The following is a 141,249-nucleotide window of genomic DNA, read 5'->3' on the forward strand; positions in this document are numbered from 1 at the left end:
CTCCCCTCTTAAAGCATAGCTGGATGGGGGATTCTGGGAGTGGAAGTCCTCCCCTCTTAAAGCATAGCTGAATGGGGGATTCTGGGAGTGGAAGTCCTCCCCTCTTAAAGCATAGCTGAATGGGGGATTCTGGGAGTGGAAGTCCTCCCCTCTTAAAGCATAGTTGGATGGGGGATTCTGGGAGTGGAAGTCCTCCCCTCTTAAAGCATGATGGCTGAGGGATTCTGGGAGTTGGAGTCCACCCTCTTAAAGGAAGCTGGCTGGGGGATGCTGGGAGTGGAGTCCTCCCCTCTTAAAGGAAGCTGGCTGGGGGATTCTGGGAGTTGGAGTCCTCCCCCCTCAAAGCATGATGGCTGGAGGATTCTGGGAATTAAAGTCTAAACCTTTTAAAATTGTCAAGCTTAAAAAAACACAGATCTAAGGAACATAAAGAACCACACATGTACTGGTTAAGAAGTGTTGCTTAGCTACAACTCCGAGCATCCTCTATGTTGAGCTTTCCTTATCTTTGGCTGCTGGGTGTTGTAGTTGACCATGATATTGTTATACAGGTAGTCTTCAATTTACACAATTGAGTCCAAAATTTCTGTTAGTAAGTGAGGAATTTGTTAAATTAGTTTTGACCCCTTTTATGATCTTCTTAAGGGACACGGTGACTCGGGCTAAAACGCCGAGCTTGTCGATCAGAAAGGTTGGCAGTTCGGTGGTTCGAATCCCTAGCACCACGTAACAAAATGAGCTCCTGTGACTTGTCCCAGCTTCTGCCAACCTAGCAGTTCGAAAGCACGTAAAAATGCAAGTAGAAAAATAGGAACCACCTTTGGTGGGAAGGGAACAACGTTCTGTGCACCTTCGGTGTTTAGTCCTGCCAGTCACATGACCACGGAGACGTCTTCGGACAGCGCTGTCTCTTCGGCTTTGAAACAGAGATGAGCACTGCCCCCTAGAGTCAGGAACGAGTAGCACATATGTGCGAGGGGAACCTTTACCTTTATCTTATGATCTTCACACGGCTGTTAAGTGAATCTGGCTTCCCCATTGACTTTGCTTGTCACAGAAGGGGATCACGTGTGCCTGGGAAGCTGCAACCGTCATAAATATGAATCAGTTGCCAAGCACCTGAATTTTGATCTTGTGACACTGGGAGGCTGCCTCAGTCACAAATGTGAAAAACAATCATTTTTCAGTGCTGTTTTAACTTTGAACCGTCACTAAGTGAACTGCTGCCAGTCGAGGACTGCCTTTGCTTAATTTATCTTGTTTTTATCTTTGCATCTTTTCCTTTCTCCCAATCCCTTTCGCCACAAAAGGGCGTTGTAGGGTGGGAGTGGGGGTTAGAACAGTCACACTGAATTGTGTGCAAAATTCACACAAGGGGACACAGGACACAACTCTTCGACACACTCCTGCACACACACACACACACAAAGCTTTCTGTCTTCCTGGAAGGCTCAATTGATGATTTATTTTCAGGGCTTCGCGTTCCTTGCCCGTCTGTCTCCAATTTCGGAACATAGTTTGCCTCTTGTTGAGGTGCGGTGTTGGTTGTTCAATGAGTTACACCTGATTGTTTTTTTAAAAAGTTTTTTGGCCAATGGTCGATCAGCGAATCCCCGCAGTTGTTAAGTGAATCACGTGGTCGTTAAGTGAATCCAGCTTCCCACATTGATTCTGCTTGTCGGGAGCCAGCTGAGAATGCCGCGAGCAATGATCAGACGATCCCAGGATGCCGCAATGGTTGTAAATATATTCCGGTTACCTTTGATGACGTGAGCATGGTTATGCAGTGGCCGTCGTAAGTATGAGGACTGATAAACTCAAGCCGGGCTTCCAACAAGCAAAGTCAAAGCTGGATTTGCTTAACAACTGCATGATTTGGTAAACTTCTGTAATTTACTTAACAACCGTGTCCTAAAAAATTGGGTGTGACTCGTCTTGTTTAGCAACGGAAATTCTCGTCCCTAATTCTGGTTTAGATCAAGAGTTGTGGTCGTAAGTCGAGGACTCCCTGAATTACAACTTAACTGTCTACCCCAATCAATCTAGTTAGAACTTAGATTTGTTTGCTTAGCAGTAAAATTCAGAGCCCCCTTACTCCCAGGGAAGCCTTAACTTCCTTGCTGTGCAGCCCATTATATATAATTTCTCTGAAGTAAGCCTATTTTCAGTGGAATTAATCTCGGTTTTAGGATGTGAATTGTGGCTTGAGGACTAGAATTTCTACTTCTTGCTTGGAAGGAACAAAACTTTAATTGTGGAATTTGATCATTAGAACCATTTATGATTCTATGAGTCTATATTATGAATATAATTCTGTAATTATATTCTGTAATGCAGAATATTCCTCTAATGTTAGGGCAAGAGATTTAATGCACTTTGCTAATTTATTTTAGCCATAGCAAATCGCACTTAGACTTATATACCGCAGTGCGTTTACAGCCTTCTCTAAGTCAGCCTCTTTCCCCCCAACAATCTGGGTCCTCATTTTATCCGCCTTTGGAGGACAGAGGGCTGAGTCAACCTGGAGCCTGGTGAGATTCGAACTACTAAATTGCAGTCAGCCAGCAGCCAGCAGAAGTAGCCTGCAGTTAGCTGAACTCTAACCACTGCGCCACCGTAAATTTAAGGGCAATTTTAGAGCAAGAGGTTTAATGTACTTTATATTTTGCACAGTATCTGCACACAAAAAGGTCAAATTTTCCTTTTTCAAATTTTATCTTCATTTGTTTTTCTTTTCTGCTCTCCCCATTTTGCTCCTATTCTGATTTTGTCTTTTCCTAGTTCTTTTTTCTGTTTCTATTTTATTTTTTGTTGACTCCGAAAGCCTTACTAAAATATAAGATCAGAGATTCTGAAACATTTTCAAACAGAGGAGAATAAGTGTAATTGGTGAGCTTTTTTGATCTGGAATAAAAAAATGCTGATGAAACAAGAGAGGGATAAAAACAATTCCTTTGGGTTCGTGGGGCCTTTGCAAACCTTAAATTAAATAAATATTCAAGCGCCAAAGCCACAGGGCCGAAAGTCAAAACCATCCAGAATTTCCTGAAAATTCCTCTCTCTCTTTTAAAGATTTTTCTTGGAGGTTTCGTGCGACTTTTCTGATACTCAACTAAATACCATTTATGTTGGTTCTTAGGAATTTCCCCTTTTGTTTGCAAAATTCCTGGCCTAAACTTAGCTCAAATAAAACCCCCCACCAGGATCTCTGTAAATTTCCTTTATGACAGACCCTTGTCAGAGCTGGTCTGGATTTCAGACTGATGGAAAAAATCAGATTTTTGCTGTGCAAAACTAAATACAGGTAGTCCTCGACTTATGACCACAATTGAGTCCAAAACTTCCATTGCTAAGTGAGACAGTTGTTAAGTGAATTTTGTCCCATTTGGCGATCTTTCTTGCCACAGTTGCCAAGGCGAATCCCTGCAGTTGTTAAGTGAGTCATATGGTCGTTAAGCGAATCTGGCTTCCCAGAAGGTCGCAAAAGGGAATCACATGACCTTGGGACACTGTAACCATCATAAGTATGAGTCAGTTGCCAAGCCTCTGAATTTGGTTTATATGACCCTGGGGAAGCTGCAACGATCATAAGTGTGAAAAAACGGTCGTACCTTCAAACGGTCACTAAATGAATTACTGTAAAGTCGAGGGCTTCCTGTATTTGGGGAGTCTCAACCTGCAGGCTGGTTTGTCTTCTCATTGTTTATTTTATTTATTTAAAATATTAACATAACCTGCCTCATCTTTCAATCAACTCTGTGTGTCACCCAATCAAAAAATAAAAGATAATCAGATTAAATCGCTAAGACTCAACCGATGAAAGCATTAAAAACAACAGTGCTGCCATTCGCCTCTTGGACCATCAGATCTGGATTGTCAAAATGGACATTAGGTGGTGGGAAAAAGATCTCCACTCCCCCAGCCCCCACCCCACCCCCAGTTCTCTGTTGGCATCTAATGGTCATCCAGATATCTGCAACCTAGATTTAACAATCCTGCCCTGAGTTTCTTTGATGTTAGTTTAGGACCTCAAAAGAATTTGGCACAACAATATTTTTGGATTTAGGGGCGCCTGGGAGCTCTCTGATCTGGGTGGTTTTCTTGGAGATGTTTCATGATCCAGCTAGGTAACATCATCAGTGCTAGAAGGAGGTGGGATTTGTGGAAAAGAGGAGGAAGAGGACTGTGGGATCCTTGGTGCTCTCTGAACCTGATGGTTTTCTTGCAGACCTTTCATGACCCAACTAGGTAACATCATCAGTGCTAGAAGGGATTGGGTTTGCTCTGTTTATATATAGATGGTTTGGATAGAATATTTGTAGATCAGGGTTCAAGTACATGGTCCTTGGTGCTCTCTGAGCTTGGGTATTTTCTTGCAGACCTTTCATGACCCAACTAGGGAACATCATCAGTGCTAGAAGGGATTGGATTTGTGGGGAGGAGGAGGAGGAGGAGGAGGAGGAGGAGGAGGAGGAGGAGGAGGAGGAGGAGGAGGATGAAGGGTGGGTGGCTGGGTTGTCCTTGTTGCTCTCTGAGCCTGGTGGTTTCAACACTGATCAGCCATCAACAGACCCATAGAGATCAACCACATTTACACACAGTTCAGAAAACACCATAAAAAAAGTGAGAAGGAAACAATCAGATCACAACACACACTTTATCCAGCAGCTAAACACAGATTAACACCAGACAAAAGTCAAGCAGAGAGCAATGTGTTAGATCTGGGCAGCGAGAGGACAGACTGCGGACACGAAGTGACTTATCAGCTCTTTATTAATAGTAGTAGTGATCCAGCTTGCTCTGTGGTCGGAGGGTTCCCCTTTTATAGGGATCGGGTACGCCCCTCGACCAATCAGAACGATACCTGTTTCCCGCTGTAGCAGCGGACCAGAGGGGAGACTTGCCACGATATATGCTAATATCTAACACAATGCACATCAAAGTATTACTTCTTGTAATGAAAACCACATCCTGCTGGCCCACTCTGGCAGGGCAAGCTACTGTGTGTAAACAGGGAGCAAATCCCACTCCCTTGCAGCATTGAAGATGTCGCCTAGTTGGGTCATGAAACGTCTGCAAGAAAACCACCAAGCTCAGACAGCACCAAGGACCCCACAGTCTTCCTCCTCTTCCTCCTTTTCTTCTTCTTCTTCTTCTTCTTCTTCTTCTTCTTCTTCTTCTTCTTCTTCTTCTTCTTCTTCTTCTTCTTCCTCCTCCTCCTCCTCCTCCTCCTCCTCCTCCTCCTCCTCCTCCTCCTCCTCCTCCTCCTCCTCCTCTCCACAAACTCTCCTACCTTCCAGCACTGATAATGTTCCCTAGTTGGGACATGAAACATCTGCCAGAAAAGCCACCAAGCTCTCAGAGCAGTAAGAAACTCACATTGTTATTATTTTCCTCCTCCTTCTCCCCTGCAAACCCCCCTTCCTTCCAGCACTGATGACATTCCTTAGCTGGGTCAAGAAATCTCTGCAAGGAACCCCCCCCCCCCAAGCTTAGGGTGCACCAAGGAACATCCCCCCCCCAGTTCATTGTTGAGCTACAAATATTGTCTTCTATTTTTGGGTGCCCTGCATCCATTACTCATTATTTGCCGATCCTAGATGGGGTCTCTCCACCCACCCATCCATCTCCCTCCCAGGCACCCCCACACCCAATCCCTTTTGCCCCACCCACCCCAAAAAAAGCTTCCTCCCACTCCCTTCCTCACCTGAATGAGCTGGCTCCAGGCGGTGCTGGAGTAGCAGAGCAGGATGGAGGGAGACCCCCCCAAGGGACAGAGGGGGCTTCGGGTATTTGGATCCCAGGCCATCTCTCTCCCTTCGGTGCTCAGCACGGCGGAGAGCCTGTTTCGGCTGGAGGAGAGATGGCTTCCCCCCCTCCCCTTTTGTCCCTGTCACTGTCCAGGAAGAGCCATTAATTAATTCATTAGCCCGGGTTATCTTACAGGCAGCCTGGCTCAGCTGAAGTGAAAAGACAGGAGGCTGCGAATATCTTGTTTTTTTTTTACGGTTCTCTGGTCAGGGCAGGGTATTTTCCCCAGGGAGGAGGTGATTCGGTTAGTCCAGGCCTGTTTTGCTGTTTTTCAAAGGGGGGGGAGGGCAGCATCTGGACGTGTGTGGCAGCCCCTGCACAATAGCTGCAGGTTTTCAGTTTTTGGGGTGCAGGGGAGTCACCTGGGGAGAACAGCTGGGAGAAGGCTGGAAAAGGGGGATTGGGGCCATTCGGCTGGCTGGGTTGCTTCTCAAAGGAAAGCAGGAAGGAAATGAGAGAGGGAGGGAGGGAGGGTGAAAGAGAGGGAGAGAGTAATGAAGAAGGGAAGAAGAGAGGGAGGAGAGAGAGAGAGGAAGGGAGGAGGGAGGAGGGGGAATAATGAAGAAGAGAGGGAGAAGAGAAAGAGGAAGGAATGAAATGAGGGAGGGATGGAGAAAGGGAGAAAGAGAGGAAGGTAACAAAGAAGGGAAGAAGAGGGAGGAGTGAAAGGGAGGGAGGAATAAAGAAGGGAAGAAGAGAGGGAGGAGAGAAAGGAAGGAAATGAGGGAGGGAGGGAAGAAGGAAGGAGAAAGAGGGAGAGTGTAATGAAGAAGGGAAGAAGAGAGGGAGGAGAGAAAGGAAGAGAAGGAGGGAGGGAGGAGGAAAGAGAATAAGAGGTGGAGAAGGAAGAGAGCAGGATAATAGGGAGGGAGTAATAAAAGAAGAGTGGAAGAAGTGAGGGAGGAGAGAAAGGAAGTAAGGAGGAAAGAGATGAAGAAAGAAGAGAAGACTGAAGAGGAAGGAGAGGAAAGAGGAAAGAAGAAGAGACGGAGGGAGTAAAAAAGAAGAAGGGATGAAGAGAGGAAGGAGAGAAAGAAGAAGGAGGAAAGAGAGATTACTTGAGCATGTGGATGCTGGAAGGGTCATAAGTGTGAGGACTGGTTGTAGGTCATCTTCTTCAACAGTATTCTAACTTTGAATGGTCACTAAATGAATGGCTGTACATCAAGGACTACATGTATCCTGCTGAAGTACCACTTCAGGTCCCCAGTTCAATTTAGGAAAAAAATGTGAGTTGAGCCTGTATTTTATATCTTTTATTTTACTGCCCTGAAGAAAAGTTAGAAGTTCACGCTAGTCCTTGGCTTAGATCAGTGAGTCAAGTGACAGTTCAAAGTTAAAACATCACTGAATAAAGGGACTTATGGCCATTTTTCACACTTACAACCATTGTAGCCTCCCCATGCAGTCAGAATTCAGACCCTTGGCAACTGACTCATATTTATGACGGTCGCAATATCGCAGGGTTAATTCAGCACTGAGTGGACAGTTTGCAACCTTGGCTTGTTTTTCTGTTCATCCTTTGATGGAATCGCAGTGATTTAATTTCCATCTTTTCCTGTTTCCTCTTTCTTGTCTATATTTAGCAGATCTGGGCAGAGACCGATTCAAACACTGGGATCTACACAGCAGTGTTTAGAAGTTTTTAGAAGTGCACTTCCTCTCCCAGAATCCCCCAGCCAGGATGTTTTAAGAGGGGAGGACTCCAACTCCCAGAATCCCCCAGCTGGCATGCTTTAAGAGGGGTGGGCTTCAACTCCCAAAATTCCTCAGGCAGCTCTCCATGCTGAATGAAGTCCACCCCTCTTAAAGCACATAGCCCTGGCACCTTGCAGTTTCACAACTGACTTATTTTTATTTATTTAATAATACACGCGTAGAATTGGAAGGGACCTTGGAGGTCTTCTAGTCCAACCCCCTGCCTAGGCAGGAAACCCTATACCGTTTCAGACAGATGGCTATCCAACATCTTCTTAAAGACTTCCAGTGTTGGGGCATTCACAACCTCTGGATTTATGAGTTTATTTGGGCAGAGACCGGTTCAACCCTCTCCTCATCTGCGCAGCCGGCTGGGGAATTCTGGGAGTTGAAGTCCACAGATCTGAAAATGGCAAACTTTGAACAATTGTGCCCTTCTTGCCAAGTGTCAGAGGTTTTGGCTGGTGCCCAAAGAATTTCGAGGAGGGCCAGGAGGAATGCGATTGCAGTGCATTGTGGGATTTCTACCCACACCCATTTCCCCCCCCCCTATTCTTTAGGAGCTGGCTGGTTCAACCTTTGAAAGAGAGATTGGCTGAGCTGTGAGTTCCTGCAACACATGAGCCCAGGCAGCACGTGAGCTGGGAGGAAGAATGTGCCCTGTGGGTTGTGACCAGGAAGGGCGAGAACGGAGAGCTGGAGGGGACGGCCACGGATGCCTGCTTCAGCCCAGGTGGGGTTGCTTTGCTTGCGGGAGAAGGGAGAAAGGGAAGAACGAAGGGAAAAGAGGAAGGAGGGAAAAGGAAAGGAGGAAGGAAGCAAGGAGAGCCAGGAAAAATATACAAAGAGAAAGGAAATGAAATGAGGAAGAGAGAAAGAAAGAGGGAGGGAAGGGAGGGAGGGAGGAGGAAAGAGAAGGGAGGGAGAGGAGAGAAAGGAAGAAAGAAAAGAGGGAGGAAGGGAGGAAGGATAGGAAAGAAGAAGAAAGGAAAGGAGGGAGGAGAGAGAGAGAGAAAGAGGGGAATGGGAAGACGAAAAGAGGAAGACAAAAAGGAAGAACCAAAAGAAAGGAGGGATGAAGCAAGGGTAGGAAGGGCAGGAGAGGAAGAAAGGAGGAAGGCAAAAAGTAAAGGAAAGAAAGGAAAAGTGGGATGAAGGAAGGAAGGGAGAGGGAGCACAGCGGAGGTAGGAAGGAGGGAAAGAAAAGGAAGGAAGGAAGGGGAGGGAGGGCAGTGGAGGTAGGAAGAAAGGAAGGAAAGAAGGAAGGAAGGAAAAGAAAGGGAGGAAGGAAAGGAAGGAGGGAAGGAAGGGGGGAAGGGCAGTGGACAGAGGGAAGAAGTGTTTGCACCCCGCAGTGAGAAAATAACTTGTCTGATAAAACCTGAAACCATTTCAAAACCTGAACCTCATTCTAAGTGGGTAGGTAGTTTTTTGCTGCGTGGGAAAATCAGCCATCCTCTTCCTCTCTCTTTGTTTTCCATGACTACCGAAAACAGCTGAAAGAGACCTACGTAACTACGTAGCAAAGGATGCCCCTCAACAAGGGTAATTTATCCTTGGGGGGGGGGGTGTTCAGCTTGTAGGTTTTTCCCACTCCCCACAATTTCTCCCTTCCGTAAACCTCCAGGCTCACCATTTTTGCAAAATTGCCTGGGGGAATTCTGCACTGGAGAATGTGACATTCCCCATTGAGGAGCCCCAGAGGCTTCCGTTTTTCTGCCTCATTCTCAGTGGAAAATCCCTTCAGTGGTTCTCTTGAGGCTGCCTTGGTGCTGGGACCGGGGGTTGAGCCACGGTGGATGGCAACAGTTTCTTTGACCCATTTCATTTAATTTTTCAGCCTGGGGGGAAAAATGTGGAGAGATGGAGAGGTTTTGCAAAGGATATGCCTTAAGATGAAATGTAAAACATGGGCTTCTACTTTGCACAAGGAAGGGGAGAAGCTAAGACAATAAGTAAAGTAGCTAACGATAAAAGAGAATATTTGTAGCTCAGAGTGTAACTGTGGAGTCTTGTGTGTTCTTTGAGGTTGGAGGCTTTCTTGCAGACGTTTCATGATCCAACTGGGGAACATCATCAGTGCTAGAAGGGAGGAGGAGGAAGGGAGGGAGGAAGGGAGGGAGGGAGGGAGGAGGGAGAGAACTGTGGGGTCCTTGATGCTCTCTGAGCTTGGTGGTTTTCTTGCAGACGTTTCATGACCCAACTGGAGAACATCATCAGGGAGGGGGATTTGCAGAGAGGAGAGCTGTGCTTAGGGCTATCTTAGTTTCATGGCTTTTGTGCAGACATTTTGTCACCCAATTAGAAAACACCATCAGCACAAAAAATTAGTGGGGTTTGCTGATGATCTTCCCCAGTTGGGACATGAAGCATCTGCTAGAAAACCAGGAAGCTCGGAGCGCACAAGGACCCCACAAACAAAGTTGGTTTATCCATGGACAGGGCAAAACGATGGTTGGTGTAACCATGCCATGATCCTACTGACTTTTTGGACACCCCTGGACACCGCTGGAATTCAGAGGATAAAGTAAATACAAAAGGGTCAATAAATGGTTGGAAAAAGCACCTCCCCCCCTCCCTTCATCTTCCTCCCTCCATCTTCCTTTCCTTTCTTTTTTCTTTTTCTTTCTCTCTCTCTCTCTCCTTCCTTCCTTCCTTTCTGTGTCTGTCTTTCTCTTTCCCACTTTACATTTTTTATTCTCTCTCTTCACTTTCACTTTCCTTCTTTCTCTCTTATTTTTCTTTCTTTCTCTCTTTCTCTTTCTCTCTTGCCTGCTTTCTACTTCTTTACTTTTCTCTTCTTTATTTTCTTCTTCTTCTTCTTCTTCTTCTTCTTCTTCTTCTTCTTCTTCTTCTTCTTCTTCTTCTTCTTCTCTCTCTCTCTCTCTCTCTCTCTCTCTCCCTTTTTCCCTTTCTCTTTTTCTCATTTTTATTATTCTCCCCCTTCTCTCTTTCTCTTCCATTCTATAGCCATCCCATTTAATCAAGCAGCTTTGGGCAACTTGTAATTCTCAAATCCTAAAAGAAATCAAACAATTTAAGGCCCACTGCAACAATTTAAAAAAACGCAGAAAGGTAAATATTTATTTTGCTTTCAGTGGCGCATTGTTAGGGAAAGAATTGCAGGCCTAATCTCACAAAGGCTGAATTCCTGAAGGCGCCGTGGATCATGGGGGATGTAGTCTCCTGCAGGACTGCCTTAGGAGGTCTCTCAAGGCTGTTGGGATCTGCCAGCTTTCTTTTTTTAATAAAAAATATTTTTTATTAAATGTTTTGATCTTTAAAAACAATAGGGAGGACACAGCAAAGAAAAAAAACAATAAGACAAAACAAAACACAGAACATACATCACAATATACAGTAATTTCACAGCTTTCTCTATCGGCTTTCCTTCTTAGCTTTTATAATTCTCCCTTCTGCATTGCCTTCCTCTCACTATAACCTTGTCCTATGATTTAACGAACATAGTATTAACACTTATAATAGTATTCATTATTTATATCTCCATATATTTGTATTCTCTATTTTCTGTTTTGGCTTCTGTTTTTTAGCCACTTGTACATTTTATTCCATGCTTTATAGAAGTCCGATTCTTCTCTTTCTTTTAGTTCTATTGTCATTTTATCCATTTCTGCGCATTCGAGTATTTTCCTGATTCTAGTTTCATCCGAGGGTATATTGATTTTTTCCCCAGTTTTGTGCGAAGGGAATCCTGCCTGCCAGCCTTCTTTTTATGGATGCAAAGTTGCCGTTTTGTGCTCTGAAGGCCACCGTCCGTGAGGTCCTTTTGTGCCAGGGAGAAATTAGGGGTTTTTCCTTTTTTGAAATTGGACATTTTTGGCACGGAAGTCCATCGGGGCTCGGAAATGAGGGGGTGAGTCAAGTTGACTCACGGGTGATTCGTTGCACTACCGTGGCCTCCGGTCTGGTCTCTGCACCCGTGGTGGGGCGATTTTGCAGCCTTCTTGGCTTCCGTCCTTTCCAGTTGCCCATCTGGTCCCACTCGCCAAGCGAAGGAGGGTAGCCGGTTGGTGACTTCGCTGGGGTGATGAAGAAAAATTAATGGAGTTTTTTTTTGGCTGGCTCTGATGTGGGAAGGGAACAGAGACAGAGAGCCCCATAATAAGGTTTCCTTCCTTCCTTCTTTTCCCTTTCTTTTCTTTCTCTCTCTCTCTCTCTCTCTTGTCTCTCCCTCCCTTTCTCCCTCCATTTCCTTTCTCTTTCCCTTTTCTTTTTCTCTTTCAGATTCTGTTCTTTCTTTCTTTCTTTCTTTCTTTCTTTCTTTCTTTCTTTCTGTCTGTCTGTCTGTCTGTCTGTCTGTCTTTCTCTTTCCCGCTTTACATTTCTTTATTCTCTCCCTCTTCATTTTCTTTTTCCTTCTTTCTCTCTTCTTTTTCCTTCTTTCTCTTCTTTTTCCTTCTTTCTCTCTTTTTCTCTTTTTCTTCTTTATCTTTTCCTCTTTCTCTCTTGCTGCTTTTAACTTCTTTACTTTTCTCTTTTTTATTTCTCTTTTTCTCTCTCTCTCTTATCTCTCTCCCTTTTCCCCTTCCTTTTTTCTCTGTTTTATTATTCTCTTCTTCTTTTCTTTTTCTCCTCCTTTCTTTCTCTTTCCTCTTTCTATTTATTTCTCTCTTGTTTCTTCCTTGCTTTCTCTCTGTGACTATCTTGCTTTCTCTCTGTGTCTCTTTCTCTCTCTTGCTTTCCTTTCCTGTTTTTCTTTCTATCCATTCTTCTTTCTCTTTCATTTTCTTTTTTCTTTTCTATTCTATTCTCTCTCTCTCTCTCTCTCTCTCTCTCTCTCTCTCTCTCTCTCTCTCTCTCTCTCTCTCTCTCTCTCTCTCTCTCTCTCCCCCTCCCTCCTTCTTTCTCTTTCTTTTCCCCTTCTATTAGGCTACAATATTTCTACCTCTTCAATCCAGCTTTGGGTGCTGTCCACATCTGGCAGCTTGGGACCCCTTCCCCATTTCGTGGGGACCTCAACCTGCCACACATGCCAAAATGTCGGAGCTTGGGTGATAACACCCCACTTCCCATTTTGCAACCTTTAACCCCCACCCCACCCCAGGACACCCCTGTACTTACAGGCACCCTTTCCATGCAGTTGGGGGCTTCTCCGTGCAAATGAAGTTACCACGACTGCAAATCATATTATCCACATAATTTGCATGATGGCTTCAAGTTGCCCACCTGTGACATTGTGTGGCTTGTCCCCAACCTCAGATTGTCATTTCTGCCAGCTGGAAAATGGGTGTCACAACGTGATTAAGTTTTCATCAATTTCCTTTATTACTCAAACAAACCTAAAATTTCTCTTCATGCAAATGTGAAAGGCGGTTTGCAGCGGCTGAGAAAAAAAATGCAATTGGCTAGATTCAAATCAAGGGCCCAAATTAATTTCAGGATCCCTAAAATAAACATTTATTTACTAAATAGGGGTAAAATAATAGGTAACACTGCACAGCCTTGCATTTACGACTTCTTGTTTAGTGACGACTGTTTGAAGTTTGCAGCGGGAGTGGGGAAAAAGGTGACTTATGACCAGTGCTCACACTTATGTCTGTTGCGGCATCCCCATAGTCATATGATCAGAATTCGGATTCTTGGCATCTGATTCATATTTATGACGGTTGCAATGTCCCGGGTTGACATGATCCCTTTTTACAACCTTCTGACAAGCAAAATCGATGGAAAACCAGATTCACTTAACAACCGTGTTACTAACTAACAACTGCAACAGTTTGTTTAACAATGTAGGCAAGAAAGGTTGTAAAATGAGGCAAAACTCACTTAACAACCGTGTTTCTTAGTGATAGGGATTATGTCCATTGCAGCATCCCCATGCACAGTAATCAAAATGTGTGTGCTTTGCAACTGGCATTATTTAAATCGCAATATCCCAGGGTCATGTGCTTTAAGAGGGGCGGACTCCAATTCCCAGAATCCCCCAGCCTGCATGCTTTAAGAGGGTTAGACTTCAACTCCCAGAAGTCGTCTGTCAGCTGCCTGGAGATTTCTGGGAGTTGAAGTCCACAAGTCTTAAAGTGGCCAAGTTTGGATGGTCCCTGTGGCCATGGGGCTGGGCTTTTGAGGAGGACCCTCGGGGGGGGGGTGTTGAAAGAGGATCGTGGGGTGGAGAAGCAGCTTCTGAAGCTGCTGCCTGAGGACTTTCTGCTGGGCCAGGGATGAGGCGTGTCAGGAGGCGTCCTGGGAGGGAAGAGGAACTGGCTGTGCGGAGGTGGAGGGAGGGCTCAGCCCTACGTGCTCCCTTCCCCAAAGGGTCAACCACACGGAGACAATGTCAGGCGGAGCAAACCAGGAAGATCTCCATGTAAGGTGAGTCTTCTGAGCCAATTCTTTGAGAGTGGTGGTCCTCCTTCTTCTTCCTAATCTCCCCCTTTTACTCCTCTCCCATTTCTATCCTTCTTCTCTCTCTAGTCTATTTTCTCTTCTTTCCCCCTCTCTGTATTTATCTTCCTTCTCCTTCTCTCCACAGTCCTCTCCTGCTCCTCCTCCTCCTCCTCTTCCTCCTGTATCTTCTCTTTCTCCTTGTTTTCCTCCTGTTCCTTCTCTTCTTCTTCCTCCTCCTCTATTTCCTCCTCTTCTACTTTCTCCTCATCTTCCACCTCCTCCTCTTCATTCTGTATCTTTTCTTTCTCCATCTTCTTCTTTTTCCTTCTTCTCTTCCTCCTCCTCCTCTTCTTCTCCTCCTTCTGTATCTTTTTTCTCTTCCTCCTGTTCCTTCTCTTCTTCTTCCTCCTCTATTTCCTCCTCTTCTACTTTCTCCTCATCTTCCACCTCCTCCTCTTCATTCTGTATCTTTTCTTTCTCCATCTTCTTCTTTTTCCTTCTTCTCTTCCTCCTCCTCCTCTTCTTCTCCTCCTTCTGTATCTTTTTTCTCTTCCTCCTGTTCCTTCTCTTCTTCTTCCTCCTCCTCTATTTCCTCCTCTTCTACTTTCTCCTCATCTTCCACCTCCTCCTCTTCATTCTGTATCTTTTCTTTCTCCATCTTCTTCTTTTTCCTTCTTCTCTTCCTCCTCCTCCTCTTCTTCTCCTCCTTCTGTATCTTTTTTCTCTTCCTCCTGTTCCTTCTCTTCTTCCTCCTCCTCCTCTATCTTCTTCTCTATCTTCTCATCTTCCTCCTCCTCTCTTCCTTCTATATTTTCTCTTTCTCCTTGTCTTCCTCCTCCTGTTCCTCCTGTTCCTCCTCTTCTTCTTCCTCCTCCTCCATCTCCTCCTCTACCTCCTTCTCTTCTTTCTCCTCCTTCTCTATTTCCTCCTCCTCCTTCTGTCTGTTCTCCTCCTCTTCCTCCTTCTGTATCTTTTCTCTCTCCTTGTCTTCCTTCTGTTCTTTCTCCTCTTCCTTTCATTTTCACTTCACTCAAACAGCGTCATTACACATACACACACAGTCCTCGGCTTACGACCATCGTTGGGATCTGAATTGCTAAGCAAGGCAGGTGTGAACTGAGTTGCTCCCGACTTTACCCCTTATTTTTCCCATGGTCGCTAAGTGAATCCTGTAGTTGTTGAGCTAATTGTGCTGTCCTTAAGCGAATGGGAAGGTACCTGGGATGGCTGCAAAAGGTGATCCCATGCACCCCTGGGAGTTTGCAATCATTGTTAGTGCCTTCCATCTGCCAATCGCCCAAATAGTGATCATGTGACGGTGGGGAGGCTGCGGCAGTCATAACTGCGAGGACCAGTGTTAAGTCCCTTTTTTCAGTGGCGTTGTTAACTTGGAATGGTCGTTAAACAAACGGTGAATCCCTGGGGTTGTTAAGTTAGTCACACAGTCGTTAAGTGAATCTGATTTCCCCCACTGACTTTGCTCATCAGAAGGTCGCAAAAGGGGATCACGTGACCTCCCGGGGACTCTGCAACCGTCATAAGTACGAGTCCATTGCCAAGAGTCTGAAATTTGATTACGGGGCCACGAGGATTCTGCAACCGTCGTAAGTATGAAAAGCAGTCACATTTTTCAGAGCCATTGGAACTTCGGACGGTCACTAAACGAATGCTTGTCACAGACTGCTTGTTTGCCTGTAACCTGTTAAAGGAGCAATTTTACCCTGTGGCTAAGGGATCTTGGAGGTCATCTATTCCAACCCCCCTCCCTCAAGACCCAAAATTCCAATTTAATGTTGGAAATTTCATTTTAATGTATGCCGATTAGCGTCCATTCAAAGTGACAATAAAATAAAGTTATTCTAATCCAGTGATGGCCACCTTTTAGAGACCGAGTGCCCAAACTGCATCCAAAAACCCACTTATTTATCGCAAAGTGTCCACTTGGCAATTTAACCTGAATAATGAGGTTTTACTACCTAAAATAATGATAAACAGGGCAGAGTTCAGCTAATTGTTCTAAGAAAAACGTGCAAATTGAACTTTTATGCCCCCTCATTTTTCCCCCCTGCTTTTGAAATATTACATTTAGCAACAATAAAAAATTTAAACTTTTGTAATATCAATTCTTGTTCCCTCTTTCCCCCTTTCTCTCTTACCCTCCATCTCTTTCTCTTCCTTTCTTTTCCTCCCCCTCTCTCTGTTTCTCTCTTTCCCTCCCTCTTTCTATCCCTCTTTCTCTCCCTTCCTTTCTCTGTCTCTGTGTGTCTCTTTCCCTCTTTCCTTCCCTCTTTCTCTCTCTGCCTCTTTCCCTCACTCCCTCTCTGTTTCTCTCACTCTCTCTCTTTCCCGCCGTCTCTATTTCTCTTTCCCTCTTTCTCTTCCCTCCCTTCTTTCTCTTTCTCTTTCACCTTTCTCCCCTCTCTCTATTTCCCTCTCTACCTCTTTCCCTCCCTCTGTTTCTCTCTTTCCCTTCCTCTTTCTATCTCTGTCTCTGTGTGTCTTTCCCTCTCTCCTCTCTTTCCCTCTCTACCTCTTTCCCTCCCTCTCTGTTTCTCTCTCTCTTTCCTTCCCTCCCTCTGTTTCTCTCTCTTTCCCTCCCTCTCTACCTCTTTTTCTCTCTCTCTTTCATCTCTTTCTCCCCTTTCTCTCTTCCTCTTTCCCTCCCTCTCTCACTCTTTTTCTCTCTTTCTCTTTCACCCCTTTCTTCCCTGTCTCTTTCCCTCCCTTCCTCTCTCTCTCTTTCCCTCTCTATCTCTTTCCCTTCCTCCCTCTGTTTCTCTCTCTTTCCCTCCATCTCTCCCTCTTTTTCTCTCTTTCTCTTTCGCCTCTTTCTCCCCTTTCTTTCCCTCCCTTCTTCTCTCTCTGTCTCTCTCTTTGTCTCTCTCTCTCTTTCCCTTCCTCTGTTTCTTTCCCTCCCTCTCTCCCTCTTTTTCTCTTTCTCTTTCGCCTCTTTCTCCCCCCACTTCTCTATTTCCCTCCTTTCCTCTCTCTTTCCATCTCTCTTTCCCTCTCTCTCTCTTTCCCTCCCTCCTTCTGCTTCTCTCTTTCTCTCCCTCCCTCTTTTTCTCTTTTTCTCTTTCGCCTTTCTCCCCTCTCTCTTTTTCCCTCCCCCCCTTCCTCTCTTTTTCCCTGTCTCTCTCTTTCCGTCTCTCTCTCTTTCCCTCCCTCCCTCTGTTTCTCTCTCTTTCCCTCCCTCTCTCCCTCTTTCTCTCTCTCTCTTTCACCTCTTTCTCCCCCCACTTCTCTATTTCCCTCCCTTCCTCTCTCTTTCCCTGTCTCTCTCTTTCCCACTCTCTCTCTTTCCCTCCCTCCCTCTGTTGCTCTCTTTCTCTTTCGCCTCTTTCTCCCCCCACTTCTCTCTTTCCCTCCCTCAATGGAGCTGGGCTGGGGTCATGGCGTGGTCCCCACAGACAGGGGCTTCTGAGTGTCAACTCTGGCACCTGTGACATACGTTTGCCACCACTGTCTAATCTACTATACCATTCCGTATTTAAATGGGCGTCTATTGCCCTGCCAACTGCTGGGAAGGGGAGAACTGGGTCAGAAATCGCACTCAGTCTTTCTCGCAGCTCTCCAAAATACGGGCAACCCCCGTTGGCTGGCTCAGCTACTTGATTTACACCAATGTGGAGAACGCTGTGTAAAAGATCCACAAGGCACCCCAGGCTTTAGAACTCCATGCCTGAGTAATTAATCACTAAGGAAAGAGGGGCGTTGACACTATACCAGGGCACAGGAAGAGGGTGAGGTCTAGAAACTTTAAAAAAAGGTCTTGCATAATTAACAGGTTGCGTAAGGCCCCGTTGCCCCACCCAAACCTCTTCCAGCTAATCTTCAACTTACAACATTTCATTTACTGACCAAAGTGAAGAACGACACGAAAAAACTTATCTGACAGTCGGTCCCTGCACTTACGACCATTTTCCACACTTACGACCATTGCATCATCCCTGCGATCAGGGGATCCAAACTCAGATGCTTGGGGAAAAGTGACTTACAACCCGCCCTTGCACTTACGACCGTTTTTCACACTTATGACTCTCACAATATTCCCTTGGTCAAGGGAACCAAATTCAGACCCTTGGCAACTGGTTCATATTTATGACGGTCGTAGTGTCCTGGGGTCACATAATCTCCTTTTGCGACCTTCTGATGAAAGAAGTTAATGGAGAAGTCAGATACTTAGCAACTGTGTGACTAACTTAACAACAGCTGTGCAAATAGACAGGATTCACAATTTTCCACACCTTGTTCTAAGGTGCATTCATCCCGTTTGTAGATTTTTGAGGTTGTGGTTGCTATGTTTTTAAAAGAAGGCCAGAAAATAGAATTTGTGTTTGTTCACTGTTTGTGGGTCAGTGTCTCCAGCCTGCTTTCAAAAGATGTTGGGGAAAAATAGAGAGAAAATATCCAAAAGTTTGCAAACTTCCAAAATGGCCCAGCCCATTCGTAATGCCCAAACCAAAACTGTACAAGAGGTTGTGTTGTTAATGAAGACACAATGTCACACCTTGGCCACACACAAGCAAAAAATTGTCATTCTTAACACAATTGTCAATTTGCAATGATGCCTTTGATATCTGCTCAACATCTTTTCCCCACAGCCAAAACCTTCCTGCTACAAGTAGACCTTGACTTACGAGCACGAAATTTCCGTTGATAAGCAAGGAGGTTGTTAAGTGAGTCACATTCAATTTTCCAACTTTTGGTGCCACTGTTCTTAAGCAAATTCCTGCAGTTGTTAAGCGAATCACACCCGATTTTACAAACTCTTTTCCCAAGGTTGTTAAGTGAAATGTTGCTGTTGTTAAGTGAATCATATGGTCATTAAGTGAATCCAGCTTCTCACATTGACTTTGTCAGAAAGTTGCAAAAGGGGATTAGGAGGCCCCAGGATGCCACAACCGTCATAAATTCATGCCAATTGCCAACTGCCCAAATTTTGATTAGGTGGGAATCCTATGATGGTCGTAATTACGAGGACTGGTTGTAAGTCACGTTTTTCAGGTTGGCTATGTATGGAAGGGGGAGAATTGGGTTCAAAGTCATCTTTTCACCCAGTGTATTCATATTTGCATTGCTAGTTGATGTCATTCTGCACACCTGTGAAAAACAGAAACATAATAATACAGTATTAAAAGCAGATGCCACAGACCATAATCAAGATATCCTGGTTTAATTTACTGACTTGACTCACTTGTTTATGTCTCCCCCACCTGTAGAGAAATGTAAAGATGCCCCTGGCACGATAGAAGCATTGAGAAGGGATTGGAGAAGGGATTATTATACAGTCTGGAATTTGATGCCAGTAGAAATAAATTCATAATATACCTGGTTTGGTTTGGTTTAGCACGAGAAATAGGGATAAACATGGATTCTTTTTCTACATCTGGTTATTATGCACCATTCCAATATTTTTCAGCTTAAAGATGTTTGGACTTCAATTCCTAGAATTCCCCAGCTAGCTCTTCTGGGAGTTAAAAATCACCCACCTTAAAATGAAGCTACTTTATCTTAAAGCAGTCTGACTGGGGGATTCTGGGAGCTGAAGTCCACCTATTTTAAATCATGCTGGATGGGGGATTCTGAGAGTGGAAGTCCTCCCCTCTTAAAGCATGATGGCTGGGGGATTCTGGGAGCTGAAGTCCACCTATTTTAAAGCATGATGGCTGGGGGATTCTGGGAGTTGGAGTCCTCCCCTCTTAAAGCAGTCTGACTGGGGGATTCTGGGAGTTGCAGTACACCCTTCTTCATCCTTAACCCCACCACAATCCTTCACATCCTAAATATCAACCCCGCTCCCTTTCCTCTTTCCCGAAGGTCGTTCTGGTGTGAACCATGATTCGGATCAAGCTGAGTTTCATCCTGGTTTGTTTTTGAAGCGTCCCAACCCTTTTGAAACTCCGGCCCACCTCAGTGCCTCTGCTGTCTCTCCTTTCCCAGGAGATGGGCATCAACGAAGTGGCCTCCTCGCTGCTCAGGGCCGAGGAAACGTTCTCAGCACATCTGGCGAGGATCAACACCGTAGTTCTGAAGCCCCTTCTGCAAACAGGTGGGAAGGAGGGGACGCTGCCCCGGGCTCTGGTTCAGCCACTCTTCGTCTGTGCTTTGGATCGAGTCACGTCAGGCGGAGCGGGTTCGAATTTACCATGGGAAATTCTACGTGGATAACAATCTAGTTCTCGACTTACGACCTCAACTGAGCCCATGGTTTGCGTTGCTAAGCGAGACAGTTGTGGGGCGGGTTTTGCCCAGTTTTACGACCTTTCTGGCCACCATTGTTAAATGAATCCCTGCAGAATCCCATCATCGCTGTTGTTCAGTTAGTCAGACGGTCGTTAAATGAATCTGGCTCCCGCTTGTCTGACAATCACAAAAGGGGATCGCATGACACACACACACACACACCAGGACATAGTGACTGTCGTAAGTATGAATCAGTGTCTGAATTTTGATCACGATGCTGCAACGGTCATAAGCCACTTGAACGGTCACTAAATGAATCGTTGTAACTCAAGGATTATCTGTACTTTGCTAGCTGTAGATGATGTTAGGGGATGAACTGGGGAATTTAAGGATGGGACAGTAGGAAACATTGTGGAAAAACAAAGTCCCAAATTTAGGGAGGGTGATAATCCATTAATCCTTTTTCTTCTTTTAAATTTTTTTAAATTTTTTAATATATATTTATATTGTCTTTGCAACACTTCTACATATTTATCTATTTATCTATCTATCTATCTATCTATCTATCTATCTATCTATCTATCTATCTTCTATCATCTATCTTCTTCTATCTTTATCTATCTATCTATCTATCTATCTATCTATCTATCTTCTATCATCTGTCTATCTTCTTCTATCTTTCCTCTATCTATCTATCATCTGTCTATCTATCTATCTATCTATCTATCTATCTATCTATCTATCTATCTTCTATGTATCTATCTATCCATATCATCTCTATCTATCTATCTATCTATCTATCTATCTATCTATCTATCTATCTATCTTCTATCATCTATCTATCTATTTTCTATGTATCTATCAATATATCTCTCTTCTTCTATCAATCAATCTCTCTCTCTATCTATCTATCTATCTATCTATCTATCTATCTATCTATCATCTATCTATCTATACATACATACATCTTATCTCTATATCTCTATTTATTCCATACATCTTATATATATACATTTGATTCTCTTATATTTCTTATTTTGTACTATTTTTATATACAATTTATTTTATATTCCCCCAGCCTCTTGTTAATTCGGCAGTTTTGTATTTATTTTCTAGTCTCTTAATCTTTTTTCTTCCTTTTACTGCTTTCCTATTTTCCCCCTCTTTCCTCTAGCCATTTGTACCATAAGTTCCATACTAAATAATACTCGGATTCCTTTTTGTCCCTTTAGTTCTTTCGTGAGTCTGTCCATTTTTGGGCAACTCCAATACTTTTTTTAATCATGTTTTCTTCTGTTGGGACATGTTTGTTTTTCCAGGTCTGTGTGTATGTGATTCTTGCTGCCATGATGACATGTAGTATTAGGTATTCGGTTTTTTTTCCCCCTCATAGTTCTCTGTAATTATTCCTAATAAGAATACTTCCGGTTTTAATTCTATTGGTTGTGTAATAATCTCTTTTAGCCAGTTTTTTATTTTTGTCAGGTATTTTTTCTACAGTTGGGTTCAGTTGTGATCATAAGTCGAGGACTTTCTGATTAGTCACTTTAAAAAATAGCTGTGCCTCCTTCGAGGATTTTAATTTAACAAAATTTCTCTATGTCGTACTTAGACCACTTTTAACCCACAGGAAAAAGGAAAAAAAATACTTTAATTTTGAGGCTAATATATTATCAGGGTTAACATCCTCTCTGACACATCCACCAGCTAAACCACAAGTAGTCCTTGACTTACAACGGTTCGTTTAGTGACCGTTCGAACTGACAACAGCACTGACAAAAATGACTTACAATTGTTTTTCAAACTTACGACCGTCGCGGAATCCCCGCCATCAAAATTCAGACACTTGGTTACTGACTTGTATTTATGACGGTCGTAGTATCCTGGGGGGTCACGTGATTCCTTTATGCGACTGTCTGACAAGCAAAGCCAATGGAGGAAGCCAGATTCGCTTAACAACTGCCTAACTGACTTAACAATGTTAGTGATTCATTTAACGACTGTGACAAGCAGTGGGCCAAAACGCACTTAACAAATGTTTCGCTGAGCAACTGAAATGTTGGGCTCAATTGTGGTCGTAAGTCGAGGACTACCTGTATACAAGATCACCAAATTTCCTTTGTTTCTGGGGGATTAAAACTTTTTTCCCAAATGGATCCTTTTACCTTATGGGGGTTTCCATTTTTTTGTCTTAAAAGCGTCTTTGGAGAATGTAAAGTTCTTTTCCCTGTTAAACGACCACTTCCAAGCCATCTGGCATCTGACGGAGGAGAACTACAGGACGCTAAAGGAGACGTACAGCACCTCCGAATCCATTGGCGTCCCCAACGTGTATCTCGTCTGCAAAACGGACCTGATCCTGAATGCTTATGTCCAGTAAGTACTACAAAGCCCATCCTGTGGAGAGTTGTGGATGCTTAGCCGTTGTTCAAAGTTTTGTTTATTAATTTATCCAAGCATAAAAGATAAAAATATAATAGGAAGTTGAAACTCAAATAGGGGAAGAAAAGGGGAAGGGAGAGAAGTGTAGGGTAGAAGGGGAAAAAATATAGAATAAGAATGTTAGAATATAGAATAAAAATATTCACTTATAATATTCCAATTGAATTATAAAATTAAAATATAGAATAAGAATTTTATAATGTTCTCATTGAATTATAAAATTAAAATATAGAATAATATTATAATGTTCTGATTGAATTATAAAATTAAAATAAAGAATAACAATATTCACATATTACGATTTAATTGTAGAATTAAAACGTAGAATAACAATATTCACTTATAATATTCTAATTGAAATAAAATTAAAATATAGAATAAGAATATTATCTTACTCTATTGAATCATTTGGTGCAGTAGAATAGGATAATAAGATGTAACCTCAAATTTTTACTTTTATACAATAGTATATACAGAAAATCCTCAACTTACGACCACAATTGAGCCCCAAATTTCTGTTGCTAAGCAAGACAATTAAGTACATTTTGCCCCGTTTTATGGCCTTTCTTGCTACAGTTGCTAAGTGAATCTCTGCAGTTGTTAAATGAGTCACATGGTTGTTAAGTGAATCTGGCTTCCCCACTGACTTTGCTTGTCAGAAGGTCGTAAAAGGTGACCCCGGGACACCAAGACCGTCATAAATACGAGTCTGTTACCAAGCGGTTGAATTTTACATGGCCGTGGGGGGGATTTTCATGGAGCGGATGCTGCCACAGTCGTAAGTGTGAAAAAACAGACATAAATCCCTTTTTCAGGCCCGTTACAACTTTGATCAGTCACTAAACCAACCGTTGTAAATTGAGGATTACCTGATACCATATAGATCATGTTTGAAAACTCGATTGCGATCGGGAAGAAGCAAAAACGCGAAAAGATTCTCTTGAGCGCAGCCGATTTTCGATCAATGGACATCTGCCTCTTAATCAGGAGGTTGAAAGAAATGGGTTTTTAGGGGCCACATTTTGTGGCCCGAAAAAGTTTCGAGAAAGTTAGCAAGGTTCCCACTTCTCTTTGAAACAGTTTTTGCGTGCCCAGTGATAATATGTCTTGGACAGACCGTGAGAATTTTTGTTTTTCCTTTTTTCTCTACTCGCTTCCTCCTCTGCAACTCAGGATCTGACTGTTAGATATTAACATATATCGGGGAAAGTCTTCCCTCTGGTCCGCTCCTACAGCGGGAAACAGGTATCCCTCTGATTGGTCGAGGGGCGTACCCAATCCCTATAAAAGGGGAACCCTCCGACTACCGAACAAGCTGGATCACTACTATTACTAATAAAGAGCTGTTAAGTCACTTCGTGTCCGCAGTCTGTCTCTCGTTGCCCAGATCTAACATTGGCGACGAAGGTGGGATTGAGAGACAGATAGGACGAAGAACGCTACTCCAGAATCTCCGGATTTGATCCAGCCCAGGAATTCGGCAGCAATTCCGACAGCCATCTCAGATCACCGCAGCGCGGCAAATTCAAACTGAGAAGATGGCGATGCATGCTCCCCCCGCTCCTTTCGACCCAGAAAACGACGAATGGGAAGCTTTCATGATTCGTTTCGAGTGTTTCCTCGAAGCAAACGAATACACGGGGATCACCGATGCGAGGAAGAAAAACATCTTCCTCGGCTACTGCGGAAAGGAAGTCTTCAATACGGCCAGAGACCTCACTGCGCCTACTCCAATACAGGCAGTATCGTGGACGACGTTGCAACAAACTCTGCAAACTCATTACGCGCCAAAACCTTCCCGCCATGTCTGCCGCAAGGAATTCAACATGAGGACTCAGAAGGCGGGAGAATCAATCAATCAATATGTTGCAGCCCTACGAAAGGCAGCAGCTCACTGCGAATACAGAGATTTGGAAGAGCACATCTTAGAGCGGCTCATCTGTGGGGTAAGAGACATTTCGTTGCAAAAGAAGATGTTGGCAAACCCGAATTTAACCCTACAGGCAGCGTTAAACGAAGCAAGAGCGTCAGAATCAGCGGAGAAATCAGCGGTGACCATACAACGAGGGGCCAGCGCATACCAGCCAGCACCGAGACAAACCAGAGTTCATTATGAGGACACAAGCCCCGAATACGAGAATCCCGAGTTCGAGGACAGTCACCTGATGCAGAGCAGTCACTTGAGGCCTGGGGGGAGACCCGGATCCCGTTTGCCGCCCTGCGCAAGCTGCGGAGGGAATCACCCCAGGTCTACTTGCAGGTTCAGGAACGTTGTTTGTTCGCACTGCAACAAACTTGGGCACATCGCACGAGTGTGCCGGAGCGGAGTCCCTGCCTCACGGCAGCCACCCATGTACCGCCAACAGAAGCCCAACCCAGGGGCTTGGCGAAACCAAAAAGGGCGCCCAGAGAGAAATCCACAAGTGTTTACCCAGAGAGAAAATTTCCAAAGAGCTGAACGAGCGTATTCCCAGAGAGATTACTCACAAGAAAGTGAGCGAGCGTATCCCCAGAGAGAATACACACAAAGAGCTGAAAGAGCGTTCTATCAAGACGTTCAACGAGAGTATTTGCAGGATGTTGACGGTGAGATAGAGTTGACCCAGAGAGAGGAGTTGCGAACGTATCTCACCACAATACATCAGGTACGCCCTAAGCGACCAAAAAGGCTGAGAGTCACAGTCCTCTTGGAGGGCTCACCCTGCGAGCTAGAAGTTGACACAGGATCAACCCTGACGATCATTTCATGGGCATCCATGAAACAGGCTATCCCTAGCCTCAGAAAGAGCCAACTACACGCCCCAGACGTCCTGCTACGAGACTACCAGGGGAACCAAGTCCCCATCGTGGGCCAAGGCACATTCCACATCCGTTTCAAGGACATCGAAGCCCAGCTGCCCGTGACCATCGCCAGCGCGCCATTGCAGAACCTTCTGGGGCTTGATTGGTTTGAAGCCCTGGGGTTAGAAGTCACCGGGATCAACGCCGTAAGAAACAGCAGCGCTGAACAGATTTTTAAGGAATTCGAGGATGTGTTCAGCCCCGGTCTTGGTAAGTATGTGGGTAAACCAATATCATTCAGTTTAGACCCTAAAGTGGCGCCAATCCGACTTAAACCAAGACGAGTGCCTTTTGCACTCCGCCCTAAAATAGACAAAGAGATAGATAAGTTAGTGGAGCAAGGAATCCTTGAGCCGGTAGATCACGCGCGCTGGGAAACGCCCATCGTGACCCCAGTCAAGCCAGACGGATCAGTCCGCATCTGCGCGGACTATAAGTGTACAATTAATGTCGCGCTACAACAGAGCGCATATCCTGTGCCAGTAGTACAGCACTTATTGCACTCGTTGGGACCAGGAAAGGTATTTGCAAAGTTGGACATGGCACAAGCTTACCAGCAACTGCCAGTTGATAGCGCCACAGCGGAGGCCCAAACTATAGTGACGCATAGAGGAGCATTCAAATGCAACCGGCTACAATTTGGCGTAAGCATTGCCCCAGGACTGTTCCAGAGCGTCATGGAACGACTGTTGCAAGGGATACCAGGAGTCGTCCCCTATTTTGACGACATCTTGGTGTCAGCTGCAAACGAGGAGCAATTGAACAAAAGAGTCAGATCTGTTTTGGCCAGAATCAGAGAAAAGGGTCTCCGCCTTAAAAAAGAAAAATGCCAAATTAACGTGCCTAGCGTAGAATTCCTGGGTTATAGAATCGATGGTCAGGGAATACACCCCACTTCAAAGAAAATTAAGGCGATCCAGGACGCCCCCACACCACGAAATCAGACCGAGTTGCAGGCTTTCCTCGGATTACTTAACTTCTACAGCGTTTTTCTGAGGCAGAAAGCGACCGTTGCTGAGCCACTACACCGTCTACTCCAGAGGAACGCACCATGGAAATGGGGACGATCAGAAGCTGCAGCTTTCGCCGGGGTAAAGCGCCTGCTCACCACTGACTCACTGCTTGTTCAATACAGCCAGACCCTACCGCTGGTATTGACCTGCGACGCATCACCTTTCGGAGTTGGAGCAGTCCTCAGCCACAGGATGCCCGACGGAAAAGAAGCACCCATCGCGTTCTACTCCAGGACTCTTTCATCGGCCGAAAGGAATTACAGCCAAATGGACAGGGAAGCGCTGGCTGCCGTCGCGGGAGTAAAGCGTTTCCACGAATACCTCTATGGACGTGATTTTGAACTAATCACAGATCACAAACCGCTGTTGGGACTTTTGGCGGGAAACCGCCCCACTCCGGTCTCCCTTTCTCCTCGCATGACCAGGTGGACTGTTTTCCTGGCTGCGTATTCATACAAATTGATACATCGACCGGGCTCCACTCTTGGACACGCAGACGCACTCAGCCGTTGCCCATTACCTGACATTCTGCCAGACCCCACTCCAGAAGTACCGGTATTGCTCATTGACTGTTTGGATTCAGGACCGGTTTCTTCCTACGATGTTGCAAGGTTCTCCTCTAAAGACAATTTAATAAAGCAAGTTCAAACTTGGGTTTGGAGGGGGTGGCCAAAGGGAAATGTGGGCCCGGAATTCAAAATGTTTTGGTCAAAACGGGACGAGCTCTCAGTATTACAAGGATGTTTGTTGTGGGGGGATCGAGTTGTTATTCCGTATGCTTTACGTAAAAATGTACTAGATGCTTTACATATGGGTCATCCGGGGATTGTTAGAATGAAGGCGTTAGCAAGAAGTTACGTGTGGTGGCCAAACATGGACAAAGAAATAGAGGAGTGGGTGGCCACTTGTGACCCATGCCAGGAATCAAGACCAGCACCCCCGGAAGCGCCCGCCACAGAATGGGAGAAACCCAAAGCACCCTGGTCGCGAATACACATCGATTTCGCAGGGCCATTCCAAGGTCAGACTTTCTTTATAGTTGTAGATGCATACTCAAAATGGCTAGATGTAGTCCTAATGATTTCAACCACGGCAGAGGCAGTCGTAAAGGTTCTACGGCGACTCTTCGCCACCCATGGCCTGCCAGATCTCCTCGTATCCGATAACGGGCCCCAATTCACGGCCATGCAGTTTGAAACATTTTTAGCAGGGTTGGGAATCCGGCATGCCCTCATCGCGCCATTCCATCCAGCATCAAACGGACAGGCGGAGAGAATGGTGCGATTCGCAAAAGAGGCCCTCGCCAGGATGGGTCCAGCTGATTGGCAAACACGCATTGACCATTACCTCCTCATTCAACACATTACCCCGAGCGCAACGACGGGTAGGAGCCCCGCTGAACTACTCATGGGTCGTCGACTACGGTCTCACCTAGACCGGCTCCACCCGAATTACTCTGCCACGGCTCCCCCAGACTCTACAAGTAAGATCCGGTTTTTCAGAGTAGGGGATTCAGTTTACGCTCACAACTACACGGGGGGGACATTGTGGATGCCGGCAAAGGTCATTGGCATCACAGGTCCACGATCGTATTTGCTAGAGCTAGAAGATGGGCGGAATTGGAAAAGGCACATCGATCAACTACGGGGTCGCCTAGCACACTCCAACCTTCGAAATGAAGACGAAAGTTTCCTGTCTACGGAAAGTCAGCCACAAGAAAACCCCATCGTAGGAAACAACGACGCCGGCGAGCCAAGCGTAGAACAAGACTACACGCACGTAGCAGAGCAACCCCCAGACAACGCAGCCGAACAAACTCCTGAACGCCCGAGCAACGAAGGCACAAGACCTCCAGAACGGGAAATAGAAAAAGTACCCGATCCTGCAACTACTTCGAACCAACCCGAAACCAGTCCTGCAACCACTTCAAGCCAACCCGAACTACGACGTTCCTCCCGAGCAAGACAAACACCCACCTACCTAAAAGATTATGTTACCTACCGCAACGTCCCATCTAGGAGGGGAGGGATGTTAGATATTAACATATATCGGGGAAAGTCTTCCCTCTGGTCCGCTCCTACAGCGGGAAACAGGTATCCCTCTGATTGGTCGAGGGGCGTACCCAATCCCTATAAAAGGGGAACCCTCCGACTACCGAACAAGCTGGATCACTACTATTACTAATAAAGAGCTGTTAAGTCACTTCGTGTCCGCAGTCTGTCTCTCGTTGCCCAGATCTAACACTGACCTTCTGTGTCTCCTCTCCATAATGGAGGAGTAGGCCGTGTGCAGCCTTGCTAGACCAACTCAAATAACTCAGAGTTTCCCCATTCCCAGCTTCCCTCCTAAATGCAGGCAGTCCTGGGGGATTCTGGGAGTGGAAGTTCATCCCTCTTAAAGCATGCTGGATGGGGGATTCTGGGAGTGGAAGTCCTCCCCTCTTAAAGCATAGCTGGATGGGGGATTCTGGGAGTGGAAGTCCTCCCCTCTTAAAGCATAGCTGGATGGGGGATTCTGGGAGTGGAAGTCCTCCCCTCTTAAAGCATGCTGGATGGGGGATTCTGGGAGTGGAAGTCCTCCCCTCTTAAAGCATAGCTGGATGGGGAATTCTGGGAGTGGAAGTCCTCCCCTCTTAAAGCATAGCTAGATGGGGGATTCTGGGAGTGGAAGTCTACCCCTCTTAAAGCATAGCTGGATGGGGGAATCTGGGAGTGGAAGTCCTCCCCTCTTAAAGCATAGTTGGATGGGGGATTCTGGGAGTTGAAGTCCTCCCCTCTTAAAGCATGCTGGATGGGGGATTCTGGGAGTGGAAGTCCTCCCCTCTTAAAGCATGCTGGATGGGGGATTCTGGGAGTGGAAGTCTACCCTCTTAAAGCATAGCTGGATGGGGGATTCTGGGAGTGGAAGTCCTCCCCTCTTAAAGCATTCTGGCTGGGGGATTCTGGGAGTGGAAGTCCTCCCCTCTTAAAGCATGCTGGCTGGGGGATTCTGGGAGTGGAAGTCCTCCCCTCTTAAAGCATGCTGGCTGGGGGATTCTGGGAGTGGAAGTCCTCCCCTCTTAAAGCATGCTGGCTGGGGGATTCTGGGAGTGGAAGTCCTCCCCTCTTAAAGCATGCTGGCTGGGGGATTCTGGGAGTAGAAGTCCTCCCCTCTTAAAGCATGCTGGATGGGGGATTCTGGGAGTTGGAGTCCTCCCCTCTTAAAGCATGCTGGCTGGGGGATTCTGGGAGTGGAAGTCCTCCCCTCTTAAAGCATCCTGACTGGGGGATTCTGGGAGTGGAAGTCCTCCCCTCTTAAAGCATTGCTGGATGGGGGATTCTGGGAGTGGAAGTCCTCCCCTCTTAAAGCATGCTGGCTGGGGGATTCTGGAAGTGGAAGTCCTCCCCTCTTAAAGCATCCTGACTGGGGGATTCTGGGAGTGGAAGTCCTTCCCTCTTAAAGCATGATGGCTGCAGGATTCTGGGAGTTGGAGTCCTCCCCTCTTAAAGCATTGCTGGATGGGGGATTCTGGGAGTGGAAGTCCTCCCCTCTTAAAGCATGATGGCTGGGGAATTCTGGGAGTCGAAGTCCAGTCATCTTACAGTGGCCAAGAGCAATAACAGACTTCTGTCTTTCTTTGTTTAACCTACAGATACTTTTTCACATTTGGTACTTGCGTGGTGTTGCAAAATTTTGAGCAGGCATCCAGGAGTAAAAGGTGAGTAAAGGAGTATACCAGTTCCCCTTTTGGTCTGCAAAACTAAAAATGCTTCTGGTTTTGCTGGAAATCTTTTTGCAGCTTGTTCCTAAGGAGAGCAAAATCGTGATATGGCAAGTATAGCATATTTGGAGATTTAAATTGTGTGAAATATTGCATGATCCCTTTTAAAGGAAAGGAAAAAAATGGATTGGGCTCCAAATCTTTTCCAGGCCAGATGTTTTTTAATGATTGATTGGTGGTTTGGAATCCTAACAAAAAGAAAAGAACAAAACAGACAAAAAAAAACAATGTTAGAAATACATCCATTATTAAAGGTAAATGTAAAGGTTCCCCTTGCACATACTGTATGTGCTAGTCGTTCCTGACTCTAGGGGGCGCTGCTCATCTCCATTTCAAAGCCAAAGAGCCAGCGCTGTCCAAAGATGTCTCTGTGGTCATGTGGCCGGCATGACTAAACATAAGGTGACCAACTTTTTTACAATGAAAAGGAGGACAAAACACGTTCTATTGTCCAAAATGCTAAGGTGATCAACATTTTTACAATGAAAAGGAGGACAAATAAATTGGAAAAAATATATCGTAAATAAAAGAAATATTTTATTCATTGCAACAATAACACACTAAAATATGATATATGCATAATAAAAACATTTGCAACATTTTATATTGTAATTATGCTTACATGCCTGTTAATTATTATTTAAATGAGTACTTTTCCATTGAATTAATATTTTTTGTCAATGTATCATCTTCTAACAATATATTGGAAATATCTGAACAAGAAATATCCTTCATATTGAATTTCACGGCAAGTGCTGCAGCTAGAGTATCAACATTCAATCTCGATTTCTCACTTGTCGAAAAATCATTGGCAATTGAAAAAAACTCTGCATTAGTTCCAGGGCAGCACAACGTAAATTGAACAAGTATAAATAAATGTTCACATGGAATATGTTCATTTTTGAAATGGCTGAAAATATCCACCCATCTTTTATCAATTTCAACATGTTGATTTTCCCATTGTATTAATTTTTCAGAATTTAAATATACATTCAGTCTTCTAATTTCTTCAAAGACACTATTGCCGTCTATTTTAATGTCTAGCATTTCTTTAGATAAAAATTCAACACAAGATTCAATATCTGTTCAATATACTTGCGATGAAGTAAAAAAAACACCATTAAAAACTGTCTAATAAAACGTGAATTGTACTTACCTCTGTATAATTGAATATTCACTGAGAAAGAAATAATTACCGTGAGTCATTCAATTGCCGACGTGCCGTGAGTCTACTGCATGCGTATGTGCCGTGTAGTGTTTTGGTAAGAAGTAAACAAAGCCACTTGCACGCGGCGCTCTCTCTCAAGGTCTCCGGTGCGGAGCGCATGCGTCTCATAATTGCGTCTTATACCGCACTATACCGAGTCTTGACGAATTGTCATGTCAAATACAAATACGTCACATAACGCGCAACAGATTAGTCTTCAAATATCGAAAAGGAGGACATGTATGAGGACACTTTTCGAGGGAAGACAGAACTTACAAAAGAAGGACTGTCCTCCCTAAAGGAGGACGGTTGGTCACCTTACTAAACATCGAAGGCGCATGGAACGCTGTTACTTTCCCACCAAAGGTGGTTCCTATTTTTCTACTTGCATTTTTTACGTGCTTTTGAACTGCTAGGTTGGCAGAAGCATGCATTCTTAAGAAAGATAAAATTAAGAAAAAGAACACAGAAGGCCGTAATTTGATACAGGCAGTTCTTGACTTACAATAATTCATTTAGTGACCATTTGAAATTATGACTTCAAAAAGAGTTATAAAAAGAGTTATGACCATTTCCCACACTTAACCACCGTTACAACAACCCCATGGTCATGTAATCAAAATTCAGGTGCTTGGTTAAAAAAATGTGTGTGAAACCTTAAATGGCCAGAAAAAATAAGAAAAATTAATGGATAACTCAGACCAGGGATTAGGAGAGAAGAAAGTAATAGAGGGTTTAGTTGAAGGACAAGAATAGGGAGGAAAAAGGAATGGAAAATGAAAAACAGCTAGAGGTTTTCACTGGAGTAAAATAGACTAATAGATGAATGAGGGAATGTTAATTTGGATTAATTTCGAAGGGGCAATTAATGATATTGTAGATGTATTAAAAAGAAAATAAAGGGAAAAGGGAAAATATGGAAAGAGAATAATAGAGCTGAAATTGGAACAGAATTATGATGTAAAATGGATTATATACATGGGAAAATGTAAAAAAAAAAACGGACAATACTTTGTTCATAAATATGTATGTGTAACAATTTTTTTTAAAAAAAGAAATGAGTAAAAAAAAAAATTCAGATGCTTGGCAACTGACTCGTATTTATGACAGTTGAAGTGCCCTGATCCCCTTTTGCAACCTTCTGACGTGCAAAGTCGATGGGGGAAGCCAGATTCACTTAACAACCATGTGATTAACTGAAGCGATTCACTTAACAACCGTGGCAAAGAAAGGTCATATATAGGTTTCGTTGCAAAATTTCTATTGGTTGAGGGATTTCAATATTTGACGGAAAGGGGAATTTTTTTTAAAAAAAAAATCTGAACTTTCTTTGGATGGTTTCCAGATTGACAGCTCTGGGGTCTTGCTATTTCCTTCTGATTGCAGCGATCTCTGGAAGTTGCATAAACCCTCCCTGCAGGAATTCCTGGCCGACTTCTCCCCTAACAGCTGCCTGGCCATAGGGCTTTACACGGTGTTGCAGAAGCCGTTCCGGGACCACCTCCAGCGATATGCCTGCGTCCTCGCCAAACTCAAGACAGCCACCGGCCAGGTAGAACATCTGCAGCAGGATACACCTGTCCGTGGAGTCCTGGCTGCTCTGTGAGGTTTGGGGTTGACTTGCAAATGTTTCATGATCCTACTTGATTACATCACCAGTGCTAGAAGGGAGTGGGGTTCTAACTTCTGGCACTGATGATGTTATATAGTTGGGTCATGAAACGTCTGCAAGAAAGGAATCAAGCTCAGAGAGCGTCAAGGACCCCACAGTCCTTTCCCCTCCTCCTCCTCTTCCTCCTCCTCCTCTTCACTTTTCTCTTTTTCCTCTCTCCTCCTCCATTACAAACCTCACTCCCTCCTAGCACTGATGATGTTCCCTATTTGGGTCATGAAACGTCTTCACGAAAATCAACAAGCTCAGAGAGCATCCAGGACCCCACAATCCTTTTCCCCTCCTCCTCCTCCTCCTCTTCTCCCCTCTCCTCCTCCTGTTCAGAAACCCCACTCCCTCCTAGCACTGATGATGTTCCCTAGTTGGGTCATGAAACGTCTTCACGAAAATCACCAAGCTCAGAGAGTACCCAGGACCTCTTAGTCACCCTCCTCCTCCCCCTCCCACCTACAAAACCTACTCCCTTCTAGTACTGATGATGTTACCTAATTGGGTGATGAGATGTCTTTAAGAAAACAACCAGGCTTAGAGAGTGCCAAGGATCCTGCTGTCCTCCTCCCCGCCCCTACAGCTAGTTGGACCCACTCAGAGTTCACAGGGACTGTGTGAATCTGAAACCCGGAGCTGAACCAGCTCCGTTTATGCGTTTCTCTCCACAGAGCTTAGAGAAGGAAGAAATCTCCAATGCTTCCGAAAAGTTTGCAAAGCTGCGTTCGTATGTCAGCCGAATCATAGACGAAGCTGGCTTCACCGCCGCGTTGTGGAAGACCGTGGGAACCAAGTTCACGGTGCGTTCTTGAGAATGAATGGATGGTTGGGTGTGGCCAGGAGGGTGGCAGGCAGCGCTCGTCCTCCTGCACTCCCCTAGGAGCAAAATGAGGGCTGCGGGGGGGGGGCTTGGCCCATTTTGGGCCTAGTAGTCCCCCCCCACTTACCTGGGGGCCAAAATGGGGTGCATGGGGATTCCTGGTAGGGGTGGGGAGGGGAGGGGCATGGCCAGCCAGCAATTTAGCTACCGGTTCAGCCGAAGTGGTGTGAGACGCTTGAATCACACCACTGGATGCTGCCACCGTCATAAATACGAGTCGATTGCCCAGCGTCCCAATTTGGATCACGTGACCCTGGGGACGATGCAACAGTTGTATATGTGAAAAACAATTGTAAGCCACTTTTTTCAGTGCCGTCGGAACTTTGACGGTCGCTACCCGAACTGCTGTTATTGGAGGACTGCTTGTATGTCTCTTAGGACGTCCTTTGCACACCCGAGAGACGGTTGCTGGAAGACAGTGAAAACCTCCCCATCTTCACCAGCAGGACGGACCGGATCCTCCTCTTTAACGACGCTCTGGTCTTAGTCCAGGTAAGATGGCAGGAGGGTCTTTGGGCGCCCTCCGTTTGGGACAGGCAGCTCTCTGGCCTCCTCTGTGGCCACAAAAGGTCGCCTCCCCCAGGGATCCACTTACTGGGTCTCTATTCCACCTCTGTTATTCTTTATCCATGACTCAAGGCAAGGAAGGTACCTTCCCCCTACTCCTGTTCCCCCCCCCCCCAACGATCTTATGAGGTGGACTGGGTTGAAAGAGAGAGAGAGAGAGGGAGAAGCAAGCTTTCGTAGCTAAGGCGGGACTAGAACTCATTCAGTTTGGTACTAGAAAGCAATTTCCTTCCCCCTCCACTTCTTCCTCCTCCTCTTCCTTCTCCCCTCCTCCTCCTTCTCTTCTTCCTCAATCCTTCTTCTCCCCTCCTCCTCCATCCCCCTCCTTTGGCTTCTCCTTCTCCTCCTTCTCTTCCTCTCTTCCACTTCTTCCTCCTCCCCCTCTCTTCTCTTCTTCCTCCCTCCTTCTTCTCCCCTCCTCCCCATCCCCCTCTTTTTCCTCCTCTTCTCCTTCACTTCCTCCCCCTCTCCTCCTCCTTCTTCCTCCCTCCTTCTTCTCTCCTCCTTCTCCATCCCCTCCTCTTCTCCTTCTCCTCCACTTCCTCCCCCTCTCCTCCTCCTTCTTCCTCCCTCCTTCTCCATCCCCTCTTCTTCCTTCTCTTCCTCCCACTCTCCTCCTCCTTCTCTTTTTCCTCCTTCTTCTCCCACCTCCTCCATCCCCTCTTCTTCCTCCTTCTCCTTCTCCCTTCCTCTCCTCCACTTCTTCCTCCTCCCCCTCTCTTCTCCTCCTCCTCCCCTCCTCCTCCTCCTCTTCTTTCTCCCTCCTTCTTCTCCCCACCTTCTCCATCCCCCTCCTTCTGCTTCTCCCTCTCCTCCCTCTCTTCCTCTCCTCCACTTCTTCATCCTCCTTCTCTTCTCCTATTCCTCCCCCTCTCCTCCTCTCCTTCTCGTTTTCCTCCCTCCTCCTTCTCCCCTCCTCCTCCATCCCCCTCTTCTTCCACCTCTTCTCCTTCTCCTCTTCTTCCTCTCCCTCTCCTCCTCCTTCTCGTCTTCCTCCCTCCTCCTTCTCCCCTCCTCCTCCATCCCCCTCTTCTTTCTCCTGCCACTCCTCCACTTCTTCCTCCTGTCCTCCCCCCCTCTTCTCTCCCCCCCTCCTCTCTTTCCCTACATATTGTTTGTAATTCTGCAAATCCCAGCTATTTCGCAAGCCTGTTTTTATCTCAAGCGCCTGTTCCCATTGCATCCTCTACCTGTCCCCCCATTGGAGATGAGAGGAGGGGCTCACACCTGAGGCTGCCCAGGCCCTCCACCTGAGCCTTAGAAGCCCCGGGAATCAGGAAAACGGGGTGGATTTTTTGTTTTTGTTTTTGCCCTTGTGTGCCAGTTACGCCCTTCAAGCAAAGAGGAGCAGAAATATTAATAATCTCTGATGTTGTTTATTGTTTTGAGGCTGTCTTTTTCTTTTAATTCCCAAATGTTCCAGGGGAATAACTTCCAGAGTTTTGATCTGAAGCTTCTGTGGGTTGAGACAGCTTCCAGCGAAACCGGAAAGTGAGTAAAATTAATTCAATGGCTTATATAGAGCAGAGGAAAAATTTATCTCTTTCCCCCATTCATTGCCTGGGGAAAATTTAATATCTTTCAAGTTAAGCCTTGACTTACGACTATTCATTTAGTGACCATACAACAGCCCTGAAAAAAGGTGGCTTATGACTGGTCCTCACACTTACGAGCAGTCCCCAACCTACGACCACTATTGAGCCCAACATTTCTGTTGCTAAACAAGACAAATTAAGTGAGTTTTGCCTCCTGTTTTCTGACCTTTCTTGACACTGTTGTTAAGTGAATCCCTGCAGTTGTTACGTTAGTCATGAGGTTGTTAAGTGAATCCAGTTTCCCCTTTAACTTTGCTTGTCAGACGGTCGCAAAAGGGGATCACGTGAAACACCCTCCCCCCCCGGGACACTGCATCCATCAAAAATATGAGTCAGTTGCCAAGCATTCAAATTGTGATCAGGTCACCAACGTCGTTAAGTGTGAAAATCATTCCTAGGTCAATTTTTTCAGTGCCGTTGTAAGTTTGAATGGCCACTAAACAAATGGATGTAGGTTGAGGACTTCAATTACTTGGGAGGAAAAAAGCAGGTGGACGAATTAATAAAAAAATATTTTTAATGCACAATGTCAATAATTTGTATTTTTTTTTTGCAGCCATATTTTAAACGTTGTGACTCCAGAAGAGAATTTCTTCCTCTTGGCCAAAGCACCAGAAGCCCGAGTAAGTGGCTCACTGCATTGGAGGTGGGCAGGTAGTCCTCGGCTTACGACAGTTCACTTAGTGACCGTTACAATGTCACTGAAAATAGTGACTTTTTTCAGTTGTGACTGTTGCAACATCTCCATGGCCATGTGATCAAAACTCAAATGCTTGGCAACTGGCATGTACTTATGTCAGTTGCAGTACCCGGGGGTCACATGATCCCCTTTTGCCACCTTCTGATGGGCAGAGTCAATGGGGACCCCTTCCTCTTTCTCTCTCTCTCCCTCTCTCTCCCTCTCACACACACACTTTCTCTCTCACACTCTGTCTTTCTTTTCTCTCTTTCCTTCTTTCTCTGATGCTTTTTTCTTTCTTTTTTCTTTCTCTGTCTCTCTTTCTTTCTCATTCTTTCTTTCTCTTTCTCTCTCTTTTTCTTTCTTTCTCCCCCTCCTTCATTCTTTCTCTTTCTTTCTCCCCCACTTTCCCTTCCTTCACTCCCTCCCTCACTTCTTTCTTTTTCTCTCTTTCTGTCTTTCTTTCTTTCTCTTTCCCACTCTATTTTTCTCTCTTTCTTTCTGTCTTTTTCTTTCTTTCTGCCCTTCCTTCCTTCTTTCTCTGTCTCTTTCTTTCTCCCTCCTCCCACTTCCCTTCCTCTTCTTTCTTTCTTTTTCTTTCTGTCTATCTTTCTCTGTTTCTCTTTCCCACTCTTTCTTTCTCTCACTTTCTTTCTCTGTCTCTTTTTCTTTCTTTCTGCACTTCCTTCCTTCTTTCTCTTTCTTTCTTTTTCCCTCTCCCCTCTTCCTTCACTCACTTCTTTCTTTCTTTCTTTCTTTTTTTCTCTCTGTCTCTCTCTCACTCACTCACACACTCTCTCTCTCTCTTTCTCTTTTTCTCATTCATTTATTTTCTGTCCATATCGTATCCCCCTCTGCAGGCGGTGTGGCAATGGAAGATCCACCGGGCAGTGGTCCAGGCCTTGGCGGAGAAGAGAGACATCTCCGTGTGGGGCAATGAGGGCAAAGGCTTAGCCCCTCCCCTCTGCCGCTTTGCCACCTTCGCCTTCAGAGCCGAAGGGCGATTCAAGGGCGCCACCTACGAGGGAGAGTGGTGCTTGGGGAAACCCCACGGGAAGTAAGTCCCTGAAGGCGCCGTCTTAAAAAGGCTCGCATGTACCGTAGTATTCTGAGTATAGGATACACCTTTTCCCCCAAAAAAAGAGGGTGAAAATCTGGGTGCATCTTATACACTGAATACAGCATTTTTGGCCTCCCGAAACTCCACCCCAACGCATCCCGTTTTTCACAAAAATGGGGAAGGCAAAAACGAGCAAAAAACGGGCTGTTTTTTGCTCGTTTTTGCCCCCTCCCAGCCCCCAGGAGCACTCTACAAACCTCGTAAAACCTCTGCATGCCCTGTTTTTCACAAAAAACAAGGCGTGCAGAGGGTTTGGGAGGCTGCAGAGTGCAAAAACCTTTTTTTTAATAATTTACCACTTCAAAAACTTGGTGCATCTTATACTCCGAAAAATACGGTAGTTAATTGCTTTAATTGGCCTCTTTTCTTTGCAGAGGGAAGTTGACGTGGCCCAATGGCCAGAATTTTGCAGGAGATTTCAAAAAAGGCTTGGAAAATGGGTGAGAGGCTTTACCTGGTGAATTGCTGATTTACAAGAGGCCCGTTTTGAGTGACAGGTTGCTCAGTCTGTCTCAAGATTACTGGACAATGCCCAGATTTGTTATGTTGGGTAGATCTGCCAGAGTTTGTTGTAGAAAAATCAAATCCAGAAAAGCACACAAACTGATTCAGCAGGATTCATTAACTTCTTTATATACGTAATAACAGATGAATAAATGTACAATACCAATAGTAGATTCTTCTAACATGTTAGAAGTTATAAGCAGAAATACAAGCAGGAGAGAACAGTTGGTTTCATTTCAGAGTTCAGAGCAGACAGAGATCAGTCTTGTTTCAGTTTCAATTCTCAGCACAGACTCAGTTGTGTTTCAGCTCTCATTGGCTGACTTAGATGCTATGCCTATTCATTGGCTGACCTTGTTACCATGTCTCTCCCAATCATGAATATTCTAACAAGATCCATGCCTGAAATCTGCCCATTGCTCATCTTGTGAATGTTTGGGAACTAAGCAAGATTGGGCCAAATTGGGCTTTGGATGGGAGACCACCAGTAAATCCTGGACTAAAGAGGGAGATTAAAAAAGATAAATCCTTCTAAATTGAGACAAAATCTTAATTTACCTCTGAATGGTGCCAGGAAAAACTGCACTGATGTTTCAGTGGTGTTCACTGATGTTTGATTGTAATCAGTGGAACAGCTTGCCTCCAGAAGTTGTGAATGCCCCAACACTGGAAGTCTTTAAGAAGATGTTGGTTAGCTATTTGTCTGAAACGGTATAGGGTTTCCTGCCTAGGCAGGGGGTTGGACTAGAAGACCTCCAAGGTCCCTTCCAACTCTACTATTGTATTGTATTGTTTGTCTCACAATTAATTTTGGCTGCAAATCTGCTTTTATAATTCTTGCACACTTATATACAGCCAATCCTCAACTTACGACCATCTGTTTAATGACCACTCAAAGTTATGACAGTGCTAAGAACGTGACTTATAACCAGTCCTCTCATTTGTAACCGTTGCAACATTCCCCACGGTAGCATGATCAAAATTCAGACCCTTCGCCATTGACTCGCATTTTACGACGGTTGCTTTGTGCTGAGGTCATGTGACCCCCATTTTGGAGCCTTCTGGCAACTAAAGTCAGTGGGGGAAGCCGGATTCACTTAACAGTTGTGCTACTAACCTAACGACTGCAGTGATTCATTTAGCAGCAAGAAAGGTCGTAAAGTGGAGCAAAAGTCACTTAACAACCGTCTCGCTTGGCAACGGGAATTTTGGGCTCAGTTGCGGTCATATGTCAAGGACGGACTGTACTTGATGTGATTGGAGCATAGAGGATGTTTTAATTTGGGTTCCTACAAAGCGGGTTGGACTAGATGACCTTAAGGGCTCCCTCCAATATCAGAATAGCGAGATTTCCTCACTAGAATTAAGTCAACCTCACTGTCTCTGTCTAACGCAATGTTTCTCAACCTTGGCAACTTTAAGTCCTGTGGACTTCAACTTCCAGAATCCCCCAGCCAGCATAGCTGGCTGGAGGATTCTGGGAGTTGAACTCCACAAAGTCGGACTCTTAACGTCTTTTCTTCTGGGTTTCAGGTTCGGGATCTGTTTGATCCCTCAAGAATCCAGTGACCACTACGACTGCTACAAATGCCACTGGCGGGAGGGCCAGAAGCATGGCTACGGTATCTGTGAGTAAGTTCAAAAAAGTTCAAAAAAGCATCCCTGTGGTCACGTGATCAAAAATGGGATGCTTGTCAACCGACTCGTATATATGACAGTTGCAGTGTCCAGGGGATCCCGCGATCCCCTTTTGTGACCTCCTGATATCAAACCCATGCGGAAGCCAGATTCACTTAATGACCGTGTGACAGCTGTAGGGATTCACTTCGCCACAGTGACAAGAAACATTGTAAAAGGGGGGGATTTACTTCTGTTTCGTTTAGCCACATAAATTTTGGGCGCAGTTGTGGTCATAATTCGAGGACTACCTGTAAGAACTTGGATTGACTGTGATTGAAAGAGAAATCTATGTTGTCGTTCTTTCTTTCTTTCCTTTCTTTCTTTCTCTTTCTTTCTTTCTTTCTTTCTTTCTTTCTTTCTTTCTTTCTTTCTTTCTTTCTTTCTCCTCTTCTCACTTTCCTTCCTTCCTTCCTTTCTCTCTCTTTATTTTTTTTCTTTTTTCTTTCTTTCTTTCTCTCTCCTTCCTTTCATTTCCTTCTTTCTCTCTCTCCTTCCTTCCTTTCTTTCTTTCTCCCTTTTATTCCTTCCTTCCTTTCTCTTTCTTTCTTTTTCCCTTTCTCCCTTTCTCACTCTCTTTTCTTATTTCTTTCTCTCTCTCTCTCTCCTTTCTTCCTTCTTTCTCTCTCTCTCTCCTTCCTTCCTTTCCCTTTCTTTCTTTTTTTCTTTCTTTCTTTCTTTCTTTCTTTCTTTCTTTCCTTCCTTCCTTCCTTCCTTCTTCCTTCCTTCCTTCCTTCCTTCCTTTCTCTCTCTCCTTTCTTCCTTCCTTTCTTTCTCTTTCTTCTTCTTCCCTTCCTTCCTTCCTTTCCTGGATATTCTACATCTCCCAGTTATAGAATAAGGTTGTTCTCGATTTACAAAAGTTTGTTTAGTGACCGAAGTTACAACAGCACTGAAAAAAAGTGACCTTAGGACCGTTTTTCTCGTGGTCACGTGATCAAAATCCAGCCGCTTTGCTGCTGGCTCATATTTATGACGGTTACAGTATCCTGGGATCACGTGATCCCCTTTTGCGACCTTCTGAGGAGCAAAGTTAATGGGGAAGCCGGATTCGCTTAACAACTGTATGACTAACTTAACAATGGCAGTGATTCACTTAACAACAGCAGTGATTCACTTAACAACGGTGGTAAGAAAGGCCATAAAGTGGGGCAAAACTCACTTAACAACTGCCTTGCTTAGCAACAGTAATTTTTGGGCTCAATTGTGGTTGTAAATTGACAATTACGTGTGTTTAAAGAATGTGATTGAGTAATAATAGAATTTATTTTATTTATTTATTTATTTCTTAGATTTTTAGACCGCCCCCTCTCCCAAAAAGGGACTCGGGGCGGTGAATTATATAAACTATATCTAGAATTCTATTTACCATTAAAATGATGCAATTTTTCTTCTATTTTTTAAAACTTTCTTTTAAAAGCACCGATTATATCTCTTTTTTTATAATGTATGTACTTTTATTATTTTTGTATGTGGGGTTTTTTTTGGGGGGGGGGTCAATAAACAAAGTAAAATATAATTAATTCAAGATTTTCTACCTCTCTTCATAAACTGGGTAGCACTTCCATTGAATGAGGAGGATACCATGAGTCCTTGACTTACAACCATTTGCTGAGCAGCTGTTCAGTTAAAATGGCACTGGAAAAAGTGACTTAAGAACCACTCCTCACACTTACGACCATCACAGCTTCCTCACTTGGGTATTCAGCAACCGGCTTGTATTTATGACGGTTGCGGCATCCTGGGGTCACGTGATTGCTATTTACGACCTTCTCAGCCGGCTTCTGACAAACAAAGTCAACGGGGGAAGCTGGATTCACTTAACGACCACATGACTTGCTTAACCCTCAGTGATTCCCTTAAGGATTGTGCCAAAAATGGTGCAGAATTGGGTGCAACACACTTAACAGTCTCTTTGCAACAGGAATTCTGGCCCTGATTGTAGTCATAAGTCGAGGACTGTATAAAAGTACTCTCAATTGAAGAGGTCTTTGTTAAAGTTGGCTTATTTTTCAGATATGGCAATGAGATGGTCTACAAAGGATATTTCAAGGACAATGTGCGTGAAGGTTTTGGCCTTCTGGATAGTCCCATGAGTACCGACCACCCATTTAAATACACAGGACACTGGACGAAAGACAAGAGAATGGGATATGGTGTCTTGGATGACAAGGAGAGGTAAGATGGCTTGCATCTTGTGAGTAAATAAAATGTAAGGTCCTTGGTGCTCTTTGAGCTCAGTTGTTTTCTTGCAGACGTTTCATGACCCAACTAGGAAACATCATCAGTGGTAAAAGGAGGTGTTGTGTGGAGGAGGTGGAGGGGAGGAGGAGGTGGTGGAGGAGGACAAGGACTGTGGGAGGAGGAGAAGGAGGAAGAGGATGACTGTGAAGTCCTTGGTGCTCTCTCAATTTGGTTGTTTCCATGCAGATGTTTCATGACCCAACTAGGTAACATCATCAGTGATAGAAAGAGGTGGTTGGTGGAAAAAAGAAGGAAGAGGAGGAGGAGAACTGGGGGGGGGGGTGTCCTTGGTGCTCCCTGTTTCATCGCTGATCAGCCATCAACAGACACAAAGGGATCAACCACATTTACGCAGAGTTCCAAATGTTTTGGATTGCCACTCCCCTAAGCCATTGCTTTTGGCCATGTTGGTTTGATGGAATTTGTAAATAAAACTATCTGGAGGAATCAGGTTGATCCAGCAGAGGTAAACCGATCTTTACTGACAGTTCATGACCCAACTGGGCAACATCATCAGTGCCTGAAGGGTGTGAGGTTTGCTGTCTGTGTATATACTAGTGCCTCACCCTGTCAGTGTTAGTGGCCAAGTTTTAGTTTAGGTTTAGGTTTAGGTTTAGATTTAGTTTAGTTTTAGTTTTAGTTTTAGTTTAGTTTAGTTTTAGTTTTAGTTTTAGTTTTAGTTTTAGTTTTAGTTTTAGTTTTAGTTTTAGTTTTGTTTTAGTTTAGTTTTAGTTTTAGTTTAGTTTTAGTTTAGTTTTAGTTTTAGTTTTGTTTTAGTTTAAGTTTTAAGTTTAGTTTTAGTTTAGTTTTAGTTTAGTTTTGGTTTTGGTTTAGGTTTAGTTTTAGTTTAGTTTTAGTTTTAGCTTTTGTTTAGTTTTAGTTTAGTTTTAGTTTAGTTTTAGTTTAGTTTAGTTTGTTTTAGTTTAGATTAGATTAGATTAGATTAGATTAGATTTAGTTTAGTTTAGTTTTAGTTTTAGTTTAGTTTTAGTTTAGTTTAGTTTAGTTTTAGTTTAGTTTAGTTTGTTTTAGTTTAGTTTGTTTTAGTTTAGTTTAGTTTAGTTTAGGTTTAGGTTTAGGTTTAGGTTCCCTTTCCCTTTTTTTCTTATTTCTGGCTTGTTGGATTTCAGAGGTGAACGATACATCGGGATGTGGGAAAACGACCAGAGGCATGGACCAGGAATTGTGGTGATGCAATCAGGCATCTGTTACCAAAGGACTTTCCACTTGGATAAAATGGTGGTAAGGGAGTCTTTCAACTGCTTTTCTTTTTTAAAAAAGGAGTATAAAAACCAACATTTATTCATTTACTTGATTTTCAACCCCATCTTCAACCAACAATTTCTTTTTCTCTCTCTTCCTCTGGAAGGGATCTGGGCTTCTCCTTCTGGAGGATGATTCCGTCTATGAGGGAAATTTCACGAACGACTTCAAGTTTGTTGGCAAGGCAAGTACGAGATGGAGAACCCATCGAACTGAGGCCTGGACTCTGGAGGAGTCAGGCTGCTGCTTAAAATGTTTTTCTTAACATTGGGATTGGTGGATGGATGGATGGATGGATGGATGGATGGATGGATGGATGGATGGATGGATGGATAGATAGATAGATAGATAGATAGATAGATAGATAGATAGATAGATAGATAGATAGATGTGGGTAGGTAGGTAGGTAGGTAGGTAGGTAGGTAGGTAGGTAGATAGATTGATAGATGATAGACAGACAGACAGGCAGACAGATGAAAGATGATAGATAGTTAGATGATAGATAGATGATAGATAGATAGATAGATAGATAGATAGATAGATAGATAGATAGATAGATGATAGATAGATAGATGATAGAGACAGGCAGGCAGGCAGGCAGGCAGGCAGGCAGACAGACAGACAGATGATAGGTGAATGGTTAAATAAATAGATAGATACTGTAAATAGATAGATGAGAGATATGTAGATAGAAAGAATAAGAGATGGATGGATGGATTTTCTTTCTTGCTGCCAAGAAATTTGTATGGATGTGAGGAAATAGTGATTAGTAATAATGGATAGTTAATGACAGTTATTCGTTAACCAAAATTATTAAGTATTAATCCTTAATAATGATTAATAATAAACTAAGTACCGGGAAGGAACAATAATTAAAAGTAGAATAAACTAATAATTAGTACATTCAAATTAATGAGACGTGTTAGTAATACTGGATGATTTTAATCCCCTTCCCAGCTGCTAAATATTTCACAAGGACTCCTCAAATTATAACCAAATTAAGAACTGCTTGGAGTTAAATATGGTGATGAACAAAGGAACTTAAAAACTGTCCTTGAAGTTATGACAGTCACATCTTTGGAAACTGGTTGATGTTTATGGTAGAATGCTATTAAAGTTTAAGGCCGAATTTCCTTAAGGACTGCATAATTCTGCTCTAAAATGGTTGTAATATAGGTCCAATTATCTGATGACTCACTTAATGACCACATCACTTAGTGACCAAAATTTAAGTCCCAATTGTGGACATACAACCACAATTGAGTTGCAAATTTCTATTGCTAAGCAAGAGAGTTATTTCCCCCCCTTGGAATCAGTTGCCAAGTGTCTGAATTTTGATTGCGTGACCATGCGGGATTCTGTAGTGGTCGTAAGCGTGAAAAACGGTTGTTCAGTAATGTGGTAACAGTCACTAAATGAATGGTTACAGGTTGAGGACTACCTACACTGGTGTGGGTTTTCCTTGTGCCTCTGTCTGTTTTCACCTTGTTTAATATTGTTAGTGACCCGGGATCATGTATTTCAAATGGGCGGCTGTGAATGAAGCAAACCATCATTTGATTTTAGGGAAAACTGACATTTCCAGATGGCTCCGTTCTGGAGGAAACCTTCACCAACAAATCCAGAGAAGGGATCCAGGTGCCAGGGGTGAGGAGGAGCCATTCTGGAGATCAACAGGCTGTCAACAGATCTGCTGTGTAAGTATAAGAAGGCCATGGTTTGTTGAGATTGTGGGGTTTCCACTCTTGGTGAGAAGAAGCTTCTAGAAAATCCATTCCAGAATGTTTGGCTAGGAAAGATCTCGCTGATGGATGCTGGAGCAATCGCACCAGAAAGGGGACTCCAACTTATGGTCTAATGAACTAAACGTTTCTCAAGCTCAACACATGGAAGAGAGCAGGACTTCCACTCCCAGAATCCCCCAGTCAGCTATGCTTTAAGAGGGGAGGACTCCAACTCCCAGAAACCCCCAGCCAGTATGTTTTAAGAGGGGAGGACTCCAACTCCCAGAAACCCCCAGCCAGTATGTTTTAAGAGGGGAGGACTCCAACTCCCAGAAACCCCCAGCCAGCATGCTTTAAGAGGGGAGGACTCCAACTCCCAGAATCCCCCATCCAGCTATGCTTTAAGAGGGGAGGACTTCTACTCCCAGAATCCCCCAGTCAGCTATGCTTTAAGAGGGGAGGACTTCCACTCCCAGAATCCCCCAGTCAGCTATGCTTCAAGAGGGGAAGGATTCCAACTCCCAGAATCCCCCAGCCAGGATGCTTTAAGAGGGGAGGACTTCCTCTCCCAGAATCCCCCAGCTAGCACACTATGTGGAGAATTCTGGGAATTGAAGTTCACAAGTTTTCAATATAATGAAGTGTTGAGTTAGAATCATTAGATCAGGATGCTCAGTAAAATGCCCAGGGGTCATGGCTATCATTTTTGAAGGAGGTCAAAAACAGTCAATGTGGGTTCCATTTTGACTTTTTGACCTTATCCCAAGTATACCCTTTCGTGGACCAGTATCTCCATTTAGTCAACATTACAGAATTTGACTTCTTGCGGGAAAATATGGAGTTTATACAGGCAGTCCTCGACTTACGACCACAATTGAGCCCATACTTTGTCCCCAAATGAGACAGTTGTTCAGTGAGTTTTACCCAATTTTACGGCCTTTCTTGCCACATCCGTTAGGTGAATCACTGCAGTTCTTAAGATAGTCACACGGTTGTTAAGCGAACCCGGCCTCCCCACTGACTTTGTTTGTCAGAAGGCCGCAAGGGGATCAGGTAACTCCTGGGACACAGTAACCGTCATAAATACGAGTCAGTTGCCGAGTGTCTGAATGTTGATCACGAGACCATGGGGATGGATGCAACAGTCTAAGTATGAAAAACAGTCCTAAGTCACTTTTTTCAGTGCCGTCGTAACTTCAAACGGTCGCTAAATCAACTGTTGTAAGTCGAGGACTGTCCGTAAGGTCAATACGAATAGATCTACATTGCCAAGGCTTAATGCCTGTTGCCTTAGATGAATGTCGAAGTGATGTCCCGGTGTTTGGAAGCCGTCGGGGTCTGGATGGGGGACAACAGACTTAAACTCAACCCCTCCAAGACTGAGTGGCTGTGGCTACCGGCACCTCGGTTCAGCCAGCTGATTCCATCGCTGGCCATAGGGGGCGAACAATTGCCCCCTGTGGAACGGGCGCGCAATTTGGGCGTCCTCCTTGATGCCCGGCTGTCAATGGATGACCATGTGGCAGCCGTGGCGAGGGGGGCGTTCCACCAGGTTCGCCTGGTGCGCCAATTGCGCCCCCTACTGGACCGGGATGCCCTACGCACGGTCACTCACGCGTTGGTGACGTCCCGCCTGGATTACTGCAACGCTCTCTACATGGGGCTGCCCTTGGGACGCGCCCGGAGACTGCAGTTAGTTCAGAACGCAGCCGCGCGGGCTGTGATGGGGAGTACAAGGTACTCCCACGTAACACCTCTCCTGCGCGAGCTGCACTGGCTACCTGTGGTTTTTCGGGTGCGTTTCAAGGTGCTGATTACCATCTTTAAAGCGCTCCATGGCACGGGACCTAGTTACTTGCGGGATCGCATCCTCCCACATACATCCCTGCGGCCAATTCGCTCACACAGAGAGGGACTTCTCCTGGTGCCGTCCACTAGGCAATGCCAACGGGCGACACCAAGGAGTAGGGCCTTCTCTGTGATGGGCCCAACCCTCTGGAATGACCTCCCCCCCGACATTAGAACCACTACTGACCTCCGCTCCTTCCGGCAAAAATTGAAGACTCACCTGTTCCGATTAGCAGGCCTGGCATAATTACAACTGTCCCCCCTGGCAAATGTATTAACTGGTTATTTTAGGGGTATTGTTTTTAACTTATTGTGTGTGTTTTAGGGGTTCAAAATCCTATATTTATATATATTGCTTTGTACAGTTCTTTTAATTCCATTTTTAACCTCCTCCATTCCAACTGTACATATTCAATTTTTATTGTATTTTGATATATTTTGCATGGACTGTACACCGCCCCGAGTCCCTTTTGGGAGAGGGGGCGGTCTAGAAGCATGAATAATAAATAAATAAATAAATAATGTGTTGGGGAACCAGAAGTGAGGAGAAGAACTAAAACAACGGCTGGGGATGGCCTAGAACAGTGGTGGGCAACCCGCGGCTCGGGAGCCACATGCGGCTCTTTACACCCTTTAATGCGGCTCTTCTGTGTGCCGGGTGCCCGCTCCCCTCTCTCCTCTCAGGCTTCGGAGGGAAGCTTCTGCAAAAACCCGGGCAAGTGACAACCAATTTTGGTCCTATGACTGCAGAATGCTGCAAAATACCATAAATGCAGGCCAGTTGTTGAGTGTTTCAAATGTGATTGGAACACTCAACAAGGTGACCACAGTGTGTGTGTGTGTGAGTGAGAAAGACAGACAGAGAGAGGAACAGAGAGAGGGAGTGAGGGAGGGAATCAGAGAGAGACTGACAGACAGACAGACACACACACACACACACAGACAGAGAGGGGGAGGGAGGGAGAGAAAGATAGACAGACAGAGAGACACACACAGAGTGAGTGATTAAGTGAATGAGTGAGAGACAGACACACCCACATACACAGAGTGACAGAGAGAGAGGAAGGGAGGGGAGAGAGACAGAGGGAGAGACAGAGATAGACACACACACACACACACACACACAGAGTGAGAGAGATGGGGGAGGGAGGGAGAGAGAGACAAAGAGCCAGAGAGAGAGAGAGAAAGAAAAAAAAAAGAAAGAAAGTGGGAGAGAGAAATGAAATTAAAAACAACGACATACAAACCTGACTTACTCAAACTATCCAAGGAAATGCAAGCCCAATGTTCACATTAGTGGTTGTGACTTTGTCAGTCAATGTCAGGATGTAATTTTCTCTACATTGTAAGGCAAATTTTACGGAATTTAACGTTATCGATAAATAATATCGTTCTAAAGTTTTTGTTTTATTAGTTGTGTTATTTGTATCCTCCCGACCTATGTGGATACTTGCATGCAGAATATTCTCAATAAAAACTTATTGAAACTAAAAACAGTGTACCATCCTATGTATTTTCGGTTTTAAAAATGTGGCTCTCAAAGTAAATTTCAATCGTGGTTTTGGCGAGATTTGGCTCAGTTGAAAAAAAAGGTTGCCCACCACTGGCCTAGAACTTCAGAGGCCACTGGAGGCCCGTTTCAGGGCTATGGATGGGCCTGACTGACTGCCTAGATTAAAAACAGCTGGGCCAGGAATGCCCCCCCCACTAAGGATCCCACATCTGTAATTATATCTATCCTCAACCACCTTAGACTGTCTCCCATTTTTATGACATCTCTGCCTTGCTCCACTATTTGGGAATATTTGAACATTCCCCCCCGCCTTCTTTCCAAGTACTATCTGGATAGTAAAGCCTCCAGCTCCCCCATTAAGACCTTAGCCCTCCGGCTATTGACTTTTACCACCAGCACCCTTACCCAATTGGGCTTTAATATTCTATCAATTTATTCAAGGTTAGACCTGCTCCGCCTGCGGGAGGCCCCTCTCTCGCAGATATGGCCCTTGGCTCTTACAAGGGCCTGCCTTGATGACGGGTTTGTGAACCCCGAGAGGTGGAAGAAACGGAAGCTGAGGGGATTTTTAGTCAAATGTTTTACATTGTTTTTAGGGGGTTCCAGGGAGGGTGGGTGGGTTAACCAGGCCGGGAGGGAAGCCAGCGCCAGTCGAACAGCTGAGTCCAGGAGGGAAGTGAGCGGGGTGGGGGGGAGAGGGAGCAAATTATTCCGGTAGAGGGTTGTTTTATTACATCGGTCGCGGGGAGGGGGGGATGCGAGGACAAGAGAAGATCACAAGGTCGGTTGAGAGACCGTGGCTGTTGGCTACGCCCGGTCGTTTGTACCAACCCCCGCAGCCTAGGTGGTCAGGAACTACAGAGCCAGGGCCTGCGGCTGATGCTTTGCAATGCAAGGTCCGTAACCAACAAGGCCCCCCTCATTAGCGAGTTGATCTCGGAGGGGGAGCTGGACCTTGCAGGGATAACGGAGACCTGGTTGGGCCACGAGGGTGGTTTACCCCTCGTGGAAATGTGCCCACCGGGTTTCCGTGCATTCCATCAGCCTCGGGCCCTGGGTAAGGGTGGTGGGGTGGTGGTAGTTATACAGGATTGTCTAGAGCCGAGGGAGTTCACTGTTCCTCAGATACCCGGGTGTGAGTCGCTGGGTATGAAATGGGGCCCAGGGAGGCAGTGGGGTCTGCTGATTGTATACTTGGCTCCTCGCTATACATCAGCGGCCCTGCCCGAGCTCCTCGAGCTGATCTCAGAGACGGCGGTTGAGATCCCCAGGCTTTTGGTCATGGGGGACTTCAACCTGCCATCAATGGGAGCAGCATCTGAGGTGGCTCGGGAGTTCATGGCTTCCATGACAGCCATGGGCCTGACCCAATTAATTCAGGGCCCCACACACGAGGGCGGTCACACACTGGACCTTATTTTTGTATCTGAACAGTGGACGAGTGATCTGGGAATAGGGGACTTAGTCATTACTCCCCTGTCATGGTCAGATCACTCATGTCTCCGGCTCGACTTCCCTGCCGCTACCCCCCACCGCGAGGAGGCGGAGCCAGCCTGATAGGTTCCAGACGGAACTTGGGCCACTACCTGTACCCTGACCCGCGCTCGGTCGGAGGACCTAGTGGCCGCCTGGAATATGGCGGTGGCTGGGGCCTTGGACCGGGTTGCGCCTTTGCGACCTCTCCTGCGGCAGCGATCCACCCGAGCTCCTTGGTATACCGAGGAGCTGAGGGTGATGAAGCGCCATAGGAGACGTCTAGAGAGCAGGTGGAGATCCTCACGCTCCGAGTCTGATCGAACACAGGTAAGAGCCTATTTACGGACCTACCTTGTGGCATTGAGAGCGGCCAAACGTAGACATTGTGCCGCTCTTATTGCGTCCGCGGATAACCGCCCTGCTGCCCTGTTTAGGGTGACCCGCTCTCTCCTGTCACAGGGGACGCGGGGGGCACCCTTGCAGGGTAGAGCAGAGGAGTTTGGGGAATATCTGCAGGACAAAGTCGCTCAGATCCGGAGCGGATGGGCCCCCTCCAGTGGGCCGGACGAGCCGTCAACAGTGAGTCTTGTGAGACCATTCTGGGAGGAGTTTGACTCTGTTGCCCCCGACGATTTGGACAGGTTGCGTGGACGGCTGCGACCCACCACATGTTCAATGGACCTGTTTCCCTCCTGGCTGGTACTGGCATCCTGGGAGGTGACACGAGGCTGGCTTCTGGGCCTGGTGAACGCTTCATTGGGTGAGGGATCCTTACCAACTGCCTTGAAAGAGGCGGTGGTGAGGCCCTTACTCAAGAGGCCTTCACTGGACCCAATGGAGCTGGCTAATTATCGTCCAATCTCCAACCTTCCCTTTTTAGCGAAGGTTGTTGAGAATGTGGTGGCACAGCAATTTCCACGACACCTTGACGAATCCGAATATCTAGACCCACGCCAGTCCGGCTTCCGACCCGGGCACAGCACAGAGACAGCCTTGGTCGCGCTGGTTGATGATCTCTGGAGGGCCAGAGATAGAGGTTGTTCCTCTATCCTGGTCCTATTAGACCTCTCAGCGGCTTTTGATACCATCGACCATGGTATCCTATTGCGCCAGCTGGAGGGGATGGGAGTCGGAGGCACCGTTTTACGGTGGTTCGGCTCCTACCTCTCCGACCGGTCGCAATGTGTGTTGACAGGGGGGCAGAGGTCGACCCTGAGGTCACTCACTTGTGGGGTGCCACAGGGGTCGGTCCTCTCGCCCCTCCTGTTCAACACATATGTGAAGCCACTGGGGGAGATCATCCGTGGTTTTGGGGTTGAATACCATCTGTACGCTGATGATACTCAGCTGTACGTTTCAACCCCAAATCACCCCAGCGAGGCTGTCGAAGTGATGTCCCGGTGTTTGGAAGCCGTCGGGGTCTGGATGGGGGACAACAGACTCAAACTCAACCCCTCCAAGACTGAGTGGCTGCGGCTACCGGCACCTCGGTTCAGTCAGCTGACTCCAACGCTGGCCATAGGGGGCGAACAACTGCCCCCTGTGGAACGGGCGCGCAATTTGGGCGTCCTCCTAGATGCCCGGCTGTCAATGGACGACCATGTGGCAGCCGTGGCTAGGGGGGCGTTCCACCAGGTTCGCCTGGTGCGCCAATTGCGCCCCCTTCTGGACCGGGATGCCCTACGCACGGTCACTCATGCACTGGTGACGTCTCGCCTGGACTACTGTAATGCTCTCTACATGGGGCTTCCCTTGGGACGCGCACGAAGACTGCAGCTAGTCCAGAACGCAGCCGCGCGGGCAGTCATGGGGAGTACTAGGTACTCCCACGTAACACCGCTCCTGCGCGAGCTGCACTGGCTACCTGTGGTCTTTCGGGTGCGTTTCAAGGTTTTGACCACCATCTTTAAAGCGCTCCATGGCATAGGGCCTAGCTACCTGCGGGATCGCATCCTCCCACACATATCCCTGCGGCCAATTCGCTCTCACAGGGAGGGGCTTCTCCTGGTGCCATCCACTAGGCAATGCCAACGAGCGACACCAAGGAGTAGGGCCTTCTCTGTGATGGGCCCAACCCTCTGGAATGACCTCCCCCCCCGACATTAGAACCACCACTGACTTCCGCTCCTTCCGGCAGAAACTGAAGACACACCTGTTCCGACTGGCTGGCCTGGCATAATTCTTAACGTCTACCTCCTGGCATATATATTTTCTACTGGTTTTTTAGGGGACTTAATTTTATAGGACACTGGGGCTTTAAATTTTGTATATTTTAAATTATTTATTTAGCAATTACAGTTCTGTCTATTTTATTCTCCTCTTATTTATGTATTTATCCATCTAATAATTTTAATTGTTATTATGTATGATGTTTTTGATATGGACTGTACACCGCCCCGAGTCCCTTTTGGGAGAGGGGGCGGTCTAGAAGTGCTAATTAAATTAAATTAAATTAAATGCTTACGGATTTCCATTTGAGAGTCATCGAGGGTGGGTGTCAACTCACAAAACATCCTTGGCCTGCTCTCGAGTTGCCATAGGTAAGGGGAACGGGGAACTGATGACGCAGCATGGCACATTCCATGCATATCTTTCTCAAGGCTGTCTCCCAGGTTACCCACATTAGTCAGAGGGGCATGATCTCTACAGCCTTTGAAAATGCTCCGTTGGAGAATGTGATTTATGACACACCCTGGGGGGGAAGGGGGAAACAGGGTCATAATTGGGCCATAAATTACATGGGGTCAGAGTTGGCTTCATTTTGGTATGTGCAGACATGTTGTTCCTAATAAATAACTGGATTTCTTTTGAAGCTTGGCTCCATACTCATGATTTAATTTGGACATCCGTGGGAACTCTGGCAGTGGGGAAGTTGTACGTGTGAACTGTATGTTTTTCTTGTCCAGCCAGTTGGGTCAGGACCACTTCCCGGTGGAGAAGCGATGGGAAGGCCTCTATGACCAGTTTCTGGCGTTCGTCCACGCGGGAGGCCAAGCAGACGCCGAAGAATCGTTCATGGGCTTTCATGTCCAGACGAGCCGCGAACTGCGCAAATCTCAGGAGAATCTCTTCTGCCACGGGTAAATGGCCGTTGCCTTGTGAGAAACTGTCACTGTTTCAAAGCAGCAGGATCGGGGCCTTGGGTTTGCCATCTTTATGAAAACAGGATGACGGTGGAGTTAGATCTTGACTACCGCACAGTGCTCTGCCTGGGGCTGCCCTTGGGAACTATCTGGAAGCTTTGTTTGCTTCAACACACAAGGGGTTTTGTGCAAATCTAGATCGATACACCTCTCTTGTGGGAGTTGCGTTGGCTCCCAGGTGCAATTCCAGGTATTGATGGTCACCTTGAAAGCTGTACCTGGATTGGGACCAGGTTATTTAAAGCAGGGGTCTCCAACCATGGCAACTTTAAGACTCCCAGAATTCCCCAGCCAGCAAAGCTGAAGGCCAAAATTTATCCTGTCAAGCAAGACGGCTCTTAAGTTAAATTTTGCCCCATCTTTACTACGTTTCTTGTCGCAGTTGTTAAGTGAATCGCATTCGTTACGTTAGTCACACGGTCGCTAAGCGAATCCGGCTTCCCCGTTGACTTTGCTTGTCAGAAGGTCGCAAAAGGGGATTTCATGGCCCCAGGGCACTGCGACCGTCATAAATACGAGCCAGTTTGCCAAGCATCTGAATTCAGATCACACGGGGAGGCTGCAACGGTCATCGTAAGTGTGAAAAACGGTCGTAAATCCCATTTTCCAGTGCCGTTCCAAATTCAAGCGATCAGTAAACGAATGGTTGTAAGTCAAAGACTACCTATAACAGTGATGGCGAACCTATGGCACGCGTGCCACAGTGGCACACAGAGCCATTTGTCAGGGGACGCGAGGTGCTGCCCTGAAGGCTGGCCGGCGCGTATGCGTGCGCTGGCCAGCTGAGTTCACCCTTTTTTAAACCCATTTTTCGCCCTCCCCAGGCTCCAGAGGCTTTATAGGAGCCTGGGGAGGGCGAAAAGAGCCTCCCCAACCCCCCCCCCAGAGGCGCCCCGGAGGCCCTCATGAGCTTCCTGAAGCTTCCGGAGCGCAAAAAAACCGGCCCTACGGGCAAACCGGAAGTTCAGAAACTGACTTCCAGTTTGCTCAGAGGGTCGTTTTGACTGCTCCCGAGGCTTCAGGGAAGCCTCTGAAGGTCCCTGAAGCCTCCGGAGGGCTTCTGGGCGGGCGGGGGAGGCTGTTTTCGCCCTCCCCAGGCTCCTATAAAGCCTCTGGAGTCTGGGGAGGGCGAAAAAAGCATGCAAAAATTGGGGGGTTGCACCTGTAGTGCGTGCATGCACACTGGGGGGCTCACGCATTGCATTATGGGTGCAGCACGCCTGCACACGACCCCCCTGTGCTCCCCCCCACTTATGGCACGCGAGCCAATAAAGGTTCGCCGTCGCTGACCTATAACACCAGAGAAAATGTGAGGCTCCTGAACTGGGGAGGTTTTACTCGATGGTTTTACTCACTTCCGTCTTTCTCCTCTAGAGGAAGTGCAGAAGCGTCCGAGAAGACGGACTTCCTGGAAGAATTAATAAAACACCAGGAGCCAGAAGCTCTGCCGAGTTATTTGCAACAGGTATGGTGTAGCCCAGGTAAGCGTCAAAAAATAACAGAGCTGGAAGGGACCTTGGAGGTCTTCTAGTCCAACCCTCTGCTCAAGCACGAGACCCTATGACTGATGGCGAACCTATGGCAAACAGAGCCATTTCTGAGGACACGCAAGGCTTACCCAGCGAAATTGCGCGCTGTGGTCAGCTGATATTTGGCTGTTTTACGACCAGCAAACAAAACCGGAAGTTTGGGAACAGACTTCCGGTTTGCGCATTGGGCTGTTTTTCGTCCTCCGGAGGCTGCAGGGAAGCCTCCGGAGGGAGAAAAATGTCCCAACAGGCAGCCCGGAGGTGTGTTCCCGAACTTCCAGTTTTGCTTGTTGGGCCGTTTTTCCTCCCACCCCAGGCTCCAAGAAAGCCTCTGGAGCCCGGGAAGGGCGGAAAATAGACCTACTGGGCCAGTAGTGGGTTTCGGCTCCCGTTGCAACCGGTATGCTGCAGCGGGAGCTGGGCGTGCATCACGGGCAACGCTCCAGCTGCTTGGTGGAGTGTCGTGCAGGCGCCCTAAGTTGTGGGTGCATGCGCAGATGGCCTGTTTCCTTCAAATACAGGTAAGGAACGAGGACGGGCGGGCCCTCCAAAGCACCGTTCCAGTACGGTGGCTGTTGCTTCCGGCAGGCACCGTTATGTGCGCACCGGGGTGCACCGCCTGCAACCCACCGCTTTACCAGGCCCACCAGAAGTCAGAAAATGGTTCATTTCCGGTGTCCAGAGGACCTCAAGGGGCCAGGGGAGGCCCTCTTCAGCCTCCCCAGGCTCCAAGAAAGCCGTGCGCGCATGCACGGGGCAGTGGGAGGGTCACATGTGCATGAATAGGGAGCATGGCGCATGAGGGCATTAAATTATGGGGGTGGGCATGTGATAGCACGCACATGCATGCTTTTGGCACCCGAGGCGAAAAAGCTGTGCCATAACTGCCCTCTGCCATTCCAGACAAGTAGCTGTCAAGACTTTTCTTAAAAACCTCTAAGGATGAAGCACCCACAACTTCTGGTGGCAAGGAGTTCCATTGTTTAATTGTCCTCACTTGTCAGGAAGTTTCTCCTCAATGCCAGGTTGCTTCTCTCCTGGATTAGTTTCCATCTGTTGCTTTATGTTTTGTATTTCTGTCAAAAGGTCCGCTGAGCATCCGTTTTTGCAAGTCTTATAAAAAGCTCTTTCATATTCAAATAGTCCTCGACTTACAACAGTTCATTTACGACGGCACTAAAAAAAATGACAGGATGACATTTGTTAAGCGAGATTCGTCCCATTTTACCACCTTTCTTGCCTCTGTTGTTAAGCAAATCATTATGGTTGTTAAATGAGTAACATGGTTGTTAAGTGAATCTGGCTTCTCCACTGACTTCATTTGCGAGAGTTGCCACCTGAATTTTTATCACATGACCCTAGGGAATGCTGCAATGGTCGTATGTGTGAATAAGGGTCATAAGTCACTTCTTTCCTTGCCATTGTCACTCGAAATGTCACTAAACGAGATGTTGTAAATTGAGGACTACCTATAATAGGATGATAAACCTTATTTGGGCTTTCCTTATCTATCTAGCTGTTGTATGTCCAAATCTGAAATCCACCTTGAGTTTAAAATAGCTTATTTTCTTGATTTTCCAGGCTCTGGGATCCTCATTGCATCCTCTGGGGAAATTGCTGAAAACTATGATTTTGGTCTTTCAGTCCACTTATTCTGGCATTGGGGCCAACAAGCATCTCTTGAGAATGGCCCAAGAAGAGGTCAAACACTACTCCAAGAAAATATGGGAATTTTACCAGTAAGTATGGCTTGTGTTGCACGATTCCTGGAAAACTTCATTCTTAAGCAACCGCAAATAAATTTAATTTTTGCTTTCTGGCATTTTTCATTTGCTTTTTGCCTGGATTGTGCTTCTAATTTTTTTCTTTATTTGTATCTTTGTAAGAGACCCTAGATAGGGAAAATATCATTTTTTTAACCGTAGAGGTAGTCTATGACTTACAACTGTCTGTTTAGTGACTGATTCGAAGTTATAAAGGCACCGGAAAAAATGATTTATGACTCATTTTCACACTTTTGACTGTTGCAGCATCCCCAATGATTAAAATTCAGATGCTTGGCAACTGACTCATATTTATGACAGTTGCAGTGCCCCAAGGTCATGCGATCTCCTTTTGCGACCTTCTGACAAGCCAAGTCAGATTCATTTAACAACCAGGTTACCCACCTAACAATTGCAGAGATTCACTTATGTGGCATGGAAAGGTCGTAACGGAGGCAAAACACTTAACAAATGTCTCATTTAGCAACATAAATGTTTGGGCTCAATTGTGGTTGTAAGTTGAGGGCTGCCTGTATAACAGAATAACAGAGTTGGAAGGGACCTTGGAGGTCTTCTAGCCCAACTCCTTGCACGGTTTCTCTTATACGTACAGGTGAGAGCCCCAAGTTTTTAGTTAAAGCATAGTTTAGAACAAGTTCAAAATTTAAATTTCTGAGTTTTTAAAATTTTTTGAGAGAATGCTAATTATCTTTTAAATATTTTTTAATTTTCTGGCCTTGAATTTTTATCTTTCCTGAGTTTTAATTTTAGATTTTGGAGTTTTCTAATAAACTCTTTTAAGTATTTTATTTTTCTGTGTGTGTTTTCCGAATTTAAAATATAACTTTCTGACTTTAAATTTCTAAGTGTTTTCTAATGATCCCTTTTAAATTTCTTAATGTTCCAAGTCTTTTCTGAGTTTAAATTTTAAATTCTGCGTATTTTCTAATGACCTCTTTTACATTTATTAATTTTCTGTGGCTTTTTTTTTAGTTTAAATCGTAAGTTACTGTGTTTGAATTTTAAATTTCTCAGTGTGTTATAACGATCTCTCTTAAATTTCTTAATTTTTCAAATTTAAATTTTCAGTTCCCATGTTTAAATTTCAAATTTTCCAGTGTCTTTCTAATGCTCCTTTTTAACTTTGTTAATTTTCCAAGTATCATTTCCATATTTAAATTTTAAAATTTCCAGCATCTTCTAATGATCTCTTTTAATTCCCAAGTGTCTTTTCTGAGTTTAAATTGTAGACTTTTGAGTTTAAATTTTAAATTTCCTAGAGTCTTTTAATGACTTTTTAAAAATTTCCTAATTTTCCAAGTGTCTTTTCTGAGCTTAAATTTTAAATTCTGAGTTTAAATTTAAAGAGTAAGGTTCTACATTTAGGCAACAAAAACGGAATGTACAGGTACAGTATAGAATGATACTTTGCTCAGTAGTAGTAACTGTGAAAGGGATCTTGGAGTCCTAGTGGACAACCATTTAAATATGAGCCAGCAATGTGCAGCAGCTGCCAAAAAAGCCAACACAGTTCTAGGCTGCATCAACAGAGGGATAGAATCAAGATCACGTGGAGTGTTAATACCACTTTATAAGGCCTTGTAAGGCCACACTTGGAATACGGCATTCCGTTCTGGTTGCCACGATGTAAAAAAGATGTGGAGACTCTAGAAAGAGTGCAGAGAAGAGAAACAAAGATGATTAGGGGACTGGAGACTAAAACATATGAAGAATGGTTGCAGGAACTGGGGATGTCTAGTTTAATGAAAAGAAGGACTAGGGGAGACATGATAGCAGTGTTCTAATATCTCAGGGGTTGCCACAAAGAAGAGGGAGTCAAACTATTCTCCAAGGCACCTGAGGGTAGAACAAGAAGCAATGGGTGGAAACTAATCAAGGAGAGAAGCAACTTAGAACGGAGGAGAAACTTCCTGACAGTTAGAACAATGAATCAGTGGAACAGAAGTTGCCTCCAGAAGTTGTGAATGCCCCAACTCTGGAAGTCTTTAAGAAGATGTTGGATAGCCATTTGTCTGGAACGGTATAGGGTTTCCTGCCTTGGCAAGGGGTTGGACTAGAAGACCTCCAAGGTCCCTTCCGACTCTACTATTATATTATATTATATATTATATTAAATTTCCTATTGTCTTCTAACGGTCTCTTTTACATTTCTTCTCTTGTAGAGGCTTGTTGCAACTTGCTTTCAAGGTCAAAAGCTTCAAATCCCCCCAAAACACAGAAAAAAGGTATAGATATAAAACTCGGTTAAGCCCTTGATTGTTCGAATCATGGATTGTTACCTAAGCCACAGTCCTTTGGTGCTCGTTTAATACCAAGACATAAACCATGTTGTACAAATTCACATATTCAATTTCGAATGCTTAAAGACCGAGATTCATTCCTGGGCATGCTGATGCATTTCCAAAATTTTGTGGATGACAATATGAAAAATATCAGTTGCTTTTGTCTGGTTGCTGCTTCAGTTTTGTTCCCCATTAAAAATGGATGAAATCTTATATTTTCGTGATTTGAACCTTCCAGATTCACTGGTGTGCTTGTTTCTTTTGACTTATAGCTAGTCCTCGACTTACGGCCACAATTGAGCCTAACATTTCCATTGCTAAGCAAGGCATTTAATGAGTTTTGCCCTATTCATGACCTACCTTGCCAGAGTTGTTAAGTGAATCACTACAGTTGTTAAGCTAGTCACGTGGTTGTTAAGCGAATCTGGCTCCCCCCCCCCATTGATTTTGCTTGTCAGATGGTCGCAAAAGGAGATTAGATGACTCCGGGACACTGCAGCTGTCATAAATACGAGTCAGTTGCCAAGCATCTGAATTTGGATCATTTGACCATGGTCGTAAGTGTAAAAAAAAAAACGGTCACAAGTTGTTCTAATTTGTAATGGTCATTAAATGAACTCTTGTAAGTCGAGAACTATCTGTAGATTTTGCCTTCCGTTTGGGGGATGATGGTGGCAATGCCTAATATTTTAATATACTTTTTGTTCTTTACAACAACCCTACGAGGTGGGCCGGTCTAATTAACTCACCGGAGTAATCCACCGAGTTTCCTTAGATGATGTTGGATTTGAACCCAGACCTCGGTAGCGATGAACGTGTCAGTGTTGCGGTCAAGAGCGCTTTGCTGTTGCGAGATGAAAGAGAGGCGGGGAATGATGGGGTTTGTTGCTCTCCCTCGGATTAGGGGCGTGGAAGGAGCTCCCGTCATTCTGCCTCTCATCCTCCCTTACTTCTACCCGGATCTCCTGATGCTCTACCTGGTCGCCCACGAGAAGCAGGACGGGGATTACTGCCAGGGAATCATCAGCCTCAGTTGCTTCTCCGACACGGCCCTGCTGGAGTACCTGGATGTGCAGAAGTGAGTGGGGGTCTCAGAAAGGCCCCTCCCTCCTTTCTTTCCTCTCTCCGTCCTTCCTTCCTTCCTCTCTCTCTCCTTCCCCTTTCTTTCTCTTTTTGTGCCCTTCCTTCCTTCCTCTCTCCCCTCCTTCCTTCCTTCCTTCCTTCTTCCCTCTTATGCTTTCCTCTCCTCTTCCCTTCCTCCTCCCTTTCTTCTTTCCTTTCTCCCTGTCTCCGTTTCTTCTCTCCCTTTCTTCTCTCCATGCTCCTTCTCTTCCTCCCTCCTTACCTCCCTCCCTTTCTTCTTTCCTTCCTCTCTCCCTTTCCTCCCTCCCTCCCTTCCCCTTTCCTCCCTCCCTCTTCTTCCTTCCTCCCTTGTCTGTTTCCTCTCCCACATTCTTTCTTCCCTCCATCCTCACTCCCTCTCTCCTTTCCTCCCTCCCTCCTTCCTTCTTTCCTTCCTCTCTGTCCCATTCTTCCCTCCCATACTCTCTTCCTCCCTCACTCTTTCTTTCCGTCCTGTCTCCATTTCTTCTCTCCCTTCTCTCCATGGTCATTCCCTCCCTCCCTCTCTCTTCCTTCCCTTCTTTCTTCTTTCCTCCGTCTAACCCTTTCCTTTCCCTCCTTTTCCCTCTTCTTCCTTCCTCCCTTGTCTCTCTTTCCTCTCCCACTTTCCCTTTCTTCCTTCCACCCTCCCTCCCTCTCTTCTTTCCTCCCTCTAATGTTTTCCTTTGTCCCTCCCTCCCTCTTCCCTTCTTTCCTTCCTCTCTGTTTTCTCTCTCCCTTTCTTCTCTCCATGATCATTCCCTCCCTCCCTCTCTCTTCCTTCCCTCCTTTCTTCCCTCTTATGCTTTCCTCTCTCCCTCCCTTCCTCGTCTTTCCTTCCTTTCTGTCTCTGTTTCCTCTCTCCCGCTCTTCCTTTCTTCCCTTCCTCCCTTCCTTGCTTTTCTCTGTTTCCTCCCTCCCTTCTTCCTTCCTCCCTTCTTCCTTTCTCCCTGACTACATTTCCTCTCTCCCACTCTTCTTCCCCCCCCTCTCTTCTTCCTTCCCCGCTTGTCTCCATTTCCTCTCTCCCACTCTTCCTTTCTTCCCTCCCTCCATCCTCCCTCCCTTCCTCCCTCCCTTCTTTCCTTTCTTCTCTCCCTCACTCCCTGCAATTTCTTCCAAATGTCCTTGGAGCAGGTGCTGCTCCCCAGTTGCAATCTGATCTTCTCCTCTCCCCCCTCTCTGAAAAAGTCTCTCACCCCCTGCCCCTTCTCCTTGCAGAGACTTCTGGCCCCTGAAAGACCTTACCCTCACCAGTAACCAAGTAAGTAAGTCCTAGCATGGGGTCGAGTCCCGGTCAGATCCCCCGCACACGTCTTATGCCTGCATGTTTGCCTCACCTTCGCATGAATTAAATACTCCTGTTTGGATATAGGATGTTTTGGACACCTGAGAAACCTTAGATTGGGGTGTCCCCAAATACCCCCAGGGGTGCTAACCCCCCTTGCGGTGTGCTTCCTTTAAAGAGGCAGTCGCTGGTGAAGGATCAATGCTTTCTCTCCGCCACCGAATGCCTGCAGAAGCTGATGTAAGTATCAACCAAAGTTCTTCTGATCTTAACTTCATAATACAGAGAGTCCTCAACTTACTATGACAATTGAGCCCAACATCTGTTCTCAGTCATCCAGGGCATGGTTAGGGTTAGGTGCTTTTTTTCAGGAGACAACTGGACTTTCTGTTTTTTTTCTTTTGAAGACGTTTTGCTTATCATCCAAGAAGCTTCTTCGGCTCTGACTGGATGGTGGTGGGGAATGGAAGGATTTATACTCCTTGCAGACAAAGCTGGTCATTTGCCTCCTTTTAGAGAGCCATTGAGGCCACTTGGAAGTTGGTCTGCTGAGAGGATTGTGTTGTGGAGTTGTGTTGTGCTTTCTGCTGGATGTTCAGCTGTTCCAAGAAGCCTCCACTCCCATTTGCACCACTCAGGTGACCCTGAGAAGACAGAAAAACCTCCAAATGGCCTCAACAACTTGCTAAAAGGATGCAAATGACCAGCTGTCTGCAAGGAGTATAAATTCCGGCGTGGGTGTGGTCAGCGGGTGTGGTGGGACGCCCGGCCTGGGGTCTCTGCAGCCGGCATGGGAGTGGTTGGCGGCAGCGGTGGCGTGACGCCCTGCCTGGGGTCTCTGCAGCTGCCGCTCCCCACAGCGTGGTGTTATCCCGGTTGCTCCCCCCCTCCACCTCGCTTATGGACCTGATAGATTGGATCAGCGGGGAGTGGCTGAGGCAGCTGGCATGGATATTGACGCCAGCGGAAGATTGCTTCGGTAGTTGGCATGGGCACGGTTGGAGTGGGTGGGGTCCTTCATTGTGGCCCCCTCCGGCATCACCGCCATTGCCTGGGCCACCGTACTATGCCATTTGGCCATTTGGCCCCTCCTCCTGTGACACTATGGACTGGGTCAATGGAATGCGGCCCTGGCGACGGATATGAGTGCGGCTGGCGTGGACGGAGCTTGGCTGTTGGAGTCGTTGAAGTTGAGCATTAAGCCATTCCATTGGGGGGGGGGGGTTTACCATCTCTACTGTTTGTGTGAGAGGCAGATATGGTGGGGGCCGAGGGCCAAATTATGTTCGGGGGATGCGGGTTCGCTGTTTAAGAGCGATCACGCATTCCGACCCTCATTGCCCTTCTCGCACCCCTGGGTGCTCGGGATTACAGGACCCTGGTCTCTGGCTGGTGTCGCTTAACGCCAGGTCCGTGGTGCATAAGGCTCCCCTCATTTACGACCTCATACAAGAGGGGAGAGCGGACCTGGCGAGACCTGGTTGGGCCATGAGGGGTTGTTCCCTTTAGTGAACTATGCCCACCAGGCTTCCAGGCGTTTCACCAGCCGAGAGCCCAGGGCAGGGGCGGGGGGGTGGGGGGTTATCAGGAAAAGTCTCAGACCTCAGGAGGTCACTATACCTCAGATAGGCGGGTGTGAGTCCCTTTTTGTGAAATGGGGCCTTGGAGTTCAGGTGGGCCTTTTTGTTACGTACCTGTCTCCCTGCTACGTTTCATCGGCCCTGCCGGAGCTGCTAAATGTGTTAGCTGGATTGTCAGTTGATTTCCCCAGGCTCATGGTCCTGGGGGATTTCAATCTGCCTTTCATTGGCGAGACATCCGAGTCAGCTCGGGAGTTCATGGCTTCCATGACAGCTATGGACCTAACTCAGTTAATTCAAGACCCCACCCATAATGGGGGACACACGCTCGACCTGATTTTTGTCTCTGGGCAGTGGATGAATGATCTAGATTTAAGGGATATTTCTATTCAACCCTTGTCATGGTCTGATCATTTCCTCAAGCTTCTCAAGCTCAATCCCTCCAAGACTGAGTGGATGTGGTTTCCGTCATCCCGATTTGTACATCTTGTTCCATCTTTGATGATAGGGGGAGAAATTTTAGCCCCCTCAGAGAAGGCTCGCAATCTGGGAGTCCTCCTGGATACGCGGCTTAGTTTAGAAGAACACCTGACGGCGGTGACCAGGGGAGCCTTTTACCAGGTTCGCCTGGTACGTCAGTTGCGCCCCTTCCTGGATCGGGATGCTCTGTGCACAGTCACTCATGCCCTCGTCCTTTCTCGCCTGGACTACTGCAACACTCTCTACATGGGGCTGCCCTTGAAAAGCACCCGGAGGCTTCAGCTGGTCCAGAATGCAGCCGCGCGGGTTTTCATGGGGGTACCTAGGTGCTCCCATGTTACACCCCTTTTAGGCGGCCTGCACTGGTTGCCGGTTGTTTTCCGGGTGCGATTCAAGGTATTAATTATGACCTTTAAAGCGCTCCATGGCTTAGGCCCAGGGTACCTGCGAGACCACCTACTGCCACCAGTAGCCCCCCACCGTCCGGTGCGATCCCACAGAGTTGGCCTCCTCAGGGTGCTGTCGGCCAGATAGTGTCAGCTGGCGACCCCCAAGGGGAGAGCCTTCTCTGTGGGAGCCCCTTCCCTCTGGAATGAGCTCCCCCCGGAGCTTTGCATAATCCCTGACCTTCGGTCCTTCCGACGCACCCTAAAAAGTTGGCTTTTCCAGCAAGCAGGCCTGGCCTGTTAATTTTATCTCATTTTTTAAATGTTAGTGTTATATTAATTCGGTTTGTTTCTTGGATTGTTTCTAATTTTCTTTTAAGTTTTGTAATATGTGTTTTTTAATGCTGCACGCCGCCCTGAGTCCTTTGGGAGAAGGGCGGCATATAAATCCAATAAAACAAACAAACAAACAAACAAACAAATCCTTCCATTCCCCACCATCCAGTCAGAGATGAAGAAGCTTCTTGGATGGGAAGCTAAAGGTCTTCACAGAAAAAGCAAGGTCCAGTTGCCCTAACCCTAACCCTCACTGTAATCCTCACCCTAATCCTAACCTCACCTTCACTCCAACCCTCACCCTAACCCTAATCTCATTCTAACCCTAACCCTCACCCTCACCCTAACTCTCACCCTAATCCTCACCCTAACCCTAACCTCACCTTCACTCCAACCCTCACCCTAACCCTAATCTCATTCTAACCCTAACCCTAACCCTCACCCTAACTCTCACCCTAATCCTCACCCTAACCCTAACCTCACCTTCACTCCAACCCTCACCCTAACCCTAATCTCATTCTAACCCTAACCCTCACCCTCACCCTAACTCTCACCCTAATCCTCACCCTAACCCTAACCTCACCTTCACTCTAATCCTCACCCTCACCCTAACCTCACCTTCACTCCAACCCTCACCCTAACCCTAATCTCATTCTAACCCTAACCCTCACCCTCACCCTAACTCTCACCCTAATCCTCACCCTAACCCTAACCTCACCTTCACTCTAATCCTCACCCTCACCCTAACCTCACCTTCACTCTAATCCTCACCCTCACCCTAACCTCACCTTCACTCTAACCCTCACCCTCACCCTAACTCTCACCCTAATCTTCACCCTAACCCTAACCTCACCTTCACTCCAATCCTCACCTTCACCCTAACCCTCACCCTAACCCTAATCTCACCTTCACTCTAACCCTCACCTTCACCCTCACCCTAACTCTCACCCTCACGTTAATCCTCCCCCTAACCCTAACCTCACCTTCACTCTAACCCTCACCTTCACCCTAACCTTCACCCTCACCCTCACCCTAATCTCACCTTCACTCTAACCCTCACCCTAACCCTAATCTCATTCTAACCCTAACCCTCACCCTCACCCTAACTCTCACCCTAATCCTCACCCTAACCCTAACCTCACCTTCACTCTAACCCTCACCCTAATCTTCACCCTAACCCTAACCTCACCTTCACTCCAATCCTCACCTTCACCCTAACCCTCACCCTAACCCTAATCTCACCTTCACTCTAACCCTCACCTTCACCCTCACCCTAACTCTCACCCTCACATTAATCCTCCCCCTAACCCTAACCTCACCTTCACTCTAACCCTCACCTTCACCCTAACCTTCACCCTCACCCTCACCCTAATCTCACCTTCACTCTAACCCTCACCTTCACCCTCACCCTAACTCTCACCTTCACGTTAATCCTCCCCCTAACCCTAACCTCACCTTCACTCTAACCCTCACCCTCACCCTAACCTTCACCCTCACCCTCACCCTAATCTCACCTTCACTCTAACCCTCACCTTCACCCTCACCCTAACTCTCACCCTCACGTTAATCCTCCCCCTAACCCTAACCTCACCTTCACTCTAACCCTCACCCTCACCCTAACCTTCACCCTCACCCTCACCCTAATCTCACCTTCACTCTAACCCTCACCTTCACCCTCACCCTAACTCTCACCCTCACGTTAATCCTCCCCCTAACCCTAACCTCACCTTCATCTAATCCTAACTCTCACCCTAACCTGGGGTAGCACTCTCACTGAATGAGAAGGATACAAATAGTCCTTGACTTATGGCCGTTCATTTAGTGACTGTTCAAAGAGTACCAATGGCTATAAATGCAGGCTGTTCGCTGATTATCTCAAACACAATCATGTGACCAGAGGGTCAGCTGTCTGAAATTTGAATCCAGGTCTCAAAATACTATTGGGCGATTTGTCATAGCTTAGAATGGTCATTGATAAACAACCAGCCGTAAATTGAGGACTACTGGTCAATGGGATTCCTGTTCTTTTGAGAAATCATTCTCAAAAAAATTGTCCCTTGTGCAGCTCATATCAGTTTTTGGCTTCCCTGGGATTTCATTGAATTGGGAGTCTCGCATCTCTGTTCACCCCCTGCTCCCCCTTGCAGGGCTACTTTGGACCCCCAGGAAAAACTGGACATTCTCCAGAAGACGTACGAGGAGATTGAGGAAACGATAAACCAACTTTTGGGGAAGGAATGTAACCTGTCTATGGACGATTTACTGCCACTGCTCACCTACGTGGTCACAAGGGCCAGGTGAGGAGAGCTTCTGTGGATTGCAGGGGGAGACGCCGATGCACACCTGACAGACCAGTGACCAAGGACCCCGCACAGTCCTCCTCCTCTTCCTCTCTAAAACCCTCACTCCCTTCCAGCATTGATGATGTTCCCTAGTTGGGTCATGAAACATCTGCAAGAAAATCACCAAGCTCATGGAACACACAGGACCCCACAGTCCTCCTCCCCCGTTTTTATTTTTTTCTCCTCCTCCTCCCTCCTCCTCCTTCCTTCTTTTCTGCTCTTCCTCTTCCTCCTCTTGACAAACCCCTCTCCCCTCTAGCACTGATAGTTGGCCAGTTGGGTCATGAAATATCTGCAAGAAAATCACCAAGCTCAGTGAGCATCAAGAAACCCTCAGTCATCGTCCTCCTCCTCCTCCTCCTCCTCCTCCTCCTCCTCCTCCTCCTCCTCCTCCTCTCTTCAAACCCTGCCCTCCCTTTTAGCCCTGATGAGGTTCCCTAGTTGGGTCTTGAAACATCTGCAAAAAAACCACCCAGCTCAGAGAGCACACCAAGGATCCCCCAGTCCTTCCTTCCTCCTCCTCCTTCCTTCCTTCCTTCCTTCATTTCTTGAGGATGTTCCCTAGTTGGATCATGAAATATCTGCAAGAAAACCACCCAGCACACTAGGACCCCCCAGTCCTTCCTTTCTTCCTCCTCCCACCTTCCTTCCTTCCTTCCTTCCTTCCTTCCTTCCTTCCTTCCTTCCTTCCTTCCTTCCTTCCTTCCTTCATTCATTTCTTGAGGATGTTCCCTAGTTGGATCATTAAATATCTGCAAGAAAACCACCCAGTTCAGAGAGTACATCAAGGACCCCCCAGTCCTTCCTTCCTTCCTTCCTTCCTTCCTTCCTTCCTTCCTTCCTTCCTTCCTTCCTTCCTTCCTTCCTTCCTTCCTTCTTTCCTTCCTTCCTTCCTTCATTCATTGATTCATTTCTTGAGGATGTTCCCTAGTTGGAAAATGAAATATCTGCAAGAAAACCACCAAGCTCAGAGAGCACCAAGGACACAACATTTTTCCTATTCCCCCTCCCTTTTCTTCCTCCCCCCTCCTCTTCCCAGACCAATCCCCACTCATAAGCTTCTACACAGTATGGTCAAGATTGTTTTTCAAACCACTCCCGACTCTGCAGACACGCAACCTGACTGTTACCTGCCTTCCTGTTCTGACATAAGATCTTCCTCTGTTGTAGCATCCAACATCTGGGAGCAGAAATTCACTTGATCAGAGATCTGATGGATCCAACAAATGGTGGAAAGCATGACTTCCTCCTGACAGCACTAGAGGTAAGGAGGGAGGGAGGAAATAACAAAATGATGAAAAGAGCAGAAAGAAAAAGAAGAAAGGAGGGAAGGAAAGGGGAAAGGTAGGAAGGAAGGAAGGGGAAAGATGGAAAGTAAGGAAGGGAAGAAAGAAAGGAAGGGGAAGGGAAGGAAGGAAGGAAGGGAGAAGGGAAGGAAGGCAAGGAAGAAAGAAAGGAAGGGAAAAAAGAAAGGAAGGAAGGAAGGAAGGAAGGGGAAAGAAAGGAAGGAGAGAGGGAGACATTGACGGTGGGAAGAAGGAAAGGAGGAAGGAAGGAAGGAAAGATCCTTCCCTTGCCTTCCCTTGTATCTGCAATGGCATCCTTCTTCATCTACAGCTGAGCTGGACTTATAACTCTTCCTCTGGGAAAAAAAAACCTCATTTGCTATATCGATAGATTGAGTTTGAAGCTTTTAAACTCCGTTTGTAATATTTTCCTGAAAAGATCAATTTTAGCAGATGGTAAAATTCAAACTTTTTCTGATGTTGAGTCAGCTGCTGGAGCTTTTTCTCTCAACATTTATGGGGTGATGGGAGAGGGAAGATTATCTTAAGGGAAGAAACACAACAAATGCAAGGTGTTTTTTTTAAAAGTGTTTAATCTCCAAACTCAACTCTCCTTCTTCTCTTTTAGTCCTGCTACCAGCTTATCCAGGAGATAAGACTACCTTGAACGGGGCGTGACTCCTGAAAGACTACACAACCCATCATCAACAGCCAATAGCAGTTGGAGAATTTATTCTGATCATGCCCAGAAACTGGATTGGATGTAGTAGTTGCTGCTGTTGTTTTATTTTATTTTTAAATTAATATTGGTCTTTCCTATGGGAAGCATTGTTCATTCTTTTAGGGGAGCTGTCAATTTCTTCAAAGTTGAATCAATGACTGGAGCTTGTTTGAAATTGACAGGAAAAAGATAGGGTAAGGCAGGCTACAGGTGGTCCTTGGTGTACAACAGTTCATTTAGTGACTGTTCAAAGTTGCAACAGCGACTTATGAACATTTTCCACTCTTAACGACTGTTGGGAGAAATATCCCATCCGGATATCAGTTCCAAGCCGGGAGAAAGACTCTGGAAACATGGAGGCTGATTGGAAAGATGGTTTAAGGATGAAGCAGAATCACCAAGCCCATGGTTCTGGGCAGCTGACCACATGGAGTTGAGAGTGGAGGGCTTTTATACCTTCTCTTGGGCTTTGAACTTGAGCTTCCTGTTCCTGTGCAAGAACATGTATTCTATTTGGCTGTTCTCTGATTCCCATGGGGCCATGTAGGGGTCATGTTTGTCTGAGCTTAATTTTGGTTGAAGCTTGGACTCTGATGCAATGTCCTTAAGGAGATTGTCCAATGTAGTGAGCTCTGCTGCTAGTGGGTTAATCCTATTACGTGCTGGGGGGGTCTTGGTCCAATGATGGCTAAATTTTTTGCCATCGCGTGCCAAAAGTGGGGAGAGCACAGGGGGTCTTGCCTGGGCATCCCCACACCCATAATTCTATGCACCGTCCTCGTGCATGCACATGTGATCCCCCACCCCCCTGCACTCTCCCCGCTTGGGGCGCGATGGTGTACCCGTTTTGCGCTCTCCCCAGGCTCCAGAGCCTTTCTAGCAGCCTGGGGAGAGTGAAAATCGCCTTTCCCACCCCCCAGAAGCCACAAACAGACTGTTTCCTGACTTCTGGTGGGCCCAGGAGTCCAGAAAATCATGGTTCCAAGTGTCACCTGTAGAAAGGCTGGCTCAATCTTTTTCAATGGGCACAAAAATATCTGCTGCTGGGAGGGAGATTGAGTCTGCGTTCTGTCTTTTAAGGGGAAAAAAGAAACATGTTTCTCCACTTCTCTTTTAGGGAAATATATTATTAATATTTTTAAAATATTTCTAAAAGTATTTAAATCTTCTAGAAGGGTGGGTGCTAACTTTCTATACAACTGCTGCGTGTGATCAAAAATCAGAATGTTCGGCAACTGTCTCATATTTACGACGGTGGCAGTGCCCTGGGGGGGTGGGGTGGGGGTAGGTTCGTCGCATGATCCCTTTTTGCGACTTTCTGACAAGCACAGTCGATGGGGAAGCTGTATTCGCTTAACGACCATGGTATTAATTGAACAGCTGCACTTAACTCACTGAAATAAAAATTCAACAAATAAAATTTAATAGAAGTAAATGCGTTCTATAAATAAACTTGGTAGGTAAAACGTGATAAGGAAATAAATTCCATAAATTTGGACTACAAAAATAAACCTAGTAAATTCAATAAGTTTAGAAAATGACTATGTTTAGTAAATTTAATAAATATAACTTTTTTTAAAAAAAATCATTAATTATATTGCGTATGTAACTGTTCCTAAAGGTAAACCAGTTGCCAAGTTCCTGCAGTGCGATTGGATGACCTCAGGAGGGTCCACTGGAACGGTCATTAAGTGAGAACTTCTGTAAGGAGATTCAATATAGGTAGTCCTTGACGTACAACCATAATTGAGCCCAAAATACTTAAGTGAGACATTTAAGTGAGTTTTGCCCCATTTTATGAACTTTCCTGCCACAGTTGTTAAGCGAATCATTGCAGTAGTTAAGTTAGTCACCGAGTCATTAAGTGAATCCGATGCCTCCCATTGACTTTTCTGATCAGGTCACAAAAGGTGACACTGTGACCGTCGTAACTGTGAAAAACAATCATAAATCATTTTTTCAGTGCCATTGTAACTTTGAAAGGTCACTAATAGAACTGTTGTAAGTCGAGGACTACCTGTGTAGTGTTTTTTCCTGTGTTCTTTGCACTTTACCTTCTGCTTACGTCTCGTGGATGTATTTTTGCTGGTCAATCTGCAAAACCCCATCCTTTTTAACAGCTTAAAACATTTCTCTTGAGAGCTGCAGTCCATTGAGGGCAAAAATCTTTTTTTATATGTCCTATTTTAACACCCCTCGATGCTTAAATTAAAACGGAAGGAACGGGATCCTACGGATGGAGGGAGCTAAGGATCTTGAAATGATCCACCAGTGAGGGGGGGGAAACTTTAAGTTATGAAGTTGCAAAGAGATTTTCTACAACTGACGTTTTTAATGGATGCTAAATTCTGTTTTTTGTTTTAAAGTTTTTGGTTTTGGGGAACAGAGCAAGTTTAATGTGACAAGCATTTAGCTTGTTTTTCTCCATGGTTGACTTCCCTTGAGTACCAGGTAGATAACTGGCCAGCCGTACTCTAATTCTTCCTAATTGACTCCAGAGGAAATTCTGGCCTTTTGTAGAATTATTAACTGGGTTTTATTTTTTAAAAATAAAAATTAATAAATTGCCTAACGTGTTCTCACTCGTGACCTTGTCTATGCAATACATCAGATAAAAGGTGGACACAATTTGAGATAAGTACAATAGGACCTGATGCATAGTGACATTTTATTCTGGAGGCATTGTTGTTCTGTGGGGAGGGGAGGAAAAGAGGAAAGATTATACAGAAGGGAGGGACTGAGCGTAAGGAAAAAGGAAGGAAGGAAGGAAAAGAGGGAGGAACTGAGTGGGAGAAAAAGAACAAAAGGGAAGAAAGGAAGGAAGAAAAGGAAGGGAGGAGGGAAAGGGAGGAGCTGATTGTAAGAAAAAACAAAAAAAGTAAGAAGGAAGGAGGAAAGAAAAAGAGGCAGGAAAGAAGGAAAAGGAAGGGGGAACTGAGTGTTAAAAAGGAGTGAGTGTAAGGGAGAAAAAGGAAGGAAGGAAGGAGGGAGCAGTGGAAAGGAGGGAGGAAAAATGGGACAGAGGGAGGGCAATTCCAGGAGTTGAAGTCCACCCATCTTAAGCTTGCCAAGGTTGAGTAGTAACCATGGTTTTACACGTAACCTTCTTTTCACTCTGCAGCATTTTCACCCCAGCTCAAAAGCGACTGATTGAAAAGACGAGAAACCAAGAACGTTTAATTCATTTATTATCTCCTTTTTTCTCAAAGTGCAATTTTATAAAGATCTCCAGATACTCTGGAAAAACACTTGGACGGGGGGTGTCTGAGTCCATTTCTGCTGAGGGTTAAAACAGGCCCCCACCAAAAAAGGTTGAAGAAGACATTTAATGGGCTACAGCTAAGAGGAAGACCAGATCCCAGCCAGACCCCATTCAGAAGGAAGCCTCTTAGAGTTGGGGTGCTTCCTACAGACACCCCCAAAGGGACATCCTATGAGTAGTTTTGAGCCCTTATGGCATATGGACTAGTTACGCTTAGCCGTCACAGCGAAGCTTGTATCTTATAACTATGCTTAGGGTTGAAATGTGGGGTCCTTGGTGGGTTTTCTCGCAGACGTTTCATGACCCAACTAGGTAACGTCATCAGTGCTAGAAGGGAGGGGAGTTTGTGGAGAGGAAGAGATGGAGTAGGAAAAGGAAGTGGAGGTGCTGAACTGTACAGTAGGTGCTATCTGAGCTTTCTTGCAGACGTTTTATGACCCAACTACATAACATCAGTGCTAGGAGGAGGGAGGGTTTGCACAGAAGAGGACTGTGGGGGTCTTTGGTGTCCTCTGAGCTTGGGGAATTTCTTGCAGATGTTTCAAGACAGCCCCTCCCCCTTCCTCTTCTCCACACAATCCTTTCCCTTCCAGCACTGATGATGTTACCAAGTTTGTTCATGAAATGTCTAGAACAAAACAACCACGTTTAGAGAGCACCAAGTATTCCAGTCCTCCTTCCCCCCCCCTTCCTTCTTATGCAATTCCTTCTAGCCCTGATGATGTTACCTAGTTGGGTCATCAAATGTCTCGAAGAAAACCGCCCAACCCAGAGGACACCATGGGTCATTCCCAAAATGTACACTCAATTTTGTGCTGTCCTTTTTTAAAAGAAGGGACACCCTCCCTCCGAGCAACTGTGGTGGGTTAACACACGGAGATTTAGTCTGTTTCCCCTGTTTGAAAGACCGCCTTCTCCAATCTCCAAGTGGTGCCCCCCCCTCCCCCCCCTCAATAGCTTGAGCAGTCTCCATGTTCGCCCATCACATCTGATCAAGGAGGAAGAGAGGACGACGGGTCTCTGAGAAAAGTCCTTCGTTGCTCCAGTCCAAGGTTTTGTTCCTGGGGGGTTGGACTAGAGGGCCTCCAAGGTCCCTTGCAACCCATCGATTCGATGTTCTTTGTCCTCCTCGTCTCTTGAATTCACCAGAGATGGTTCTGCTCCAGGCCTGGAGGACGCTGAGAAGGATTTCAGGATATCTCGGTTTAAAAAAAAATTGAAGGGGGTAAAAACCACCCTACAACCCCCCCGGCTGATTCTGAAAGCATCTTGAACTCAAAAGCAGGAAGGCAAGGTGAGAAGCAGCCCTTGAAGGGAAGAAAGCGAACATGGCTTAGTAAGGAAAGGTGGACACTCGCCCTTGTCCACTGGCCAAACTTGAGCCAGGTAAGACCCACCACAACCTTCGTCCAGTCCCTGAAGAATTGATGTGCTGTGCCTGAGCTGAAAATCCATAACTGCTCTCTCGCATTCACACAGCGCCAACCGAGGAAAGAAATGGCTTCAAGCAACAAATATGTGATGATTCCCCCCCCACCCCTTTCTTTTCTTGTCTGAGCGCTCCACCTTAAGGCTCTTTCCCGCCGGCCCAAAGAATCAAACAAAGCAGAGGTGCCGGGATAAATATAAGCTTCTATATAGAGAGATTTATTCAGAATTAAGTTCTACCGTGTTCGATTCGGTCGGATTTAAACTCAGTAAGTAGCAGCAACTTGAAGAGTACTGTAGTCCTACTCTGCAAGAAGTGAGTTTTCGGGGAGCAAGTGGATTATAACCCCCCCACCCACCCTCGAATTTGAGTCTTTGCTTTTTAAGCAATGTTTCCTACTTCAACCCCTTCTTAAAATTCCTTCGTTCACCCCCTAAATTCATCTACAACTAGCAGAGTACAGATAGTCCTTGACTTACAACGGTTCATTTAGCAACCGTTCAAGTGGCTGACGACCGTTTTTTCACATATACATCCATTGCAGCATCATGATCAAAATTTGGACGCTTGGCACCTGACCCGCATTTACGACGGTCGCTCTGTCCTGGGATCCCGTAATTCCCTTTTGCAACTTACTGATGAGTAAAGTCATTGGGGAAGGCCAGGTTCACTTAACAATTGGGTTGCTAACTTAACAACTGCAGGGATTCACTTAACAACGATGCCAAGAGAAATTGTAAAATGGTGACAAACTCACCTAAAACCTATCTCACTTAGGAACTGAAATTTTGGGCTCAATTGTGGTCATACATTTTTCATTTTTATGACCACTGCAACATCCTCATGGTCACGCGATCAAAATTCAGACACCTGGCAACTGACTCGTATCTATGACGGGGTCACTTGATTCCCCTTTTGAGACCTTTGGGTGAGCAAAATCAACGGCAGCAGTGACAAAAGTTGTAAAATGGTACATACTCACTTAACAAGTGTCTGGGGAAATTTTGGGCTCACCTGTGGTCGTAAGCCGAGGACTACCCGTAAAACTTATAGGAACTCCTTTACTTTTTAAATTATCTTAAAGCTTACCTCTGCGTTGGCCACTGATCTCAAAATAACAGCAATATTAAATTTTTGTGCTGGCAACTTTTAAGAGGGGCAGTTGAAAGAGGGGGGAAAAGAAGAAGAAGATGGTATTCACATGCAGCCATCTTGCAAAGGAAAGGCTGTTGGCAAATCAAAAACCTCAGGCTTCAGAGGAGGGCGGTGTCGATTGCGGCTTTCAGGCGGTGCAGGAGAGCCTGTGGGGGCGGCGAGAGGGCGTCGGGTTTGAGCTTCTTGAATTCTTCGTTGGCGTTCAAGGAGCCCAAGACTTTTGCGGTCCTTTTCAGGTCGAATACCGCGTGGAGCATACCCAGGCTGGAGAGGGCAGCCCTGGACGAGCGCTTGGAGGAGTCATCTTCGGAGTGGTGGTGTTCCAGCACGAAAATGCGATTTTCCGCAATGATCTTCAGGAAGTTGTAGAATTCTTTGTAGTCGATGCCGGTGTAGGACTTCATCAGCACCTGGGGGGGGGGGGGGGGGGAGAAGAGGGGAGGCTGAGGCCCAGCACATCGTCCAGAAGGAAGAACAAAGACGGCTGAGAAGAAATGGGACGGTTTGCAGGCTTAACCGTGTTTTCACTCATGCCGAGAGGCTATACAGCTACAGGGTTCTACTCAGGTTTCACTCAAAAATATCTACCTGTATTCCAGGGACCAGATTCCTGGCGAAATGCAGAAACTCCCCAGGTGTTGGTTTTTTTTTTTTTACCTGGCATTGCAGGTGCCAGTCTTCCATGCTCTCTTTCCACTCTTTGATCTCCCGCTGGACGGCGGCGAGTTCGTCCTGGAGGAAGCTCCACATATTGGCCACGTTGCATCCGTTCACCCAGTTGTGGTTGATGGAGATGGTGTCTTCCTAGGAGGAGGTAGGAAACAGGAAACATTTATCCCTCCGACTTGGGACACCCAGGGGGATGAGGTGGAGGTGTGTGTGTGTGTGTGGTACTGTTGGTCTCCTGCTAGCCTAAGGGACTGAATTCCAGGATGTCTGTGGAGAGTCTCAGCCCTCCGTGTCATGGCTGTCCCAAAGGTGCTTTTCCAAGAGGCAACTGGACTTTTTTGGGTCTTCTTTGAAGATATTCGGCTTCTCATGAGAAGCGAAATGCCCCCAAGGAAAAACCAGGAAGTCCAGTTGCCTCTTGGAAAAGCACCTTTGGGCTCCAGGATGAAAATTCTGTTCACCGGCCCGTCAATAGTCAAATATTTCATCACAGAAAAGGATTAGGTTGTTGGTTTAAGAGAGAATTCAACTCAGACTGTGGATCAGATCTCTAAGAAGAGAGGGAGTTGGGGAATCAAGCTGGAAATTTAGGACTGAAACTTTGGCATAAAAAGGGTGACTTTGGGCCAAATACCAGGAGACAATGAATTCTAGTCCTGCCTTAGGAGTCAAACATTGGCTGGATGATATTGGACCAAGTCTCACCCAGTTTCTTGATAACTCACCATCTCCAGGTGATTGGAACAAAGTCACCCAGTTGGCTTTCATGCCAAAGATGGAACTAAAATTCACTGTCTCCTGGTGATTGGCCAAAAGTCACCCAGCTGGACTAGAACTCATATTTCCATTGCCTTAGCTACTAAGCCACAAACTGGCTCTTTTGCACTTCGTTTATATCAGGGTAAATCGAACCAGGTACTCTGAGCAGCCACATTTGTTTAACGCTGCATCAAAGGAAACGATGCCCAGAATCTTTGGTGTGCAGACTGAAGCTTGTGAACATCTTCCTCTCGGTGGCCCTAGAAGGAAAACACACACTCTACCAAATGATGTTGGCAGCTGCAGCAGCAGCAGCATCCACAGTGGGGGTTCCAAAGCTTGTGGTTTTCAGAAGATTCTCACCAGATTGTAAACCTGATGATGCCAACCGCTCGGGATGAAGACTATCTCGCCGGCTTCCTGTATGATCTCGACCGGAGGGCTGCTCTGAGCGTAGCGGGGGTACAGGGAGCTGTTCTTCAAGTCGGGAGCGGTGATGTCGAATGGCAGGTGGCCGTGGCGGTCCTTTAGAAACTCTTCTTGGCCTGGGGGGAAAACCAGCCATTTCTTTTTGCCGCAGATGTTGGCTGACCAGCTGTAAGAACGGAAGACGTCAGCGTGGAAGGGTGTCCTGGCAGAAAAGGGAAGAGGCAGGCAGGTAAGGAAGAAAGAGAAGGAGGACGCACTGTATAAGAGGGAGACTTAACTATGGTGTCTCAGAAAAGGGGAATTGAATTCCACCTTCTAAAGGCAGAGATGTGGATCCTGCAAAGTAGAAATATCCTGGGCTACTTTGGGACCACCAGGGCCTGGACATTCTTTTTTAGATGTTTCAGGTGTAGATTAACCTCTGCTAGTGTAGCTCAAGCTTGGCCATTTGAATATGAGTGGACTTCAACTCATCAAAATTCCCCAGCCAGCATGCTGTGAATGGCTGAGGTTTTGAAATGGGGATCTAGTGCAATTTTCTGAGTTCTGAATGGATGGCGGAGGGGGGGGCAGACAGGAAAGGAGGAAGAAGAGATGCAGAAGGAGGAGGAGGAAGGGGGGGGGTGAAAAGATAGACAATGAGAAGGAGGAGAAAATGGAGAAGATAGACGAGAAGGAGAAGATAGACAATGAGAAGAAAACAGGAAGGAGGGGGAGATGGATATGGAGAAGACAAAGAGAAGATGGAGAAGGAGAAGATAGACAACGAAGAGAAGATGAAGAAGGAAAATGGAGAAGATATAGAGGAGAATGAGAAGATGGGAGCTGGAGGAAGAGGAAATAGATAATGAGGAGGAAAAGATGGACAATGAGAAGAAGATGGCGATGGAGAAGATAGGCAATGAGAAGGAGAACATGAAGAAGGGAGAAGATAGATATGGAAGAGAAGAGGAGAAGATGGTCAATGAGAAGAAGCACAGTGAGGAGAAGATGGTGATGGAATAGGATAAGATAGACAACGAGGAGAAGGAGAACATGAAGGAGGTGAAGATAGACAACGAGGAAGATAAGACAGAGATGCAGAGAAGGAGTAAGAAAAGCTACTTCTATGGTAGGCAGGCTGGTTGGGGAATTCTGAAATTTGAAGTCAAGTGGCTGAGGTTGAGAAACATTTATCAGTATTTATCTTCAGGTACAGCAGTGACCTCTGATTCCTTTGAGTGGCCACTTACTTTTCATTCAGAAATGCTCTTGTACAACTCCTTTGGGGAGTTGTAAACTAGATCTACGTGAAGATCACTGGCCAGAATGACTGAGGATCTCCATGGACACTCAGTTACAGGGTTGTTTGGGGAACCACTGGAGGAAGCCTTGAGGGAACAGGCTGGGTGAGGACATCCTGCAGAAAACCTATCTAGGTGCTCCCCAAGAGGCAACCACAACTTGATGGGACATCATCACAGCAATTACAAACAAACATGTCCTTCTCCCCCCGAAAAAAGGACTAGGAGTTGGTTCTACCATGAGCCTTTAGGTCCCATGTAGACAAACCGGTAGTCATCCACAGCGATGGCTTCCCAATATTCATTCAACCAATCAGAGGAGAAATAGATGGGCGTGGTGTAGACCTCCTGATCCGGAAACGTCCTTAAAGAGACAAGGATTAGGACAGCATTTGAAATCTGCGAAGAACCAGAGCACAACAAAGGGCAGCTGATGGTTTAATAATTTAGGACTATGCAGCCAAACAGATACAGGGAGTCCTCGATTTACGACCACAATTCAGCCCAATATTCCTGTTGCTAACCAAGGCAATCATGAAGTGAGTTTTGCCCCATTTTACAGACTTTCCAACAACCAATACAGTTGTTAGGGGAACTCACGGTGGTTATTAAGTTAGTAACACGGTTGTTAATTAAGCATCTGGCTTCTCTGTTGACTTTGCTGGCCAGAAGGTTGCAAAAAGGGATCACGCAGCCACCGGGATGCTGTAACAGTCATAAGTACGAGTTGGTTGCCAAGTGGTCGAATTTTGATCACGTGGCCTCGGGAGTGTTGCTGGAAGATGGCTGGGATCGTGCAACCCTAGGATGCTGCAGCTTTCTTAAATACCATGCCATGTGCCAAGCTGATCACCTGATAAGCTGCATGGGTCATAAGTGCGAGGACTGGCTGCAAGTCATTTTTTCATGTAGCTTTGAACAGTCACTAAACGAATGGTTGCAAGTTGAGGACTGCCTGAACAAGGGTGCTACGATATGGAAGAAGGAAGCACGCCTGTGCAGTACAACACGTGGTGGGACTCAAGAGGCGTGCAAATTGTAGGAGAAAAACAGAAAATAATAATAATAATAATAATAATAATAATAATAATAATAATAATAATAATAATAAAGCACTCGACACACCGAGGAAGAGGAGGAGGAGGGAAAACAACGGCACGTGAGTGAGTTCATGAGGAGAGGTGCAAATAAAATCCGATTCCTGCAGCTTCAGGAGGAAATTCATGCTGTGGGTTTCTGACGAGAGAGGCGCATTAAAGACGGTTCTTTCCGGGATGGTGGCGCCAGGAGCACCTGAGGGAAGCTTTCAAAAAAACCTATCAACCGAGGGGATTTGGCGGCATGCCGGCAGTCTCCGGCGAGAGCCATGGCTTACCTTTGCAGGTGCCAATCCTTGAGGTAAAGGCAGCCGCGGGCCGAGCGGTAGCTTTTTCTAATGTGTTCCTTCCAATAGCTTATGTACTCCTTGAGCTTAAGCTGTTCCTTTGGGTTACAATTGTACTCCTTGACATCGCAGTTGGCCACGGGGACTACAGCCTCGCCTGCAACATAAACTCTTTCAGCCCATCGAGGTTGGATTCTATTTTTTTCCTGGCCTCACTCCAGGGACAGAGGGTGAAGGGTCAAACCGTGGAGGGATTTGGTCTAGGGGGACCCCAGTGGGGAACGCTTCCATGACTGCCACCTGGAAAGGCGTTCTTTTCTGAGTGCTGGGGAGGGGAGGGAGGGAGGAAGAGAGAGGAGAGGTGAAAGTAAAGGAGGGAAGGAGAGGAAGAGACAAAGAAATGAGAGGAGGTGAGGGGAAATGGAGAGGGAGGAGAGGAAAAAGGGGAGGGGAAGAGAGGAAAAGGGAAGAGGAGGAGAAGAGAGGGAGAGCGAGAGGGAGGAGAGGAGAGGGGAAGAGAGGGATGGAGAGGAGAAAGGGAGGAGAGAAAGAGAGGGAGGAGATGGGGGAAGAGACAAGGAGAGAAAAGGGAAGAGGAAAGGGAAGGGGGAGGATAGAGGAGAGGGAGAGGAGAAAGGGAGAAGAGAGGGAGAAAGGGAAAAGAGGAGAGAGAAAGAGATGAGGAAGAGATGAAAGAGAAGAGAGGAAGGAAAAGAGGGGGGAGAGGACAGAGGAGAAAGGGAGCAAAGGAGAGAGGGAGGAAGAGGAGAGGGACTTTACCTCCCAGTATTCTCCTGCCAGTGATTCTGGGAGTTGAAGTCCCCACCCACATCTTAAAAGTGTCTAAGGCTTTGGAAATGTTGCTATATATATATATATATATATATGTACTAACTATATCCCTAGCTATTCACTCTCCCGGGCAGGAGGAGGTGGTTTGCTTCTAATTTTACGACTGCCCTGAAATTGCTGGAACATCTTCAAGTCAGCCCCAGATTTTCAACCATGTGGGCAGGTCCTGGGGCTAAATCAAGAACCGCACCGCTGCCGCCACCTCCACCACCTCGACAAAAAAGCAAGATTACGGCCGATTCCATGGAAAGTCAGCTTACCAAATGTTCGCAGGAGATAATCCAAATTGGGTTTCCCATCCGGCATGACCCACTTCCTCCGGCTGGCCCAGCCTTCCGTGAACTTGGCGGAGAAGACGCAAGGATCATTGGGGATCAAGTAATCCTTGAAAAAATCCGCGTACGTGAAGGTCTCTGGCTTTTCGATGTAGTCCACATGGTTGTGAGGCTGGCAGGCGGCGCCCCGAGTGGCACCGCTGTAGTCGCGGAAAAACTTGGTGGTACACGCAAAAGTCTCCCTGTCCATTCAGGCGAGGACAGATGGAAGGAGACTAGTCCTTATGAAGTAACTGGACTGGGTTTGCCAGTAAGATCTCTTTTTTTTAAATAAAAGGGAAGGGTCAGGGAGGAGAGCCAAAAAGAAAAAAAATCAGGAATGGTGAAGCGGGTAGAAGACAGAGGTCCAGTTCCAGACCTTGCTGGAAAATCGTCCCATTGGGCTCGTGCGAGGAAGGCTCAAATGTCCTTTGCCGTTTGGAGTTTTTGAGGACTAGAACGCTTGAGAGGCGGATCGGCAGCGCATCGGCTATTCCCAGCAAGGGAGTTTATCTCCAAAGGCGGAGCAAGGAGTGGGATAATTTGGTTCTCTTTCCTCGTTGGCATTTCATGGAGAGCAGTGATCAAGGAGGGGGGCTTCCTAGGAAGAAACAACAAGACAATCATTTAACACCACTTTATCTAGGGTTGCCTTAGGCACACCCGTAAGAGTTTCACAGTCTGGAAGAAAAGGGAATTAAAATTTCCAGGCCAGCTAAATGAACAAACGTCATCCTATAAATACAGGTAGTCCTCAAATTACCACCACAATTGAGCCCGATATTTCTGTTGCTAAGTGAGACATTTGTTAAGTGGATTTTGACCCATTTTACAACCTTTCAATCATTGCAGTTGCTATTTTAGTCATACAGTTGTTAAGTGAATCTGGCTTGTCAGGTCACAAAAGGGGATCATGTGACCACGGGACACTGCAACCATCATAAATGCGAGTCAGTTGCCAAGCATCTGGATTTTGATCACGTGACCAAAGGGATGCCGCAAGGGTCGTTAAGTGTGGAAAACGATCCTTCTAAGTCATTGTTTTCAGTGCTGTTGTAACTTTGTAATCACTAAATGAACTGTTGTAAGTTGGATATGGATACACACACACACACATACATACACACACACCTATTTAGTAATTATAAAATTTAGCTATTTATTAAATTATTTCCCGAATTTATTTATTGCCCTGAATTTATTTCCACCCCAAGTTAAGGGATTACAGGGTTGTAAAGAGAGTATATTAAATCTGTATAATGCCCACCTTTCTATTAAGTGGCTCCATAAAAACTTCATTATAAATAACTTTATTTTAAACGTGATCCTTTTAATTAGATTTATCTGCTGTTCACCTCACCCCGATTAAAAATGAGAAGAAATGAAAAAAATAAAGGCAACGACAAAAATGCAGATGGGAAAAAAAAGGAAAACAGTCTAGTCGCTTCATATGTAGTCCTCATCTTAAGACCACAATTTCAATGGTAAGACATGACAGTTATAAAGTGGGTCACTGTGTCACCACTCCTCATTTTATGACCATTTTTGTGGTGGTCTAAAGCAAACACAACAGTCATTAAGCAAAGGTGTTGTTTGTTATGGGGCATTTTTTTCCAGGAAATTTCAAGTTTAGGTAATCCTTGACTTACGACCACCAATGAGCCCAAAATTTATCTTGATAAGGGAGATATTTGTTCAGTGAGTTTTGTCCATTTTATGACCTTTCTTGCCATGGTTGAACCACTGCCGCTGTTAAGTTAGTAAAATGGTTGTTAAATGAATCCAACTTCCCCATTGACTTTGTCCGAAGGTCACAAAAGGGGATTGCGTGATCCTGGGATACTGACATAGGTGTGAGTCAGTTGCCAGTTGTCTGAATTCTGATGAGGTGATCAGGGGGATGCTGCAACGGTCATAAGTATGAAAAAGTACCCTAAGTCATTTTTTTCAGTGCCGTTTAACTTTGAATAGTCACTAAATGAACTCTTGTAAGTTGAGGACTACCTAAATGTCAGTTACCAGCAAAAATGTCATAAATTATCATTACATGAATGCAGGATGTTGCAGCAATGAGTGCCAAATGCCCAAAACGTGACCAGGGAGTTTTCATTGTAGCTTTTAATGTGGGTTCTAAGTAGTTTTTTTGGGGATCTGTTGTAACTTCAAATGGCTGCTAAGCACCCGGTCGTAAGTTGAGAACTACCTGAATGGGAAGAGTGATGAATAATAGGTCAAGATTGTACAGAACATTTATTTAGGTGAAACAGATGGAAATGGAAGCCTGCAGGGATGAAGATCTATCCTGAGCAAAGTGCCTGACATTTAATTCTTAAAAACAACTCTTAGAAGCTCAAAAAGGAGAATTTAAATGTGCTACTCAATGCAAGATGCTTTCCTCAAAGGAGTAGGGAAAAATCATTATGTTCCCTTACACGTGGGAGAATTGCTGCAATAGGTGCAAATGCAGCAAAAGTAAGGTTCTATGTTTAGGCCAGAAAAACCAAACGCACAGGTACAGTGGGGCAAAAAAGTATTTAGTCAACCACCAATCGTGCAAGTTCTCCCACTTAAACAGATGAGAGGCCTGTAACTGGCTTCATAGGTAGACCTCAACTATGAGAGACAAAATGTAAAAAAAAACCCCAAACAATCACATTGGCTGATTTCGAATGAATTTATTTGCAAATTATGGTGGAAAATAAGTATTTGGTCAATATCAAAAGTTCATCTCAATACTTCGTTATATATCCTTTGTTGGCAATGACAGGGGTCAGACGTTTCCTGTAAGTCTTCACAAGGTTGGCACACACTGTTGCTGGTATGTTGGCCCATTCCTCCATGAAGATCTCCTCTAGAGCAGTTATGTTTTGGGGCTGTCGCTGGGCAACATGGACTTTCAACTCCCTCCAAAGGTTTTCTATGGGGTTGAGATCTGGAGACTGGCTTGGCCACTCCAGGACCTTGAAATGCTTCTTACAAAGCCACTCCTTCGTTGCCTGGGTGGTATGTTTGGGATCATTGTCATGTTGAAAGACCCAGCCATGTTTCATCTTCAATGCTCTTGCTGATGGAAGGAGGTTTGCACTCAAAATCTCACGATACATGGCCCCATTCATTCTGTCCTGGTCCCTTTGAAGAGAAACAGCCCCAAAGCATGATGTTGCCACCCCCATGCTTCACAGTAGGCATGTTCTTTGGATGCAACTCAGCATTCTCTCTCCTCCAAACACGACGAGTTGTGTTTCTACCAAACAGTTCTATTTTGGTTTCATCTGACCATATGACATTCTCCCAATCCTCTTCTGGATCATCCAAATGCTCTCTAGCAAACTTCAGACGGGCCTGAACATGTACTGGCTTAAGCAGAGGGACACGTCTGGCACTGCAGGATCTGAGTCCCTTGCGGTGTAGTGTGTTACTGATGGTAGCCTTTGTTACGTTGGTCCCAGCTCTCTACAGGTCATTCACTAGGTCCCCCTGTGTGGTCCTGGGATCTTTGCTCACCATTCTTGTGATCATTTTGACCCCACGGGGTGAGATCTTGCGTGGAGCCCCAGATCGAGGGAGATTATCAGTGGTCCGGTATGATTGTATTTTTTTATGATTGTATTTTTATCTGCATTGACTGTACACCGCCCCGAGTCCCTTTTTGGGAGAGGGGGCGGTCTAGAAATCCAAGAAATAAATAAATAAATAAAAATGTCTTCCATTTTCTAATTATTGCTCCCACAGTTGATTTGTTCACACCAAGCTGCTTGCCTATTGCAGATTAAGTCTTCCTAGCCTGGTGCAGGTCTAGTTTTGTTTCTGGTGTCCTTTGACAGCTCTTTGGTCTTCAGCATAGTGGAGTTCGGAGTATGACTGTTTGAGGGTGTAGACAGGTGTCTTTTATACTGATAAGAAGTTCAAACAGGTGCCATTGATACAGGTAATGAGTGCAGGACAGAGGAGCCTCTTAAAGAAGGTACAGGTCTGTGAGAGCCAGAAATCTTGCTTGTTTGTAGGTGACCAAATACTTATTTTCCACCATAATTTGCAAATAAATTCTTTCCAAATCAGCCAATGTGATTGTTTGGGTTTTTTTTTTACATTTTGTCTCTCACAGCTGAGGTCTACCTATGATGCCAATTACAGGCCTCTCTCATCTTTTTAAGTGGGAGAACTTGCACAATTGGTGGCTGACTAAATACTTTTTTGCCCCACTGTATAGAACAGTACCTGGCTCAATAGCGGTAACTGTGAGAGGGATGTTTCTTGTGGACAATCATTTAAATAGGAGCCAATAGTATGTGGCTTCAGCCACAAGGACCAACGCAATCCTAGGCTGCATAAACAGAGGGATAGAATCAAGATCTCGTGAAGTGTGAATACCACTTTACAAGACCTTGTTAAGGCCACCCTTGGAATACGGCATCCAGTTTTGGTCGCCACGATACAAAAAAGATGTGGAGACTCTAGAAAAGAGTGCAGAGAAGTGCAACAAAGATGATTAGGGGACTGGAGGCTGAAGCATATGAAGAACGGCTGCAGGAACTGGGTATGTCTAGTTTAATGAAAAGAAGGACTAAGGGAGACAGGATAGCAGTGTTCCAAAATATCTCAGGGGCTGCCACAAAGAAGAAGGAGTCAAACTATTCTCCAAGACACCTGAGGGTAAACAAGCAATGGGCGGAAACTAATCAGGGAGAGAAGCAACCTGGAACTATGGAGAAATTTCTTAACACTGAGAGCAATTAATCAATGGAACTTGCCTCGAGAAGTTGTAAATGCTCCAACACTGGAAGTTTTAAAAAAGAGATTGGAGAGCCATTTGCCTGAAATGGTACAGGGTTGGACTAGAAGACCTCCAAGGTCCTTTCCATCTCTGTTTTTTTTTTCCAATTTGCTTTACCAGCCCTTTTTTTTTTTTTTGCTTTTGTTTTAATCCAAAGGTATTTTCTTTATGCAAACTGTTCTTTGCAAATGGGAAGAAGCAGATCTTAAAAATTTTATTTCTGATGTAGCATGCTCCTGCTTTGAGTGCTTCTCATTCCACAATGTGTAGATGTTTTGGAAAGATAACAACTTGTCCTAGAGCCAAAGAATGCCCGGTTTGTCTGCAAGATTAATTGAACCAGCTACTGCTGGCACATTCGCTTTGCAAGCAGTGACCTCAAACTGTCAATCATAGGAACGCAAGTTCCATAAATCCAAAGCAGAGCAGATTTGTCCTGAAATGAACAGTCAACCTTACACCTGAAAATGAACAGTGGGAATACACAAAAGATGAGGTACACGTACACACCTCACACTCCCAATTTGCTGGCCTCGTTGTAGTTCGTTCCAGTAGGGTGGCAGGACCATGAAAAATTAGAATTAATCATGGTAGAGACACGCATTTGCAAAATGACCCCAAGTCATCCCTTCTTCAGACTTTGATGCTGAGACTTTTTAATTCTTTTATAATGGCAGAATTGTAATGCGTCCATTTCCATCTGTTTCACCTGAATAAAATGACAGATCTGGACAATCTTGACTTCTTCATCAGTTTTCCCATTCAGATAAACCTCCACTTATGACTGGATGCTTAATAGCCATTTGAAGTTACGACAGACCCCCCAAAAATCTACTTATGACCCACATCCAAAGTTACAATGAATCCTCCCTCCCCCCCCCCGTCACGTGGGGGTTAGGGTTAGATGGGAATTGGGGCTGGAAGATGGGAATTGTAGTCACTTTCTGGACTGAGGGCATGGAGATTGCAGTCTGAAGGCCGCAGGGGGTGGAAGATGAGAATTGTAGTCAATTGCTTCCTGGACTGAGGGCGGGAAAAACTGTCCAATGCCTAAATGGAGATGGGAATTGTAGTCACTTTCTGGACTGAGGGCATGGGGATTGCAATCTGAAGGCCACAGGGGGTGGAAGATGGGAATTGTAGTCACTTTCTGGACTGAGGGCATGGGGATTGCAGTCTGAAGGCCGCAGGGGGTGGAAGATGGGAATTGTAGTCAATTGCTTTCTGGACTGAGGGCGGGAAAAACTGTCCAATGCCTAAATGGAGATGGGAATTTTAGTCCAGTGGTTAGCCTTGGGACAAAGTTTAGCTGGACGCGAGGGAGATGGGGATGATGGGATCTGTAGTCCAATACTACACCTCAGAACGCCTGAAAACAGGCCCCGAAATCCCCATGCCCTTTCTCAGTACCCCCCCTCATCGTTTTCCTTTCTGCTCCCCCCGCCGCAGCACCCTCAACACCCCACCACAGCCACACGCATGCGCAAACCTTCCCTCCCCCACGACTAACCCGGCCGCCGCTGCCGCCGCTTCTTCTTCGGACCCCTCAGAGGGCGCGCCCAAATGACTGCGCATGCGCCGTGAGCTGTCTCGCGGGCGAACCAAACCGCCACCCCGGGCCCTCATGCAGCTCCGTCCCCGCCCAGCGCGCGCCTGTGCGCCTGTGTCTCGCGGACGCCCTCCTCCCGTGCCGCGCATGCGCGCGACTTCCCTCGCCGGAGCCCAATCAAAGGGAGCGCCGGTTTTGCGCAGGCGCGTGGCGAGCGTCGTGAGGGAGGGAGGGAGAAGGAGGAGGAGGAGGAGGAGGAGAAAAAAAAAGAAAGCAGGGGAGACTCGAGCAATGGCGGATTGACCGCGGCTCTTTCACCGCCGCCTTTCGCGAGCGACCGGTGAGGAGCCCCGGTGGGCACGACGGCCGTTCCAGGGGACGTGGGGGCGGGTCGGCGTTGCCCTGCGGAAGCCCCCTCCCCAATATCTCGTCGTGGGGACCTCGACAGGCTGGCGCAAGGGCTGCCGGGAGTTGTAGTCTGAGGGGGAGGGAGGGAGGGGAGAGGGCCAGGCCTTCGCCCCCTTCTTTGTGGGGGAGGGCAGGGGGCGGCAACTGGGGGTCCTTGGTGGTTGGGGGGGCAGTGAGGTCCCCAGCTGCTCCCTCCCCCCTCCTGCCTCTCCCCATTTCAAGGGGAAGCGCCCCCCCCGCCCCCGTTGCAGGAGCATCTGATCCAGGTGAAGTAGATCCCCTCAACGCCTGTCTGTGTGGCACCATGGCAACCACCAGGGGCCTTTTCTCCCCAGGCAGACACCCCAAGTAGAGGCTGGGTTGTGTGTGTGTGCGCATGTGTATGTGGGTATATGCATAATTTTGTTCTTATTTATTGACTCATCCTGTCATGTTCATGCAGTGTCTATTGAAGGTGGTGACCCTTTGAGAGCTGCATGCAACGAAATTTCATTTTTATGTATGCCGATTAGTCTACATTTGAAGTGACAATGAAGTTATTATTTTATTCTCTATTCTGAATTCCATTCTATTCTATTCTGTTTTCTATTCTATATTCTTCTATTCTCTTCTGAATTCTGTTCTGTATTCTATTCCTATCCTATTTTATTCTTTATTCCATTTATTCCATTCTATTCTATTCTATATTCTATATTCTGAATTCTATTCTGTATTCTATTCCTATTCTATTCTTCATTCCACTTATTCTATTCTGTTCTGTTCTATTCTATATTCTCTATTCTGAATTCTATTCTGTATTCTATTCCCATTCCTATTCTATTCTTTATTCCATCTATTCTATTCTGTTCTGTTCTTCATTCCATTTATTCTATTCTATTCTATATTCTATTCTGTTTTCTATTTTATTCTGTTTTCTATTTTATTTTATTCTATTCTGTTTTCTATTCTATTCTATATTCTTCTATTCTAATTCTATTCTATATTCTATTCTGAATTCTATTCTATTCTTCATTCCACTTACTCTATTCTATATCCTATATCCTATCCTATTCCTATTCTATTCTCTATTATTCTCTTCAGATCACAAAGCATTATCAAAAAATATGGATACAGGTAGTTCTTGATTTACAACAATTCATTTAGTGACTATTCGAAGTTACAACACCACTGAAAAAAAGTGACAGGACCATTTTTCACCCTTATGACCATCCCAGCATCCCCATGGTCATGCAATCAAAATTCTGTCACTTGGCAAATGATTCGTATTTATGACGACTGCAGAATCCCGGGGTGGGTGTGGTGTCACACGATCCTCTTTTGCGATCTTGCTACAAGCAAAGTCAATGGGGAAGCCAGATTCTCTTCACCGTGTTATTAATTTAACAACTGCGGGGATTCACTTAACATCTGTGGCAAGAAAGGTCGTAAAATGGAACAAAATAAATTTCTCACTTCCCCAGTGAATTTTCTTATAAAAAGGTTGCAAGAGGGAGATCATGTGACCCTGGGACACTGCAACCATCAGAAATATGAGCCAGTTGCCAAGCGTCCGAATTTGGATCAGGTGACCATGGGGATGCTGCAGTGGTCATAAGTCCCCCTTTTCAGTGCTGTTGTAACTTTGAACAGTCACTAAATGAATGGCTGTACGTCGAGGACCGCCTGCAATTAATTTCCCACAGTGCGAAAAAGTAAATACTCTTGCCCAGTGGATTCAAAATACGAAATAGATGGTTTGATTAGACATCCTGCAAAAAATAATTTGTTGCTATTAGTGTAGTTGTGATCAGGTTCTGTGTTTTTTATGCAATTAACACCTACATAGACATTTTACTCTTATATCTTACCTGTTTATCAACCTTGTATGCTGCCCATCTTGCAGAATACAGAATAACAGAGTTGGGACCTTGGAGGTCTTCTAGTCTAACCCCCTGCTCAAGCAGGGGACCTTATATCAATCTGGACATTTTGGATGTATCCAAAGGCAATCCCCAGTGACTTACAAGCATTGAATAAATTGCAATGTAAAATATTAAAACAATAAAAATATTTTAATGGAAAAACAATCATTTAAAATGTAACTTTAATAAGATAGAGAGATAGGGAGCAAAATGCAGAGAGAGAGGAGGTGGAGTGTTTTCTGTCCCATCGGCCACTATTTTCTATATGGGTTGTCCTTTCTCTGCCTCCACAACCATTCATTTAATGACTGAAGTTACCCCAGCACTTAAGAAAGGGACATAGCAATAGCACTCAGATTTATATACCATTTCACAGTGCTTTACAGCCCTCTCTAAGCAGTTTGCAGTCGGCCTCTTGCCCCCAAACAATCCGGGTCCTCATTTTACCCACGTCGGAAGGCTGAGTCAACCTGGAGCCTGGTGAGATTCGAACTGCCAAACTGCAGTCAGCCGGCAGTCAGCAGAAGTAGCCTGCAGTATTGCATGCTAACCACTGCGCCACCTTGCCTCATGATCAGTTTTCACACTTAGGACTATTACAACATCCCCATGATCACGTAATCTAAATTTGGACGCCTGGCAATTGACTCATATTTACGACGGTCTCAACATCCCGGGGTCATGTGACCCCCTTTTGCAAGCCTCCGACAATCGGAGTCAATGGGGGAAACCACTAATTTAACAACTGCAGTGATTCTCTTAACAACTGCGGCAAGGAGAGGTTGTAAAAGGGGGTAAGGCTCACTTAACTTTCTCACTTAGCAACGGAAATGTCGAGGACTACCTACCTGTCTAAGGGTGCTTTTGAGGAGTGACAGGAATCTCCCCGAATCTTCCTGGTTAATGTTTGAAAGCTTTTCCCTTTAATGATCTTGTTTTCTCTGTATCGCATTTGACCGCCTCTGCTGGTACAGCTTGTACTTAGGTTGCATTTCCTGGCTGCCTTGCCATGAATAATTTAAAATTATGTGTTTTTAAAAACCACCACCACCACCACCACCAAGTGCTCTGCTTCGGAGTAAACAAGGAAATACTACGATATTTTAATATTTTATTTCATGGGCCGTTCCTGGAAGGCTTCCGGAAAAAAGGACTCATAAAATATGTTTGTTGGTCCGATGTGTGATTTATTGATCCCTGCTGGAAGGGTTGCGTCATCTTTGCAGCAGAGAAAACAGCTTTTATAATTCCATCAAGACCAGAGTTGTCCCAAGGGGAAAATCCTGGGCTAGAATTGCAGGGATAAGTTCAAGTCCTGCCTTAGCCATGATAGCCGGCTGGGTGACTTTTGCCCAATCAATCTTTCTAAGCCCAACCTACCTTGCAGGGCTGTTGTTTTGGGGAAAATCGGATGAGGAAGTTGTGTCGGATGTGTTCGCTGCCTTGAGTTATTTATGAGAATAATGAAGGCGGGAGGCATCTAAATTAAATTTAGAAGAAGAAAAAATAACCTGGGCTTGCAACAGTTCATTTAGTGACCATTTGCAGTTACAAGGGTGACTTCTGACTTTTTCACACTTAACGACCCTTGCGGCCATTCTCATGGTCTCGTGATCAAAATTCAGACGCTTGGCACCTGACTCGTATTTATGACGCTCGTGGTATCCTGGGGGATCATGTGATCCCCTTTTGCAACCTGACAAGCAGTGGGGAAGCCCAGGTTCACTTAACAACTGCAGTGATTCACTTGTGGCAAGAAAGGTGGTGAACGGGCTAAAATGTCTTACTTAGCAATATAAATTTTGGGCTCAGCTGTGGTCATAATCCGAGGACTACCTGTATCAATATAATGCCTGGCTTCCTGGTGTGATGTTGACTGTGGTTAGCATGTGATACCTGAGCAATAATAATTTCCTCCATTTCGTCATGTGAGAAAATTTACCCAGGTGGTAAATAGGTGACTTGGACAATGAATCATGACAGCAAAACAATATAGGTATATATAATATCAAGCATCCTCCTTTGATGTTCATTTTCTTCTGCTGTGGATAGTCAAATGCCTGCTTTGGGTTATCATTTTCCCACTCCCAAATATCTATTTCGTAAGTTTTAAATGTGTAGCGAATTTTATGTAGTGTGATAGATTTCCCCCCCCCTCTTTTTTTTTTTTTTTTTTGCCTGTGTGTTTGTTTTTGATCTGTACAATTTTTTTGGTGCAATTTTTGTTGGATTCCAAGAAGCCTCAAACATTGACAAGAATTTTTAAGCTATCGAAATCACCAACAGTCCAGGTAAATGGGGGAAATGCTGTGTTTAATTAAGACAAGATATTTAGTAGGTTGGGTAGAAGAGATAAAGACAGCGAACAAACAGAAAGACCCAAATGTCTTTAATTGCTTTTATTCCGATACCTAATTATGTCCAGAAAGCTTAAATATTATTCCAACCTCTGTTATTGCTGATGAAGGGTTAATTGTTTGTGAACTGGCTTTATTTTTATTTTATTTTATTTTTTAAAAACTCTCTTTCAGGTGAGTTTTGCATAGGCAGTCATCATTTAGGAGCTGTTCTGTTATGACCATGATGAAAAAGTGCTTCTCCCCATCAGTCCTTGCATTGATGACTTTTACTGGTCTATAAGGCAAAGCCACACACATAAGAGGATTTTTGCGGTTTCACTTAGCGACTGCTTCACTTAATGACCAGGTTGCCTGTGCCATTTGGGGTGGCTAAAGGAGGACTGCCCGTAGAGGCTTAGAATTTGTTTCTTCTATGCGATCATCTGATTTGCAGTTGTCAAGCAACAAATATGCACCTGTGAATCCATCTCTTTTTGCATATGTTGATGTATCTGAAGTTATAGTTGGTCCTCAACTAATGATCATAGTTGAGACCAGAATTTCTGTCACTAAGCGATGCGTTCATTAAGTGAGTCACTATGTGACTGGACTTGATTTTATGACTATTTTACTGGGGGCATTAAGTGAACCCACTTCTTTAATTGACTTTTTTTGGGATCAGAAACTGGCTGGCTGGGGAATTCTGGGAGTTGAAGTCTGCACAATGAGCAAGGCTTGAAGAATCTGTGTTTGTTTTTGTTGTTTTTAAGTTGACATGGTGTATCTTTAGTACGTGGCAATGACAAAATAGAACTGGTCTATTTTAAAAGAAATTGCATGTCCTTGTATTTATTTATTTATTTTTGAAGGGTGGCAATTGAGAAAGGGAATAATTGATTGTGCCTGGGATTTAATTTCATGGGACTAATAGAATTTGTGTTTGCTTGCCAGAAGCTGCTGAGGAAGGTTGCAAATGACAATCGCACAACCCCAGGATGCTTTGTCAAGCACCCGAAGTTTGACCCCATGACTGTGTGGATGCTGCAGCGGTCATAAGTGTGAGAACTTGGACATAAGCCACTTTTTTTATTTAAAAAAATTGAACGGTCATTAAACAAATGGTTGTAAGTTGAGAACTAGTAAACCCAACAGTTAATTCAGAAGAACGCAGCTTCAGATATTCAAAGCTCAAGATTTGGGGTTCAGAAGTTCTTATTTCAAGGTTTTAAAGCAGTAACGTCCGTTCCTTGGGCGCTACTTTCAGACCTGTGGACTTCAATTCCCAGAATCCCCTAGCCAGCCCATGCATGAGGATTCTGGGAATTGAAGTTCACAGGTCTGAAAGTTGCCAAGAATGGAGAGCCCTGAGTCAGATTCTCACTATACCAGCTTCAATGTTTTGAACACAAGTATTTGTCATAAGCGGGATGTGGCGGCTCAGTGGCTAAGACGCTGAGCTTGTCGATCAGAAAGGTCAGTAGTTTGGCGGTTCGAATCCCTAGCACCACATAACGGAGTGAGCTCCCGTCACTTGTCCCAGCTTCTGCCAACCTAGCAGTTCGAAAGCACGTAAAAAATGCAAGTAGAAAAATAGGAACCACCTTTGGTGGGAAGGTAACGGCGTTCCGTGCGCCTTCGGGCATTGAGTCATGGAAGCCGCATGACGACGGAGACGTCTTTGGACAGCGCTGGCTCTTTGGCTTTGAAATGGAGATGAGCATCACCCCTAGAGTCAGGAACGACTAGCACTTATGTGCAAGAGGAACCTTTACCTTTATTTGTCATAAGGCTCGTGAAAGGTGAATGAACTGTGCGTTAATTACTAATCGTTGATTGCAGAATGTATTTTATCTTTGGAAGGTGTCAATTGTTTCTTCGAGGAAGCGGAACCCAGAAATAAGATCATGGAGGACAACATCCACATCCATGCTTGGTCTTGCTCCTATTATCTCAACTCGGGGAAACAATGGGTTCCCGGAAAACTGCTGCTGACACCGGTTTCGGTCAAATTTACGGCGGACAAATCTGGAGAGATCCTCGTCAGCTTTCCCCTTTCCTCCATCAGCGAGATCAAGAAAGAATCGTCCACCTTAATCTTCAGTTCCCTCACCCTTTTGGAGAGCAACACCAAGCATTGGTTCAGCTCCCTTCAACCCAACCGAAATGTGATCTTCAACGTGCTGGAGCATTTTTGGAGAGAACAACTCCTCTCGCCCGGCGGAGCCAGGCTACAGACGGCCTGCATCCAGACGTCCAAGGGCAAGGAATTGACTGGCTTACTGATGGGATCCGAGAAGCGCCTGGAAGATACCGCGAAGGTCCTGGAGCACCAGGGCGAACAGTTTGATAACATCATAAAAGGCTTGGACAAGATCGAGTCAGAGATGGATGTGGCAGACAGGTACGGCGATGGGTGTGGGATCCCGTCGTCCCCAGGGTGGGTCATGGAGTTGGCTGGGGCCTAGGAGAACATCTGGAGGTCTGCTTTGCGAGAAACGTTGGCCTCAACCGTAGCCGAAGGTAAAAGACGACCTGTACAGGAAGTCCTCGACTTACGACCACAATTGAGCCCAAAATTTCCATTGCTAAGCGAGACATCTTTCAAGTTGGTTTTGCCCCATGTTTACAACTTTTCTTGTCTCAATTGTTTTTATCAAATCCCTGAGATGGCTAAATTAGTTAACACGGTTTTTGAGTGAATCTGGATTCCCCCTGGACTTTGCTTATCAGAAGGTCGCAAAAGGGATCGCATGATTCCCGCAACACTACCACCGTCGTAAATACGAGACAATTGCCAGTGTCTGAATGTTGATCACGTGGCCATGGGGGTACTGCAACGGTCCTAAGTTACTTTTTTCAGTGCCATCGTAAGTTCGAAGACAAAAAGAATGGTCGTAAGCCGAGGACTGCCTGTATTTCTGATTATTCTCCCCTGCCTCTTCCAGGTTATTGTCCGAACTGGAGACTCCATCTTGGTGGCCTTTTGGTGGGAAACTCCCCAAGGCCGTGTCCGAAGCGGGGAAGGCGAAGGAGAACCCCACAGCTTCTCCCTCCAAAAACAAAGATGGCGTCATTTTGCATATCCCAGCCATCATCACCGAACGGACCGATGCTCACGTCAAGCCGGGCAGCCTCACCCTCTTAGTGTCCGGCCTGAGGATCTGCGACGCCAAGTCCCAGCTGCTGCACTGGTTCGACAAGAGGGAGGTGGACGATGTCAGGGTCCACAGCCCTTACGAAATCTGCGTCCGCCAGAGGTTTATCGGCAAACCAGATATCTGCTACCGGCTGCTGTCGGCAAAGATGCCTGAAGCCATCCCGTTCCTGGAGGTCCAGTTCAACAAGAAGATTCAGTTCTCGGAGGACGCTTTGGCACTGGCGCGGGATAAGAGGGCGTCTTCTCCGGAGGAGGTGGGGGCCTCCATTTGGCAAGCAGGTAAGAGGGAGGGGAGGAAGACCACCCTCGGATAGTTCGAAATTTCAGAAATAATAGCGAAAGGAAGAGGCACGTATGAGCCAGCAGTGGTGCTGCAGCAGCCAAAAAGGCCAATGCGATGCTATGCACAGGTGGTATTCAGCCGCTTTGGGCGAATCGGTAGTGTAGATCGCGTCTGGACCTGCCCCCCCACCTCCCACCCCCCGGCTCTATGCGGTCCTATTTGGGCGCGTTTTTGAGACTGGGCGCCTGCATGGAAGATGCACTTGCGGGGCGTAGTAGTCGAAATAAGTGAAACCCGCTGATCCTACATGGAGATACTGATAGCCTCCAGATCACGAGAAGTATTAGGTAGGCCTGGATTTACATCCATTTGTTTAGTGTCCGTTCAAGGTTACAGTGGCACTGAAAAAAGGGACTTAAGATCATTTTTCACACTGAGCTTTGCTGTCAGGTTTTTGAAAGATGCCCTAATTGATTCATGAGCCTTGAGCCAAGTTTCAAAAGAAAACCAGTCATTTATTAGGAGCACCATTTCAGCAACACCCTTTTGCAGTCAGATCTAAGCATCATTTGAATTATGGCTGAGCTTTACCCGTGTTCCCTCCCTCCCCTCAGTCTGTGTCATAAATCACTCTCTCCAACGAGGTGCACCCCCTCCCAAGCCTGCTGTAGTAATCTGAGATCCGACTCTAGCCGAAGGTATGCGTGGAATGCGCTTCCCCTCCCCCTTTCCTCACCATGGCAACTTTATGAGTTGACAGTTGCAACATCCCAGCAGTCACATGATCAAAATCCAGGTGCTTGGCAACTGACTCATATTTATGACAGTCGTAGCATCCTGGGGCCACTTGATCCCCATTTGCGACCTTCTGGCAAGCGAAGTCAAGGGGGAATCCAGATTCACTTAATAGTTGTGCGAATGACTTAACAACTGCAGGGATTCACTCCTTCAGGAAAGGTCGTAAAATGGGGCAAGACTCACTTAATGACTGTTTCAGTCGGCAACAGAAATTTGGGACTCAATTCTATTCGTATGTGGAGGACTACCCGTACAGTTGAACCTGAAATTTAACTCGCTTAACTCACAAAAAAAACTCACTTAATGACTGTCTCACTTAGCAATAGAAATTTAGGGCTCATATAAGTGGTTATATAAGTCAAACGCTACAGGCGTGGTCGTTGATCGCCACCTAGTGGCCATTCTGAGTTGTATAAAAAAAATGACAAGGCTAAATTTTGGAGAAACCAACCAGCAGCCTCCAGTCTAGCCATTCTTGCTAGATTGCTGTCACTAACTTAACAACCACAGCAAGTCACTTAACAACTGTGGCAGGAAAGGTGGCAAAATGGGGCGAGCCTCACTTAACAATTGTCCCACTTAGCAACAGAAATATTGAGCTCGATTGTGGTCAGAAGTCAAGGACTAACTGCTGTATATTGCTCTTGGAATATTTGCATCCAGTTGTGGACAGCACAATACAAAAAAAAAGATGTGGAGACTCTAGAAAGAGTGCAGAGAAGAGCAACAAAGAGGATTAGGGGACTGGAGACTAAAATGGTTGCAGGAACTGGGCTTGTCTAGCTTAAGAGAAAGAAGGACCAGGGGAGACAGGATAGCAGTCTTCCAATATCTCAGGGGTTGCCACAAGGAAGAGGGAGTCAAGCTATTCTCCAAGGCACCTGAGGGCAGAACAAGAAGCAATGGGTGGAAACTAATCAAGGAGAGAAGCAACTTAGAACTGAGGAGAAATTTCCTGACAGTGACTAATCAGTGGAACAGAAGTTGCCTCCAGAGGTTGTGAATGCCCCAACAGTGGAAGTCCTTAAGAAAATGTTGGATAGCCATTTGTCTGAAACGGTATAGGGCTTCCTGCCTAGGCAGGGGGTGGGACTAGAAGACCTCCAAGGTCCCTTCCAACTCTATTCTATGTATTTATCTATCTACTGTATCTATCATCTATCTATCTATCTATCATCTATCTATCTATCTATCTATCTATCTATCTATCTATCTATCTATCTATCTATCTATCTATCTATCTATCTATCTATCTATCTATCTATCTATCTATCTATGCATCCATCCATCCATCCATCCATCCATCTATCTATCTAAATTAATTAATCAGTGGAACAGAAATTGCCTCCAGAAGTTGTGAATGCCCCAACACTGGAAGTCTTTAAGAAGATGTTGGATAGCCATTTGTCTGAAATGGTATAGGGCCGTGATGGCGAACCTATGGCACGCGTGCCACAAGTGGCACGCGGAGCCATTTGACAGGGCACGTGAGGCTCTGCCCTGTCATCTGGCCAGCGCGCATACGTGTGCTGGCCAGCTGAGTTCACCTTTTTAAAAGCTATTTTTCGCCCTCCCCAGGCTCCAGAGGCTTTATAGGAGCCTGGGGAGGGCGAAAAGAGCCTCCCCCACCCCCGGAGGCCCTCCGGAGGCTTCAGGGACCGTCCGGAGGCTTCCCTGACGCCTTTGGAGCGCTTAAAACCACCCTCCGAGCAAACCGGAAGTCACTTGTTCGTGCGTTGCATTATGGGTGCGGCACGCCTGCACACGACCCCCCTGCACTCCCCCCACTTGTGGCACGCGAGCCAAAAAAGGTTCGCCATCGCTGGTATAGGGTTTCCTGCCTAGGCAGGGGGTTGGACTAGAAGACCTCTCTGTATTCAAATATCTTTAGGCCAAAGTTGTAAGAGAAGGAAAAAAAGCTGAAAGAAGCATGACTGGGGTTATCTCCCTAGGATGCTTTGTGTATTCTTTTGACAAAAAATATTTGGATATTGATTTACCTTGTGGTTGTCACTGGTGGGGGTGGGGGTCAGTGGGGGGCATCTGTATTTGGAGCAGCTAAAAAGTTACTTCTCTCCTGCTACAGGACAATTGCTGAAGCAAAAGGAAAGGCTACTGTTAGCCCTTAACATAACGGTCTTAATTGAGCCTGCCCATTACGGTTATACACCATGGCAGTCGCAAAGCAGGTCACCACGTGACCAGAATTGTTTTAATGACATTTTTTTGGGTGGTTGTTAAGCGAATGGGGTGGTGGTTGTTTGCTATGAGGGTGTAGTTGACCAAATTTCGTGCCATAAATTGCAACTTTTAAAAATTAATTATCTATCTTCTAACATATTTTCTAAATTCTATAAAAATGTAGGAAAAAAAACAATTTCTGGTCTGCTATGCTTAAAAAAACAAAAGAGGTTTCAGCCCTTTAAAACAAGCTGGCCATTAACCAACTGCGTTTCTGCTACACCCTCTGATTAAATTAAATTAAATTAAAGATTAGAACGCACTTTGGTTGGTCGGTTTGCTGAAATTCGGTTTTCGGTTTGCCTGGAATAGTTGGTTCATTTTTAAATGAAGGACTAATGGGTACCAGGAGGTAAAATGCTAATTTCAGCTCCTGAAAGGTGGAACAAGTGGTTGGTTTTGTTCATCCCGGTTAAATTCACGATGAGACCATGCCAGTTATTAAAAATAATTTGTTTGGTGAGTCTTTTTCAGCTGTTCCTTGCTGTGCATAAAATGGTTTGCATTCACAACCGATAGGACTCCCAATAGGTGTCCTTTCTTTCTGCTTTAAGTCACAAACATCAGTAACATCAATCTATCAATAATGGCTAGATGTTGGCTTGTTCTGTTTCTCTCAAACTCATTTGGCTTGCCTTTTTTTCAACTGCGAATGGCCACTAGGTGGCGACCAAGCACTGCACCTGATCATTCCATAGACAGGTACCGTAGTCCTCGACTTACGACCACAGATGAGCCCAAAACCTCTATTGCTAGGTGATACGGTTGTTAAGTGAGTTTTGCAACATTTTATGACCTTTTTTTGCCACAGTTGTCAAGCGAATCACTGCAGTTGTTAAGTTAGTCACACTATTGTTAAGCGAATCTGGCTTCTCCATTGACTTTGCTTGTGAGAGGGTCACAAAAGGGGATCACATGACCCCAGGTCACTGCGACCGTCATAAATATGAGTCAGTTTCCAAGCATCTGGATTTTGATCACATGACCACGGGGATGCTGCAATGGTCATAAGTGTGAAAAACGGTCATAAGTCATTCCTTTCAATGCTGTTGTAGTCTTGAATGGTCACTTAACAGATGGTTGTAAGTTGAGGACTACTGTATGTGTGTGTATGTATGTATGTATGCATGCATGCATGCATGTAGATTGATGGACAGAGAGATAGAGAGTTAGAGAGAGAGATAATTATATATGTATGTGGATAGATAGATATGTGTATTATGTATATAGATGATAGAGAGAGGGTGGGAGGAAGAGAGACATAGAAAGAGAGAGAAAGAGGAGGAGGAAGAGAGAGTGAGCGAAAGAGAGAGAGGGAGGAAGAGAGAGGGAGAAAAAAGAAAAAGAGAGGGAGGAAGAGAGAAAGAGACAGGGAGAAAGAGAGAGGGAGGAAGAGAGAGAGGGGGAGAAAAAAAGAGAAAAAGAGAGGGAGGAAGAGAGAGAAAGGGGGAAGAGAGAGTGAGAGGAAGAGAGTGAGAGTAAGAGAGAGAGAGAGAGGAAGAGAGAGAGAGAGAGAGAGAAAGGAATAGAGAAAGATAAATGATAGATAGGTAGATACCGGTAGATAGTGTGTTTATGTATGTACACACACGCAGACACACAGACATTTATAGATGTGCGTGTATGTAGGTAGACAGACGGATAGGCAAGACATTCAGTCAGTATCTCCTCAGGTTTTTCACTAGTGATACATCTTGTTTTTCTAAAAAGGTGAGGATGGGGGTTCAAGCTGGCAAATTTGATTTGATTCCCCCCTCCCCCCAATTTCCGGGCCTCTCCTCCCCCCCCCTCCCCAAGCCAGCTCCAGTAGAGGGTCTTCAACGGGACCTTGCAGGGAGAAAGACACCACAGGTGTAAATTCTTCCTGCTTAGCCGTGGGGAGCCTAGGATTTAATTTGGGGCCAGAATTTGGAATCAGACCAAGGGCTGCTGCTGACTTTTGAACATGTCTCCAAAGAAAGAGACGCCTCCCCAGCTGGGAAATGTGGTCATTAAACCTCTTGAAAGAAGGAGGAGGCTTAAACCAGGTTCCATCTTGGCCAGGCTCCCTGCTGGTTGAGGAGTCTGGTTTATCTCCCACTAGAGGGGTCCCCAAACTTGGCTTCTTTAAGGCTTATGGACTTCAACTCCCAGAATTCTGGGAGTTGAAGTCCACAAGCCTTAAAGGGGCCATGTTTGGGGACCCCGTTCTAATTAACTACCTTTTCCCCAAGAACTTTAAGGTGGCTTACAGGAAGATCCACCCCCATCCCGGCATAGAGAAACCGACTGACCCGATTTCACGGCGGTTTTTCCCCACCGGTTGTTAAGTGAATCGTCGTGTTCATTCACTGAATCTGCAGTAATGAAATTCGCTATGGGTTTTTTTCTGTGTCTTTGCCAAACGCCAGAAATACGTATCTTTTGCGAGGTGTCTGTCATGACGTGCTCGCTAAGCGACCGGTCGTAAGTATTGAAGGTAGTCCTCGACTTACGACCACAATCGAGCCCCAAATTTCCATTCCTAAGCAAAAACAATTGCCAAGTGAGTTTTTGCCCCGTTTCGCAACTTTTCCTGCCACGGTCATTAAGTGAATCTCTGCAGTTATTAAGTTAGGAACACAGTTGTTAAATGAATCTGGTTTCCCCACTGACATTGCTCGTCAGACGGTTGCAAAAAGGGGATCGCGTGACCCCGGGACACTTCGACTGTCATAAATATGAACCAATCCCCAAGCGCCTGAATTTTGATTACGTGACCATTGGGATACTGCGACCGTCATAAGTGTGAAAATTGGTCATTAGTCACTTTTTCCAATCTTGTCACTAAGCGAACTGTTGTAAGTCAAGGACTGCCCGTTCAGGACTTCCTCGACTTACAGCCACAATCGAATCCAAAATTTCCATTGCTAAGCAAGACAGTTGTTCAGCGACCGTCTTGTTCTATTTTACAACCTTTCTCGCCACATTTGTTAAGCGAATCACTGCGGTTGCTAAGCCAATGACATGGTCGTTAAGCAAACCTGGCTTCCCCATTGACTTCGCTCATCCGGAAGTCACAGAAGGGGATCACGTTAGCCCTGGATGCTGCAACCTTCGTAAGTACATGCCAGTTGCCAAGACTCCGAATTTTGATCACGCGACTACGGGGAATGACACGCCGGCCGTAGGTGTGAAAAAATGGTCATAAGTCCGTTTTTTTTTTGTTGTTGTTGGGTTTTTTTTTGTTTTTTTTTGTAACTTCAGACACTCCCTAAACCGACAGTCGCAAGTCTACCTGCAAGGCGTCCTCGGCGGAAACTTTTGCATCTGCACCGCTTGGCTGGCGGTATTGTGAAAGGCCGTTCAATTTAGACCGCCATCAATGTCCCCCTGGTAGCCAACGGCCTGCCCGAGAACCAAATTAATTCCAGGGATGGGGGGGAGGGATTAAGAGTCTGCGGTAATTAACTCCTGGGCGGGTGGGGGGAGGGAGGAAGAGGAGGATTTGAGGGGAGGGGGGAGCGTTGTATTTTTAGCCGCAGCTTTTGTGTCTGCCTTTTCCATGAAGTAACACAATCCCGAGCTGACACCCAGCCAGTCTTTCTGGCACGGGGCCTCCAAAATCTGAGCCAGCCTCGGCTCTTCTGGCCCAGAGCCCCCGCAGCTGTCACGGTCTAGAGGGGGTGGCGGGAGGGGTGGGTGGGTTGAGCTTCTTCGGGGCAGGGACAGCTTCCTCTAAAGGGGGCTCTTTCCACCACCCCCTTGCCCCCCCCCCAGCCCAGCATATCCTGTTCCAGCAGAGACCCCGGCCACAGGGGGGGGGAGGGGGGCTGGCGGAGTGTCTCGGCCAAAAGAGAGCTCCACGCGGCAGAGTATAGTCCTTGACTTACGACTGCTCATTTAGCGATCCTTAGAACTTAGCAGCAGCAGCACAGGTTGTCCTCGGGTTACAACAGTTCTTTTAGTGACGGTTCACCGGGAGGTGCCGCCCAAGGTATGAAGGGGGCTACTAAATCTTGATTTACTTACTGTGTATCTTATTTTATTTATTGGCTGAAGAAGGAGCCGCACAGACAAAATAATAAGAATGCATACAATTTAAGCACGGTTTGTTTAGGGTTTGAAGTTACAATGGCAGTATGACCGTTTCTCACACTTACGACCATTGCAGCATCCCCATGGTCACATGATCGAAATTCAGGTGCTAGGTAACCACTTCATACTTACGACGGTTGCAGAGTCGGGGGGGGGGGTGTCACGTGTCACGTGATCCTCTTTTGTGGCCTCACCAGGAAAATCAATGGGGAAGCCAGATTCACTTAACATCCGTGTGTCTAACTGCAGAGGTTCACTTAATGACTGTGGCAAGAAAGGTCATAAGATGGGGCAAAACACACTTAGCTACTGCCTTGCTCAGTGAAGGAAATTTGGATCTCAATTGTGGTCGTAAGTCGAGGAGTACCTGCAATGTAAAAACTGCATTGATTCCCTTAACTGTGGCAAGAAATCTTGTAAAATTGGGCCAAACTCACTTAACAACTGTCTTCACTTAGTGATGGAAATTGCGGGCGTAAGTGGGGAACTCAGGTGAGTTTGTCTTCCAGTTGCATTGGAGCATCTTTGCCTGTTACAACTTTTGTTACCTGAGACGAACCATTGTCCTCGATTTGCGACCGTATTGGGAGCCTGCCCATCGCAGTTGTAACTCATGAAGGTCATACCTTGGGTCAGTGAAGGACCCGATTTTATGCTTTGTTTTTGCAGCAGTCATTAAGCGAATGTTCCAGTCATTAAGCGAACCAGCTGTTTTGCCCCAAACTGGAAAGAAATGCCTGCTTTCAGCAAAAAAGTCTGATTGTGGGATGCAAAAGAAATGGGGCCCTGTGATCTATGGGGGCAGTGGCAGTTGGAACAGTCTGTCATGATTTCTAATGGTCATTAAGCGACCAGTCATAAATTGAGGATTACCTGTAAAGCCAGGCTTTCTCTGCCGTGGCCGCTTTCAGATGTATAGACTTCAACTCCCAGAAATCCTCAATGTACAACCATTCGTTTAGTGACTGTTCGAAGTTACGATGGCACTGAAAAAAGTCACTTAGCAACAGTCCTCGCGCTTACGACCATCACATCACCCCCAGGGTCACATGGTCAAAATTTGGCTGCTTTGTAACTGGCATGTGTATTGAACAAGCCAGATCCGATTAACAATCGTGTGATTCAATTAACAACTGCAGTGATCCGCTTAACAACAGTGGCCAAAAGAGGTCATATCCGGTGTGATTCGCTGAACAATTTCAGTGACTCACTTAACAGCGGCAAGAGAGATGAGTTAAGATCATTTACTTAATGATTCACTTAACAACCGTAGCAAAAGCAGCCATTAAATCGGGCACAGCCCTCTTGGCCACCCCCTTGTTCCACCAGAGACATTCTGTTCCCAGTTGCGGTCATAAAGTGAGGACTACCTGTGCAAACTCCCTGGCCAGAGATGGGGCAATAGTTCCATGCTTGGCTGGGCCAGGGTCAGCTCTGCCGTTTTGTGGGCCTTTCTGATATCCCCCCCCCCCCGGCCTCTCTTCTTGCAGCCACTGGGTTTGTGGGAAGCCTAGTTCAGGCCGGAGCGACAGCCTCCTCCTCCTCCTCTCGAGGGAGCGGAGACCACCAGGAGCAGCATCAGGCTCAGCTGCAGAAGGAGAAGCAGGTCGTCTCCCAGAGTGAAACGCAGGAAATCCGCCAGGTAAGCTCTACGGCTGAGATTGATTAAATAGAACTCCTTTTCCATTCAGCAGTCTTTCTTTCTTTCTTTCTTTCTTTCTTTCTTTCTTTCTTTCTTTCTTTCTTTCTTTCTTTCTTTCTTTCTTTCTTTCTCTCTCTCTCTCTCTTTCTCTCCCTCTCTCTTTCATCCATTCATCCATCAGCTATCTCTGACTATCATCCATCTATCAGCTGTGTTTATCAGGTGCATCATCTATTTGTCTGTCTGTCTACCCAACCCACTCAGACCTTCCCTCCGTTTCTTTCTTTCTTTCTTTCTTTCTTTCTTTCTTTCTTTCTTTCTTTCTTTCTTTCTTTCTTTCTTTCTTCTTTTTCCTTTTCTTTTTTCTTTCTTTCTTTTCTTCCTTCCATCCATCCTTTCTTCCGCACTTTTTCTTTGTTTCCTCATTCCTTCCTTCCTTCCTTCCTTCCTTCCTTCCTTCCTTCCTTCCTTCCTTCCTTCCTTCCTTCCTTCCTTCCTTCTGCTTCTTCTTTCTTCTTCCTTGCTTTTCTTCTTCTTCTTCTTCCTTGGCTTTCTCTTTCTCCTTTCCTTTCTTTTTCTTTCTTTCTCTCCTTCCTTCATTCCTTCCTTCCTTCCGTCCTTTTTCTTTGTTTCCTCATTTCTTCCTTTCTTCCTTTTCTTTCCTTCCTTCTGCTTCTTCTTTCTTCTTCCTTCCTTGCTTTTCTTCTTCTTCTTCCTTGGCTTTCTCCTTCTCCTTTCCTTTCTTTTTCTTTCTTTCTCTCCTTCCTTCATTCCTTCCTTCTTCTTTTTCTTTCCTCCCTCCCTCCCCTTCCTCTCCTGTGTTGAGGGTGCCTCTCTGGAAGCAGGAGGTTGGGATTGGCAAAGGAGCAGAGGATGGGGGAATAAAAGAGGGAGGGGAGATCAAATCCTGATCAAAGGCGCCCAGGTGTTCGCATAGAAGGAGGAAATGTGCCATTGACCGAAGAGAATGCTTGTAGCTCAGGGTGGGGGATCCCAGATGCTCTCTCAGCTTCCTGGTTTCCTTGCAGACGTTTCATGACCCAACTAGGGAACAGCATCAGTGCTAGGGGGGAGTGGGGTTTGTGGGGAAAAGAAAGTGGAGATGGTGGTCTCTGAGCTTAGCTGTTTCCTTGAGGGCGTTTCATGGTCCAACTAGGTATTATCGTAATCGCTAGAAGAGTTGAACCCACTCCCTTCTAGCACTGATGATGTTACCTAGTTGGGTTGTGAAACGTCTGCAAGAAAATCACCAAGCCCAGAGCGTACCAGAAAGTACTTAGTCCTTCCTCCTCCTCCCTCTCCCCTCCTCCCCCTCCCCCTCTTTTCCCCTCCTTTCCCTGCTCCTCCCCCTCCTTGTCCCTCTCCTCCCTCCCCCTCCCCTCCTCTCTCCCTCTCACCTCCTGCCCCTCCCCCTCTTCCTTTCCCTGCTCCTCCCCCTCCTTTTCCCCTCCCCCCTCCCCCTCTTTTCCCCTCCTTTCCCTGCTCCTCCCCCTCCTTGTCCCTCTCCTCCCTCCCCCTCCCCTCCTCTCTCCCTCTCACCTCCTGCCCCTCCCCCTCTTTTCCCCTCCTTTCCCTGCTCCTCCCCCTCCTTGTCCCTCTCCTCCCTCCCCCTCCCCTCCTCTCTCCCTCTCACCTCCTGCCCCTCCCCCTCTTCCTTTCCCTGCTCCTCCCCCTCCTTTTCCCCTCCCCCCTCCCCCTCTTTTCCCCTCCTTTCCCTGCTCCTCCCCCTCCTTGTCCCTCTCCTCCCTCCCCCTCCCCTCCTCTCTCCCTCTCACCTCCTGCCCCTCCCCCTCTTTTCCCCTCCTTTCCCTGCTCCTCCCCCTCCTTGTCCCTCTCCTCCCTCCACCTCCCCTCCTCTCTCCCTCTCACCTCCTGCCCCTCCCCCTCTTCCTTCCCCTCCTTTCCCTGCTCCTCCCCCTCCTTTTCCCCTCCCCCCTCCCCCTCTTTTCCCCTCCTTTCCCTGCTCCTCCCCCTCCTTGTCCCTCTCCCCCTCCCCTCCTCTCTCCCTCTCACCTCCTGCCCCTCCCCCTCTTCCTTCCCCTCCTTTCCCTGCTCCTCCCCCTCCTTGTCCCTCTCCTCCCTCCCCCTCCCCTCCTCTCTCCCTCTCACCTCCTGCCCCTCCCCCTCTTTTCCCCTCCTTTCCCTGCTCCTCCCCCTCCTTGTCCCTCTCCTCCCTCCCCCTCCCCTCCTCTCTCCCTCTCACCTCCTGCCGCTCCCCCTCTTCCTTCCCCTCCTTTCCCTGCTCCTCCCCCTCCTTTTCCCCTCCCCCCTCCCCCTCTTTTCCCCTCCTTTCCCTGCTCCTCCCCCTCCTTGTCCCTCTCCTCCCTCCCCCTCCCCTCCTCTCTCCCTCTCACCTCCTGCCCCTCCCCCTCTTCCTTCCCCTCCTTTCCCTGCTCCTGCCCCTCCTTTTCCCCTCCCCCCTCCCCCTCTTTTCCCCTCCTTTCCCTGCTCCTCCCCCTCCTTGTCCCTCTCCTCCCTCCCCCTCCCCTCCTCTCTCCCTCTCACCTCCTGCCCCTCCCCCTCTTTTCCCCTCCTTTCCCTGCTCCTCCCCCTCCTTGTCCCTCTCCTCCCTCCCCCTCCCCTCCTCTCTCCCTCTCACCTCCTGCCCCTCCCCCTCTTCCTTCCCCTCCTTTCCCTGCTCCTCCCCCTCCTTTTCCCCTCCCCCCTCCCCCTCTTTTCCCCTTCTTTCCCTGCTCCTCCCCCTCCTTGTCCCTCTCCTCCCTCCCCCTCCCCTCCTCTCTCCCTCTCACCTCCTGCCCCTCCCCCTCTTCCTTCCCCTCCTTTCCCTGCTCCTCCCCCTCCTTTTCCCCTCCCCCCTCCCCCTCTTTTCCCCTCCTTTCCCTGCTCCTCCCCCTCCTTGTCCCTCTCCTCCCTCCCCCTCCCCTCCTCTCTACCTCTCCCCTCCTGCCCCTCCCTCTCCTCCCCCTCCTCTCCACAACAGTCCCTTCAAGCACAGAAGATGTTACCTGGTTGGGTCATGAGATGTCTGCAAGGAAACCACCAGGCTCAGAGAGCCCCAAAGACTCCCCCCCCCCACTGCAAAGCTCAGCTACATCCAAGAGAAAGAGGGGTGGGCCAAGGGGTTTCCCTGGGGCTGGGTGGGCCAGGATCCTAACCGCAAAATAATTGTGCATCTCATATGAGCTCAGGAGCTACTGGAGAAGGATCCGCGTCGGTCAGAAAACCGGGGGAAGGGGAGGCGATTCCTCCCCCTTCCTCCCACGACTCTTGTGGTGGTGGTGGTGGGGGGGGAGGTTCAGCCCCGAAGGCCTTGCAGCCACTTCTACCAAAGGCCCCTTCAAGACTTTCTCTTGAAAGATCTGGAAATTCCTCCTCCACAGGATCTGGGCTCCATCCAGAGCTCCCTAATCTGCCCCTGGGTGGGTGTGTGTGGGGTGTGTGTGGGGGGGAAGATGTGGGTCAATCAGCTCATTTTCACGACGGTTCCTCCTCCCGTCTTGGCGTCTCCCAGAGGTTGACATCATGTCAGCGAAGATGGGAGGAGGCAGGATAATATTAGTTTAAATCCTGTGGTTTGGAGGAAGCGGGGAGGTTTGGCAGCCGAGCCTTGCCGGGGGCTCCGGCCCCTCCTCCTCTGCTCTGGGTCCCATCCGCAGGATTGGAAGAACTGGCAGGGGGGCTGGGGGAACCTCAAGATTTTAGGGTGGTTCCCCCCCCGCCTCCTCCTCCTCCTCCTCCTCTCAATCCTGCAGTGATGGGTCAATTGTTCCTGTCCAGACTTGTGAAGGGCAGCTGCTGTGAGGGAGGCTGTACTGGGCCAGTCGGTCTGGAACTGGGTGGTCTGGAGCTGGCAGGTGGAAAGCAAAGAAGGCCAGACTCTGCATTCCTCCCTCCCTCTCCCCTTCCCCCATCCATCCATCCATCCATCCATCTCCCCATCTGTCTCTCTCTCTCTCTCTCTCTCTCTCTCTCTCTCTTACACACACACACAGAATCCTCCTTTCTCTCCTCCTCTTCCTCCATGTTTAACTCTCCATCTCCTTCTCCCCTTTATTCTCCATCTCCTTTTTATCTGTACCTCCATCTTTCCTTCCTTCTCCTTCTCTTCCTCTTTCTCCATGTCTATCTCCTCCTCCTCCCTTCTCTTCATTCTACTCCTTTTCTCTGTACTTCATTCCTTCTCATTTTCCCTCCTTCTTATCCATTTCCTCTTTTTCCATGCCTGTGGTCTCCCCTTGCCTCCTTCTCCTCCTTTCCCCCCCTCTACCTTCCTTCCTTCTCCTCCTTTCTTGGTTCATATTCCTCCTCTTCCTCCATGTCTGCCTTCTCATTCACCCCATTCTCTCCCTTCCCTTCATGCCCTTCTTTTCTTTAGAAGGGAATATTTATGCTCAGGGTTGAAATGGGGGGTTGGGTTCTAGGTGCTTTCTGAGTTTGGCTAATAGCCTCCCCCCACTCCCTCTCCTCCTCTTTGTCTCTGAGAAACCTCTCCCCCAGCCTTCTAACACTGCTGATGTTACCTAGTTGGGTCATAAAATGTCAGCAACCAAAGAACCAAGTTCAGAGAGCACCAATGACCCACCAGTCCTCCTCTTCTTCCTCCTCTCCCTTCTCCCTGATGATGTTACCTAGTTTGGTAATAAAACATCTGCAAGAAAACAACCAATCCCAGAGGGCACCAAGAACCCCACAGTCTTTTTCCTCCTCCTCCTCCTCCTCCTCCTCTTCCTCTCCTCCCCCTCCCATTTTGCCCTCAGCCTTTCCCTTCTTTCCTGTCAGGGAGTTTGGCGTAAACTCAGACTCCCAGCTACACTTCCAATCTGGGGCTGAGCTGAAATTGAGGAAGCCGATTTGTTTTCCTTCCTCTTCCTTACGCTCCCGGGTCTGCTTACATGGCTGCCTCGACTCAATGACCAAACCTCCAGTCCTGACACTGGTCGTGAGCCGAGGACTGCCCGTGCCCCACACAAGACCCTTCAAGGCAGCATCCCCGAGCGCCAGCCAGGCCGAAGGGCCGACCTTCCCTCCCTGGACTTCCAGTTGCAACAACCGCTTCTCTCCCCTTGCTAGATCCTTCGGAGGCTGAAGTGCTTGGCCTTGGAAAGCGAAACTGAGCTGGAGCGGCAGGACGAAAGCCTGGATGCCATCACCTCCTCCGTGGACCGGGCCACCATGAATATCGACCGGCAGAACCGCAGAATCCGGAAACTCACCTAGGAAACACCCAACAACAACAACAACACCCCCCCAAAAAAAAAAACCCAAGAGGATTTGGGCAGCTGGTAAGCAGAGGTCCCCGTTCGTCCTGTGGGCTAAACTCCTGGAAGGAAGCGACTTTTAGGTGTCGAATTGACTGACAAAGCAAAAAAAAAAAAAAATTCACAAAAGAGGAAGTTCTTCCTGATTGGGGTGTCATTAAATGAAGGGGAGTTTAGTTTAAATTGCAAAGGAGCCCCACGTTTTTTTACTTAACTCACGAAGGACCTTTTTTGAGTTGCAAAAAGGAAGAAGCTAACGCTGCGAACCGAAACAGCCTCGATTTGGTTGTTCGGCTGCTGATCAGAGAACACCCCGTCATCGGATCCTTCCTCTCCCCCCCCCTCTGCCCCCCAACTCCCCCCCCCCGCCTTTCATTGAGACTCTCTGCACCCTGAAATTTATCCATGCAGTAGAGGGAATCTCAGAAGGAGTGCGTGGAATGGGGGACAAGGAAATCAGCTGTCGCACCGACCGACGGTCATCTTCGTCTCTCCACATGGGGGAGTCTTTGGGTCTTCAGGAAGCCTTCGTATCTCCCCTCCTGGGGTTTTGGGTGCTCCATTTCTGGAGGTTTTCAAAAACAGACTGGACAACCATTTGACCAGGATGGTATAAGATCTTCTTTGAGCAGGAGGTTGGACTAGAAGACCTCCCAGGTCCCTTCCGGTCCTAGGATTCTATGTTTCATGTTCTTTCTTTTTCTTTTTAATGTCTGGATTGGCCTTCACCCTACCTTTTTCGGCAAGCTGTCGTGCAGAAGTGAATATACAGACAAGCAGGCATTTTAGAAAGACATACGTTAGCCGGTGAATTTCGGAACTGGGTTGAGTGCAGCTTCCGTCTATTCATCCACTGGAACTTCTTCAAGATTGTGGTTTGTTTAAACCTGTTATATAGGCTTGCCTGGCCGCTAAACCTGGAGGAGAACCTTTTAGCAATCTGAATGGGTGGGCACAGCTAGGTTGCCTGCATCCCACTTACTTATTGGCATGAATATGCCAATAAGTATATTGGCATATAGGCAGTGACCAAACTGCCTGTTGACTTAATAGACCTGACTTGGGGGGGGGGGGAAGGTCTTATTGCTCCTATTTTTAATCCCCCCAAAACAAGGGAAAAATGGGGACTCTAGCCATTTAGATTGCTCTGTGCACTTTAACTGTTGAATATAACACAAAAGGGAATGACTGTTAATGCAGCATCGACGTCTTATCTAGTCGAATGCCTTTTTTGCAAGCTTCGTCATCCTCGGGGGGAAAAAGATGAATAAAAATATTGTACATAAGCCATTCCGGAAGGAGATGTTAACACAGAACAGAGAAAGAAATTTGGGAATGGGAGATTTTCAGTGGGTATTTTAACACCGAGGATGGAAGGCTGCAATTTTGTACGGCCCATAGATAGTGCCTGTCATTTGGGGGTCCCAGCTGGGAAAAAAAGAGGTTTTTTTTTTTTTTTGAGTAGCAGGATTTGAATCCAGGTAGACTTGAAAGGGAAGCTGGCTTTACTTTCGGCCTTTGAGATGCATCGGTTTTAATGCAGACAGAAATTGAGCTATATTTTAATAGGAGCCTGTGCTGTTTCTCAAGCCCAGTGATTTTAAGAGGGATGGACTTCAATTCCCAGAATTCCCTAATCAGCATGCTTTAAGAGGGATGGAGTCAGTGGTGGGTTCCTATTGGTTCGGACCAGTTCAACCAAAACAGTAGTACCTTTGGCGGCCTGGGTCGCTGGAACTGGCCACGCCCCCAAACCGCTTTTCCTATGGCGCCACCATCTTGATTTTTGGTCCTGGGCATGTGCAGAACAATTTTCATTGCAGAATATTTTTCTCATTTTTTAAATGTTTTGCGCATGCACAGACCCATTTATCAGCAAATGTGCATGCGCGCAGAGCTCGTGTCTGGCGTTGCGAGCAAAGCGCATGCGCAAAATGTTTGTGCGCACCGGACCAGGTAGTAATACCGGGAGCAACCCACCCCTGGATGGACACCAACTCCCATAATCCCCCATCCAGCCATGTTGCTTTGGAATGCCTGGAGTTGAAGTCCACCCATCTGAAAGTTAGAGATGCAAATAGTTTTCAACATACATCCGTTTGTGTAGCAGCTGTTTGAAATGACAAGAACAGTGAGAGAAAAAAGCGACATAACAACTAGTCCTCGCACTTACGACTGTCACAGCAGCCCCATGCTCCAGTGACCTGAATTCAGGCACTCGGCAACCAGCGTGAATTTACGAAGGTTGCAGCATCTCTGGGGTCAAGGGGTCGCCATTTGCAACCTTCCCAACTGGCTATTCCAATGAGCGAAATCAATGGGGGGAGCTGGATTCGCTTAACGACCACTGGATGGTCATTAAGTGAACAGGGCTTTCCTTAAAAACCGTGTCAAATAAAGGTTGTGAAATCACAACCTTTATTTGACGGTTAGCAGCCGTTTTGGTTAGCAATGAAAATGCTGATGGTCATAATTCAAGGACTATCTAGTAGTCTACCAAATCTGTTCTGTAGAAAATTCCGGATGATGATTAAAAGGCAGCTAATGGTGGGTTGTCATTTGTGCACAGGTGAGCCCAGCCTTTCCTGTGTTGTGTTATGCATGGCATTCCTCCAGGTAGTCCTCGCTTAATGGCCACAATCTGGTCTGGCAGCTCAGTCGCTAAGCAGAAAGTCACGTGACCACAATCAGGCTGACCCCCTCCCTTCCCTTCTCAACATCACAAGATCACAGCAATCTTCCTTCCACTTTCTCTGTTAGGACCGCTTGTGCAAATTACACACTTGACAATCCTATAGTGGCAGGACACTGATGGTCACAAGTGCGAGGAAGGGTTGCAGAGCTTAACACTGTCACAACTTTGAACAGTCATTAAGCAAGGACTACCTGTGCAAACTCTGCCATTTCCGAAGCTCCACTTTTCTATCAGTCGAGAGAAAAGAAATAGTTGGTGAACAGGGTGAATTTGTTTACTAAACATCATTATATTCCAATTTTATTTTATTTTTTTCACCAGTTGTGAACCATTAATTAGAGATTTAAGTTCAGGCTAAAACTGATGCCATTACAGACAATTTTTCGCAGTCCGTGACAGTAAGTTCCAATCAAAACTATAAGGTGATTTTTTTTCTTAATGTTTAAATTATGTTTGTCAAGCTCTTGATTGATTAGATTTTTACCAATATACAAAATCTCATTCACTTGGTGTGTATTTGATTCATCCTGGGTGGATTGCAAATTCCTTTTCATGCGAATTAACAGATTCAAACTTATTTGTGCTCAGAGCTACTTGCAGAAATCGCTGGAGATTACAGCTAGTCCTCAATTTATAACCATTCACTTAGTGACCATTCAAAGTTACAACGGTGCTGAAAAAAGGGGGCGTAAGATCGTTTTTCACACTTACGACCGTTACAGCATCCCCAGAGTCACGTCATCAAGAATTCAGAGGCTTAGCAGTTGCCTCATATTTACGACATTTGCAGTGTCCCAGGGGTTATTCGCTTAACAACCGTGGCAAGAAAGGTTGTAAAATGGGGTGAAACTCACTCATCAACATCTCCTCCTTGCTTAGCCAGGAAAACTTTGGGCTCAATTGTGGTCATTAAGTCGAGGACTACCTGCAGTTCCGAGTTATCTTAACTGGCACTGATTCGATCTGTTCTTCCTTAATGGTCAATTTGCTCCTGTTTTACTACATCCCGTTCCAGAGACTTTTAAGATTGCAAAGGATTTGCACGCGAAGGGAAATGAACCCTACACAGCACTTTGCACTTTCTGTTTACACATACACTGTTTACTTTCTGCCTTTTTATGTTGCCAATTTTGTTTTTTAACCACAATTGTGTCTCGACTTATTTATTTTTTTCTTAAACCCTGGTGTTTTTTTAATTTATTGGACATTATTTATGCAGAATTGGGACGTGCAAGGGAATAAAAACTGAACCAGTTCCATAGGGAAAAAACTGGAATTACTTCACCCATCACAATATTTAATTCCCCCCCCCCTTGTCCCCCGCTCATTGTCGTTGTCCCTGGGGCGGGGAAATTTAGTGGGGGGCAGCCAGGAGACATCCTGTGTTTCCAAAATCCGACCGTGAGCATTCTTGTTAATTGATTTGTCTGTAACATGTTTCCCCCCCCCCTCTAATAATAAAATGAATGACTAACAATCACAAGTGTCGTCTTTTCACACAACCTCCTCCTGCCACAGAGGCTGGTCAGAAGAAATCGCTGACACTCGTACGAAAGGATTTGCCATCCTCACCCATGTCTCATGTAATTTATTTCCCTCTTTCCAAGCAGTCCTCGATTTACAACCTCGATTCACTTAGTGACCATTCAGACTTAGTGGAAAAAATGGACGGGACCATTTAAAAAACAATCCAAATTGGGGCGGTAGGAAACTGGCATGCACTTGGTTTTCCCCCCCATCAAGTGTTTTATTTTACATTATTTATACATATCAATGTTTGTATAGGGCGATACCTTTCATTTCCATAGTTTCATATTGTTTAAACGTATCTAATATTTCTGCCCTTCAGTTTCTAAACCTCCCCCTTTTATTACATATATCTTGTTATATTTATTTATAGATAGACACAGACAGACAAATAGAAAGATAGATGAGAGAGAGAGAGAGAGAGAGAGAGAGAGAAATATACAGATGAGAAATGATATATACATAAGAGAGAGAGAGCTGAGATAGATAGACAAATAAACAAGAGATGATAAACAGACGAAAGAGAATTGAGATAGATGATAGATAGATACAGATATATACACATACATACATACAATTATTCCCCTCTTATTTCTATCTCTATTTTAACTCCCCCCCCCCATAATATTGAAAGATGTTTCTTATCTATTTTCCATCTTTCACCTGTTTTGTTATTCATATTTCCCTTATTTAGCTCTTCACATCTGTTTATATTAAGGTTTCATCCTCCATTCTTTCATTATTCAGTCTTTCAATGTACAGTTCTAGTACCAATCGCAATCATTTAAACATTTAAAGTAAATCTATTCATGTTCTTTCCAAATCGTTGGAAACTGGCATGAACTTGTGATGGTTGCAACCCGGGGTCACATGATTCGCTTTTGCGACTTCCTGACAAGCAAAGTCCAGGAGGAAGCCAGATCCACTTAACAACCATATCACCAACTTAAGAGCTGCAGTGATTCACTTAACTGCGACAAGAAAGGTTGTGACATGGTTTGCCTAATTCAAGTTTATTCTAAATTAAATGGTTGCTTGTTTCCCCAGTGTTCCAATATCTCAGGGGTTGCCACAAAGAAGAGGGAGTCAAGCTATTCTCCAAGGCACCTGAGGACAGAACAAGAAGCAATGGGTGGAAACTAATCAAGGAGAGAAGCAACTTAGAACTGAGGAGAAACTTCCTGACAGTTAGAACAATGTGGAACAGAAGTTGCCTCCAGAAGTTGTGAATGCCCCAACACTGGAAGTCTTTAAGAAGATGTTGGATAGCCATTTGCCTGAAACAGTATAGGGTTTCCTGCCTAGGCAGGGGGTTGGACTAGAAGACCTCCAAGGTCCCTTCCAACTCTGCTATTGTATTGCATCGTGGCTGATTTGCATCCTCCTGCATAATTTTCGTGCTGAGCCATGTGCCAAAAAAGCTGGATTGTGTCAATTCCTTGCAAGACCTACCTTCCCCATCCAATTTTTAACGCAAACTTTTGGGTAGCAAATGCCAGAGCCACATAACTGACCTAACTCTTTTATTTTTCTTATTGTTTACTACAACTGTCTTTTCTCTCTAAAGAGAGAGACGAATCTAAAAATCCAAAGCTTCTTGCATCTGCTGAATTTCATAGCCGGCCATGCAGAGACTTGACAGAACGGAAATAACACAGTTTTTGTAAAAACAAATAAGCTGTAAATCATTATTTCTCAATTTTTGGCAACTTGAAGATGAGGGGACTTCAACTCCAGAATTTGAAGTCCACTCATCTTCAAGTTGCCAAAGTAGAGAAACTATTTAGAGCTCATTTATCTCTATAAAAAATAGAGATATTTTCAACATATTTCCTCCTCCACTGCTCCTGATAGTTCTCAACTTATGACCACAATTGAGTCCAAAATTTCTGTGGCTGAGCGAGACATTTGTTCAATGAAATTTGCCCTATTTTACGACCTACGGTTGTTAAGGGAGCAGCAAGGTTGATAAGTGAATGTGGCCTCCCCTGTTGATTTTGCTTGTCAGAAGGTCGCAAAAGGGGATCACGTGACCGTGGGACCCTTTGTGGCTGTCGTAAATACGAATCAAGCACCTGAATTTTGATGCGGCAACAGTCGTGTGAAAAACGGCCGCAAGTCTTTGCAACATTAAATGGTCACTAAATGAAGGGTTGCAGCTTGAGGACTGTAAAAGAAGTGCGGAATTGCACAGGTATAATTGCTAAAGGAAAAATTCACGAGTGGTGGACTTACCTTATTTTTCATATTTATGAAATACCCTAAAATCTCAAATCGCACCAAATTGGATTCATACTGTGTGCCAAGCATCTTCCCTTCCTTGGAAACTGGATGAAAATTTATCCAGGGTGCAGATGTGGGCCTGATGAAGCCTCTCGGGATAACTTTGTTTGCAAACTCGAAGCGAATCATAAGTAGTTTGCAAACTCTTTAAAAACGGCAAAAGTATATTAAAAGGCATCAGCCTTTGTGCCATTGTGCCAGGTGAGTTTTCAGCAGCTGGACAGACGGGATGAGTCAATTTAATTTAAAAAAATGGTCTTGGATTGCCTGATTCCTGAAAAATCCCAGTTATGTCAGACATTTGAACAGTGACAGGTTGCAGACTAGTTCCTTTTCTCCTTTCCTCTCTCGGGCCTGTTTTCAAGCATCTAGTCCTCATGGTGAGTGACCCAGCCTCACCTCAGCGACCCCGGAGCACCGAACATCTGAAAGGGAAACCATCCTCAATCTTTTCCCAGCCCTCTGCTGCATCTGGAGGAAACACACAGAGTGGTCGGAGTGGAAGGGAGGCGCCCAGTACAAGCAGGAGAGTCAAAGGTGGCCCCTGCGAGCGTGCGAAGTGCAAATTCAGGGCCTCTGCAAGGCTGGGATGTCCTGGATGGGAGCTGCACGCAAGGGAGCGGATGGGATAGAACAGCGTTTCTCAGGCTTGGCCCCTTGAAGAGGGGTTGGACTTCAGTTCCCAGAATTCCCCAGCCGACATGCATGGACTTAACAACCCTGTGACTCCCTTAACAACTGCAGTGATTCACTTAACAGTTGTGGCAAGAAAGGTCGTAAAGTGGGGCAAAACTCGCTTAAGAACTGTCTCATGTAGCAACAGAATTTTTGGGCTCAACTGTGGTCGTAAGTCGAGGATGATGTGTAAATGCAATAAATCCTCTGGTTGCTTTACAAGAGACAAGGAGAAATATTCAGAGATTCACACCTAAATTGCTATCGTAGTTTTGTAAGATCAAGAGATAGCCAGTAGAGGGCAGTGTAGCCCCAAATTTGACATATTTGCTTTTTTAAAAAAATAAATAAAAAATGTGTCTATACATATATGTATGTTTATATTTTCTATTTAAGTATTTTAGACACACCTACATGTCTATTTTTCTTTATATATTCTTGTATATTGTATGTATTAATATGCATACGGATACCGTATATACATATACATGTATGTATGTATGTATGTATGTGTAAAACACACACAGACAGAGATTTCCCAAAATTTCTATTGCTACCTGAGACAGTTGGAAGGTGAATTTTACCCCCTTTTATGATCATTCTTGCCACAGTTGTTAAGTGAATCCCTGCAGTTGTTAAATTAATCACATGTTTGATAAACGAATCTGCCTTCAGGTCATTGCAAGGGTTATAAATATGAACCAGTGGCCAAGTTTTGATCAGATGGCTAAAGGGGATGCTGTAATGGTTGTAGGTGACTTTTTTCAGTGTCCTTGTAACTGAACGGTCATTAAACAAACAATTGTACATTGATGACGAGAGGGGGGGAGGAGGGAGGGAGGGAGGAACAGGCAGGCAGAGCTAGTGGGAGAGAGAGAGAGGGAGAATAGGTAGACAGATAGGCAGAGAGACAGATGAGGAGGCAGAGAGAAAGAAGATAGATGATAGATGATAGGCAGGCAGGATAGATAGGTAGGTAGGTAGGTAGGTAGGATAGGATAGGATAGGACAGGACAGGATAGAAAGGGAGGCAGGCAGACAGACAGAGAATAAGTAAACAGACAGACAGAGAATAGGTAGACAGACAGGGAGAGAGACAGATGAAGAGAGAAAGAGGATAGATAGATAGATAGATAGATAGATAGATAGATAGATAGATAGATAGATAGATAGATAGATAGATAGATGATAGATAGATGATAGATAGATAGATGATAGAGATAGATGATAGATAGATAGATAGATAGATAGATAGATAGATAGATGATAGATAGATAGATAGATAGATAGATAGATAGATAGAGATAGATAGATAGATAGATAGAGATAGATAGATAGATAGATAGATGATAGAGATAGATGATAGATAGATAGATAGATAGATAGATAGATAGATAGATAGATAGATAGATAGATAGATAGATAGATAGATAGATGATAGATAGATATAGATAGGATAGGCAGGCAGGCAGGCAGGCAGGCAGGCAGGCAGGCAGGCAGACAAGAGATAGACAGATATAATGTTGGAGATGGAAATGTAATATATATAAAAATAAATTTCTATAGCTATAGATAGCTAGATATAAAGATACAGTTACAGATATAGGTAGATATAAATAATAGTTGTATATATATATGTATACTGCTTTGAAAATTGCCAGCACATTATCCCACTTCCTTAAATGCTTACATCTTTTTATTTTGGGGGTGGGTGTCTTTTAATTTCAATCTATCCTTGATCCTTGTCCTGCTCTCAGTGACAGGAGAGAAACTGCCTCCTTCCTTCTATTCAGAATGCCTCTTAATTCTCTCTCCCTGTTACCCTTGCCAGGACTGGATTAGAAAAGCAAAAATGTTTGAATCGGAGGGCACCTTAAAGGTCATCTATTCCCACCTCCCTGCCTAGCTAAACCCTAACCCTATCAAGGTGCCAAGGGAAAATCTGGAGCTGCTAGCTCTATAATTCATGCAAATATGCCTGTAGTTGCCATTCCAATTTGCTATCCTTTTTTCCCCCAAAATTAATTCCAGATGTGGAACCAGAGAGCTGTAACATACACAAACTTTTAAAACTACAGGTGTAATAAATCAGGCTGCAATCTAAGCATAACAGAAACCTAAAAGGGGCATAATGGAAAAACTATGTTGGTTTTTTAACGTTAGGATTAATAATTACTGCTAATAATTGATATTTTGAATGCCAATGGAAACAGCTTTAATATAACATGCGTGCAAGTAAGACTTGAGGCGGCGGTAAGGGGGGGGGGATAACTCAGTGCTTTCTCTTTGTAATTTTGGAAATGTCCTGTTTCCTTCTCAACCTGTTTGATAGCAAAGAAGAAATAGTCCTCAGATTATGGCCACAGTTGGGGGCACACAATTTCCACTGCTAGGCCAGATAGTTGTTAAGTGAGTTACACCTCTCTTTTTTTAGCCATGCTTGTTAGGCAAATCCATGCAGTTGTTAAGTGAATCACACAGCCGTTAAGCAGATCTGGCTTCCCCCATTGATTCTGCTTGTCGGAAGCCAGTTGGGAAGGTGGCAAAGCTGTCGTACATAGAGTGGAACAGGAGGTAGATTAGTTAGTGAGCCAGATTACATTGTTCCCGGAATCAATATGGAGCAGTATCTCCTATCAAATCTAACTGAAAAAGCAGCAACTTTTGAAAAGGATTGGAAATATTGCTATTCTTGGCATAATGATATAAACATTATTGAATGTCCACTTTTCTCTTCTCTCCTCCCTTCCTTCCTTCCTCCCTTCTATCTCCTTCCTTCCTTCCTACCTGTCCACCTCCTTCCCTCCCCCTCCCTCGCATCTTCTTCCTTCTACTTTCCCTTCCTCCCTTGCTCCCATCTTCCTTCCTTCCCTCCTTCCTTCCTCCTTCCCTCTCTTTTCTTCCTTCCTTCTTTCTTCCTTTCTTTCTTCCCTCCCTCTTTATTTTCTTCCTTCCTTCCTCCCTCCTTCCCTCCCTCCTATCTCCTTCCTTACTCTTTTTCTCCCTCCATCCCTGCCTCCCATTCTTTCTTCCTTCCTCCTTCCTTTCTTCCCTCCTTCCTTTCTTCCTCCCTCCCTCCCTCCTTCCCTCTCTTTTCTTCCTCCCTCCCTCCCCCTTCTTTTCCTCCTTTCTTTCTTTCTTTCTTTCTTTCTTTCTTTCTTTCTTTCTTTTCTTTCTTTCCTTCTTTCTTTTTTTCCCCTGGCTATCAATGACCCAGTGGGCTCTGTTTGAGTTTACAGAAGAGTTTGGCTTGGCAGATACAAGAAATCAGCAATGTATCCTTTCTATTTCCCCAGCGGTTTTGCAAAATGTCAGTGTGGGTCTGATTAAAATCTGGGCAGCTCAGAGAAAACATTTCCTGAAGAAGGAAGGGGCTGGAAACTGGAGGGGGGAAGGGCACGTGGGCCATGGAGTTACCTGAGAAAACTCCCTGCTCAGAGCATTTGGTTGGGCTTGTGGGTGTCACATCCAGGTGAGGAAGCAAACAGGTAAATAAAATAATCTAGAATGAGGTTTTGCCCAAAGAAGGAATCGGATTGGATTAAGAGAACCAAAGTGCTGAGCCATATGCATTGGCCTAGAATCATGGAAGGGTTGGAAATGACCTTGGAGATCATCCAGACTGACCCCTTGCCTGGAACATAGATCCACTAAAAGAGGCCCCCCAGTAGAAGATCCCTGCCATTACTTTTAATAAAATTAAAGGTGCTGATCTTTGGATGGAAGACCACCAGGTAACTGGACTGGGGAGAGGAGGGGAGGGGAGGGAAAGAGGAAGGAAGGGGATGGGAGGGAGGGAAGGAGGAAGGAAAAGCAAAGAAGGAAATGAAGGAAAAAAGAAAAAAGGAGGGAGAAAAATGGAAGAAGGAGAACGAGAGAGAGGAAGAAAAGAAGAAAGAAGGAAGGAAGAAGTTGGAAAGGAGGGAGGAGGGGAAAGCGGAAGGAAGGAGGGAGGGAAGAAGAAAGTGAGAGAAACAAAGGAAGAAAGAAGAGATGGAGAGAGCGAGAAAGTTGGACGCTTGGCAACTGGCTCGTATTTATGACAGTCGCAGGGTCCTGGGCCTATGTTATCCCCTTTGGTGACCACCTGGGGAAGCTGGATTGACTTAACAATTGTGTTATTAATTCAATAACTGCAATGATTCATTTAACAAATGTGGTAGGAAAGGTCATAAAATAGGCCAAAACTCACTTAACAATGGACTCGCTTAGTGACAGAAATGTTTGGCTCAGTTGTGGTTGTAAGTTGAGGACTAATCGTATTACGCGATTCAGCCGGTGGAATTCTTGCCACACAAAATGATCAACTTTGCAAAGGGCCCACAGGCACCGGAATTGCTCTGCCTTCCACTGGTTTTCTCCTCTCCCTTCTTGCTGGTTCCCAGTTTGGAGTTTGCAAAGTTTGCAAGAGGAGAAGCAGGATAATTTTAGGGCCCAGCAAGAGAGCCCCAACTTCTCCTCTCTGGACCCACACCCTTGGTCCTCCTCCTCCATCATCTTCTTCTTCTTCTTTCTTCCTCCTCCTCTTCCCTCCCCTCCTCTTCCTCTTCCCCCTCCTCTTCTTCTTCCCTTCTTTTTCCTCCTCCTCCTCTTCTCCTTCTTCTTCTTCTTCTTCTTCTCCTCCTCCTGCCCCAACCTCCTCCTCCTCCTCTTGTTCTTCTTCCTGTTGTTCTCCCCTCCTCATCTTCCACCTTCTCCTCTTCGTCCCCTCTTACTACTACTCTCCTCCTCCTCCTCCTCTCCACAAACCACCCTCCCTTCTTCTGCCAGCTAAATTTCCCCAGGGAAATAATTCCATGTTTTTCTTCCTTTTCTAGAAAAAAAATCCTGGCTGAAAAGGGTATTTTGCTTTTGAACAGGTGGGATGTCTTTTGATGCTCTTCCAAGGAGTAAGAAAAGTGGCTGGTTAATTGCTTAGCGCCTCTTTGGAGCTGGAGATTCTGTATATCCTGGGAACCAGCCATGAGGTCAAGGGGAAGCCTTTCCCCACATCACCCTGGCCTAGCCGAGATAACAGAGAGGGGCGTGAAGGGTCAGTCCTCCTACTTCTCAGCCCCCGAGGGCCAGACCTGCTGTTAGGTTGGGTCATGGATAGGCACACACAGGCTTAATGGTAACAACAGCTCTTTATTAAATACAACAAGTGAGAACAATCCAGGGACGGTTGAGTCTGACAGCATCCCTTTTATAGGGAGCTGTCAGACCCTTCGATCAATAGGATTAAACCTCTGTTCCCGCCAGAACAGAGGACCTTGGTGGAAACCACTGTAGTTAGAACAAGTATCTAACACTCCTCCCCTCTTGGATGGAACAATCCTACTTGTTACATAGTCACGCAGGTAGGCGGGCTTTTGGATAGCTCTGCCTGACCTGCGCAGTTCAGTAGGAGGGGTTTCCTTGGACAAGTCGGACGGACCTGTTTGCTCCGCAGCTCCGCTTGGTGGAAGCTCCTGGAACCTTTCACAGGCCGCGGCTGGAGCTTCCAGAGCCGGTTCGCTCAGAGCTCGCTGCGGCCTGCAGCGAGGGCCTGCAACATAACCAGATAAGTTTCCCTGTACCCTCGGGCTTGAGCTGGCCATGGAAGGAGTGAGTGTTTGAACGTTTGGGTAGGGCTTTGGCTAACTCGTGCAGGAGTTACCTCTGGTTGTCTAAGAGTGGAGTTGGAGAGGCAGCCATGGAATTGGTCAATATGCTTTCTCCAATTCCTACCGTCCTCGAGCTCTAGGAGGTAAGAGCGAGGGACGGTGATGCCTATCACTGTGGCAGGAATCCATAGAGTTCCCCCGGCGTAGTTGTGGGCATATACCAAATTCCCTGTGTTAAATGTCCAAATCTTGCTTGTGGAGTCTGGGGGCGATGAGGCAGAATAATTGGGGTGTAGCTAGTCTAAGTGGGGCCTTAGCCGGCGACCCATGAGGAGCTTGGAGGGGCTTCTCCCTGTAGTGGCATTGGGTGTGATGTGATGAATTAGTAAGTAATAGTCAACCTGTGTTTGCCAATCTCCCAGGCCCATCCTAGAGAGGGCCTCTTTTGCAGATCTCACCATTCTCTCCGCCTGACCATCGGAGGCCGGATGGAATGGCGTGACCAGTTCATGCCTGATTCCCTGAGCTGCTAGGAAGGTCTCAAATTGCATGGCCGTGAATTGGGGCCCGTTGTCAGAGATCAAGACGTTGGGCAGGCCTTGCATGGAGAAAAGTCTCCATAGCACCTTGATGACCGCTTCTGCCGTAGTGGAGGTCATCAGGACTACCTCTAACCATTTCGAGTAGGCGTCCACAACTACGAGAAATGTCTGGACGTGAACTGGGCCAGCAAAGTCAATGTGCACCCTAGACCATGGTGCTTGAGGTCGCTCCCACTCCTTAGTGGGCACCTCTGGGGAGCTGGTCTGAACTCCTGGCATGGTGTGCAGGTAGCCACCCATTCTTCGATCTCCCTGTCCATGTTAGGCCACCACACCTAACTCCTAGCCAAAGACTTCATCCTGACAATTCCAGGATGCCCTACGTGGAAAGCCTCTAATACTGCAATGTGCAGTTTGGGTAGAACAATGACCTGTCCCCCCACAGTAAACAGCCATTTACAACCGATAACTCATCATGTTTGGCAAAATACATTTTGAAATCAGCCCCAACAGGCCCCTTGGGCAACTCCCTCCACACCCAGTTCAAAATTTGTTTGATGTTGGAGTCCTTTGCAGAGTGATGGGCAACGTCAGAGGACGAGACAGGCCCAGTCTCAAGGCAGTCAATGAGAAGGGCGTCTCGGGGGTAGGGTCAGCGAGAAGTTCAGGCAGCGGGCAGTGGCTGAGAGCGTCAGCGTGCCCCAAAGTGGAGCCTGGTCGGTGGATGTGACGGTAGGAGTAGGCAGCTAGGAAGATGGTCCATCTGGTCATACGGGGTGATAATGACACTGGGATAGGTCAGTCCCCAGCCAGTAAGTCCAACAACAGCTTGTGGTCCGTAACCAGTTCGAAGTCCCGGCCATATAGATACTCATGGAACCTCTTTACTCCAGCCACTGTAGCCAAAGCCTCATGGTCCAGCTGGCTGTAGTTCCACTCTGCGGCAGACAAGGTCCTGGAGTAAAATGCAATAGGAGCTTCGGTTCCGTTGGGCATGCGGTGGCTGAGGATGGTGTTGACACTGAACAGGAAGCGTCGCAGGTCAGCACCAATGGCAGGGTCTGGCTGTATTGTACCAGAAAGGAGTTCACCGACAGGAGTCACTTTACCGTGGCAAATGCAGCTGCCTCGGCTCTGCCCCAGGACCACTTCGCGTTCTTAGCCAGGAGACAGTGTAGGGATGCAGCAACGGTGGCTTTCTGTTTAAGAAAGATGCTGTAGAAATTAAGGAGCCTGGTTTGATTGCAAGATGTGGAGACGTCCTGAATTACTTGAATTTTTTGTGTGGTCGGGTGAATCCCGGAGCCATCGCTTAGGTACCCTAAGAATTCAACCCTTGGCCCATTAATTTGACATTTCTCTTTTTTGAAACGGAAGCCTTTGTCTCTAATCCGAGCCAAAACTGTTCGTACATGTTTGAAAAGTTGCGCCTCATTTGCAGCCGATACCAAGATATCATCGAAATAAGGGACGACTCCTGGAATCCCCTGCAAAAGCCGTTCCATGACGCTTGGGCGATACTAACCCCGAATTGCAGGTTGTGACATTTGAATGCACCCCCGTGCGTCACAATGGTTTCGTCCTCTGCTGTAGCCCCATGTACAGGCAATTGTTGGTATGCTTGTGCCATGTCCAATTTACGAAAACTTTTCCGGGGCCTAATGAATGAAGGAGGTGCTGTACAGGTGCTGTACAATGGGTACAGGGTAGGCTAGTGATGGCGAACCTTTTTTGGCTCACGTGCCACAAGTGGGGGGAGCGCAGGGGGGTCGAGTGCGGGCGTGCCGCACCCATAATGCAACGCGCGACCCCCCAGTGCGCATGTGCGCAAAACGCGCAACCCCCCATTTTTATATGTTTTTTTTGCCCTCCCCAGGCTCCAGGGGCTTTATAGGAGCCTGGGGAGGGCGAAAAGAGCCTCCCCCGACCCCCTGGAGGCCCTCCGGAGGCTTCAGGGACTGTCCAGAGGCTTCCCTGAAGCCTTCAGAGCGCTTAAAACCACCATCCAAGCAAACCGGAAGTCACTTCCGGTTTGCTTGGAGGATGGGTTTAAGCGCTCCGAAGGCATCAAGGACCGTTCGAGGCTTCCCTGAAGCCTTCGGAACGCTTAAAACGACCCTCCGAGCAAACCGGAAGTGACTTCCGGGTTGCTCGGAGGGTCGTTTTAAGCGCTCCGAAGGCATCAGGGAAGCCTCGGATGGTCCCTGAAGCCTTCGGAACGCTTAAAATGACCCTCCGAGCAACCCGGAAGTCACTTCCGGTTTGCTCGGAGGGTGGTTTTAAGCGTTCCGAAGGCTTCAGGGACGGTCCCTGAAGCCTCCGGGGGGGGCAGGGGAGGCTCTTTTCGCCCTCCCCAGGCTCCTATAAAGCCAATGGAGTCTGGGGAAGGCAAAAAATAGCTTTTAAAAAGGTGAACTTAGCTGGCCAGCGCGCGCATGCGCGCTGGCCAGCTGACAGGGCAGCACCTTGCGTGCCCTGACTAATGGCTCCGCATGCCACTTGTGGCACGCGTGCCATAGGTTCGCCATCACGGGGGTAGGCGCTTTATTTATTGTGCACTTGTAGTCCACGCAGACAGACCCGTCAGATTTGACAGGTGTCACTATAGGGGTCTCCCAGCGTGCGTGATCGACCGGCTCTAGGATTCCTTGGCCTATGAGCTTGTCAATTTCCCTGTCAATTTTGGGGCGGGGAGCAAAAGGTACACTCCTGGGTTTTAGCCTTATTGGGGCTATGTTGGGGTCCAAACTAAAGGAAATTGGAGTCACTACATACTTACCCAGAGCGGTGTCAAAGACATCCTCGAACTTCTTAAAGATGGCTTCAGCGCCTCGTCTTTCAAGGCATTGATACCGATCACCTCTAGGCCCAGGGCTTGGAACCAATCTAGTCCTAGGAGGTTCTGCAGGTTGCCGCTGACCATTGTCACTGGGAGTTTCCCACTGAACTGCTTGAACTTCACCTGGAAGGTGCCTTGGCCCACGATGGGGACCTGGTTTTCCTGGTAATCTCGTAGATGGATGTCAGGGGTGCGAAGATGCTGCTTCTTTAGGCTAGGGATAGCCTGCTCTAGGATAGACCACGGCATAATGGTCAGTGATGACCCGGTGTCGATCTCCATCTCACATGGAGTGTCCTCGATGAGGACTGTGACCTTCACCTTTTTTGGCCACCTGGTGCGGACTTGGCCAATTGACATATGGTAGGTGACTCTATTGTTGCCCTCTGAGTACCGTGGTGGCTTTTGCCAGGCCCCTTGGTTGGGCCTCTGTTGGCGGTTTGGTGCACTTCTAGGCTGCCAGGCAGTGGCAGGGAATTCGTGCCGGCACACCTTGGCGATGTGCCCCTTTCGCTCGCAGCGCTGGCAGATTGTGTCGCAGAAACGGCAAACTGATCTGGCATGGTCTTCTCCGCAGCTAGCGCAAGGCGGGAGACGTGGTTTGAATTTGCGTGCTGGCTGGGCACGGGTACTGCTCATGTGGCAGCTGTCATCTTCCTCGCCCTCTGAGCTCTTGGGCTCTGCAGTCTCGCAATGTACATGTGTACTCTTTTGCGCGTCTTGTGGAGTGCTTTGGCGCTGCAGAGTCTCAGTAGGTTTGACAGCTGATTCAGACGCCCTGGCCTCATCCAAGGCGATCTGCAGAGTGAGGTTAGATTTAGCGAGTAACCTCCTTTGTAGGTTAATGTCCCACACACCGCAAATTATGCGGTCCAGAATCAGCTCGTCCAGGCCTCGGAACTCGCGGTATCCTGCGGCCTTGCGAAGCGCCGCAACGTACTCATTAATTGACTCACCCTCTTTCTGGTTCCTGATATTAAACTCATGCCGGCGAATGTGCTTGGATGGCTTGGGAGCATTATGGGTCTTTAGCGTCTGCTGGAGCACGGACCAAGCGACTGATTGCAGCGGTGTCGGCTCAGAAAGGTCTTTTGCCGTCTCGAACACTTCCCGCCCACAGTATCCTAGGAACATGTTCTTCTTGCGGCCTTCAGAAAGGCTCATGAGGTTGAGGAATGTGTGTGTGTGTGTGTGTGTGTGTGTGTGTGTGTGTATGTGTGTGTGTATTGTGTGTGTGTATTCCTTTCAGAGCGGACTACACAATTTTATTTTTACTGTGTGCACGGTACTCATAGTAAAAACGAAAAAATATATACAATAAAAGTTATATTATCTTAATCTTAACAATTCAGAATAGGGTGACTTTTGGCCGGCCACACCTGTTGAGGGACGAAATGAGGGGCACTCATGCAAATTTATGACCCGTCCAGCGAGATGGACAAACTTCTCCAGTGTCGCTGCCGTCACCGGTTGTTCATTTCACTGTTTGCGTTGGCAGCAATGCCAGGAACGTGAAAGCCGGTGGCTTCGCCCTGCAGGCTGGGGCCGACAATCTCCTGAATTGCGCATTACAGCTTGGCCAGGGTGTGATGGATCTCCCCAGGTGTCGGTTGTGGGTCGCGCCAACAACAGGAAACGAAAGGAAGCTGGGCGGGAGGCAACTGGCAGAGAGGAGGAGGGAAGGGATGCAGACTTCTAGGTATTTGTGGACTTTGGAGAGGCAGGAGGGCATCCGGTGGGTCTCTGCTGTCTTCCAGGGAGGGGGGCTGGAGGGGGACAGGTGGAAAAAGCCAGGCGCTTCCCTGGGGTCCGTGTTTATTTAGGTGGGAGGCGTCCTGGGCAGCAAGCAAGTGAGCCTGGACTCAGAGGAGCTGTGTGTCAAACAGAGAGTTGCGTCAATGGTGCACAAGCACAGAGATAATATTTGAAACTCAGGGTTGGGCGGGAGGGGGATCCTTTGATGGCCTCTGAGCTGGGGGAGGGTGGTTTCTTGCAGACGTTTCATGACCCAACTAGGGAACATCGTCAGTGCTAGAAGGAAGGGGGGGTTGTGAAGAGGAGGAGGAAGAGGGGGAGGAGAACTGTGGGGGTGCTCTCTGAGCTTGGAGGTTTTCTTGCAGACGTTTTATTACCCATCTAGGTAACATTGTCAGGGGAAGGGGGAGGACTGTGGGGTCCTTGGTGCCCTCCGAGCTTCAGGCTTTTCATGACCCAACTAGGTAACATCATCAGCAGTAGAAGAAAGAGGAGGAGGAGTGGAGGAAGAGGTTGGAGCACTGGGGGCTCCTTGGGCTCTCTGAGCTGGGTGGTTCTGTTGCAGACATCTCATGACCCAACTAGGTAACATCATCAGTGCTAGGAGGGTTTGCAGGGAGGAGGAAGAGGAAGAGGAGGAGGAAGAAGACTGTGGGGTCCTTGGTGCCCTGTGAACTGGGTTCTTTTCTTGCAGACTTTTTATTACCAATCTAGATAACATCATAGAAGGGAGCTGAAAAAAGGAGACTGATGACTGTCTTTCACATTTACCACCGTTGTAACATCCCCACAGTCAAATGATCAATATTCAGATGCTTGGCTACTGACTCGTATTTATGACGGTTGCAGCACTCCCAGGGTCACGTGATATCCTTTTGCGACTTTTGCAAAGCCAATGGGGAAGGCCGAATTAATTTAACAACTGTGTGACTCGCTTAAAAGCTGCAGTGCTTCACTTAACAACCGTGTCAGGAAAGGCCATGAAGTGGGGCAAAACTCACTTAACTGAATTTTGGGCTGCATTACTGTCACCCATCTTTCCTATTTCTATTCTTTTGGCATCTGTTGACTATCACTTTGCTGTTTGCATCTTGTGATTTATATTGTTTGCTTATTTAGCTTCCTATGACTATCAATAAGTGTTGCATATCTTGATTTATGATGATTGTATTTTATGATTAGGATCGTGATTTATCACTTATTTCTTAAGAGTTTCTGCACCGGAGACAAATTCCTTGTGTGTGTGTGTGTGTGTGTGTGTGTGTGTGTGTGTGTCCATTCACATTTGGCCAATAAAAGAATTACACACACACACACACACACGCATGCACACACACACACCACTGTGGGTTTTGAGTAGGTAAAGAGGAAGCTTGGGAAATAAACTTCATGGAGAAAGTTTGAGCCCCAGGAAGGACACTGGGAAATGTTGTGTGTTTTTTGTTACCCTTTGTAAGGTAACGACATCAGCTTTGCACTGCAACCCACCGGTGTGCCTCTGTTGTTTGGGGGTTCTTCTTTCTTTCTTTCTTTCTTTCTTTCTTTCTTTCTTTCTTTCTTTCTTTCTTTCTTTCTCTCTCTCTCTCTCTCTCTCTCTCTCTCTCTCTCTCTTTCTCTCTCTCTCTCTCTCTTTCTTTCTTTCTTTCTCTCTCTCTTTCTCTTTCTTTCTTTCTTTCTTTCTTTCTTTCTTTCTTTCTTTCTTTCTTTCTTTCTTTCTTTCTTTCTTTCTTTCTTTCTTCTTTCTTTTTTTAAAAAAAAAGCATTTCTAGCCTGCCATTCTTCCAAGCTGATGACACTCAGCTATACATCTCCACCCCAAACCACCCCAATGAGGCCATCGAAGTGATGTCCCGGTGTTTGGAGGCCATACGGATCTGGATGGATGGCAACCGACTGAAACTCAACCCTTCCAAGACGGAGTGGCTGTGGCTTCCGGCGCCCCGGTTCAACCAGGTGTTTCCATCTCTGGCCATTGGGGGCGTGCAACTAGCCCCTATGGAACAGGTGCGCAATTTGGGCGTCCTCCTGGATGCCCGGCTGTCCATGGATGACCATGTAACAGCCGTGGCAAGGGGGGCGTTCCATCAGGTTCGCCTGATGCGCCAATTGCGCCCCTTATTGGACCGGGATGCCCTACGCACAGTCACCCATGCACTGGTGACGTCTCGCCTGGACTACTGCAATGCTCTCTACATGGGGCTTCCTTTGAGATGCACTCGGAGACTACAGTTGGTCCAGAACGCGGCCGCGCGGGTGATCATGGGGAGGACTAGATTCTCCCCTGTAACACCTCTCCTGCGCGAGCTGCACTGGCTTCCTGTGGTCTTCCGAGTGCGTTTCAAGGTCTTGATTATGATCTTTAAAGCGCTCCATGGCACAGGGCCTAGTTACATGCAGGATCGCATCCTGCCCCACACATCCCTACGACCAATCCGCTCTCACAGAGAGGGACTTCTCCGGGTGCCGACCGCCAAACAGTGTCGGGGGGCGACACCCAGGAGCAGAGCCTTCTCTGTGATGGGCCCAGCCCTGTGGAATGACCTCCCCCGGGACATCAGGATTACTTCCGATCTCCGCTCCTTCCGTGTACAACTGAAAACCCACCTCTTCCAACTATCTGGCCTGGCTCAATCGTAATTTCCTCGTACTCCTCCTGACTGTCTGTTTTAACATTTTGAATTTGGATTGTACATGGGGTTTTGTAATTAGGGTATTTTAATGGTTTTTAATTGTCTATGTATTGTATCTGTTAACCTCCTCCGAACATGTGTGTCTTTGTACTTATGTATGTCATGGATTTATGTAAATGTTATATGTTTTTTACTCCATTGTACGCCGCCCCGAGTCCTTTTCGGAAAGGGAGCGGCTAATAAATTTAAATTATTATTATTATTATTATTAAGCTTCTTTGAAGAGCGAGGCCTGGATTGGGTCATTCTTGGGTTGCAGGAGGGAGGAAGGGAGTGGCGATGACACCAAAACAGAGTCAAAGCGGCCAAATTAGCGCTGGGACTAAATGGCCTGGACACTTGATGCTTCCCAACTGAGCAAGAAAAACTGGGGATTTATGATGAGAAGCGCAGGAGTTTTTGGGGGGTGGGGGTGGAGGGACCTGCGCTTGGTTCTCCTGAAAGGCCCCCAGAATCAGCAGGCAGATGATTTGACCAGATTGGAAATTAACTGGATTATTACTTTACTTTATTTCAAATTTCTAGACCGCCTCCTCTCCCAAAAGGGACTCGGGGCGGTGTACAGTCAAATTAAAACACAAGAAATACTTAAGAATAAATACAAAAATACACAGATACTTAAATACTTAAATACTTAAATGAGGAGGCTATAAAAACTGTACCTTAAAGTAAAGCAATTAAAAAACAGTATTTAAAAATAACCCCTAAAAATACCCCAAAAAGTTAAATTTAAAATGATGACCCTAGAAATCCCCAATTAAAAATATCTGCCAGGAGGTAAGATAAAACTATGAGTGGGCCAAGCCGGCTAAACGGAACAGGTGAGTCTTCAGTTTTCGTCGAAAGGAGCGGAAGTCGGCGGTGGTTCTGATATCGGGGGGGAGGTCATTCCAGAGGGTTGGGCCCATCACAGAGAAGGCTCTACTCCTAGGCGCCGCCCGTTGGCATTGCTTGGTGGACGGCACCAGGAGAAGTCCCTCCCTGTGAGAGCGAATTGGTCGCAGGGATGTGTGCGGTAGGATGCGATCCCGCAGGTAGCTAGGTCCTGTGCCATGGAGCGCTTTAAAGATGGTGATCAACACCTTGAAACGCACCCGAAAAACCACAGGCAGCCAGTGCAGCTCGCGCAGGAGAGGTGTTATGTGGGAGTACCTGGTACTCCCCGTGATGGCCCGCGCAGCTGCATTCTGGACTAGCTGCAGTCTTCGGGCGCGTCCCAAGGGAAGCCCCATGTAGAGGGCATTGCAGTAGTCCAGCCGAGACGTCACCAGTGCATGAGTGACCGTGCGTAGGGCATCCCGGTCCAGGAGGGGGCGCAATTGGCGCACCAGGCGAACCTGGTGGAACGCCCCCCTTGCCACGGCTGCCACATGGTCATCCATCGACAGCCGGGCATCTAGGAGGACGCCCAAATTGAGCGCCCGTTCCACAGGGGGCAATTGCTCGCCCCCTATGGCCAGTGATGGTGTCAACTGGCTGAACCGAGGTGCCGGTAACCACAGCCACTCAGTCTTGGAGGGGTTGAGCTTGAGTCTGTTGTCCCCCATCCAGACCCCGACGGCTTCCAAACACCGGGACATCATTTCGACAGCCTTGTTGGGGTGATTTGGGGTGGTTTGGGGTGGAAATGTACAGCTGAGTATCATCAGCGTACAGATGATACTCAACCCCAAAACCACGGATGATCTCCCCCAGCGGCTTCACATATGCGTTGAACAGAAGGGGCGAGAGGACCGACCCCTGTGGCACCCCACAGGTGAGTGGCCTCAGGGTCGACCTCTGCCCCCCTGCCAACACACATTGCGTCCGGTCGGAGAGGTAGGAGCCGAACCACCGTAGAACGGTGCCTCCGACTCCTATCCCCTCCAGCCGGCGCAATAGGATACCATGGTCGATGGTATCAAAAGCCGCTGACAGATCTAATAGGACCAGGATAGAGGAACAACCCCTATCTCTGGCCCTCCAGAGATCATCAACCAACGCGACCAAGGCTGTCTCCGTGCTGTGCCCGGGTCGGAAGCCGGACTGGCGTGGGTCTAGATATTCGGATTCCTCAAGGTATCGCGGAAACTGGTGTGCAACCACATTCTCTACAACCTTCGCTAGAAAGGGAAGGTTGGAGACTGGACGATAATTAGCTAGCTCCATCGGGTCAAGGGAAGGCCTCTTGAGGATTATGCAGCCTGCCAAAGGATATTTTAAAGGGTGATTTTGCAAAGTAGATTAAAACATTGGGCAGGATATTTCTCCTGGGTTGTTTTTTGTTTTTTAATCAACTGGTTCTTCTATTTATGGAGGGAGAATTCGGTTGTGGATTTTTGTTCCCAGGAGAAGAAAAGGGGGTGGTGGTAGAATCCCCTTGAGTGGGGGTGGGGTGGGGGTGCGTTTGTGCACTTGGTTGGGGTTGAGTGGGGGGGGGATGTACATCCTATCCTTCGTTCTATAATCTTTTCAGGATCTGCAGGCATGAAGGTGTCCCTTCCCTCCTTCCCTGGCATTGCATTTTCCCTGGTGGGAGAGGACGGAAGGGTGGATGGATGGATGAATGGAAGTAAAGAAGAAGGAAGGAAGGAAAGAAGGAAAGAAAAAAGAAAGAGGGATTGGGAAGGAAAGGAGGAGGGAATGAAAGATGGGAGAAAAGAATAGATGGAGGGAAGGAGGAAGGGAGGGAGAAAGGAAGAAATAGAAGGAAGGAAGTGTGGGAAGGAAGGAAGGGAAGGAATGGAGGGAGGGAGGGAGGGAGGAGGAGAGAGAAAGAATGAAATAAAGAGAAAGGAAAAGAAAGAAAGAGGAAAGGAAAGATGGAAGGAGAGTGGAAAGGAAGGGTGGAAGGGAAGAGGAAGGAGCGGAAAGGGAGGAAGAAGAAGGAATGAGAATGATTAAGGAGACAGAGGAAGGAGGAAAGCGAGCAAGAGAAGGGAAAGGAAAAAGAATTGAGGGAGGGATGAGGAAGGAAGGAAGGAAGGAAGGAAGGCTGGGAAGGAAGGAAATGAGAGAAGGAAGGTGAGGATTAAATGGAAAGAGGGAGGAACAGAGGAGGAGGGGAGAGAAAGAAAGAATGATGAAAGGAAAGAAAGAAGGAGAGAGGAAAGAGGGAGGGAGGGAGAAAGGAAGGACAGGAGGAAGGAGTGGGGAGGGAGGAAGAAGAAGGAATGAGAATGAAGGAAAAGACAAGTGGAAGAAGGAGGAAAGAGAGCAAACAGGGAAGGAAGGAAGGAATTGGGAGAAGAAGGAATATTTCAGGGACCAGAAAACATAACATCATGTCTGATGATAAGCCACTCCTTAGAATTAGGGCTAGTGAAGCTATAAATACTCCTCAATTTACAACCATTTGTTTAGTGGCCATTCAACCTTAACATGACACTGAAAATGGCACTTACAACCATTTTTCACACTTATAACCATTGCAGGATCCCTGTGGTCACGTGATCAAAATTCAGATACTGGGCCCATGACTCATATTTATGACCGTCACAGTGTCCTGTGGGTCACGCGATCCCCTTTTGTGACCTTCTGACAAGGGGAAAATGGATTCACTTAACAACTGTGCAAGTAAAGTCGTAAAATGGAGCAAAACTCACCTAAGAACTTCTTGCTTAACAACAGAAATTGTGGGCTCAATTGTGTTTGTCAAAGACACAATGCATAAGATTGTGGGTTTTCTATTGTTTTCTCCCCCTTGTTCAAGTGTAAAGAGCCACTGTCTGTAAAAAAAACTTTCGCTATGAATGTTAAGTGAATCACACGGTCGTTAAGCGAATCCAGCTCCCCTCCCCCTTTGGCTTTGCTTGTTGGAAAGCAACTGGGGGGATTGCAAATGCCAATTGCAGGACTTCCAGGATGCTGCAATCATCGTAAATCAGTGACGTGCGGTGAGGTTTATGACTGGTGAGGCACTGACACAGTGCTGAGTTTCAAATATTTTTTGACTTGTGGACTTCAACTCCCAGAATTCCACAGCCAGGCATGCTCAGTTCCAATTTAAAGCGACAGCATTTGTTTTTCTCCTTTGCTCCTTCTTTCTTTTTCTTTTTCTTCTCCTTCCCCTCCTTCCTCCCTCTCTCCCTTCCTCCCCCTCTCTCAACACACACACACACACACACACACACACACACACACACACACAGAAGTTGGATTGGACTATCTCTCCTACCCCTTCCCTTTCTCACTCACTCTCAAACAAACCCCCACACACACAAAAGTTGGATTGGATATCTTTTCCAGTGGCTTGAAAGCAGCTCCTCTGCCATCCCCCCCACCATTCCCCTGTGCCTTTCCCAAACACCTCCACCATTGCAAATGCAGCCTGCTGTCTGGGTGGGAAATGCCTGGAGCACAATAAAGCCCACCCACCACCTCCTGCTGGCAGGCTGGGGTGAGAGGAGAGGCAGAGAAGCTGGAGGGGAGCCGAGCCTTCCAAAAGAAAGAGGCTGGGGGGAAGTGTGTGTACTACAGCATGGCTCTTTGCCTGGCTTCCTGCCTCCTCCTGTGGTCTCCTCAGTGCTCGCTTGTGCTCTCCCTCCCCAAGTGTAGTTTGATTGCAGGTGGAGCCACGTTGCCTTTTCAAACTTGTAATCAGTGAAGCTGGGCTAGATTTTTATATAGTTTTATCCAGCTGTGTGTGTGAGAGAGAGAAATGAATGGGGGCCTGGGGAGGAAGTCACTACACTTGGGGAGGGAGAGCACCAGTGAGGTTAAGCAGAGTCATCCACGGTGAGGCAGCAACTAGCTCAGCTTTTTCCTTTTATTTTATTTTTTCATGATGAGAATGGTGAGGCTGTGCCTCACCTGACTGCACGTCACTGTCGTAAATATATGTCGATTGTGAAACTCCCTAATTTTACCACGTGATCCTAGAGATATTCTGATGGTCGTAAATGGGAGGACCGGTTGTAAACCAGATTTTATTGCAACTTTAAATGGTTGCTAAACAAAATTACAGATACAAGAAAGATGATATGATTCTCTCAGGATGAGAATCTCTTTATGCAAAATTGAAGCCCTCCCCTCTTAAAGCATAGCTGGATGGGGGATTCTGGGAATGGAAGTCCTTCCCTCTTAAAGCATAGCTGGATGGGGGATTCTGGGAATGGAAGTCCTTCCCTCTTAAAGCATTGCTGGATAGGGGATTCTGGGAGTGGGAGTCCTCCCCTCTTAAAGCATGCTGGATGGGGGATTCTGGGAGTGGAAGTCCTCCCTCTTAAAGCATAGCTGGATGGGGGATTCTGAGAGTGGAAGTCCTCCCCTCTTAAAGCATAGCTGGATGGGGGATTCTGAGAGTGGAAGTCCTCCCCTCTTAAAGCATGCTGGATGGGGGATTCTGGGAGTGGAAGTCCTCCCCTCTTAAAGCATAGCTGGATGGGGGATTCTGAGAGTGGAAGTCCTCCCCTCTTAAAGCACAGCTGGATGGGGGATTCTGAGAGTGGAAGTCCTCCCCTCTTAAAGCATTGCTGGATAGGGGATTCTGGGAGTGGAAGTCCTCCCCTCTTAAAGCATAGCTGGATGGGGGATTCTGGGAGTGGAAGTCCTCCTCTCTTAAAGCATGCTGGATGGGGGATCCTGGGAGTGGAAGTCCTCCCCTCTTAAAGCATAGCTGACTGGGGATTCTGGGAGTGGAAGTCCTCCCCTCTTAAAGCATGCTGGATGGGGGATCCTGGGAGTGGGAGTCCTCCTCTCTTAAAGCATGCTGGATGGGGGATTCTGGGAGTGGAAGCCCTCCTCTCTTAAAGCATTGCTGGATGGGGGATCCTGGGAGTGGGAGTCCTCCTCTCTTAAAGCATGCTGGATGGGGGATTCTGGGAATGGAAGTCCTTCCCTCTTAAAGCATTGCTGGATGGGGGATTCTAGGAGTGGGAGTCCTCCTCTCTTAAAGCATGCTGGATGGGGGATTCTGGGAGTGGAAGCCCTCCTCTCTTAAAGCATAGCTGGATGGGGGATTCTGGGAGTGGAAGTCCTCCCCTCTTAAAGCATAGCTGAATGGGGGATTCTGGGAGTGGAAGTCCTCCCCTCTTAAAGCATAGCTGGATGGGGGATTCTGGGAATGGAAGTCCTTCCCTCTTAAAGCATTGCTGGATGGGGGATTCTGGGAGTGGAAGTCCTCCTCTCTTAAAGCATGCTGGATGGGGGATTCTGGGAGTGGAAGCCCTCCTCTCTTAAAGCATAGCTGAATGGGGGATTCTGGGAGTGGAAGTCCTCCTCTCTCAAAGCATGCTGGATGGGGGATTCTGGGAGTGGAAGTCCTCCCCTCTTAAAGCATAGCTGGATGGGGGATTCTGGGAGTGGAAGTCCTCCCCTCTTAAAGCATAGCTGAATGGGGGATTCTGGGAGTGGAAGCCCTCCTCTCTTAAAGCATAGCTGGATGGGGGATTCTGGGAGTGGAAGTCCTCCCCTCTTAAAGCATAGCTGAATGGGGGATTCTGGGAGTGGAAGTCCTCCCCTCTTAAAGCATAGCTGGATGGGGGATTCTGGGAATGGAAGTCCTTCCCTCTTAAAGCATTGCTGGATGGGGGATTCTGGGAGTGGAAGTCCTCCTCTCTTAAAGCATGCTGGATGGGGGATTCTGGGAGTGGAAGCCCTCCTCTCTTAAAGCATAGCTGAATGGGGGATTCTGGGAGTGGAAGTCCTCCTCTCTCAAAGCATGCTGGATGGGGGATTCTGGGAGTGGAAGTCCTCCCCTCTTAAAGCATAGCTGGATGGGGGATCCTGGGAGTGGAAGTCCTCCTCTCTTAAAGCATAGCTGAATGGGGGATTCTGGGAGTGGAAGCCCTCCTCTCTTAAAGCATAGCTGGATGGGGGATTCTGGGAGTGGAAGTCCTCCCCTCTTAAAGCATAGCTGAATGGGGGATTCTGGGAGTGGAAGTCCTCCCCTCTTAAAGCATAGCTGGATGGGGGATTCTGGGAATGGAAGTCCTTCCCTCTTAAAGCATTGCTGGATGGGGGATTCTGGGAGTGGAAGTCCTCCTCTCTTAAAGCATGCTGGATGGGGGATTCTGGGAGTGGAAGCCCTCCTCTCTTAAAGCATAGCTGAATGGGGGATTCTGGGAGTGGAAGTCCTCCTCTCTCAAAGCATGCTGGATGGGGGATTCTGGGAGTGGAAGTCCTCCCCTCTTAAAGCATAGCTGGATGGGGGATTCTGGGAGTGGAAATCCTCCCCTCTTAAAGCATAGCTGGATGGGGGATTCTGGGAGTGGAAATCCTCCCCTCTTAAAGCATAGCTGGATGGGGGATTCTGGGAGTGGAAGTCCTCCTCTCTTAAAGCATAGCTGGATGGGGGATTCTGGGAGTGGGAGTCCTCCTCTCTTAAAGCATGCTGGATGGGGGATTCTGGGAGTGGAAGCCCTCCTCTCTTAAAGCATAGCTGAATGGGGGATTCTGGGAGTGGAAGTCCTCCTCTCTTAAAGCATGCTGGATGGGGGATTCTGGGAGTGGAAGTCCTCCCCTCTTAAAGCATAGCTGGATGGGGGATTCTGGGAGTGGAAGTCCTCCCCTCTTAAAGCATAGCTGGATGGGGGATTCTGGGAGTGGAAGTCCTCCCCTCTTAAAGCATAGCTGGATGGGGGATTCTGGGAGTGGAAGTCCTCCCCTCTTAAAGCATAGCTGACTGGGGGATTCTGGGAGTGGAAGTCCTCCCCTCTTAAAGCATAGCTGGATGGTGGATTCTGGGAGTGGAAGTCCTCCCCTCTTAAAGCATAGCTGGATGGGGGATTCTGGGAGTGGAAGTCCTCCCCTCTTAAAGCATAGCTGGATGGGGGATTCTGGGAGTGGAAGTCCTCCCCTCTTAAAGCATAGCTGGATGGGGGATTCTGGGAGTGGAAGTCCTCCCCTCTTAAAGCATGCTGGATGGGGGATTCTTGGAGTGGGAGTCCTCCCCTCTTAAAGCATGCTGGAAGGGGGGATTCTGGGAGTTGAAATCCTCCCCTCTTAAAGCATGCTGGATGGGGGATTCTTGGAGTGGGAGTCCTCCCCTCTTAAAGCATGCTGGATGGGGGATTCTGGGAGTTGAAATCCTCCCCTCTTAAAGCATGCTGGATGGGGGATTCTTGGAGTGGGAGTCCTCCCCTCTTAAAGCATGCTGGATGGGGGATTCTGGGAGTTGAAATCCTCCCCTCTTAAAGCATGCTGGATGGGGAATTCTGGGAGTGGAAATCCTCCCCTCTTAAAGCATAGCTGGATGGGGGATTCTGGGAGTGGAAGTCCTCCCTTCTTAAAGCATAGCTGGATGGGGGATTCTGGGAGTGGGAGTCCTCCCCTCTTAAAGCAAGCCAGCTGGGGGATTCTGGGAGTTGGAGTCCACCTATCTCAAAGCTGTCAATATTGAGAATCCTTGGTGAGTTGGCTCAACATTTCTATTTTTTTTTTTTCCTGGGGTGAAAGAGAACAGGTGGTGTTTACAGAATGAGTAATTTCTGTGCAGAAATCCAGGTTCCTTACTACCAAAACACCTGCCAAAATTTGCAGTTAGGCCTATGGGAAACTACATTTTCCCAGGTATTTCTGTGCCTTCCCCGGTCATCCATGAAAGGATGGAGCGATGGATGTTTAGAGCTGCCCTTCTGTATCTCCATAATTGGCTTTTAATTGGATTTTGATTAGGGTTTCTCACCCATTTGCTTTATTTAATGGGATCCATTTTATTTTATTTCTACTTTATTTACTCTTTTGTTTAAATTTCACTCTATTCCATTTCATTTTTTAGTTTGATTCGATTTGCAATTTTACTTTTTTTTATTTCATTATTTCAAATTGAACTTTATTCTGTATTTTATATTTGTTATTGTCTTGCTGGATAACCTCTGGGACGTTTGACAGGCCGGTCTGCAGTGATTAAACTCTGGTTGTTTGAAAATCGTCCTTTCATTCAAGTGTTTCCTTCTCTTCCTTTAATTGCTGAGACGACCTTGAGCGACAGATTTTCCCGTTGGCTGTCCAGTCCTGCTTTTAAACACGCATTTATCCCTGTAATTGTTTTTAATTTAGTGTGTAAAGATGCTTCCTGTCCCATAGTGTAGAGAAATGATCAGTAAAAAGGAATTGCATGCAATCAATTTGATGTTTGGTTTTCCTTTTCTTAGTAAAATCCTACCATTTTTAATCGAGAAAGAAACTTACGACCGTAACTGAGCCCAAATATCTGTTGCTGTGAGACAGTTGTTAAGTGAGTTTTGCCCCATTTCATGATTTTTCTTGCCCCAGTTTTTAAGTGAACCACAGCAGTTATTAGAATAGTCATACCGTTGTTAAGTGAATCTGGTGTCCTCATTGACTCACTGGTCAAAAGGTCGCAAGAAGGGGTCATATGATCCCGGAACGCTGCAACTGTCATAAATATGAATCAGTTGCTAAGTGGCTAAATTTTGATCCATCGACTGTGGGGATGCTGGAATGGTTGTTAAGTGTGAAAAATGGTCATGTGTTACTTTTTCCAGTGCTGTGGTAACTTCAAACAAGGAGAAGGAGGAGAGATAGATAAGGAAGAGAAGAGAAAGAGAGGATGAGAAGAAGAAGAAGAAAGAGGAGGGGGAAGAGGAAGGGGAAGAAGAAGAAGAAGAAGAAGAAGAAGAAGAAGAAGAAGAAGAAGAAGAAGAAGAAGAAGAAGAAGAAGAAGAAGAAGAAGAAGAAAGAGGAGGGGGGAGAGGAAGAGGAGGAGGAGGAGGAGGAGGAGGAAGGAGAGGAGGAGAATTTATTTATTTATTTATTTTATTTTATTAAATTTATAAACCGCTCCTTCTCCCCGAAGGGACTTGGGGCGGTGTACAGACAAAGGTTAAAATACCAAATACATAGAAAGACATCGGAACCCCGTAAAAACAAGTTAAATAAAAATCTGTACAATAATAATAAAAATTAAAACAACTTAAAAATCTACCCCAGGAATTTAAAATACTGGCCAGGAGGATAGAAGATTAAAACTATGATTGGGCCAGGCCAGCTAATTGGAACAGGTGGGTCTTGAGTTTCTTGCGGAAGGAGCGGAGGTCAGTGGTGATTCTAATATCGGAGGGGAGGTCATTCCAAAGGGCTGGGCCCATCACAGAGAAGGCCCTTCCCCTCGGCGGCGCCCTCTGGCATTGCTTAGTGGACGGCACCTGGAGGAGTCCCTCTCTGTGAGAGCGAATTGGTCGCAGGGATGTGTGGGGTAGGATGCGATCCCGCAAATACCTAGGTCCTGTGCCATGGAGCGCTTTAAAGATGATAGTCAACACCTTGAAACGCACCCGAAAAACCACAGGTAGCCAGTGCAGCTCGTGCAGGAGAGGTGTTATATGGGAGTACCTAGTACTCCCCGTGATTGCCCGCGCAGCCGCATTCTGGACCAGCTGCAGTCTTCGGGTGCATCTCAAGGGGAGCATGTAGAGAGCATTGCAGTAGTCCAGACGGGATGTCACCAGTGCATGAGTGACTGTGCGAAGGGCGTCCCGGTCCAATAACCTGCCATCGATGGGAGAAGCATCAGAGGGGGTTCGGGAGTTCATGGCTTCCATGACAGCCATGGACCTGACTCAAATGATTCAGGGCCCGACACACGAGGGAGGACACACTCTGGACCTCGTTTTTGTCTCTGGCCAGTGGTTGAGTGATCTGGGAGGAGGGGACTTAACCATCACTCCCCTGTCATGGTCAGATCACTCACTCCTTCGTCTTGACTTCCCTGGTGCTACCTCCCGCTGCGGGGAGGCGGAACCGGAAAGCACTAGATGGTTCCGCCCCAGGCGCCTGATGGAACCAGATAGGTTCCAGACGGAGCTTGGGCCACCTCCTGTAACCTTGACCCGCCCTCGGGTAGAGGACCTGGTGGTCGCGTGGAATAATGCGACTTCCGGGGCCTTGAACCGGGTGGCGCCTTTGCGGCCTCTCCGGCGGCAACGATCCACCCTGGCCCCTTGGTTTACCGAGGAGCTGAGGGTGATGAAATGCCGCAAGAGACGTCTAGAGAGTCGTTGGAGATCCTCTCGCTCCGAATTTGACCAAACACAGGCACGAGCCCATTTAAGGACGTACCTTGTGGCATTGAGAGTGGCCAAACATCAATATTGTGCCGCTCTCATTGCATCTGCAGAGAACTGCCCTGCCGCCCTGTTTCGGGTGTCCCGCTCCCTCTTTCAGAGGCCGCGGGAGGCCCCTTTACAGGGCAGGGCAGAGGAATTTGGGAAATATCTGCAGGATAAAATCGCTCAAATTCGGAAGGATTGGGTCCCTGTCAGTGGTCCAATGGAGACGTCCGTGGCGAGTCTTGAGGAATCGACCTGGGAGGAGTTTGACTTGGTTGCCATCGAGGATTTGGACAGAATGCGTGGATGACTGCGACCCACCACATGTTTATTGGACCCGTGCCCCTCCTGGCTTGTACTGGCATCCTGGGAGGTTACACGAGACTGGCTCCTGGACCTAGTGAACGCCTCGCTGAGCGAGGGGTCTCTCCCAGCCGCCTTGAAAGAGGCGGTGGTGAGACCCTTGTTCAAGAAGCCTTCCCTGGATCCTTTGGAGCTGGCCAATTATCGTCCTGTCTCCAACCTTCCCTTTTTGGCGAAGCTTGTAGAGAGTGTGGTGGCCTACCAGTTTCCACGGCATCTGGAGGAAAATGATTATCTAGACCCGCGCCAGTCCGGCTTCCGCCCCGGTCACTGCACGGAGACGGCCTTGGTCGCGTTGGTGGATGATCTCTGGAGGGCCAGAGACAGAGGTTGTTCCTCTATCCTGGTCCTATTAGACCTCTCGGCGGCTTTTGATACCATCGACCATGGTATCCTGCTGCGCCGGCTGGAGGGGTTGGGGGTCCGGGGCACCGTTTTGCGGTGGTTCGGCTCCTACCTTTCTGGCCGGACGCAGCGTGTGTTGGCAGGGGAGAAGAGGTCGACCCTACGCCCCCTTACTTGTGGGGTGCCACAGGGGTCGGTCCTCTCGCCACTCCTGTTCAACACATATATGAAGCCGCTGGGTGAGATCATCTGTGGTTTCGGGGTGGGATACCATCTGTACGCTGATGATACTCAGCTGTACTTTTCCACCCCGAACCACCCCAACGAGGCCATCGAAGTGATGTCCCGGTGTGTGGAAGCCGTACGGATCTGGATGGATGACAACCGACTCAAGCTCAACCCTTCCAAGACGGAGTGGCTGTGGGTACCAGCCCCTCGGTTCAGCCAATTAATCCCATCATTGGCCATTGGGGGCATTCATCTTGCCCCCGTGGAGCGGGCGCGCAATTTGGGCGTCCTCCTGGATGCCCGGCTGTCCATGGATGACCATGTGACAGCCGTGGCAAGGGGGGCGTTCCACCAGGTTCGCCTGGTGCGCCAATTGCGCCCCCTACTGGACCGGGATGCCTTGCGCACAGTCACTCATGCGCTGGTGACGTCTCGCTTGGACTACTGTAACGCTCTCTACATGGGGCTTCCCTTGAAATGCACCCGGAGGCTGCAGTTGGTCCAGAACGCAGCT

General features: G+C 46.7%; 4 protein-coding genes across 13 annotated transcripts in view; 2 read left to right on the forward strand and 2 right to left on the reverse strand.

The window, feature by feature from the left end:
• Positions 1 to 5,809, reverse strand: part of TMIE (transmembrane inner ear) — a gene marked incomplete at both ends in the record, with an annotated part of 9,675 nt that extends 3,866 nt beyond the window's left edge. The window contains one exon of the mRNA XM_081970684.1: positions 5,708 to 5,809. Coding sequence (XP_081826810.1) covers positions 5,708 to 5,809 — 102 coding nt within the window. The remainder of the gene's footprint in view (positions 1 to 5,707) is intronic.
• Positions 5,810 to 19,743: 13,934 nt separating this feature from the next.
• Positions 19,744 to 70,886, forward strand: ALS2CL (ALS2 C-terminal like). The gene is made up of 25 exons (XM_081971719.1): positions 19,744 to 19,909; positions 22,242 to 22,419; positions 29,971 to 30,036; positions 32,693 to 32,858; positions 33,638 to 33,766; positions 34,225 to 34,338; positions 35,837 to 35,904; positions 36,565 to 36,631; positions 37,548 to 37,744; positions 38,182 to 38,247; positions 39,845 to 39,943; positions 42,005 to 42,166; positions 43,363 to 43,474; positions 43,602 to 43,679; positions 45,062 to 45,192; positions 52,963 to 53,136; positions 54,574 to 54,664; positions 56,310 to 56,467; positions 58,675 to 58,737; positions 59,699 to 59,872; positions 61,117 to 61,159; positions 61,362 to 61,423; positions 66,113 to 66,262; positions 67,478 to 67,571; positions 68,222 to 70,886. Exons 1-25 carry the CDS (start codon positions 19,804 to 19,806, stop codon positions 68,258 to 68,260), a joined length of 2,787 nt encoding a protein of 928 aa, XP_081827845.1. The 5' UTR covers positions 19,744 to 19,803; the 3' UTR covers positions 68,261 to 70,886.
• A 599-nt stretch (positions 70,887 to 71,485) lies between these two features.
• JMJD4 (jumonji domain containing 4) lies at positions 71,486 to 86,233 on the reverse strand. 6 transcript variants are annotated; one of them, XR_014176839.1, is made up of 8 exons: positions 86,135 to 86,233; positions 79,797 to 80,447; positions 78,676 to 78,841; positions 77,539 to 77,664; positions 75,952 to 76,219; positions 74,818 to 74,964; positions 74,207 to 74,570; positions 71,486 to 72,754 (listed from the first exon to the last, which is right to left on the reverse strand). XR_014176839.1 is itself a non-coding variant. In XM_081971710.1 (8 exons), exons 2-7 carry the CDS (start codon positions 80,059 to 80,061, stop codon positions 74,259 to 74,261), a joined length of 1,284 nt encoding a protein of 427 aa, XP_081827836.1. In that variant the 5' UTR covers positions 80,062 to 80,447; positions 86,135 to 86,233; the 3' UTR covers positions 71,486 to 72,754; positions 74,251 to 74,258. The 6 variants fall into 6 exon arrangements, 4 of the variants coding, with proteins under 4 accessions (XP_081827836.1, XP_081827837.1, XP_081827834.1 ...); XR_014176840.1 differs by having other exon boundaries at positions 71,486 to 72,883; XM_081971710.1 differs by having other exon boundaries at positions 74,251 to 74,570.
• Positions 86,234 to 86,384: 151 nt separating this feature from the next.
• SNAP47 (synaptosome associated protein 47) lies at positions 86,385 to 108,661 on the forward strand. Of its 5 annotated transcripts, none has more exons than XM_081971702.1 (6): positions 86,385 to 86,513; positions 91,773 to 91,879; positions 92,682 to 93,222; positions 93,767 to 94,257; positions 102,847 to 102,998; positions 108,030 to 108,660. In XM_081971702.1, exons 3-6 carry the CDS (start codon positions 92,726 to 92,728, stop codon positions 108,174 to 108,176), a joined length of 1,287 nt encoding a protein of 428 aa, XP_081827828.1. In that variant the 5' UTR covers positions 86,385 to 86,513; positions 91,773 to 91,879; positions 92,682 to 92,725; the 3' UTR covers positions 108,177 to 108,660. The 5 variants fall into 5 exon arrangements, with proteins under 5 accessions (XP_081827828.1, XP_081827832.1, XP_081827831.1 ...); XM_081971706.1 differs by having other exon boundaries at positions 93,767 to 94,232; positions 102,910 to 102,998; positions 108,030 to 108,178; XM_081971704.1 differs by lacking the exon at positions 86,385 to 86,513 and adding an exon at positions 86,861 to 86,965.
• Positions 108,662 to 141,249: the final 32,588 nt, after the last annotated feature.

The sequence above is a fragment of the Natrix helvetica genome, assembly GCF_964273705.1.
Source record: "Natrix helvetica genome assembly, chromosome: Z".
Taxonomy (NCBI): domain Eukaryota; kingdom Metazoa; phylum Chordata; class Lepidosauria; order Squamata; family Natricidae; genus Natrix; species Natrix helvetica.

Bases quoted from the DNA above. Each gene is read 5' to 3' on its own strand.
- ALS2CL (XM_081971719.1), top strand. From the start codon at position 19,804: ATGGGCATCAACGAAGTGGCCTCCTCGCTGCTCAGGGCCGAGGAAACG. The intron at 37,745-38,181 runs GTAAGTCCCTGA...TTTTCTTTGCAG, and splicing joins TTGGGGAAACCCCACGGGAA to AGGGAAGTTGACGTGGCCCA. The intron at 56,468-58,674 runs GTAAGTATGGCT...CTTCTCTTGTAG, and splicing joins AAAATATGGGAATTTTACCA to AGGCTTGTTGCAACTTGCTT.
- SNAP47 (XM_081971702.1), top strand. From the start codon at position 92,726: ATGGAGGACAACATCCACATCCATGCTTGGTCTTGCTCCTATTATCTC. The intron at 93,223-93,766 runs GTACGGCGATGG...TGCCTCTTCCAG, and splicing joins GAGATGGATGTGGCAGACAG to GTTATTGTCCGAACTGGAGA. The intron at 94,258-102,846 runs GTAAGAGGGAGG...CTCTTCTTGCAG, and splicing joins GGCCTCCATTTGGCAAGCAG to CCACTGGGTTTGTGGGAAGC.
- JMJD4 (XM_081971710.1), bottom strand. From the start codon at position 80,061: ATGGACAGGGAGACTTTTGCGTGTACCACCAAGTTTTTCCGCGACTAC. The intron at 77,665-78,675 runs GTAAGCCATGGC...TGTCTCTTTAAG, and splicing joins AAGGATTGGCACCTGCAAAG to GACGTTTCCGGATCAGGAGG. The intron at 74,965-75,951 runs GTGAGAATCTTC...ACCTCCTCCTAG, and splicing joins ATCATCAGGTTTACAATCTG to GAAGACACCATCTCCATCAA.